Raw genomic sequence first — 141474 nt, forward strand, 5'->3', positions numbered from 1 at the left:
TCCATGTACAGGATCATGTCACCTGTAAATAAAGATTAGTTTTACTTCCCTCTGTCCAATCCAGATCTCTTTTCAATTTTTTTTCCCTCTTGCTTTGTAATTCTGACTACAATCTCCATTACAATGTTGAGGGAAGAAGCCAGAGCAGACACCCTTGTCTTGGCCCTTCTCTTCTTCCTGTCCTACATCTCGCCCCTTCCTTTCCCCTGCTTCCTTTTCTTCACCTTCGAACCCAAACAGTGGGTGAGGGTAGGGGCTATCAGGAGAGAATACACACACACACACACACACACACACACACACACACACACACAAGGTAAGTGGCAAGAATCCCATGAGAAAGAAGGAAATCAACATATTGGACAACTGAAAGCTCAAGGAGGAATACATCAGGAACCCCACTATATAACAGAGGGAATTGAAGCTCAGAAAAAAGATGAAACAACTAACATTTATTATATACCTACTATGTTCCAGATACCCAGGGTACACAGAGGAATCAGACAATGAAGGCTCAAAGCTGGAATTCAACCTGAGATCAAAATTCAAGGAGACACACACTCATCTTATAACAAGGAAAAACATAAAAGGACCTGTTTACTGTCACAGGAAAACCTCTTTCAGTTTCTAGAAAGTAGCAGGCTAAGAGCTGTCACAAGAGCAGCGGGATAAAGACTCTGATTCCGGTTGGGCCCCTGCTCCTTTGCTACGGCAATAGGATCTTGGGTGCACAATGAGCATCCCTGTGACTTAGTTTACCCTTCTGTAGAACGGGGAGAATTCTGGTAGCTACTTCAGAGGGCTGTTGTGAGGATTAAAGTAGTTAATATGTGAAGTGTTTAGTAGAGGTGTGTAATGAAGCTATGTGACTGGTTGCTCTTCTGTGTGTTTGACACCCACAGACACCAGCCTAGTTGTGTGGGAAGCTGCGGGGGGGGGGGGTGATGAGGCTGCCCATGCCGGGGTCTTGGGAATGGACTTGTCCTTGGTGCTTGGATCCCTTTGAGTCATGGAAGAAACTGACATGACTTCTGTTCCATGGTGTGTGCCAAGGGCTTACCATGTCCAGGCCCACTGCTGGGGACTTCTCAAAGATGACAATAATGGTTATTATTCTTATTGTAGCTTACTATATGTATCAACCAGGGCTCAGCCAGAGAACCACAATCAGTAGGAGGAACACACCAAAAGATTTATTGCAAGCAATTGGCTTATACAATGGAAGGGGCTGGTTAGCAAGTTGGAAATCTGTATGGGATGGCTAACTTTATGTCAATTTATCTGGGCCCTGGAGTGCCTAGATACCTGGCCAAACATTATTCTGGGAACTTCCCTGAGGATGTTTTTGAATGAGATTAACATTTGTATCCGTAGACTGAGTAAAGCAGATTCCCCTCCCTAATGCGGGTGGGTCTCATCTAAGCAGTTGAAGGGCTTGAAGAACAAAAAAGCAGCCTGTCCTAGATGTAAGGGAGAATTCTTTCTGCCTGAATGCCTTTGAGCTGAGACATTGGCTTCTTCCTGCCATTGCACTTGAACTGAAACATTAGCTGTCCTGGACCTCAGGCCTTGGAACTACACCATCAGCTTGCCACCACACCACATATATACGTAATCAATAGAATGTGTGTACACATACACACAAATACATTCCCTTGGTTCTGTTTTTCTGGAGAACCCTACCTCCTACAGCTGTCAGGCCCAGGTGGAATCTCTTCTTCAGGGACACATAGGCTCTGCTCTGAAGGTCTTCTGCCTGATTCAGTTAAGGCCCATCCAGATTATCTAGGATAATCTCCCTCACCAAACGTCAACCGGTTATGGACTACAGTTACACCTATAAGATACCTTCCCAGCAACAGCTAGGTTCGTGCCTGACTGGATAGCTGGGCACAGTAGCATGGCCAAGCTGGCATTAAATGGACCAACACAGCATGGGCCAAATGGGATGCCAAGCCCATGGCCACATGTCAGCTAATTGGTTTCTCTAACAGTCCCATGAGGAAGATTTTTTTTTTAACTTTTTTTCTAGAAGAAAGTGACTGGCCCGAGGTCACACCGTGGCGAGGGAAGGAGCTGACATTTGAACCCAGGTTGCCCCCCGCCCCACATGCTGTTCACCCCCCCCCCCTCCCGGGTCCTGAATCCCTACCCGATCCTCCTCAGCCCTCACACAGCCAGCCCCCTGTGGTAGATTCTCCCCTCTGCTTTAGAAGCAGGTGGAGGCTCACAGAGGGCCGGTGGGCGTCCTGGTCGCTCAGTCAGGAAGTGGAGAGCTGTTTCACATCCGCTCAGATTCCCCTCCTCACAACAGCCATCTTCTCGCCTCCCCTTACCTCAGCTGTCCGCCCCCAAAGGAAACCGCGGACCCTCTTTTCCTTTTTAATTTTACTGATTTATTTTTTATGTTTACTTATTTTTGAGAGAGACAGAGCACGAGCAGGGGAGGGGCAGAGAGAGAGGGAGACACAGAATCCGAAGCAGGCTCCAGGCTCTGAGCTGTCAGCACAGAGCCTGACGCGGGGCTCGAACTCACGGACCGTGAGATCATGACCTGAGCTGAAGTCGGACGCTTACCCGACTGAGCCACCCGGGTGCCCCAAAATGCTGACCTTCTGCACCTGAACGCCCTGTGTCTCATGGACACCCTCTTCCTCCTGGCTTCAGCATTGTGCTGTGTAAGGAGGGGCAGGGCTCTTTTGGATTGGACATTGGAGGGCCTGCATGACTTGGAGCACAGGGTGGGGCCCAGGGATGCCTGTCTCCAGGGAGCTCCTATTCTGGGGCTAGTCCCACCCTTGGGGATGTCCCAGGGCCATCCTGTGGGAGACACCCAGCCAGGACCACAGGCCCTCAAAGTATCTCTGTCACCAGCCTCAGGCTGGACAAGGCCTGAGTTGCTCAGTAGAACGTGCTTTCCTTGGGAAACCAGAGCGTCTTCTGAGACACCAGGCCCCCGAAGGGTCCTGGCTTAGCCAAGACTGTGGTCAGTGCTGGCCATAGTCTGGCCTGCACACCCCTTCCTGTGGGGGCCTCAGTGCCAGGGAGGCGGCCCTGCGAACAATGCCCTGCTCTGTTCCTGGCGTGGGAGGGGATGGTTAGTTTAGCCGCACCTCACCCCAGCGGGGGATCCAATGCTCCCCTGCTCACCTCCACTAACTGGAGCCTTCAGGCCCCGGAGGAAACACAGACACCCCACACCTAGCACCCTCCCAACTCCCAGACAGGCCACGACTCAGAGGTCAGGAGTTAGAGCCAAAATGCCTTTAGGGGTCCTAGGTCCCACGATCTAGGGATGGCATCTCAGCAGAGCCAGCCACGGCCACCCAAAACCCCACCCCAACCAATGTGGCTCCATCTTTGCTCAGACCCTTTGGTCAGGCCTCAGGCCTCATCTGGTGAATGAGAAGGGCTCAGAGAGGCTAAGCAGCTGCCTCTGCAGCTAGGAAGCAGCAGAAATGGAACTCAGACCCAGGTCTGTGAGTCTCCAGAGCCTGTGGTCTTAATCACTGCACCAAACCGTCCTTTCGAAATCCTGAAGTGACCATGAGTCCCAGGGCGCGGGGTACCCTGCACAGACCTCAGCACGCGGACACACACATGCACACACACACACGCGCACACACACGCACACCTTCCTTAGCGCCCAACCCTGCCAAAGAGAGTCTTGGAAAGCCTCGGGGCCCAGTCCCCCACCGCTCACACGGAGGGGGCCTCTGAGCCTCCCAAGTCCCCAGTCTGGGTCCAGGAGTCAGGGTCCCCTTGGTGGCTACACAGGTGGAGGAGGAGGTCAGTCCTGCCCTGGAGCTCCCCTCAGCCCTGCAGGCCTGCAGGTCAGCTGGACCTCCTCCCCCAATCCTCCCAGGGCCCACAGGCCCCGGGCCAGGCTTGGCTTCCGGAGCTGCCGCCACCTTGGCCGGCTACACCACACATGGTTTCAATCAGCAGCCTGCGGGATGAATGGTGCCTTGTGAGAGCTCCACGGGGCTCACCTCGCACACAACAGCCAGGTGGGGCACCCTCGGGGAGGCAGGAGTGCAAGGGGACGTCAGGTGGGGGACGAGCCGGGGGTGCAGGACAGCACAGAGGGAGGAGCCAGGACCTTGTGGTCAGACGGGGTGAGGTCCCAGCCTGGCCACCCACAACGCGCCAGACATCTCTAGGCCTCGGCTCAGGTCTCCGGGTAAAGGGGAGCAACGAGCCCCATCAAGGGGTTGTGAGCATTCAGGGAGATGATGCCCAGCACGCCGTGAGGGGCTGGCACACAGTAGGCGCTCTGTACCTGGCGTCCCACCTGTCAGGGAACCGGGATCAGGGGGCTCACAAACTCGATTTAATGGGGAAGGGAGAGGAGGCGACTTCATTTGTGAAGGGGGGAGGCTGCCATCAGCTGCTTCCGCCAGCCGCCTCCACACGGCCAAGGGGCCTCCCACAGGGAGCTCTAGAAGCAGGCCCCAGGTCCGTGAAGGGGGGAGACGCCGCACCCCAGCCCTGTTGGAGAGGAGAGCTTGAGGGTAGCCGGCACAAGTCATAAGTAACGTTTACTGAGTACTGAGTGGAGGCTGCCCTCCGTGCCTCCTTCTGTGGATGTTTCCATTTTACACACAATAAAACTATGACTCAGAAGGGGAAGGTGACCAGGCTACAGCCACACAGCTGGCGAGACGCGGAGCTGGGATGTGAGACCGTGCGATGGGTGGCCGGCACGGGGCACCCCCCCACCCACCACCAACGGAGATGAGAGCTCATTTTCTGAGGGTCTCTCGTGGACAGGACGGGTGGGGGCCGTGCTTCCTGGCGTCCCCGCTCAGCCTCTTTTCCCGTCCACAGAGCTTCCAGTGACCCAGTCTGAGGTGCGCAACGACCCACGTCCTCTGCCCTGCCTCCTGCCCACCACCAGGCAGAGTGGAGGCCTCTGGGCATCTGAGAATAGAGAGGTGGGAGGGAGGCAGGGGCAAAAAACCCTCATCATGTTTCTTTGCGCTGAACCGGTATGCGGGTCCTGTCAGCACTGGGATAACAGGCAGACCCCTTACCCCGTGGACAAGGCCCCGTGGACCCCACAAAAGCCTCAAGCTTCATCACCCCTCCTTCCTCACCACCCCGCCACCTCCACTCTCCAGGGTAAGACCCTTCGGATGCTGGCAGCCCGTGGCTATCCAGCCCTCTCCTCCAGGCTTTGCCCAGGATTTCACCTGCCTGGAACCCTCTCCTGCCCAACCCTGGCTAGCCAGTCCCCCAAATCCCAGCCAACCGAGCACTCTGTGCACGAGGATGCCCAATCTGCCACACCGGGCTCCAGGGCATCCCCTCAGGTGTTTCTGGGAGCAGAGCCCTGGGTCCTTGTGGACCTCCTGTGGGATTGGCCCCAAATTCAGAATCTAATCTAGATCTGCAGGGGAAGGAAATGAATCTCCTCTGTTGGAGATGGGATGCCACCTTTTCAGACTGGTTTTCTCTTATCCTTTTATTTATTATTTTGAGAGAGAGTCAGGGAGAGAGAGAGTACATGCACAAGTTGGGGAGGGGCAGAGAGAAAGGGAGGGAGAGAGAGAGATTCCCAAGCTGGCTCTGCAGGGCTGAGCCCGACGCAGGGCTGGAACCCACAAACTGCGAGATCATGACCTGACTTGAGCCAAAGTCAGATGCTCAACCCACTGAGCCACCCAGGCGCCCCTCTTATTCCTTTTCTGACTCAGCCATCTATGGAGTCAAGCGGGCTGCCCTCCTGTGGAGACAAGGGGGTCATTTGCTGAGCAGTTCATCTCTAGCTCTCAGCCCTTTAGTGGTTCCCTGCGCTCCACTGAGAAACCATTTCTGGAGCACAGTTTAAAAATTTTTTTTTTCAACGTTTTTTATTTATTTTCGGGACAGAGAGAGACAGAGCATGAACGGGGGAGGGGCAGAGAGAGAGGGAGACACAGAATGGGAAACAGGCTCCAGGCTCCGAGCCATCAGCCCAGAGCCTGACGCGGGGCTTGAACTCACGGACCGCGAGATCGTGACCTGGCTGAAGTTGGACGCTCAACCGACTGCACCACCCAGGCGCCCCTGGAGCACAGTTTAAAGAGCAAGACTTTCCTGCTGCTTTCTGTATGGACAGAATATCCATCTCAAGTAGCACCAGCTCAGCCAGGAGCTGGGTGTGCACAGCTCACCGGGTGCCCCCTGGCCACCCTGACACCCTTGCCCTCTGGTGTGATGGGTCAGTAAGGGCCATTAGAGAAAGCAGCCTTGTAGAAATAACTATGGACAGTCTTCAAGGGTTAAGCCGCATAAATATTCAGCGTGGCTTTGTTTATGGTACTAAAAATCTAACACAGTGCACATATTCAACCATCAAATAAAGTATGGTACATTCACAAACTGAACCCCATAAGGAGGAATTTTTAATGACACCAGAAGATCGTCATAATTTATCACCAAGAGAAAAAAACAGCAGATTATGAAACATTAATGTGGGAAGAGGGAAACCAGCCTCAGGGCAGATATGTAAAAGAAGCGGGGGAGGAGGGGCACCTGGGTGGCTCAGTTGGGTGAGCATCCGACTCTTGATTTCAGCTCAGGTCACAATCTCAGGGTTTGTGAGTTCGAGCTCTGCACTGGGCTCGGCACTGGCAGTGTGGAGCCTCCTTGGGATTCTCTGTCTCCCGCTCTCTCTGCCCCTCCTCCACTCACTCACTCTCTCTCAAAAATAAGTAAGTAAACATTAAAAAAAGAAGAAGTAGGGTTGTAGGGTAGGAGTATAGACTTGGAAGCTAGAAAGCCTGGGTCCAAGGGCAGACTTGGCCACACTAGAGCCAGGAGACAATGGACAAGTCTCCAAACCTAAACGCTAGACTTGCATCATCTATCAAATAGGAAGGACTCTGGTCCTGTGACGTCTCAGGCACTTAGCACAGTGAGACTAGCACAGACCAAGCATCCAATAAACATTGCAGCTTTTATGATTGTATACACCAAAATGTGGGCAGTACTTGCTGTGTGGAGTGATTTCAATTGTCTTAGGATTGGCTGATTTGTATTTTTAAAACTTTCTGAAACAAATGTGAATTCCTTGTATTAATTTCAAAAATAGAAACAAGCACGACCCGCACAAGGAAGCAGCTGGTTTCCCACCAGCGTGTTGCTGAGGACGTCACTCCCGATGATGCACCGATGAGATTTTTCTGGGAGAAACGGATCTGCTTTTGGTGTCAGGTTTCCCTGAACACCCCGGCTGCCTGAAGGCTTCGAGCCACAGCGGGGTGCCTAACCTCAATGTCCAGTGAGGGGGGATCATTGAAATCCACTGCGACCCAGCGATACAGCGTGTGGAGGACAATGTGTGAAGGAGTCCCACCAAAGAGTTAGAAGTGTGACCCCAGCGACCAGACCAAGAGGACACATGCTTCAGATTCTGTTTACTTCCCTGGTGCTTGCAATTCTTTCAAACAATCTCGTATCACAATAAAAAAATGGAAATGACATGATCGGCTACAGTAGAGAAACGTTTAATAACACGTAAAAATGTGGACAACTTGTTACGGTTAAGAAGAGGTTTGAGAAACAGAATGTCAGTGTTTTCTCATTTCTACAAAAACAACTACACGTCCGACAGAAGGGCAAAGTCCTGAAACGTGAACTGTGGTTTTCCCGAGTGGCGGGACACATTTTCATTTTCTCATTTGTCTGTATGTTTTCAATTTTCCACAATTGACATCTATAACTTTAGTGATTTTAAAAAAAAAAAAAAAAAAAAAGGGTACTTTCTTAAAAGGAAAGATTTGGCCCAAGATTTGGCCCGAATTTGTAGCCTTTGTCTTGCCTCCACTTTCTCCCCTCCCCCACAGGCCTGTTTTCTCACCTGATTTTAATTGGCGCCATCGTGCTGTCCTTTCCGTGTCCCTGAAAAAGGCCCGAAATCCTTGTGGGAGCAAGGCGAGGCAGAAGCCAGGGCCCAGGTCCAGCCCGCTGCTCCCCATCAGTGGTCCCCCGGCACCCCACGCCGCCTCCTGGAGTACTGTTCTAATTAGCGGGGACGCTAAGCAGACCCAAAGGCGGAACTATAAACACCAGAGGCAAAGACCCATAAACAGCTGGGTAACTGACTCCAGCTTGTGCAGATGGGCCTGGCCCTCCTTCACACTAACGGCTGGGTGGGGGCTGGGCTAGCCATTGAGGACGTGCCTCCGCCTCCCCTCCTTAGACCACAAGCTGCTATGAGCCAGGCAGTTAGAATATTGGTGCGTTAGTCTTAGGTGAGCTTATATCCACATGGGCAGGGGGTTTGAGGACCAAGGATCTTCAAGGTCCCCTGAGCCCCATTACCTGCCCCGGGGCCTCAACTTACCTATCTGTAAAATGGGGAAGAGAGGAACTAAGAGACTAAATGGGCCTTCTTAGCTCTACCACATCATGCCTAAATGTATATACTGGAACTAAATGCCTATGATATACCTAACTGTAATATAATAAAAATATATACCATGTGATAATATAAACATATGCTACGATAAAATTATCTGCACTGTAACCTAAACATCATATTATATATTATTGCATCAAACTCTTCAATCTTGTATTTCTGTTTTTTTTTAATGAACATCTACCGATATCTGTGATCAGAGAGTATAGAGAGGCAAGCCAGGAAGACTTCCTGTATGAAGAGAGATTTAAGTGCTGTGGATTTGACAGGCAGGAAATACAAGCCTCCAAAAAAGTCATAATGGAGGGGAAGGGAGAGTCTTGAAAGAGAAGAGATTTACGGTACTTTTGCGACATCATCTGGGGCAGGGATGGATCCATGCCTATCTCCTACCCTAGAAGCACACAGCCTGGGGCTGTAGAGAGCAGGAAGAAAATACGCTGGATGGAAATGACCAAGACTTGCTGGTTGTGAGAAATAAGCCCACCGCCCCAATCAATGGGGGGACACGGAGCCTCGAGCACAGTGAAGCAAGGCTTTAATGAACGTTCCTTTAAGAGCGGGTGTCTGGCGAAGAAGCACACTCGGCAGTTACAGCAGGCAATTTATCTCCTAGCGTGCAAGTCCCTCCCCTGATTCCTCATTGGCTGAGCACTACAGAGGTTACAGCCTTACCGGAAGTGGCTTATGCCCATGTAAGGCAACAAGTAGTCTGATTGGAACAAATGAACATTCCTTGAGGTGATGCGAAGACTTCAGTTCTTTGGTGCATGCTCATTGCAAAGCCTGCAAAAAATAACCCCTCAAAATGGAGAGGGGAAGAAGAACCAGGAAATGAAGTGTCTAAGGCTTTGGGACTCCATTGTGTGTGTGTGTGTGTGTGTGTGTGTGTGATCGGCTGCGGGCGGGGGCGGGGGGACATACATGCATATTTCCAATAGGTTGTAAACCTATTGGTAATCAGCACAGTTTTTATTTGGTATTTCTGAAAATGAATCATCTCACTTCTCACACCGGCCTCTGACGACACAACAGAACCCCAGGGGAACTTGGTAGAGTACAGATTCCTGGCCTCTTCCCAGAGTTCCTGAATCAGAATCTGGAGCAGCAGGGCCAGGTGTTTGAATTTCAGGAACCGCTCAGTTGATGCTGAGGCAGGAAGTGTCCCTGTCTGGCACAGGTGGATGTTTGGGAACCCACGGTCCAGAGTTCCTAGTGGCTGGGGACCGAATGTGGGGTAGAGGTAGATTCTACCCTGCTCCGTGCCTGAGGCTGCACAATAGAGCCCCGTGGGCTTCAGGCTGTGGGGCCTCACAGACCAACAACTCCAGCTGTGTGATCCTGGCAGAGCTACTTAACCTTCCTGAACCTCAGATTCCTCATCTATATAATGGGGATGATGCTAATACTTACCTCCGAGGGCTGTTGTGAGGGTTAAAAGAGGTAGTCCTTAACAAGCAGAGGGCCTGCCTGACACACTGAGAAATGCTTTGTAGTATTCACATAATTTATTGATATTATTATTTATAATATTATTACCCCACCTCCGTTAACCACCAGCCCAGCCTTCGGTGGAGACATTTCCACACTCTAGCTGTGAGAAGCTGGGGTGAGACTGCCCCTAGGTGGACACAGTCTAGACTGCACCGGATAAACCACCCACTAGAGGGTGAGTCAAACTACAAACTCCATTTCTCCCCCCTTATCTGTAAGTACTTCGGCGTGAACTTTTTGAGAAAAATTACAGACTCTTAACAATAATTAAAATTAGGAAGTTTAATACTGATACAATACTACTATCCAATCCACACAGTTCATGTTCACGTTTTGCCACTTGTCCCTACAGGGTCCTTTATAGCTAATTGTTTCCTGGTCTGGGGCCCCTCCAGGGTCACCCATGACATGCGATTGCCAGGTGTCTTTAGTTTCCTTTCATTCTGAACCATTTCTCAGCCTTTATCTTTCACGACCATGACATTTTTAGAGGTCAGGCCAGTTATTTTGCAAATCGTCTCTCAACAGAGATGTATCTGCTGGCTAGATCCGTGTTATGCTTGTGTCAGAAATCTCACAGGTGTTCAGCTGCCTCCGTCTCATACTGTGTCGGGTTGTCCAGGACTGCTGATGTGGGCTCTAACCCCCCCATATGTTAGCATGTGGGCGCTGGGCTCCGAGGGCCAGAGACTGTCGGCAAGTCTCACAGCTGGTCAGGATCCTCCGCTCAGGATCTTGACGGGTGCTCAGGATAGCTGTGGCAAAGCGAGAACTTCCCCCCCACTGCCTGGGCTCTGATGGGGGCCGAACGGCGAACTGCTGGGTCAAGGCCAGCTGTGTGGCCTTTCATGGCATCATCCTTACAAGCCCCCTTTCTATGAACCCATTTTCATTCCAAAAATGATACACAAATATCCTATCTTTATATTTTTAATTTATTTATTTTGAGAGAGCAAAAGAGCATGTGCACACGGAAAGGGAAGAGAGAGGGAGAGAGAGAGAATCCCAAGCAGGCTCCAGTCCCAGGAAAAATATACACTATGTAGCATTCTTTCCAAAAATGGTCACACTATAGGCCAGTCTCATAGAAATTTTCCTGGCAGGACTTGAAGACGGAGCTAATTATTTTCAACTGCATCATCACGTTCCAGCCTGTGGCGACACTAGGCTACTTAGCTGATCCCCTGTGGATGGACACCTAGGTTGTTTCCAGTATTTTACGATTATGAAACACACTGCTCTATGCACATGACCCAGGGCTTCACTGAGGGAAATGCCTCCTTTGGGGAGCCTAGACTGTATCAGATTCCCTGGACTCCTCCTCCATTAGGGGAGGAGAGTCTAAATGCCTTTATTCACCCAACCTATTGGAAATGCAGAATCTTGAGGGGTGCCTGGGTGGCTCCATTGGCTGAGTGTCCAACTCATGATTTCAGCTCAGGTCATGATCCCAGGGTCATGGGATCGAGCCATTCATTGGGCTCCGTGCTGAGCATGGAGCCTGCTTAAGATTCTCTCTCTCTCTCTCTCTCTCTCTCTCTCTCTCTCCCTCTGCCCCTCTCCCCAATTCATGCTCTCTCTCCATATATATAAAATGAAAAAAATAAATAATAAAGAAATGCAGCATCTTGGGACCTCTGAGAGCAGCTGGGTTGGATTTGCACAATGTGTTTCAAGGAGTTTTAGGGTTCCAAGATAGTATGGGGGACAGAGAGGAGGAATTAGCTGGTGAGAGTCTGGACCCTGACCCCACTCCAACCGGAGCACCCTTGCCTTTACCTGGTTTCCAATTTTCTCTTTTAAAAATTAGTATTAGCTATTTTAAAATTCAAAAACCTCTGATGCAGCCTGACCCCCTTAACTGGCACAGGACTCCTTTCTGTAGCATACCTTCTGGAACTGCTCCCATTAGTGCGGCCTCCAGCCACAAACTGTTGGTGACACCACACGACCTGTACCGAGCTCCCAGCTGACAAACTTCAAGGGTCCCTGCAGGTGCTGCCCTCGTGCCCGGAGGCTGGCATTTTGTTATGTTCCCAGCTGTGCCCTTGTTCGCCCCTCGACAGCCGTCCACGTTCCGGTGGACCTTCTCTGGCTCGCACTCAGTGGCCTGGTTCAGTGTTCCTGAATCTTCCTGTGTATCAGCGGGTTAAAATGCACTTCGCTGGGTCCCACTCCCAAAGGTTCTGAAAGAGTGGATTTTGGGGTGCCCGGAAATGTACGTTGTTTTAAAGCTTCGCAGGGGGATCTGAGGGAGCAGGTCCAGAGCCCTGTGTTGCAGACGGTGGGCCGGGGCCTCTGTCAAGCTTGGCCCTCAATCAGGCTGGGAGGGCTAGACAGTCATGTGTTTTAACCACAGTTTGGTTGCTCAGACAGTGGGACTCTCCAAATTAATTAGAATCCACAGGACTCATCGATCAAAGCCAGGGTTTCCCAAAACGGGGTGCCTCAGGGTGCTGGAGGTTACAATGTAGATGGCTGGGCCCCACTCCACATCTGCCAGAGATGTGCCACTTCTCGGGAAGTGTGGCCTGGGGATCTGCATTTTAAGCCGGTTCTCCAGGAACAGCCAGTGAGCCCAACTGCCTCCATATCCCTCAGAGACGAGGGAAAAAGCATCAAAGAGTAAAACGCCTTCTCCCCCCCCCCCCCCCCCCGTCACCAGCCACAGGGTGGCCACACTGGCTGTGGTGCAGACCCCCTGGATCTCCACCCCTCCCCTGCAGGCCTTTCAAAAAGTTCAGAGAGACAAGACAGACATGACCAGTGCATACAAATAGAACCCCACTTTATTAGCAGTTAGTTCGAGATTGTACATTAATGGAGGAAGGTTCCCACTTTTAACACAACCCAAAACGGCTGGTTCGAGAGCCCTGATCGGGTGAGCTGGGTAGCATCCCCTCTCCCCCCTCTCCCCACCCCACACAAGGGAAGGAAACCTCTGTCTGCTCCCCTAGTGTGCCCCCCACCCTCTCCAGTCAGCCCTCTCCTCTCCCCAGGAAATGACATGAATTTCATGCACAAATTACAAAAGGAGCCCTCTTGCTTATAATAAAAGCTAGCACAGTCATAGAAAACCCTCTCCTCCTTCATTCTCCTCAAGGGCCAGAGAGAGGAAGGAAAGAGGGAGGGATGAACTCATTAGGATAAAACACAGCCAGAGTCTCCCCAGGCCCTTGACGATGACCCTTCACAAAGCCCATGCCCGTCCCCTGTGGGAACTAAAAACATCTCTGGCTGTTGGAGCTGGCAAGGGCAAGCCCTGGGGGGGCAGCCAGCCCGGGGCTGCAAACCAGGCACCCAGCATTGCCTTGAGGGCGGGGGCCTGGGCCCTCCACCCTCACTTCACCTAGAGCAGACCCGCTTCCTTCTTTGACATTTGAAAACCCCTGCTTTAGCCCCATCTGCTCATGCTACAAGTGGAGAAATTGAGGCCCTGGGAGGAAAACTGTCACGCAGCTACTAAATGTACCCAGTTGGGACAAAATTTCACATCTCCTGCCTCCAGCCCAGTGCTCTTCTCCTCACACCACAGCTTGGGGGAGGCAGTTCCCCAGCTAGGCCCTTCCCTGGTGCATCCCAGGGGCCTGGCTCTGCTCCAGTGCACACAGACCATGGGCCTCTGGGAAGTAAAAACCAGGAGGCCACAAAACAGAGAAAGAGGGAGACAGAGAGAGAGAGAGAGAGAGAGAGAGATTCTATTTGGTGCCGTGTGGTCCATCGCCAGGATCAGAGCGGGTAGCACAGGGTTTTCTGAGCCAGAGGCATCTCCTTCCCAGAGGGCCCAGCCTCCTCCCCCTAGGGGGCACCCAGGGCCAGCTGCAATGGCCACCCCCTTGTCCTCCCCTGAGCTCCTGGAACCCCATCCAGCCCTTCTGCCGGTTTGGCACTTGGTACAGGTGACGGCAGAGGGCATCTCAGGCCGGGATGAAGTTGTCGAGTCAGCACAAAAGGCAAAAATCCATACGGCCTGAATTCCCCTTGACAAGACAGGGGCTGGAGGAACATATTCTATGACACCATGAAGAAATGATCAGACAGACCCAGCATGTGGGACTCGGACAGGACAGCAGGCCTGCTCTCCTCAGAAATAACGTCATTTAAAAAAAATCAAAGTGAGCGGAGAGAGGATTTTTCAGCATTTCAAGAGACTGAGCGACAACCACAGTTATAAGGTACCATATATGCACCTTGACAGGATCCTGATTCCCAAACCAGGTATGAGTTACCTGGGGGACAAGTGAATATAGACTGAACAGCGGATGTTCTTAGGAAATCACTGCGGTCTTGGTGTGCTACAGGCCAATTATGGAGGACAACGTCCTAACTCTTAGGGGACCCAGGCGGAAGCATTTTGGTAAAGTCTCATGATATTTGCAGCAACTTACTTTTAAACTAATTCAGAAAAAAAATATACACGCACAGAGAGCGAGAGAGAGAGAGAGAGAGAGAAAACAAATGCGACAACGTGTTCATTTGAAATCTAGATGGAGGGTACTGGGTGTTCAAAATAAAAGAATTGGTAAAACATGTTTTCACTTGCTCCTTTACCAACGAACCCATGGGGGACCCCTCCCCACTGAGACCACCAATCTCTGGAGGGTCAGCCTAGTTTTCCTCCACTGGAAACAGACCACTGCTCCCTCATCTGGGCCCCGGAGGTGCTGGCCCTCCGACGCACAGGCTTGGAAGAGGCCCATCTTTAAACTTCAGACTCACCCTCCGAGCACAAGACGCCTGCACTACGGGCGGCTCTAGAACCCCAGGTGACTCGGGCAGCTGCAGGTGACCATGACACCTGTGCCCTCCCCCCAGCAAAGGCTCGTGGAAAAGATGGCAGAATGGATGGTGGAGTCAGCTGCATGACTTAAGCTATTTCTCTTTCTCCCTCCCTCTCTCTCTCTTTTATTTTTTGGCCAAACACAGTGAATTAGCGAACATTAAAGATGCTGCGATGCTGTACCCATTTGCACCTCTCGTGTGGAGGATCTGTGTGCTCAGTAGCTGAGAGCCCCTAGAGGGATTTATGTGTCCCCCTCCCCAATATCCACAGGTCCTGGCAGTGGGTCCACAAGAAAGATTCATCAGTGGGAAAGGAAGTCGCAGTGACCAGACAGACCTAGAACATGGGGCAGGTCAAGTCCCTAGCCTCCCAGAAGGGCCTGGACAAAATGCTCCAATATTTCCTCTGCTCCCACAGGGTCCCACAGGGTCCCACAGGGTCTCAAAACTGCCCGCTCCTTCCTGGAACCAGAGGCAGAGAGAAATGGAGCTGCCTGCCCTCCAGGCCTTCTGAGCTCCCGGAGGTGGGAGCAGGCGTCCAGACACAGAGGGTACATTTCAACAGGTGGGAGCTGCGAGCTCTTCACAGGCCATGGAGCTCGAAGGTGGGGGACGACGCTGGGGTCTGCACTACGGAAGACCCCGTCCTGCGAGTCTGGGCCGTGGCACCAGCAAGCATTCACGGGCGTACAAGCAGGCACGCCACCCTGTCCTCAGACACTCTGTTCCTCACCCCTGGCGGGGTCGACACTGCTCGGGGTTCCCAGGCTCAAAGGCCCCGAGGAGAAGCATGAAGGGAAGGCTTCTCTCGCAGGACAGCGGACCCACACGCAGCTGTTCTGCTGAGTATCCACCCAGGGAAGAACTTGAAAAGAGGGGACGGGTTCAGAGCTCAGCCAGACCCGGCCCCCCGCACACTGGGGAAGGACCTCTTGGGGAGAGCAAGGCAGGACTGCAAATGCAGATCAGGAACTGAGAAGGCTCAAAGGCACCCTGGCTGGGAAGGAGTGGTTTGTCCCCTATCCTGGAATGACCACGGGTGTGACTGAGGGAGGGACAGGAACCTGGCACAGAGTAGGGTCCCAAGGATGGGCTCAGAGGCAGTGTGGCATTGGAAGAAGAGCACTGGACCCAGAATCAGGAGCCTCAGATTCAGTTCTCAGCTCCGTGTGCACCCAGTTCTGAGACATCGGCCAAGGAGGCCGCCTCCCCTTTCTGGACCTGTTTCCATACCCATCAAAGGACCCTTCCAGCCCCAAGATGCTAGAGTCTTCCGAACAGGACGAGGCTCTCCAGAAAGGGATTCCTGGAGGTGGGCTGGAAGCTAACCTGGCAGTGGGAGGGACTGGGGACAGGCGCCCAGCCTTCGTCACTTCACATTGTTAAAGAAGGGGGTAGGAGCAGACCCTAACCAGAAAACAGCCCCGAGATCCCATGGTCTGTGGGGGGGGAGGGGGGCCTGGAGACAGTTCAGTGGGTCCCAGCGGGCAGTCCGGCTCCCAGGGCAGCTCCCAACCTAGCACCATATGAGGGGGAGGGGACAGGCTGGCCTTCGGCCCCCCAGCCTCCCGCCCCAGCCCCGCTGTTGCCTTTGGCCAGAATTCCTCCAGGGTCACTGCGCTTCACGAAGCCAGGTTTCCTGGAGGGAGTAGGTCTCTCCTGTTCATCTCACCACCTCAGTTCACCCGCGGTAGCCCCAGGACAACCGCGACACTTGGGGAAGGAACAGAGACCTCTCCAAGGGACACCTCCAAACTGTCTCCTGGAGGCCCGGACATATGAAGACACACGCCCTCCTCCATCCTACCATCCCATTCTCTAGCACTGAGATGTGACACTGGGGCTTGCCACCATTTTGTATGACTGAATTAAAAATAAACCCAACCAAAAAAAATAGAATATATATATATACACATTTTATATATATATATATATATATATATATATATATATAACACAGTGCGACCCCAGCACCCAGGGTATAAACTCTGGCACCAAGAAAAAAACAAAATATTAAAATACTTTAGCTTCTTAGTATTTGGGAGGGGGTTAAGGGGGTCTCTAGGAGCCCTTGGCCACAGGTAGCTGGGGCAAAGCCATGGACAGCAGTCTCACCCACTCTGCCCAGTGTCTGCCAGGGGCCAAAGTTGGGTGGGCGTGGGGACAGCATATGTACATTGGGACATGTATACAGGCAGACTCCTGAACCGCCTCAGTCTTTTACCACAGGAAACACCACACGTCATATCCCAGGGTGAGGAACAGGGGTAGGGAGGCCTGGGTCTCTGGGTCCAAATGGCATGGCGGTGCCCCGGGGTCCTGAAGAAGGCCCCAAGGACTGGGTGGATACTGTAGGAATCAGCGATCCTTTACCCAAAAGGGAAGGTGAGATGTGAAAGTATTAATCAGAATGTGTGAGGAGGTCCAGAGTTCTCTTGAGGTGGCCACCCCCACATCCAGCCTAGTGACTCTGGGTCCCCCGCTGACCCCTCTGAAGTGCCTGGCTCAAAACAGTCAGGGAAGCATCCAGTCTCTCTCCCTGGTTTGGCAAAAGGCCCAGCTGGGCTCTTCTCCCTATTGTCTGGAGGACGGGGAAAATAGGGCAGCTAATACTGAGGGGATACCCTGCCCGGGGCAGGGAGTGATGGGATGACGGGGAGGGCGTGGTTGGTAGAACACAGTGAGGGACAGAAAAGAGTCTCACGGACTCCCTCCTACCAGGAAGTGGCCTCCCCCCAACAGGAAGTGGCCTCCCCATGGAAGGCTGTGAACGGAACGGACCCCTGGTGGCTAAGGAGGTCCTGTAGGCCACAGACCCGGCACTGGATGCTCTCAAGTGCCTGCGGACCTGCCTGGGCTCTTCTCCTGGCCCTGCCTGGGCCTCAGCTGAGTATTGCTCGTAAGTGCTTGGCCAGCCCAGGCCCAGCTCCCCACTCTGCAGGTCAGTCTGGCTCAGCATGCGGCAGGCCGTCCAGGCCATCGCAAACGTTCAGCGTGGCTGAGGTAGCCGTGGCTACCTGGTGTTCTGGAGGTCCTCCCGCAGCCAGGTGGGCAGTGTCTGGCCCATCTTGTACAGCAGCTTAGAAAGCTCGATGTTGTGGTCCCGATAATAGTCTTTCAGGAAGGCGCGGGACTGGAACGGGAAGGAGAGTTCAGATCTCAGTGACGCGCTGATTCAAGAGGGATCCCTCCCCACCACTCTGTCCGCGTCCACCCATACACCTTTCATTCACAGTCTTTCTGAAAATGGTAGCTTCCAAGGGAAAACTCCTATAGGGCAGGGCGCCAAAATACAATTACACAAGGTAAAAGTTCTCGTGATAGGGAGAAAAGACAGAATTAATTAAAACCGGGGCAACTGAGAGTCACAGTGTGCAACCTCTCCCCTGCATCCTTTGGACACTCTCCTGCAAGAATAGGGATTCCTCTATGCCCAGGTCCGGTGTCACCCCCGTCCTCACAGGCCCAACCCCAGAGCCCCTCCCCTCCCTTACCCCTCCCCCCACCCCATCAGCTTCCAGTGGCATCTCCGTGTTCTGAATTCCCACAGTACTCGTGTGCAGCTCCCCTGCTGCGTGAAGCACTTGCTGGCCTGCATCTTATTGGTGTGTGTGACTAGTCTCCCTCCTAGACTAGGAGTCCCTTGAAGGCAAAGCACATGTCTGAATCATCCTCAAAGCCCACGGCACTCAGCCCTTGGCAGAAGGTAATAAATACTCACTTGACTAAGCCATTCCTGACCCACCATGTCCTAGCTTCTATTTCCTCCTTTTAAGAACACCATCCAAGGGGCACCTGGGGGGCTCAGTCGGTTAAGCATCTGAGTCTTCATTTTGGCTCAGGTTATGATCTCACGATTTGTGGGACTGAGCCCCGCGTCGGGCTCTAGGCTGACAGTGTGGAGCCTGCTTGGGACACTTTCTCTCCTCTCTCTCTGGCCCTCTCCCCGCTCTCTCCCTCAAAATAAATAAATAAATAAATAAATAAATAAATAAATAAATAAATAAATAAGAGAACACCATCCAAGAAATGCCAAGGCCATTAAGGCGCTGAGCACATGGCAGAGCGCCTGGGTGGCTCAGTCGGTTGAGCATCTGACTTTGGCTCAGGTCGTGATCTCACAGTTCATGAGGTCAAGTCCTGCATTGGGCTCTGTGCTGACAGCTCAGAGCCTGAAGCCTGCTTCGGATTCTGTCTCCCTCTCTCTCTCTGTCCCTCCCCCACTCACACTCTGTCTCCCTCTCTCAAAAACAAAGTAATAAACATTAAAAGTTAAAAAAAGGTGCTGAGTGCATGGTAAAGGGAAGAGGGGATCCCCGCCAGTCAGGGACCCCCTCCGGTTATCCAGCTGCCACAGGCAGTGCGTCCACTTACATCCAGGTCCATCTCTGGGTATTTCCGGCCTTTGCTTTTGCCCAGACACTTGGTTTTTCCTCCTTCGAGCAGCTGGCACCAAAATCCTTTCTTTGGATCAAACCTGTGGAGTTGGGGAAAGCCTATGGATGGGAGCTGGCCCAGCCCAACCCCCTCCCACCTTAAGGCAACGTTCACAGACCCCAGGAAGGGCAAAAGCCTAGACTATGAAACCCACTACCCCAAGCACACTCTGGAACCCACAGAGAGATGTGTGGGGCTGGTGTTTGCATCCGCTGGCCTGAGTTTTGCCCTTGGGCTACACTCAACGCCCCTGCCCCTTCTTCCTAGCAGAAGGCAGCTCGCATGTTCTGAGCCTTCTCTTGTCCTGGTGGAGCAGCGTGAGTCCGTCCCTTCAGCGACCCATAACAGAATCCCAGAGGATCCTGGGAAATCTTTTCTGAGCATTCTCCTACTCAGGGCTGAGCAACTTCTTTCACCCAAGAACCCAACAGGGAAAAAAAAGCTTCGTGGGGGATTTTTGTTGTACTTAAGCATGCTCATCACTGAGAAGTTCTGGCTTTTGGACTAAATTTCAGAAATGGCAAAGTAAGACTGCCTTCAGGATTCGAAGTCATGCTGGGCCTTCGAAGGCTTTTGTGGGGGAGAGATGAGATCTGAAGCTGTCAAGGGGAGGGGAGGAGGCATGCTGGCATCAGAATTCAACCCCAGATCAGGAACCATTAGGAGCTTCTTGGGCATGAGAAGAGCCAGGAAACAGAATTCACATTTGGTGAGGGAGACAGGGATTTCTGGATGGGTCACAGGGTAGGCATAAAGGAGGAAGACGATGATGGAGAGGATTTCTGAGCATCAGTACGTGCCAGGCACTGAGCTATGAGTTCCACACACGTGCTTCGTTCAATACAGTGACCCTTGGGTGGCAGGAATTATCACCTTTGTCTCCAATTTACAGATGAGGAGAGTGAGGTTTGAAGGAGCGAAGACACTTGCCCGAGGTCATACAGCTAAAGAAGCAACAGGTCTGGGATCCTAACCCAGGCATCTCTGATGCCACAGCCCTCCCTTAGCTGCTGTTCCTGTCTGCCTTAAGGTGACCTTCTTTACCTTCAACTTCCAAGAGAGTGAGAAGGAACATTCTTACCACATGACCTTCCCAAAAAGGTAGCCAGGGAAGGTGACTTTATTCCTCCCTCTCTTGAGACCCCCCCCCCACCTCCATCCAGCCGCATGAGTCATTGTCTGGGACATAGCACTAGGAGACACGACTCCCTAGCCCTGAGCTCCTGCAACACAGGCTGGCACCTACTCAATCTGGGGAGGGCATTCTCAGAGCACTTGTGCCAGGTTCTGAGTGAGTGGGATTATGAGCCGTCACCAATACTTATAGTTTCCTTTTCCTGAAATTATAACTAAGTCAAAATCTAATGCTAAGAAACCCTTATGGGGAACTGGGGCTATTTAATGGTAGTCTAGCTTACTTCAGTAAAAGATTCTGAAAATGTTCAGCACAGACTGAAAAGAAAACCCCAGGGTTGGGACTGACCAGAGTAGAACATATTCATCACCTCCTTTTTTTTTTTTTTGAGTTGATACCTTTATTAACATGACCCAAGTCATATTAATATTAGCTTTTCTGCTAGACAGCTATCAGGGATATGCATGCTTCCTAACGCTTGCTAACTCTAACTAATCTGTGTCTCTTCCATAATCATTCAAGCCTTTGGCTTTTTGGTCCAGGTGTCTGCTCAGAAAATCACCCTATCGAAAAGCCAAGGCAACACTCACGCCAAGGTTTTGTGGTAGTCAATAGTGTTGGTCACCCCAAGGAACTTTTGCACTGTGTCCATCACTTTGGCAGGTTCTGTTCGCAACAGTTTGCCATCCAGGACCAGAATCTGGAAGAAAGAGAAAAAAGAGAAGGATGATATGGGTGTGTGTTTACTCTAGTGGCAAATAGGTTCCCCATCTTCTGGTCAGCAGCCACAGTCACAAATTGGGGACTCTGCACTCTATAGCCTCTACCTGATCTTCCACTTCTGAATGGCAGGTGTCCCCACGCCTCAGTCTTCTACAGTCCAGCTCTCTGCCAGCCTTCCTGGACCAATGTCATCTTCTCCTAGAGATGAAGCTATCACCCAAGCACGGCTTGCCCCTCACAACCCTACCACGCACCTCTCTGCCTCTCTCATTCTCTTGTATAAACCCTCCAAGGGTTTCCCTAAAATGCCTGTGATCTGACCCTGCCTACCTTTCTGACCAGGCTCTCACTACGTCACCATATCCTTCCCCTCCTCTGAGGAGGGCTACCTACCCCAGGGCTTTCAGAGTCCCCTCAGGGACATAGAGCCCATTGTAATGTGACAAGGGCTCAGGGGATTCTCACACATCAGCCTTGGGATAAACAAAAATGAAACCTTGGAAGACCCCGAAGGTCTAGCTCGCCAATGAGGGCATATCTGGCCCTGAGACTGACACGAGATTTGAGGCTCTCTGCCAGCTGCTACAAGCCAGTACTGTGAGCGCCCTCCCAAGGGTCAGGGACAGGCAGCTACCTGGTTGGCGTGAAAGGCGCTGAGCCAGCGCTCAATGTGGGTGGCGTACCAGCCGGGGACCAGGCAGCGGTTCTGGAGGGCACGCAGCTTCACGGACGCGTCAGGCCCAGCCGTGATCACCTCGTGAAAGGTGTACTTCAGGGCCACTGGGTCGTCATGGGCTCGCTGGTGCTGTGTGCAAGGGGAGAGGGTCAGAATGTCACATGAAGGCCACAAAGGAAGAGGCTTTCTTGGGGCGGCAGCCGTGGAGTGGCCAGAACACTCTGGACTAGAACCAGCAGCCATGGGTTCAAGTTCTGGCTCTGCTTCTCACTGCTCTTTGACTTGGGGAAGACATGGCCCTTGGAGCCCTAGCTTTCCCATCTTTGCAAGACGGGAGTTGGACTAGATCAGAGTTTCCAAATGTTGGTCTTCTGCTCACCACCTCTCGGATTTCTGCCATATCCACAAACCGCCTGCGTGTGCCAATGTCAATATACTTTTGATTTACATCGACTCGTCTTTCTTATTCACATAAATCTATTTCAATATAAAACTCTCTGCTGCCTCCATAAATAGACAACCAGAATCAGTTGTCACATAAAGAAGGTAATCATTCATAAAAGCAATAAAAATAAAGCAGAGTTCTCAAATGCCAGCCAGATACAAATGTCTGCTACAGGCCCTGAGCCCGAAGCTTGTGCTCTCTTTGTTGAAAACAGAGCTTAGCAGTGTGAGAAAGGACTGAAGAGACATTTACCCCAAACTGAGAGTGTCTCCTTTATAGAAATCAGACGGTTTTAGGAACTGAATATGTGTGTCCCCTCCCCCAAATTCATATGTTGAAGCTCTACCCCGTAAATGTTAGTATTTGGAGGTGGGAACTTTGGGAGGTAATTAGGGTTAGATGAGGTCATGAGAGTGGGGCCACCATGATGGGATTAGTGCCCTTATAAGAAGTCACACCAAAGAGCACTCCCTCCGTCCTTCTCTCTCTCTCTCTCTCTCTCTCCCTCCCTCTCTCTCTCTCCCTCCCTCTCCTCCCCCCGCCCCCACCTCTGCCCTGTGGGGACACAGTGAGAAGGTGGCTATCTGAAAGCAGGAAGAGCGCTCTCACCAGGAACTGAATCCACCAGCCTCCACAACTGTAAGAAATACATTTCTGTTGTTTAAGCCCCCCAATCCATGATACTGTGTTGCGGCTGCCCGAGCAGACTAAGACAGGACTGGGAAAGAATCAAAACGGGGAAAATGCCATGTTTGAACCACCTAAAACAATGTCCTGGGCCGTCAGCATCCAGAGACCAGGAACCTGCCCACTAGGGGTAACTCTCATGAGCCCCCACACCCACACTGAGACTCATACACATCTCAGGGTGGGGAGTGAGAGAAGGGGGCCCTGTGGGACCAGAGAGCACGTAGGGTCTATACCTGCTGGCTCCGTGGACACAGCAAAGCCCCAGAGAGGAAGTGGCTGGCCATTTGAAGAACCCAGACAGACAGGCTCAGAGGGTGGCAGGGAAGTTCCCAAAGTGGCCAGGCCTGAGGAGGCCATCCAGGACCAGCTGGTGGACCAGCTACCCACCCCCCATACCCTGGCACTGGATCACAATCCCAGGAAGATTGGCAGGCAGGGGAGGAAACCCTCAAAAGGCTCAGGTCTAAGCTTTCCTGTCAGCCTAGTGGAATGGTGCTCGAAAAAATTAAGTTAGGTCATCGAAGTTAAAGAAAGTTCTAGTTCTTACATAGTCAAGTAGGAGGTAGGAGTCATACCCTCTCTGGCACAGACAACAGTCCGGGTGAATTCCTTACCTGATCCGGTGTTTGCAGCTTCTGCCATGGATGGGAAGTCCTATGCCTTATCCTTCTCTGAATACCCCCCCCCCCAACCAGTGCCCAGTGAGGAGGCCAGTTAGTATGGTCACTGCTCAGCAAACCTCCATTTCATTACGGTGGAACCAGCCTCCACGTCTTATTGGTCAGAATCAGAGGCAGGAGCCGCGATGAAGCTGGGAGGGTGGCCAGGTCACTGCCGGCTGGGATGCGTCGTGGATTTCTGCCTGTCTCCTCTACTAGGCTGGAGGCGCTGTGGAGGAGGGGCTCCATTCTTACCCACCACCCCGTTCCTAGCTTGGGCCTGACACATAGTAGGTGCTTACTAAATGTTTGTTGAATGAGTGAGTGAGTAGCTGCGTGGTGGACAGAGCCCCGTGCCCCCACCCAGGGCTCCGCCCCAGCCCCAGCTCACCTGGTACCAGGAATAGGCCCGGTCTGCTGGGTTGATGAGGATGGTCAGGACCTTGGCCTTGGGCAACAGAGCGGCTGCCCGCCGGGGCGCCACTTCCGAATCAAAGTAGTTGGCGCTTTTCTCAAAGTAGAAGTCGGAGGTGGTGTTGGAGGGGATGGGGAAGAACTCCATGTACCTGCAGGAAGCCCAGACAGAAGAGCTCACAGGCAAGACTCATGAGGGGGGCATGAGAGAGTGAGGTGAGGGTCACTGGGGGTAGAACTTCGAAAAGCAAGCAGAGCACAGTGATCCCACGGACTCGCTTCTGGTAGGGATTCTGCATACATGGCCACTCGGCAGTCTCCCATTTTCGAATCCCCTCCTTTCCATATCCTCCTTTGGAGTCAGGAGGATATGAAGACTTACGGAAGTGATATGGCTTGTAAGGCATGGGATGGGGGTCGCATCTTTGAACCTAAACAAGATGCTCCCAGTTAAACTGACAGGGCCTTAACTTCCATTGCCTCGAGGGGGAGAGCTGGGACACCTCCAACCCCAGAAAGGGCCAGCATGGACTGGAGGAGCACCCTTAGCTGCCCCCAGAGTACAGGGTTTCTTTCCTGACCTAGAATGGCACTTTCTAGGCTGTCACTGTGGACCAGGAGACAAAGAAAGGGGGAGTGTGTCACCTCCTACCAGCCACACCCTTCCCTGGCCTCACATAGGTCAGCCTCATGGCTTTCCAGATAAACCTCCCGTATCTCACCCAGAGTAACGTCCACGCCAGTCCTCTGGGACCAGCTCTGAGTTGAGGACATCTTAGAAAACTCAACCAACACTCCAGACCCTCCCAGGGGCATCTACTCAGGCAAAATGGACGTACAAACACAGGGGTGCCTGGGTGGCTCAGTTGGTTAAGCATCTAACTCTTGATTTGAGCTCAGGTCATGATCTCGCGGTGAGAGCCAGCCCCACGTTGGGCTCTGTGCCGACAGCAGGGAGACTGCTTGGGATTCTCTCTCTCCCTCTCTCTCTCTGCCCTCCCCTCACCCCCGCTCGAGCACACTCTTAGTCTCTAAATAAACAAACAAACAAATAAATAAACATAAAAAAAAAAAGAAGTACAACTTCAGGGGTTCATGGGAGCCAAAGCCCAAAGACCCACCTTAGGTGAGATTGTAGGATCCCTCCTGTATCCTGTGAGACAGGGTTTCTCCAGGGAGGTCCCAGGGATGCCTTTATCAGAACCACCTGGGAGCCAGTAAGATTCCTGCACCCCACCCCATACCTACTGACAAAATCAAATCCTGGGAATGGGGCCGAGGAATAGCTAGCTCCCTCCTATTTCTGAATTTTCTTATTTATTTATTTTTCTTGTTTTTTTTTTTTAATTCCAGTTCATTAATATGCAGTGTTATATTAGTTTCAGGTGTATCTCTGAATTTTCTTTATGAAACAGCACCTGTACACCCACCATTGTCTGTAACACCGAAATTGAGAAAGCTCTGAAAACAGAGCCTTCCCACCCCCCGCCGACATTTGTAGCAAAGCCATTTGGCGGCAAAACCTGACTTATTAGTAAATATTCACAGAGTTTGCTAATAGACACATTAACTGATGTATGTGCTATTGGGGTGCTTGCTAATGGGGTGCCATCCCAGACCTGCTGAAAGTGTTGCTGAATATATGGTGTCGCACCATATTACCTCCCTAAAATCCGAAGAAAGGTGATTTCCAGTGGCTACAATGGGTTTTAGACAAGAGACAGTAGACACATTAGAGATTAGAGGTAGGCACGTAGGTAGGCAGAGAGAGAGAGAGATGATAGACAAAAGAAAGAGAGAAAAATACAAAAAAACATCCCAAACAATGCCCATAATCTCTCTGCCCAGGTAAACCACTGATGTTAACATAATAAACAAGAGTAATGATACATGTATAGGGTAAGAAAAGGCAAATAGTGGAGAAAGATACACACTGAAAGACTCAGAGTGTAAGACTCTCCCCACGTAGGCTCCACACCCCGCGGTAACCTCGGGTGACGGGTTCTGGAGGGAAGCTGTGATTTCAACCACCACCTCTCCAGGCAACCCCCCAAGGGCTAGCAAGCCCCTGTGAAGGGCTCACAAGAACACCGCCCGGCTCCACTGTCAGACAAACACAGTTGAGAAGGGCCAGCTCTCAGGTCAGAACACTTGGATTTTAACCCCTGCTCTGTCCTCAACTCTCGGGACCTTGGACAAGTCCCTATCGTCCAATGGGACGCAGGATGTTTGTCAGCAAGCAAGGGCGGGGTTGGCTCGGACTTCCAGCAGTCTCTGACCCCAGGCGATAATGTAAAGGGGCAAAGGGCTTCCTCATCAAACGTCCCAGCTGGTGACAAGGCGCCAACATCATGATCCAAGGGTCACTGAGCTTTGTCCCTGTTTACAGGAACTTTGGCTGTGGGTAAGTGCCAGCTGCTTCCTGCTGTGACCAGAGCAGACCTCCTCCCGGGTAGTCTCCGTGACTGCCTTCCCATCCAGCTCTGGAGAGAAAGGGCCACTCACCAGTCGATGCCTTTGTGATAGTTGTGGCCATTAAAAAACTGGATCTCCTCAAAGGTTTCTGAGCTGGGGTAGTTGCTGCTGAGGTCTGGGTGCATGCCCAGGAACAGGTAGAGGGCTGTGGTGCCTGCAGGGATAGAAGGCAGCTGAGACCAGGGCCCAGCCCCCAAACACAAGGAAGGAGCCTGGGATCCTAGGTTCTGAATCCAGCTCTCCGTGCCTCACTGGGAGATCCCGGGAAAGTCCCCTTTCCTTCTCTGGGGCTTAGTTTCTTCATCTATATGATCAAAGGATTTTATGAAACCCCGGATGGCAAATACAAGGCATGCATGTGGGTATCCCAACTCCTGCATCCACTGTAGACATCAATAATCCATCACGGCCTTCTAAACACTAAACAGGAACTTGGCCTCAGAATCCTTCCAACCCCTGTACTCCAGCAGCCATGCCCAATCCATTAGTGTCTTCCCATAATCCCAGAACTAGATGGTTTCCAGTTCTGGGCTCTATCCTCTGACACTCGGGAGGAGCTCAGAGTAAAGGGAGCTCCAGACCCTGCAATGTGTTGATGTGAAGAAGTTCTTGAAGGGCTAAGAAATTTGGCTCAAATGCCTTTTCTTCTGGGTGCCCTTCCCTCACTCATACTCTCTTGCCCACTTGACTGTACAGGACCTACTCCCTCCTTCAGAGAGCTCATTCCTTTCCTGTGTGTGAGTCTATATGGTTTATACGCTAGGAGGAGACATCTTGAAAGAGAAGGAGACTATAGGGTTTCGTTGAGTTAAGAGTAGAAGCTTCGGGGGTCATAGAGGTAAGGATTCAAGACTTGAATCCGTCATTTCCTAACTGAATGTGTCGGGGGAGGGGGGGTCACTTAGCTTCCCTGAGCCTCAGGTGTTTTGATCTATAACATGGGAGGGCCTATTCATGCCTCAGAGTGTGTTTGTTGGCAAAGACTTGGCAAACCATACAGTGCTTCTCCCTCTTGCGCCTCTGGCAGACATGACTAATTGATGCCAGTCCTCTTTGTACCGAACCAGTTTTTCCTGCCATCGCTCAAATTTGCAGAACGGCTGATCTGGGCTTCTCTGCCTAGACTCAGAGACTCCGAGGAAGGCGCAGAGAGAGCTCCCTGAGGCGGTGGTTCAGGACAGGTAGGAAAATTCCACGCCCATCCTCCACCCCCTCCCCACTTCCATACTGACAGGCAGTTCGTGTTCATCCCAACTTCACTCCCACTTCCTGGGAAAGAGGGGGAAGATGGCTTGGGAGTGGACTCAGCGCACGGCGGTCCCCCAAATTCTGTGGCTGAGATAGCAGGCAGTGGGGGACACCGGCCAAGAGGAGAGAAACTTGCCTGTTTTCTGGGGGCCAATGATGAGGAGCTTTGGGAAGCGGTCACATGTCTTCTCCTTGGACCAGATGTCTTTGTGGCGTTTATCCTCACAGGGGTCCTAAAACAACAGTGGAGGGAATGTTAGGGGGGCCCCAAACCCAATGAATGGACTCTCCTTGCACATGGATATGTGGCTGTTACAGTGCTGCCAGGTAGAGTAACTACACGTGTCCTTGTCACATCCCCAGCTCAGGACACTGAGCTGTGAGCAGGCAGGGACCACTTCCGGTTAGCCCTAGTTCAGCCCAGTGCAGGGCACGTAGCAGGAGCTCATGAGCACTTATTGAATTTAACTGGATGAGCTGTGTCTGAACCAGGGGTCAGCAAACTTTTTCTACAGAGTTTAGTAAATCTATTGGTAAGTGGTTAGTAACTATTTTAACCTTGAGTACTATCTGGTCTCTGTCACAACTGCTGAACTCTGTTGCTGCAGCATGAAAGCAGCCATAGGCAGTACTTACGAGAATGGGTGTAGATGGATTTCAACAAAACTTTATTTACAAAAACAGACTGCAGGCCAGATTTGGCCCATGAGTCATGGTTTGTTGACCTCTGGTCTGAACTATGAGACCGCCATCAATTCCAGCTTAGCTTCTGTGTCTGGATTTTCACAACCCCCAGCGGCCTACGTCCCCAAGAGCTGCCCCCGCAAAACCTTCCCATCAGTCCCCTTTCCTGTGGTACAGAGCCTATGAGCATGAGAAGGGGCATAAAGGACTATCTAAGAGTCTAAGCAGGACACAGGGCACCTGCTTGGCTCATTTGATAGAGCAGGTGACTCTTGATCTCAGGGTTTTGAGTTCAAGCCCCATATTGGGTGTGGAGATTACTTAAAAGTAAAATGTTAAAAAAAAAAAAAAAAGCCTAACTAGGTCAGGCAGTTGCTTTGACCCCCCACTTGATCTACACTGTGTTCCTTTACAGTTTTGTAATGCTTTTTCAGAAGGTGTGCATGAGTGTGCATGCACGTGGGTCTGCATGCGAGGTGTGTACACGCGTGTGCGTGAGAGCAAGCAAGCGTGCCCATGCTGGTGAGCAAGTGTGCACCTGAGTCGGCACTTGAGAGAGAGTACGAGGGTGTGGGGGCCAAGCCCGTGTCTGGAGTGCGTGCCTGTGAGTGGCGGGCATTCCGTCTCTGCGACAGGACACCTGGGCCACCACCCCGCCCACCTGCCAGAGCGGGTCCTTCTCCTCGGAGAAGATCTGGAAGTACTTCTGTGCCAGCTGCACGGGGGGCAGCGTCTGCAGCCGGAGGTTGGTCCAGGAGTGCAGGAAGCGCACCAGGTGCTTGAAGGTGTACAGGCCCAGGCGGTCATTCCCATAGTTGGACAGGTGCGTCATGAAAATGCTGATCTGCTCCAGGGGAGGGGAGGCGGGAGGCGGGGCTGGTCAGCACCTGAGGCACCTCCACCCCACTTCTGACTCTTCCTGTCTTGCTGCGGCTCGCAGACCGAAGCTGCGACCAGTCCGAGGTGTACTGGCGCCATTAAGAAACTCGTGGTGTGACCTTGGCTGAGGCACAACCAGGTGAATCCAGGTCTGACTGACCACCAACTTCTATAACCCTGAAACGGGAAGCTGACCTACTGCGCAGTCACTGGGTGTTCTTTTAAATTTTTTTGTGGAGTGTTCATGGAAAACAAGGAGTACTCGGTTACCCCGTAAAGCCGAATACAACTACCACTTAATCGACGGGATGGTTATTTCCATTTTATAGGTAAGGAAAGAGAGGGCCAGAAAGTTCAGCTGAACAGTTCAAAATATATGTATCATATTTTACACATGTGTTTTACATATGTATTACACACATACGTAGTTTGTAGATTCATGATTGACTATGTATATTAATATACAACATTTGTGTATTTATACATACAAAGACTGGAAGGAGAACATAGACAAAAATTCTAACACTACTGCCTCAAAGTACAAGATTATGAAAGGGAAAAAAAAAAAAAAAAAAAAAAAAGACAACTCAGATTGCCTTCCCGAGGTCATGCAGCAGAGCCGGGACAGAGCCAGGGTCGCAGAGTGGGTTTCCCGACTCCTGACCCTCATACCTGCTTCCACCCCCTCCTCTCAAGGCCCAGGAAAGCCAGCCTCGGTGGCAGACACGCCATCTGGCAGCCGCTCCCCTCACCACCAGCCAAGGGCTACGGAGCACTCACAGGATTGAGGAGCACGGTGAGAAAGAGCTCGCCCCCGTTGATGATCTTGTCCAGCTCACTGGAGCCACCAGGGTACTCATTGTAGAAGATGGTGTGCGTGAAGAGGCCGCAGGTCTGCCGCGGGAGGACCTGGGATGGGGAAGGGGAGAGCTATGGCATCTCCAGGCACGGATGGCGGCAGAGGACCCTTCCTCAGGAGAACGGCCAGGTGTCTCCTCAGAAAAGGCAGTCTCTTGTGTGACCACACAGCCCCCACTCTTGGGGGCCTTCTCCCCCAAAGGCCACGGGCCTGTGCCATTTTACACACTTCATGCTATTCTCCGTTAACAAAATGAGCAGACCCAAAAGTAACGGAGACAGGCGAGTGAGAACGTCTGTCCAGAGAGGGTCCCCTTCAGGTCACACCTGCAACCCCCCTCAAGAGCACTAGAACCTGCCTGGGAGTGCGCCCAGCCCCGCACTGGTTTCACTGCCGAGTCTCTGTCTCCTCTCATGAAACTGGACTCCAAGAGAGGAGGAAACTCGCCTGTCAGGTGGTCACCACCTCATCCCCAGAGAAAATATGAATGCCTGGTATCCAGAGGTCAGTGGATGGATGGATGGATGGATAGATAGATGGATGGATGGATAAACGGACGGACAGATGGAAGCATGAATCTGGCCTTCCCACATAAGCCCCATCTGGACTGTTGACAATTCAGCTTTCCAGCGTCTAGAGCCAAAAACCCCGGAGTCATCCTTGACGCATCTCTCCCTCCCACATCTTACATCCAACCCATTAGCAGATCCTGTTGGCTCTGACTTTCCAAATAAGTCCAGAATCTGACTGCATCCTGACTTTGCACCCTGGTCCGAGCCACCACTATCTCATCTGGAAGACTGCAGTGGTCCCCAAGTGTCTCCCTGCTTTCCACTTTGTCTCCTGAAATCTCTGCAACTCACAGGGACCAGAACAATGGAAATCTTTTTAAAACAGGAGTCTGATCATAACAGCGCCCCATGCAAACCTTCCCATCTCAGAAAAAAAGCTAATGTCCATCCAATGGCCTTATGTGGCCCTACACAATCGGGCCCATCACCTCTCCGACCTTATCTCCCCCTCACTTGCTCCCCTCCAGCCATACTGGCCTCCTAGTTGGTCCTCAAATACACCCAGCACAAGCCACCCCAGGGCCTTTGCACGTTTTTCTCTCCCTTGAATGCTTTTCTTCATATGGCAGCATGGCTCACTCCTAGGAGGGCTCTCCCTAGTCACTTTATTTCAATTAGCTTCTCCTCTCCTCTGGCACTCCCTATCTCTCTTCCCTGCTTGGCTCTTCTCCATGGCCCCATCACCACCTGACCGTACATTACCCATGTTACACACTTATGAGCACACTGTCTACCTCCTGCCACTAGAATGTCAGGTCTACAAGGGCAGGGACTTTTGTTGGTTTTGTACACTTCTGCATCCCCAGTGCCTAGAAAAGGGACAGAGACAGAAGAGTTCATGAAAAATGTTTAAATGAGCAAACAAATGAGGGGCGCCTGGGTGGCTCAGTCAGTTAAGCCTCCGACCTCGGCTCAGGTCATGATCTCGCGGTCTGTGAGTTCGAGCCCCACGTCGGGCTCTGTGCTGACAGCTCGGAGCCCGGAGCCTGCTTCAGATTCTGTGTCTCCCTCTCTCTCTGACCCTCCCCGTTCATGCTATGTCTCTCTCTGTCTCAAGAATAAACAAACATTTAAAAAATTTTTTTTAAAAATGAGCAAACGAATGAGAGAGGCCTGTTCCCAGTCCTTACCAGAGGTCCCTTTTAAAAATGTTCATCCCTGATCCCCTATCACAAAAGCTAAGAAGGAGCTCACGAAAGGCCAGACTGGCAGCCTACCTTCCCTGGGATCGAGAGCCTTGGCTACCAGAGGGGGCAGCGGAACCTGGCCTGAAACCCCTAACCAGCGCACCAAAGCCACGTTTCCCCGGACAATGCGTGTGCACCTGCCCCACGGGCCGCCAGGGGCCCACTCACCATGATGCCATTGTGGATGAAGCCACGGCGGTAGCGGGCCGGCTTCAGGTGGGGGTACTCCTCCGTGCTGGTCACGCGGATACTCCACACCTGCTTCCAGGCCTCGTACAGCTGCACGTGCACAGGATACACGCCCGAGTGGTGGGGCGCCACGGCATAGCCCATGTCTGTGGGGATGCCATGCTCCTGGGGGGAGGAGGGCAAAGGCAGGGTGAGCATGGGGTTCCTTCCCCACTGGGTCTTATTTTCCCTTTCTAGAATGGGAGAGAGCAATCAGAGGCTAGAACGGCAGGGTAGTGGGTCCAAGCCTTTCAAGTACAGATGGGAAAGCTGAGGCTCAGGGAGGAAAGGGATGTGCCCAGAGTCTCGGAGTGAGGGACTGACCAAGCTGGGACCCTTAACTCTCAGCCCAGAGTTCTTGCCCTCCAGCTCCCAGGAGTGAGGAGCAAGGACAAACACATTTCCTGCCAGTCTTGGCCTCTGACTGGCTGGTGGGCCCAGGCTAAGCCCGTACCTGGGCCTTGTTCCCTCTTCCCTGAGCACCAGCTCCAGCTTTCCTGAGCCTTCCACTCTGGCCTGAAGAGCTTGGGCTCAGGAAACAAACAGGCCTGGGTTCAAGTCCTGATGGGACCTCCTCCTAGCTGGTGTGTGGCCTCCCTGAGCGTCGGTTTCTAATCTAAAAGTGAGAATATCGAGAACCACCTCTTGGGGTCTCTGTGAGGCTTCAGAAAGATAGTGGCTATAAAGATACCAATAAAATGCTGTCAGACGGAACTGCGAAAGCAGTGAGAGGCCAGCAGTCCAGACCCCCAGCCCAGCCCCTAGCCCGCCCAGCTCCGCCCTGTAGGGAATCTTACTCACGACAGCGAACTTCTTGTTCAGGGCCATCTGCTCGGCCAGCACCGACTGGTTGTGGAAAAGGTGGGGCTGCATGTGACTCCACATGTGGGGGAACCACCAGAACTCCTTCACATACGACAGCAGCAAATCGTCCCCAGCGTCCTCGGCATCAGTACCTAGAGTCAGAGCACAGGCAGCTCGGCCCGGCCCACCCCCATAAGGTTCTCCAGCCCGAGCTGGTGCCCGCAGATGGGCGTACGCAGCCCAAGCCCACCCAAGAGGGCTGCTTGGGAGAGTTACCTGAGCTACAGCACGGGAGCAGACAGAGCCCCAGTCCAGGGCCCTGCATTCTAGAGTGTAGACTTCACTCAGTGCGTGACTTTGGCCAAGTCCTTCTCCTCTCGGCGCCCTTGGGCCCCATGTGTGCAATCCATGGTTCACAGGCAATGATTGCGATGGTTTCTCCTAGCTCTGACATGCCTGCTCTGATCCTGTTTTCCTAGCGGGCCATTTGGCATTTGCCTTTTACTTAATGATTGGAGCTCTTTAAACATGTACAGGATGTCTAATCCCGCCTCATGCATATTGCTACGACTACCTCTGATATGTTGAGGGCTGAGAATACGAAAAATGCATACAGACAACCCTATTTGGTTTTGGGACCCTGCTGCACACTCCCCCTGCCCCCTGCCCCCCAGAACTGTGGAGTATTAGGGTTTTCCTAGAATTCAAGAGAGACTGTCCACATTGCTTCTGCCCAAGCAGAAGGCAGCTATAGAAAATATGTACTGCAGAAGACATCTCAGGGGTCTTTCTCTCTTGAGCCCAGCCCAGAAGGTCAGCATTTGAGGAACTGGGGGAAGCCCAAAAGAAGAGGGAAGGCATGAATCAGGCAACCTACACCCTCAACCTCAACACTTAAGACTTAAAATAAAATGCCAAAGGCCATCTTTGGGGTGGGCACAATTATAGGACATTCTCACTTTGTGTACTACGTATTTCTGTAATGTTCTTAAAATTCAACCAATTACTTTTTTAAGCAGCCATAGGACAAATAATTTTAAAAGACGGAGGTAAGGGGGAGAGAAGAGGGAGAAGACGTCCCCAAAAGACAGCACAGCCTGAGGGGCAGGGAGGGATGAGTGGGGCTATTGTATTATTGTTGCCCCCAAATGCCCTCTGCCTGGGGCTGTGAGTGCTCTGTGGGCTGCTGGATGGGGGTGGGGGGCACAAGGGTCAAATGTGGCCCCAATGTGGGCATGCCAGCCACCTGCTGCACTCCAAGGACATAGGTGCTGAGGGTCCCTGGAAGTTGCTCATGGGGGCAGAGCCAGGCCCACTTACCTGTGTGGAAGAATTTCCCTGAGTAGCCCAGGTTGAAGGTGAAGTTTGGGATGTGCGTGCGTAGTTCATTCTGCGTATCAAACAGGGCCTAGGACAGGCAGGGGAAGAAGGAGCGGGTGAGGGGCAAGCCAGGAGTTCTCTCTTCTTCCCCCTGATGGCCCAGAAAGATCCTGCTGTTGCAGGACCGGATGCAAAATTTGGAGGGCCCACCAAAAAAAAAAAAAAAAAAAAAAAAAAAAAAAAAATCAAAATGTGGGATTCTTGCTCCAAAATTATTTAAAATATCCAGAAGGCACTGGATATTTTAGGTCAATAGCAGAGCATTTTAGCAATAGCAGAGCATTGACCTTGTACAGGCCCCTTCTGAGTGTGGGGTCCCACAGCCACAAAGCCAGCCCTGTGCCGGGCCACCGGGCCTCTGGCGAGAGAAGACGTGACTCTAGCCTGGCTCTGTTCTGTGTCCTTGAGAAAACTTTGTAACTGCTCCAGGCCTCAGTTTCCCCAAGTGTGAAATGGAGACAATAATATCTTCCTGATGGGGCTCTTGGGATGACTAAGTGACATACTGCGTGTAAGACTGCTGGACGTTTTGGCAAGTGAAGTGGTGGCATCGCCGGGTCTGTGGTCACTGCCACCGTGAGCCTCCTATTTTTGCCTGTCAAACGTGGAGGATTTCTCTCAGTAAATGCAAGGCTGATGTCACAGGATCATGACTTTTCCAAAGATGTACTGTGTACCCAGCAATGCAATGTCCCCATGCATGGCACACCCCACACTTGGCAAGTCAATGAAGGGAAGCTGACGCTGGGGAACAAACACACGCTTGTCCTCTGGAGTCAGGACTCCGAAAGTCCCCACCCTGCACAATGCACAAGGCTGTTAAGAAACCCACAAGCGCCTGCTGTCAGGATACTTTGCAAACTGGAAGTCCTGGCCCTTCGGGGGCCACCACCGGCATCCTCCAAGGCCATGCACTACCTGATGGATGTGCCTGCTCTTGCTGTGCGGCCTTGGGCAAGTGACTTCACCTCTCTGAGCCTTAGTGCCCTCCTCTGTAAAATGCGACTTACAATAATACCCACCTCACAGGGCTGCTATGAGGATCAGAGGAGGCAATACACAGAGAGAGCTAAGCACAGAGCTTGGCATTTGCCAAACCCCGAATAAGCAGCTGCCGTTGGTATCATTTAAATTGCACTGCACAGCCAGTACAAGTTCATGAGGCGACATTCATGTCTCTAAAAGAAAGGCTTAGTTGTAGCCTGTGCTTGGGATTAAGGGACCGGGGAGGGAGAAAACCTCTGCCTTTTCAGACTCACAAGGATGTTTAAGGCAAATGGGACCCCGGCTGGCGAAGCACTTTGCAGTCCGCACTGAGCCGAGCCCACAGAAGAGGGTGTCTCTCTTAGTATTCTTCGACAGAAATAGCTCCAAACTGCTATCATCCCTCTCACTGTAAAAATGGGGAAAGTGAGAACCAAGTAGGGCCACTCAGGGCTCATGGGTGACACGGTGAGCCCGGTAGCCTGGTATCCTCAAGGGATCGACCCTGAACCAGTCCCAGGAACTCCCCTGGACAGGCAGCCAAGACTGTGGTTATACCAGGAGAGAGTAGAAGGGCATCCTAAGTAGAAAACCACACGATCTACTCTGTTGGAAGTGGGTTATGGCATCGCATGAAACCTCAGAGCTGGAAGGCTCAATAGGAATCATCTTAACACTTTCTTTCAACAGGACCGCCCTTGAAGAAGTGATATCTCAGAAGCAAATGTGCAAAGCAGATCAAAGACTGCCCTGTCCCACGAGATGGGAGCCAGAAAGGCTCTGAGAGCCTGGCCTGTCTGCACATGCCCCTCCGTGAACCCCCCGGGGTGCCAGGAAACAGCCTGACAACCTCCTATCCACCCCTCTTGTCAGTTCACCACCGGGGCCCAGATGCCGGACAGGGCTGCCCAGGTGTGCCAGTCAGTTTAGGGTCAAATTGATCTTGACTCCCCAGACAGCACCAGCTCCCCAACACCATTCGCTGGGTTCTTCTCCTCTGGAGGTGTAAGGAAGAGGAGAGTGTTTGCCTCTGACCCAGGCAGGAGGACCAATGCTCCCCCCCCCCCCCCCCGCCTTCCCCCCAGGCCCCTGACCAACCCTAGCGGTGACTGCAGGATGACAGGGAACACAGCGCCCACATGCGGACTCACGTGGAAGGAAAGCACTCCTCTGAGCAGTGTCTTTTGCAGTCCTAACATCAAAGGGAAGTCTGGGTTTGGTGCTAATCTCGTAAAGGAGGACCGGGTCAGCAGGCAGCAGTATCTCGGTAGAATTTAATCCCCTGGTTTTGTTTTCCTTGGCTCTACTGTTGTGCTTGCCCTCTATTTATGGCAACCGGCACTGATTTCCCCATTTACACTAGGGATCGTTTCCTTTACAAAGAACTCTGAGTAAAATAGAGAGTGGATGGAAACTGCATTTTAAAGCTAGCTTAATGGTCTTGATTTGGAGGCTTCTCTTTAGTAGTGATGCATGTGTGTAAAATTTCATGGCTTGCAAAATGCTTTTACATACAGTTTTGTTTGGTTAACGCTTTTTGAAATAAACACATGCATTGCACTATTTATACAGACCTCAGTTAAACTATGCCTTGTGTATGATTCAAGCTCTAATTCTTGTTTGAAAAGTTTCGTGGAAGCTCTCGTACTGACATCAACATTTCTGAGAGTGAAAAATCAGGTCTGGATTCAAAGGCAGAGAAGCAACCCTGCCCAGCTCCCAGCCCAGTGCTTCAGTGACCGGGTCTCTCCCTCCACAGGCGCATTTCTGAGTTCCACACCCCAGATGCAAAATTCCTCTCTGCCCCATGCTTCAATATAATTTTCAGGGACAATTTCGTCCAGTAAAACAATTAATAAAACCAGCTGGCCGAGGGAGGGGGATCAACAGCACTGGGGGGAGACAGAGACGGCGACATCATGCTGGGGCATCCCAAGGTCCGAAGGTGGCGAGGCCCTGCCCTATGTGTCTGGCACCCCCGGCCATACCTTCACGTCCTCCACCTTCATGCGTGTGCCCTCCTTGCCCACAAAGATGTCGTCGATGTCCACCAGGATGTAGCGGTCCAGAGGCAGGGAGAGGCGCTTGCCGGTGAGGAAGGCCACGGCGTCGACAAAGACGAGCTTGTGCAGCCAGAAGTTGAGGTTGTTGCCAAACAGCACACGCTGGATGCCGTCATGGAGGCCCAGGTCCTGGACCACAGTGGCATGCAGAGCGGCGTGCAGGCCGGCGTCCGCACCCAGGTGCGGGATGGACTCGGAGGAGCGCGTCTTGGCCAGCAGCACAGGCTCGTAGGTGGAGTGGTTGGACTGGAACACGGTCCAGTCCTCGCCAGGCAGCACGCCCTTCTCCACTTCGCTGGGCCGTGTCACATAGAGCAGCGGGGACTTGGGGTTGATGCTGCAGTCCTTCAGGCCCAGGTTTGAGTGCAGGAACAGGGGGAAACCTTTGAGCTGCGCACTCAGCAGGCTGTTCTCATTGGCCTGTGGGGGGGGGGGGGGCGGGGGGAGAGAGGGGGAGCAGAGCCGTCAGATCCAGAAGCCCCAGGGGCCCGCGGGATCTCAGGCGGGGATGGACAACAGTAGCGTCAACAGTATTCTCTAACATCCATGGAGGCCTTAGCCTATCCCTGGCCCTGTGCTAACCGAGCTATGCAAACCCGGCTCCACCCATCACGATAATATACTGGCTAACACGCAGGATGTGCTCAGCAAAGCCAGGAATCCAGTTCATGCACTTGGCAGGCAGGTGCTGTTAATCCTCATAGTGACCCCACGACGGAGGGGTCGCTGTCGTTTGCATCTTACAGATGAGGAGACTAAGGTCCAGAGGGTCTATGTAACTTGGCCAAAATCACACAGAGAGAAGTCTAGCAGTCGAGAGCCCAGACTCTGCCACCGGACGGCCTGGCCGCGGGCAAGTTAGGTAACCTCTCTGTGCCTCCGTGTCCTCTGCTGTAAAGTGTGGCCAGCAACGGTGAGTACCTCATGGAGTGGTCGAGGATGATTCTGGCAAAGTGCTCGGGATGGGGCCAGCAGCATCACCAATTGCTCATTCAGTCCTCATACCAGCCTCGGGAGGCTTTATTATCCCACTTCATGGGTGGGGACACTAAGGCTTCGAGGGGGTGCTGCCCTCAGTCACACAGGGGCAGGAGTTGTCACAATGACCCAGCCAGATGATCTGCCCCTGGAGCCCACACACAACTGGCCACCAGGTTCCTCTGCCTGGGGTTTCCAAACTGGCTTGTGCCACACAATCCTTCACTCAGGAGAAATCTTGGATTGCCAATGTAGATGAGACCAAAGAGGAGGCGTCTGCTGGGGGTGCAGGCGCAAAGACACTCTGCCCCATAGCGTTCCCAACCCTCCGTATGCACCTAGTACCCGAGGCCCCCCCTTCACAGGAGTCCAGCTTCTTCTCCCAGGGCCTGGTGCTGACCAGCTGCCTGGGATCTGCAGACAGTACCCACGGCACCCCCCTCTCCTCTTCCCAAGACTCACACGCCATCCCTCCCCTTTCCAGCCACCTGCTTCTGCACATGGTACAGTTCGTCCTTGTCCCTGTGCCAGTTCCATTCGGTATTCTTGGCCAGACGAACTCCTGTTCATCCTTCAAAACCCAGTGCAAATGCCCTCTTTGCACTGGCCTCCCTGGAACCAGGTTAGAGCCTCATACGCAGCACTTTCACCTTGGCTGTTGCATTATCTGTTTAGGGTCTCTGTCTCACCAGCCTGCCCTCTCAAAGGCAGGAGCTACATCATTTCCACCTTTGGATCCCTGGTGCCCAAAACAAGGCTTAATACCCAGTGAGAGCAAACACGTGCTTGAGGAGTTAATTGGATTTTTAAAAAGAATAAAAAGGAGGGTCACCTGGGTGGCTCAGCTGGTTAGGTGTACAACTCTTGATTTTGGCTCAGGTCTTGACCTCACAGTTCGTGAGTTCGAGGCCCGTGCCAGGCTCTGTGCCGACAGTGTGCAGCCTGCTTGAGATTCTCCCTCTTTCTCTGCCCCTCCGCTGCTCTCACTCTCTCTGTCTCTTTGAAAATAAATAAACTTTAATAAACGAGTAAATAGAATAAAAAGGGACAGATCCCTAGTACCTGGCACATGACAGTTTTTCAGTGTGGGTTTCATTTGTTATTCCATAACTGTTCACTGTGCCAGGTACTATGTTAAGTGAGGGATACAGTGAGGAAAAACAGACATGGCTCTTCGCCCTCACGAACCTTCAAGTCAAGCAGGGAAGAGAGACAGCAACCAAAATCGCAGAAGTAAGGATAAAGCTTCAGTGTGGCACATCCTACATAGAAGTTCATAGTTCTGGAAGAGTCCGTAACTGGCCACAGTCAGCTGGCTCAAGGAAGACTTCCCAGAGAAGGGACTTTTGAACCGAGGTTTAAAGAATGAGTAACTTTGGGGCGCCTGGGTGGCTCAGTCAGTTAAGCGGCCGACTTCAGCTCAGGTCATGATCTCACGATCCGTGAGTTCGAGCCCAGCGCCGGGCTCTGTGCTGACCGCTCAGAGCCTGGAGCCTGTTTCAGATTCTGTGTCTCCCTCTCTCTCTGACCCTCCCCCGTTCATGCTCTGTCTCTCTCTGTCTCAAAAATAAATAAACGTTAAAAAAAAAAATTTTTAGGGGCACCTGGGTGGCTCAGTCAGTTAAGCGGCCGACTTCAGCTCAGGTCATGATCTCTCGGTCCGTGAGTTCGAGCCCAGCGCCGGGCTCTGTGCAGACAGCTCAGAGCCTGGAGCCTGTTTCAGATTCTGTGTCTCCCTCTCTCTGACCCTCCCCTGTTCATGCTCTGTCTCTCCCTGTCTCAAAAATAAATAAAACGTTAAAAAAAATTAAAAAAATAAAAAAAGAATAAGTATCAACCAGTGGGAAAGCTGGGGCTACATTCAAAGAACGGCAAGTGCAAAGGCCCTGAGGAAGGAGAGGACTCAAGGAAGAGCAAGAGGCCAGCAGGGTGATCAAGAGGGAGAGGAGGCAATGAGACAGGAAGGTCGGCTGGGGCCAGATCTGAGGACCCTGGAGGCTGGAAGCGGCAGTGGAAGCCATCAAAGACTCTATCAAAGGGTTTCGAACAGAGGGATGACAGGTTCCAATTTGCATTTTAAAAAGATCCATCTGGCTGCTGTGTGGAGAATAAGTGGGGTGGGTGGGGCAAAGCAAAGGGACACCAAATGAGGCTAGAGAGGAAGGTAGAGCCATAGGGAAGACCACCCAGGAGCGCTGGCCAGGGGAGCACTGTACAGGGATATTCAGGTGAGGACTGAGCCCGTGCCCCAGGTGGAGCTGCCTCTCCCCTGAGGGTTTCTTTTGCTAATATCCACCATGCAGAAGTGCTTTTTTCTAATTCCCAGAAAGGCTCTGCAAGGTTCTGGCCTTGTAAAATGCGATAAAGGACCTGCATTCAATTCTCCACATACCAGGAGTACCTGCCCACACCCTGTCCTGAGCCAACCTGGAGTGCTGAGACCCAACGCAGAGTCCCATCCTGACAGGCCACTCCGCCCAGCCCCAGGTCCCCAGGACCCCTGAGCCAGCACTGGCCAAACTACTTGGGCCATGTGGGAGCAAAGGCAGTGGGGCCCGGTGACATTTCAGGCCCTATCCGCACCTGCTGTGGCCTGGGAGGCCACACTGGACCACAGGCACTGGGGGATCCCATTTCAAAGCCCTGTTCCTGAGCTGATAGCCAGGCGCTGGCAGCTCAGCCAGCTGCCCAGCTGGGAGACATTGAGGAAGCGAGAAAGCCAAGTTGCTGATCGTCCACCCCAGTGGGCAATGAAAGGAATGGAGAGCAAGCCTCGGCATCACAGGGACTGGCCCATACTGTAGGCCTCTGCCCACCAGAGGGGAACCCCTCCTGTTCCTCAGCACTGAGGACCCGCTCAGGAGACACCAAATCTCCCAGTGGAGTCATCCAGGTAGAGGGAGGAAGGGCCCTGACCTGGGAGTCAGACTCTGATGGTAACTAGCTGGATAACTTTGGGACGCCCAAGGTTCCCAAGGTACCACTTCTGCGCGTCTCCGGTCCTCACATCTGTCGGTCTGTTTGCTCTGACATACTCACCTGTGGCTGGGTGGGAAGGCATGAGTGTGGTTGTCAATCTTGGCCCTGACTTACTTCGCTCTGTTACTTCAGGCAGCCATTTCACTTGCTGAGCCTGTTTCTTACCTGAAAATGAAGTGCCTCCTTCACAGGGTGGTTGTGAGAATTGCACACGGTATAGCCGGCAAAGCAATGAGGTCAGTGTGGCACATAGTAGGTGTGCGATAAAAGAGGCTGGGTAGCCCTTGTCAATCCTCTGCCGGGATGTGGTCAGCCCCAGGGCCCCTGGAGTCATGAGGTTGAGCTATGACAATGGCAGGAACCAGGGCTCCCATCCTCAAGGATCTCCTAGGGGCACAAGTTAGAGCCACAAGACAGACAAAGGTGACCACCAGCTGTGCTTGTTGAACAAGGAGATGGCAAGGCACAGCAGCTGCCACTTACTGGGTGGCAGACGGTGCCACCCGCTGTCATCTTCCACATGGCCCAGTGACGCGGGTGCCGTGATAGGTCCTGCTTTACAGATGGGTTGAATATCCTGCCTGAGGTCGCTCTGCTTAAAAGTGACAGAAAGATTTGAAGCAGGGTCTGGACTTTCCAGCTCCTACTCTTACACGGACCTGGGAATCCAGCACCAGTGGGAATTAGAAAGGGGGAGTCTCCAGACCTCGGGTCCACAAACCCTCTGGGTTTGCAAACCCAATGCAAACCCACTTGTACTGTGGAAAGAGCCAAAAGATGGAACCTGACCACCAGAGGGCTCCATTTGAGCAGAAAGTCCCAGGCCTCTACCTGAGACCAAGCAGGGGTCTTGTCTTACACAACATGGTAGGAAGAACACGAAGACTGGAATTTCCAGTGACCCCACAGTAAGAATGTGAGCGTGTCCCTGCTCCCCGGGGCCTCATGTTCACCTTCTGTGCAGCAAAGAACTGGGGTTAGACAGCACCCAAGCACTGGCACACCAACTGTGCTCACTGCCTGGTCCCCAGAGACTGTGGGAGTTCTGTGCGCTGATGTAATTTCTACTACATAAATGGCATTTGGGGCCCTTGACCCATCACAGTGTGATTAAGACTAAAGCCTCTACAGTCAGACTGCCTGGGTTCAAATCCTCGATCTGTACTTATTAGAGACATGAGGGTAGTCACGTTTCTTCACCCCTCTTTGCCTCAGTTGCCTTTTCTCTTAAATCAGGATGCTATCCACCCACCTTAGAGGATCGTTTGATGAGTGTTATAGGAGTTCATTCACATAAAGCACATGGACAGAGCATGGTTCTGGGTGAGCACTCAATAAATGTCAGCCATCGAGATGTTTTCCAGCCCTGGGGCTCTGAATCAAACTTAATGAAGTTCATGGCAGGGAATGGAAGAGTCCGGGGGAAAAGAAAAATCAGACAATGAAGGGAGCCTGAGGTTATGCCACTGTAAAGCCATAAACCAGGCCAGCGTTTCCTAGAGGCTGCTCTTTGAAATAAAGGGCTTTGTGATCAAGCCAGCTGGGGAACAAATCTCACCAGGTTGTTCTACTGCAGGACTTCTAAGGGCCTTCAATTTCTTGGCCCACAAAACCTTTTTTAGTGGCAGAGCATCCTGCTGCATTATGCATGAAAGGACACACCGGGGGAACCCCTCCCCTGAGTCAGGCTCCTCCCTACCCCGAGCACAGGGCCCAGTGCACATGGGTGGCCACGAGTGCCTGGGAACATATGGGCACCCGTCAGCGGCTATGGGCCATTTCTGACCCACTCCTGCTCCTCTCCCAGCTCACACCAAGCAAGAACCTGCTTCAGGACCTGTCACCTCTGTCTGGAAGGCCCTCTGCACAGAGAGCTATGTGGCTCCTTGCCTCACTTCCTTCCAGTACTTCGTCAAAGACAACCTTCTTGGCCATTCCATCCAAAACAGCATCAACTGCCCATACCCCTCACCCCCTGTGCCCTTTCCCGGCTTTATTCCTTCCTGTACTTGTCACCACCTGCCACTTGTTTACTTGTTCGTTGTCTGCCACCCACCCCACCCCACTGCACTGAAATGTCAGCTCAGTGACAGCAATGAGGGACTCTGCACACTCTGATCACCATTATGTCCCCAGTGCCTAGCAAAGGATCTGGACACACAGTGAGTGCTCTGTAAAAATTTGCTGACTAAAGAGATGAATGTCCCCACGTACCTCCCTAGGGTCCCTACCACCCATCTTGAAGAGGAGAGTTCTCTAGCCAGAGCCCCTAGATCCCCCATCCAGCTGTTCCCAACTTCCTCCTCCCCACAGACAGCTTCTCCATGGCACATTCAGCAAGGACTCTGATCCCAGCAGTCATTCTCGGTGCCCCACAGAGCCCAGAGTGGTGCACCTGCCCACTGGGATTTCTTTCTCCTCTTTCCCCCAATGCAAAATGGCCCTGTTCCGGAGGTGCATAAAATGCCACACCCCGCCACAGGCAAGAGGAAAGAGCACAGGATCCAGAGCCCAGAGTGTCTAAGACTGCATTCAAATCCTGGCTCTCCCACTTATAGGCTACCTAGCCTCAGACACATAACCCTCCTGAGCCTCGGTTTGCCCATCTGCAAAATGAGGACACACCCCATGCCTTGGAAGGACTGTCATGACGTTCAAGGGACCTAGCCTCTCCTACCTCACACCCATTCCCGAGGCTTCCTTTAGGCAAGCGCCTACTATGTGCCAGGTCCCCGTGCGAGGCAGGCAATCCTCCTGCCATGTGCTCCTAATAAAAGCTAATACTTAAAAAGCATTTATTAGACACCAGGTACTATGTGCTCCAAGTGCTTTACATGTACTCACCCACTTACCCTTCGTGACCATCCTAGGAGGTAGGGGCTACCATTATACCCATTTTACAGATAGGAAAAGTCAGACACTCAGCTATGGAGCGTAGAAATGGGATTCAAACTCAGCCAGCGCTGCTAATGCTTGGGGACCCCAGCCCCTGCGTACCTTGAAGAAGCCGATGATGCCCACACCGTAGGCCACACAGTACTTGTCCAGCAGCTCCCGGTTCCAGGCGTCCAGGTTGACGTACTTGAGGATGTTCTCATAAATGATGAGGGCGAAGCGGCCGCGGCCCTTGTCGGTGAGCGTGGGCATATCACCCTTGCCCGGTGCGATCTCCGTGCGGTACTTGAAGCGGCTGGACTCCAGGATAGCCACGACCTCCTGGCCCAGCTGGGAGTAGAGGCTCTCCACAAACACCAGCACCAGTGGGTCCGTGCGGGAGGGGGCGGCCGCCTGTATGGGCTTGAGTGGCAGCAGGCGGCTGGGGGCCACAGGGGGCGGGTCCCCACAGTCAGGCTCAGGGGCGTCTGCCGAGGGCTCCAGGCCCCGCTTCCAGCCATACAGGTAGTAGGCCGAGACAAAAACGCTGAACAGGCAGAAGATGAACAGCAGGAAAAGGACAGCCTGCGGGGACACGTGCCGACACAGCCTGCGGAGGCGCGCCAGGGCGGGCATCCTGGCCCCCAGACCTCGGCCTCCAGAGGCCCCTCTGCCCCGGCCACCCCCAGGCCCCACGCAGGAGGAGAGAGCAGAGTCGTCCACTGACCAACAAATTCACAGTCACTTAGCAAGCGCGGCCCTCAGTGGGCAGCAGGAGTGGGGGATCTGGGCCCCCGGCCCTTCCTCCCAGCCAGGGGCACAGTCCGCAGGCCGGTTGCGTTCCTTCCTTCCTCCGCGCGCCTTTATGTCACCATGGCAAACCCCCACGTGGTCCTGTGCACAGCAGAAGTGCCCCCAGGGCGTCAGGGCCTCCTGGGGGGGCTGGGCAGCGGGCCGAAGGACACGGGGCAGGCCCGGGGGTGCCGCATGCCGCTCGCTCAGTGGGGCCCACGGGGCCAAGGCTGTGGAGAGGAGAGGAGAGCCAGAGGTGAGAAGGCCGAGTGTGGGCTTTGGGCGTCCACTGACTGTGGACACACAGGACCTGACCTAGGTGGGTCCAACTCAAGTGCTGCTGCCTAACCCGGCTCTATGATTTCACACAAGCTCTCTCTCTGCCTCAGTTTTCCTCTTTGTGAAACAGGGTTGACGATAGTACCTGCCTCACAAGAGGCTCAGGGATTAGGTCCCTAATCCTAATGTGCATAATGCGCATAAATCACTGAGCAATACCAAGCATATGGTGTCCACAAGGGCGGTTGCTATTTATTAGAATTGCACCAGCCCAACACTAGAGCTAGCAAACTCCAGATGCAGGAAGGACAGAGTGAAACAAACATGTGCAAGGCCTGGGAGCCAGAGGTGGGGTTCTGAATCATGGCTGAACACCGCATCCTCACCCACACAGTGCTTCCCCACCCATTTCTCTGTCTGAATGGGCCTAGCAGCCTTATCAGGCAGCCAGAACTTGGGGTTCCTGGGTCCTCCTCAGCCCCATCCCCCGCCCAGAGCCTCCACCTGTATTAATCGCACTGCAGAGTAAATGAAGACCACACACCCACACCCGGTAAACTAAGGCCCCAATTTCCTCATCCCAAACAGCAGCCCCTATACCACAGCCTTCCAGGCTCCCTTAAACATAGTGGAAGCAGCTACTGAAAGCTAGGAGGAGAGAGATGGGGATGGGACAGAGACAGAAGGTGTGAGGGTCTCAGCGGACACAGCCAGGGAGTGAATGTAAGCCTTAGACCTGCCCTAAGGGGTGAAGATCTTAAAAATCCCTCCCAGGCCCAAGATTACACGGTGCCCTGGGGGTGGGTCCAGCATACCAGAGACCAGACAACTGCACTTCTAGGAACTTATCCTAGAGGTTGTAATTTCAGAAGTGTGTAATGGTTTCCCCACAAGAAGACAAAGCCCAGTGCTATTTACAATAGCAAATGTCCAACAATAGGGGATTGCCCTTAGCAATTACAGTGCAAGCATTAGATAGAAGCCCAGGCAGCCACTTACAACATTTACAATATGTGGAAGAAAGACATTTACTGACGTAGAAATATAGTTACCACACATGTTGTTAAAGCAGAAAACACTTGTAAAACACTATGCATGGTCATATTTCTGTTGAAAATTGTTATGCATAAGCCAGAAACTGGTACTAAATCCATACAAACAAACAAACAAAAAGCCAAAATGTTAACAAGGATTATCTCTGAATGATTTTTATTTTCTTCTCTGTTTCCTAATTTTTTTTATAATAATCACTTACTATTTTTGTGAAAATAAGAAAACAAATGGTTTTATTTTTTTAAAAATTTTTTAATGTTTATTTTTGAGAGAGTCAGAGACAGAGAGACACAGAGACAGAGCATGAGCGGGGATGGGGCAGAGAGAGAGGGAGACACAGAATCTGAAGCAGGCTCCAGGCTCTGAGCTGGCAGCACAGATCCCAAAGCAGGGCTCACACTCGCGAACCGTGAGATCACGACCTGAGTCAAAGTTGGACATTTAACCAACTGAGCCACACAGGTGCCCCAGAAAACAAATGTTTTTAAAATATGTGCTCAGGGGCACCTGGGTGGTCGGTTGAGTGACGGACTCTTGATTTTGGCTCAGGTCATGATCCCAGGGTTGTGGGGTCGAGTGCCATGTGGGGCTCCATGCTGCTTGAGATTCTTTCTCCCTCTCCCTCTGCCCCTCCCCCACTCTCACACACTCATAAATATATAAATAAATACATAAATAAATAAATAAATAAATAAATAAAGTGCTCATAAGCAAGAGGCAGGACTATGAAATGAGGACATGTCTAGGCCACCAGTGTTGCTCCCAGTTCTGCCAATCACATGCTGTGTGACCCAGAGCATACCCTAACCCCTCTCTGGGCTTCCTGCCTGTTAGAGAGGAGCTTGGGCCAGACGTTCTCTGGGGGCTCTTCCACCTCTGATATTCATTCTTTAATTCAGTCCCAGTCCCTACTATATATCAGCACCACGGGGAACCCAAGGCAGCCAAGAAAATAGGTTCCTACAATGCAGGGGGACGAGTGTAATAGTGGGGGAAGGGTGTTTGAGAGAACTCAGGAACACTTAACGCCCCTTGAAGCGGAGGGGGAGGATCAAGGAAGGCTTCCTGGAAGAAGTGGTTCCTGAACTGACCAGAAGAACAAGTACAGTTGACCAGGGGTAGGAATGGGGAGAAACGCATGCCTCCGCTTGGAGATAAGGGACTGTGCAAAGCTTTCCAGGGACTCCTTGCAATTCCAGCTGAGAGCAGGGCAAGAAGGAACAGGTCTCCTGGGCGGAGGCTGGAGGGCTGGGGTGACAGTCCTATTTATTTCCAGGTTGCAACTGCGTCCCTTTTCCCACTGATAAGGGCAGTTCTCTGCCCTGTGGCCACAGCTAGCCCCACCTCTTGGCTTGGGGCCAGCACAGTGGGTGGGGAGGTACAGCTGCCTGGATGATGCCCTGCCTGCCTGCCACGCCTGGGGACACCTGCCCACTCCAGCCATCCAACCACACTTCCCCTGCAGGCCTAGGTGCTGTGGTCAATGGCCCTTGGTCTATTGCGTTAACAGACTTTCAGCGTACGTGTTAACGATGCAAGCAACAGTCTCAGGCATCTAGGGGTCATAGACCCCTGTAGGAATCTGACAACATTTTCCCATAAAAAATATGCATAGCTGCTGAAAAATCTTGTAACAGTTTCAAGGAGTCCAGACCCCATGTCCCCAAACCTGTCCCTGGACCTGAAGTCCTATGTTAAGAAAGCCTCATGGTTACACGCAGACTGGAGCTTCATTCACACCCAAGCTCAGTCGCCCAGCAGCTGTGTGATCTCGGGCAAGTTATTTAGCTTCTCCGTGCCCCCACTTTCCTAATCTGTAAAACAGCAAAGTTTAACACACTCTCATGGTTGTGAAAATTACACTGAAAGCACAGAGACCACGCCTGGCACACGGCACTGAATAAGGGTCAGCCGCTCTTACCAATCACTCCAGTTGCTTCCTCAATGTAGGCACAGTGGGGGTATAACTGAGCCCACAAAGCCTGAACAAGCCAGCTCCAATGCTCTCTCTCAAGTCTCTGACAGCCAGTCCTCAGAATCCCAAACCCCCATTTTCAGAGGCCCTGGCTTTTCCCTCGAGCCAGATGGATGAGCAGGGGCCAGATGGTCAGAGGCCAGGAGGCCAGAGAGAAGGCATGGCAAAGCCCAGGCCCAGGAGAGAGCAAAGAGAGAAAGAGAGGGGGCCAACCAGCCCCTGTCCCCAGAGAGGCCAAATACTCTGGGGTCGGGGTGGGCAGAGGGCTAGATGTTTCGTGAGCCAAGTGCCAGCCACCAGCATACTGGTGAGAAGGGCCTCCAGCACTGTCCCCCGCTGCAACCTTCTCAAAGGCCTGGCACCAGCCATTCAAAACCTTCCACACCCACCTGCATTCCAGAGCCCCTGTGGCTCAAGGGATGGAGAACTAGGGGGCTTCCAATCCCCTTGGAGCCACCAAGTCCTTCAGGACAGCTGGGGGCTGAGGCCTCAACACTCCCCCTGCTGCCCAGGGCCTGCTTGGGTCTTGTGGACATCACCAGCAGTTTTCCTAAACTCCAGCCTCGCCCAACCAGTCACCAATCTTGGTCATGCATCTAGGCCTTTGCTAATGAAGTTCCCATTGCTGGAATGCCTCCCCCTTCCCCTTGGGACACTTACTCATCCTTCAAGACCCCGGTTCCAATGTCATCACTTCTCTTAAGTCATCCCTATCCACCACCCCCTTTCCTGCTCCCAAGTCCCATTCCTCAGGCTTTCACAGGCCCCATCCCCCTCCATAGTGCCGCACAGGAAAACCAGGACCCTCGAGCCAAGACAGGATGCAAATGTGCATTGTTTGGCTTGCACAGCTTTTTACTTAAATTTGAGATCAGTTATCAACATTTTAACATCACGAGACTTCACATAAAAGTTAGGACTTCTAACTTCTCTTTTAAAAGAACATGTCCAGGGGCACCTGGATGGCTCAGTCAGTTAAGTGTCCAACTTTGGCTCAGACAGGTCAGAGCCTGGAACCTGCTTCGGATTCTGTCTCCCTCCCTCTCTGCCCCTCTTCCACCTGTGCTCTCTCTCTCTCTCTCTCTCTCTCTCTCTCAAAAGTAAATAAATAAACTTAAAAAAAAGGGGGGTGGCTGTCATTAAGCATCTGACTTCCGCTCAGGTCATGATCTCATGGGTGGTGAGTTCAAGTCCCACATCAGGTGAGCACGAGCTCTGCTTTGGGTGAGTCCTGCTTCTGTCTGTCTGTCTCTCTCCCTGCATCTCTCTCTCTTTGCCCCTCCAGGGATTCTCTCTGCCCCTCACTCACTTGCACCCTCTATAAATGAATGAATGAATACTTAAATAATAAAAATAAAAAGAGCACGTTTGGCTGACACTGGGCACGCATCCCCAGAGGCCACCGTCAGCTGAGGTACGCATTCTCCAGTTAACACAGTCCCATAGTCGACCTCCTTCCTTCATTTGGCTTCCAGCCCAGTCCCTGGGTGCACCTGAGTGTGAGGTCCATGCAGAGGAGACTCCAGGTATTTCTATACACAACTCTGCACCCTGTAGGCTCCAGAACCCGGGGCAGGAGCAGGACTGACTGACCTCTGCAGGCACAGAGGCCCTTCCTGACACCTGGCACATAGGCCCTCCACAAATACTAATTTCATTCCTTCTCCTTCCCCACATGCCTGGGTGCCCCAAAGGGCAGGGACAAGTCTGATTCATTATGGAAGCCCCCACCACTCTCCCCAGGCCTAGGTTCTAATTGAATACTCAAGATATGAATGACTCATAATGACCTGTTGTTACTCCTAATGTACAGATAAGGAGACTGAGGCTTCAAAGTGAAATGACTTGCCCCAGTCACATAGGAAACCACTAAATCTTGACTCAAATGGGTTTCCTCCCTAACTTCAAATTTGGCCTTTCATTCCTCCATGAAACCCAGGGGCTTCTATAATAAAAATGATAACAACAATGATACCATTATAATTATCACCATTGTTATTTTTACTGCTACCACATTTCAAACGTTTACCACAAGCCTGGCTGGTACTGTGTTTAGCACTTTTACATACCATATCTCATTTAAGCCTTAAACTACTGTCATTATTTACATTTACAGTTGAGGGAAATGAGGCTCAGAGAGGTTACGTCACTTGCTCAAAATCACACAGCTAGTCCGTGGCAGAGCTGAAATTTGAAGCCAGACCCCAGGAGACAGAGGTGGCTCCAAAGCCTGCAGGGACATGTTAGCTGGGATGGGGAGAGCAGGAGGGGGCCTCGGCCACTGAGGCCTCTAGCTCTTAGCCAGGCTCCCACTGTGCTCTCTCAGCCCCAGACCCAGCTTTCCCTGCCAAGGTGCTGGGGATAATGAATGAGATGCTCTGGTTGTCATGGAGATACCATGGCAACGCTGCACTTTCGGGAAATACCACGGTAACTGTGGCCACTGCTCTGGAGTTGAAAGTCACTCCCTACCCCACCCACCCCCCCCTTACTCCAAAATGCTCTGGTTCCCCCACAATCCTGTGTAGGACCTGGAGAGAAAGGAGGCAAAGGCCAAGGGCCTTCCAGAAACCAAGGTGTTTAGAATCAGGACTGGGGAGAGGGTCCGTCTCTGCCCTGGATGGGCAGGTCAACACCAGGAGTAGGACCAAGAACTCTCGGAGGCTGAGTGTCCTGTGCCTTTCATGGTGAAGCACACCTAACGACCCAGCCCTCACGTTTACCTGGCGCCTACTGTGTGCAGCAGACCTCCTGTGAAGGGCGGCACGTGTCATTCTGTGAGGTGGCCATGCACCAGCTGCTAGCATTACAGTTAAGGGCTTAGACTAGAGCCAGCCTGCCTGAGCTTGAATCTTGCGTCCATTATTGACTAGCCTTGAGATCTTTGAGCAAATCCCTCAACCTCTCTGAGACTTGGTTTCCCCAAGTGTAAAACAGGCTTTATATATTCGCAGGGCTGCTGCCCAGACTCAAAGAGATGACGTGTGCAAAACAGCGCAGGGCCCGGCACACGGCGATATAGGCTAGTAAAATGATTAGCCATTTAACAGGTTTGGAAACTGAGGCTCAGGAAGCAACTGGCCCAGGGCCACCTACCAAATTCACAGTGGATCCAGAAGGAGAAGAAACGGCGTCAGGTTTGGGAGGACATTGGAAGTGGGGCACAAGCAGATGGCCCATTCCCTGTCCCCTCGTTGTACTTACAGAGCACCACTAGGCACCAAGAATGGCACTGGGCACTGGGAAGTAGGCTTTACCAAACCCCAAGGTTTTAGGTTTCTGGTGTGAAGCTGCTGCAGGGTAAAATGCAGGAAGGTCCCTGCAGCCCCGGGTGCTCACCTAGCCCAGCTTTTATTTCCCGCCTGGGTCATTCCTGACACCCTCCCCAGATGCCCCATACTCCTACGCATATAGACGCACGGGCAAACTCACACGGTGCCGACACATTCAAATGGTGTCGTCACAGCCATCTGGGCCACAGGCACAAGTATGGGGTGGGTGGGGAGCTGAAGGAGGTACAGGAAGAGCCCCGCAAACAGCCTCAGAAGTATGTGAATGGGCACCAGGGCCTGGGGGAGGAGGGCTGGCTGCAGGCCCGGGCAGTGGCAGCCCCACAGGCAATCCCAGGGCCACTCCCCACAGCTGACCCAGCCCCTCCCGGCCTGTCCCACCCCCAGCACAATCACACCCACCACCCACCACCCGGCCACACCCCGAAGCCGCCCAGCTCCACCAGCCACCCGGCCTCAGCCTGCCCCACCCACCACGCACAGTGCAGCACAGAAAATCCTCCACATTTGCTTCCCAGCTGTGCAGGAGTTTCTCCAGCCCAATTACACCCCTGGGAGGCCGAACCAGAAGCAAATCCCTTCCTCTGCTGGAATTCGCTGCACACCCCATCCCCCACAGGCCCGCAGTGCCGCCTGGCCGAGGGCCCAGCCGCTGCCCATCAGTCACCCCGGAGTCCGGAGTCCGGGGCCGCCACCAAGGGACTGTCGGCAGTCTGGCTCAGAGCCTCGGGGCTGCAGTGTGGAGTCCACCCCGCGGTGAGCACATGGGGACACTGAGATTCCGAGAGAGAGAGAGAGAGAGAGAGAGAGAGAGAGCGAGCGAGCAAAGGATCCCCTGCCCCCACCCCCACCTACCTTGACCCATTTCCTTGTCCACTAAAAGCCTGCCCATCCTCCTCCAAGGCCAGCTGTGGCTTTCAAAGTCCTAGATGAGCTCTCCTGCTCTGTGTCCCATCATGCAGCGCTGGATGCGTGCCGCCAGATGCCAGGGCCTCTCGGGACTGGAAGACTGGTCCCCCAACCTCACCAAAAGCTCTCCAAAGCAGACATGGTCTCCTACCCACGGTAAGTGCTCAAGAGAGATGTGCCCTTGCCAATTACCTTCCCCTTTGGGGATCCGAGCTAAATGCATCAATGCTAGGAACTCTCATTTATTGGACACAATATGCTGGTATGACACGCTCATTTAACCCTTACCGCAGCACTGTGACCTATCTTCCCCTCATTTTACAGATGGGGGCAGTGAGGCCCAGAGGGGGAGTGCGACTTGCCCCAGCCCACAGAGCTAACGAGTGGGTGACAAGGATCTCGCACAGGCCACCAGCTCCAGAGCCTATGATCCTCAGCTGTCAGCAACACGGGTCCCCTGTGTTCCCCTGTGTTCGCCCGGGACGGATACCACACTCTACCGCTCTGGACATCCTATTCTCTGCTCCCTTTGAATGGTGTTCTGTCTGTCTTTGTTTTCATCCATTTTATGCGTGTTTTAACATCAAAAGCAGCCTCTCACGATCTGTCTTGGAGGAAGACCCACAAATCAGCCATCAATCAACAAGCAAACAAAGCATTCCCTGCTGGTTCACTCCCAGGTTCCTAACCTGGGATTTGTTCTGGGTTCCCCAGCAGGGAATGCTCAACAAAAAAACCTCAGGAACTTAGACCCTACTTGTTGAGAAGCTGTCTTTCTTCCAACAGGCCCGGAGTTGAGAGTTTACCTATGCACTAGCTCTGAAGAAAGGGTTTAGCAAGCAAACAAACAAGACAGCCTGTGGGGAGGGGCGGAGTCAGGAACAAGACAGGTCAGGACCAGCTGCCCCCCAGTCCCACCAAAGCTCCTAACAGACCAAGACAGGGAGGCCCATCACAGGGCATGCTCTTCACTAGCCCATGAAGCTTCCCCAAATAGGGCTCTCTCCACCCAACCCCCAAATCCATCGATGACAGAGTCGAATCCATTGCTATTTTTCTTAGGCTCAGATCATAGGCATTCAAAAGGAATGGAATGATAGTTCCCTGCAAATCTCATATCCTCCCTCCTGGACGGCAGCCAGCACTGGCTGAGCTCCTGATAACTCACCAGCCCCACACTGGGTCAGTGCTGAGAGCCTGCTCTGATCTGTCACACCCAATCCTCACACCCAGAGAGGTGGGGTCACTGACATGTGCACTTTACAGATGAGGAAACTTAGGCTCAGAGAGGGTAAGCAACCGACTGAAAGTCACCCAGCTAGGCAGAGGCAGAGTTTAGGATGACCCTGGGCCAGTCCTCCAAGGTGGGCTATTTGTAACCCATAGACAGTCCTTATGCTCAGCATTCCACACCATTCTTGAGTGAGGTCTGTGGCCTAGAGCATGTCCAGAGAGAGGTTTCCTGCCGATGACCCATCCCAGCTGCCTAAACACAGGCTGACCCAATTTCTTCAGGAATGGGAAAGTCTTCACTGGCAGAGTAGGACACCGCAGGTTCCCAGAAAGGCAAGACCTCAGCCAGAGGGTCCTCACCTTCCCCTGCCCCAGGGGCCTCGGTCATCTCTGACAAGCAGGTGTCCATGTTAGAAAGGGGGTGGCCTCCATGGCCCAGGCAGCAGCCTCAAGTGAAGGAAGAAGAGACGAAGGAGTGAGGGTAAGAAGAAGTAGGACATCTCAACTTCGAGGGCCAACTCGAAGGAAAATGGTGACCAGCATGCCTCACGGGTCTGTGGCACACCAGGTACTACCATGACCCCATTTATTTGTCATTTTTTCCCAGTGACGTAGAAACAAGTTTATCATGCCCTGAACCTCCCCACCCCCATCTGCCACCCCTGCAGAGGAGCCAGGCAAGGCTGGTCAGTCCCAGCCCCTGTCCTTCCACGGGTCCACCCCAGGTCACCAGATGCCCCCCGAGAGATTCCATAAAGCAGGTGTACTGCTAGGCGGTGGGGAGCACTCCATCTCATGGGTACAGAAGCCAAAACCCATGTGGGCCTGGGGTCCACATCAGCATCCCAGCCCCGACACTCGCTCCCTAGGTGCCCCGGGGCAAGACCCTTCCCTTCTCCTCACCTCTGTTTCCTCCACTAGACAACGAGGGGTGTGCACTAGATGGGAAGTTTGTGACCTCCTGGGTTACAGAACCCTTCCAGAATCTATGAAAGCTGTTAGAGGGCTCTCCCCAGACAGATACTGCATTCCAAACAAATGCAGGGTAGCTGTGACCGCTCCCCCATCCCACCCCACCCCCCCCCCCGACACACGCACGACAAATAAGAACAGGGGAACTGTCCTGGAGTCCTGGCTTTGACATGTTGTGGCTTTCACAAGTGTAGACAAGACTGAGGCCATGAATGTGACCTCTCAGCGCCCTGGGACCTCGCCATTCCTGCTCCCACCAATGGCCCTGCAGTAATCTTTAACTCTTGGACCTGTTGGCTTCCGTGGGTTCACAGGATCGCCGAGCTATCAAGAGAAACAGCCCTTTCTTCCTACCCCTCGGCCACTACCTCCTTCTCCTCCAACAGGAATCTGCCAGGTCAGCCCTGAGCCGTCTCTCTGGGGCTGCCCCAAGGGCTGGACACTTCAGGAACCCGCTCCTGGTCCTAAATGCAGACAGGACCCAGGGCCAGGCTTGGGGCCAGGCTGTCCCACTCCCTGCACACCCGGGCCCCTCCTGCATGGCTGTGAACATGCCCACACTACTGGTGCACACACATCCAGACAGACCTGGGAGGACTGGACAGAAGGGAGGGGCCTAGGGGCTGTGGTCAGAGGGTAAGGGAAGGCCGGGGAGAGAATGACAAGACCCACCAGACCTCTAGGCAGCAGCGCTGGGCTCGGCTTCCCTTCACTGCGTCCTCTTAATGGCTGCACGCTCCTCACTTGACGAGGCCGCACCTAATCCCAGAGCTAGGACAAATGGCATTACTCTCAGCCAGTCCCCTCCCTGGGAGGGAGGGAGGGAAAGAGGGAGGGAGTGGTGGCTCTAGGGCACCCTGAGCCACCAACCATGTTCCGGAAGCCTCCAGGCCCCTCACCACCAGGTTCCTTGCCAGAAGCCACCGGCCCCTCCCTCCTGGACCTCAGGAAGAGGATGTCCTGCTTGCTTCTGCCCCACACTCAGGGGCCCCACAACAGGCAGAGGCCCCAGCCAGGAGGCACCTTCCATGGAGGAGGAGAAAGCACGTCCCTGGCCCTCATGCTGATGGGCCCTCCAGACACTCTCATGAAAGGTGCAGCCGGCAGTGGAGGAACCCGCGCTGGCCGCAAGGAAATCTGCACTATGGCTACAGCTCCACCTGATTTCCTATGTGAAGCAAGAGCCTTCCCCCTCCAGACCTGCTTCCCCACCTGTCCTGAAAAGAACAGGAAGTAGGCCCGATATGATGACATGATATCCGCTCAGCTATCTAGGCCCGCGGGTGGTGACACTGGCTTCTGGGCCCTGCCCCCATCCCGACTCAGCTGCGGGGTCCTTCCCACTGTCCGCCCAGCAGAGGAGGAAGAAGGGTAACTGCCAGAGTGTGGAAGGCGTAGAATCCAGGCCGGCGTGTTGAGGTGTTAGGTGAAAGGGCCTTACGTAGCCCAGAGAGGAGAAGCAACATGGCCACGGTCACACAGGCAGCTGGAAAAGGGCCAGGCTAGCCTGGCTTTACTCTTCAGCAGTAAACACGTAGGACTGTCCACATGCAGGAGTATCTGCCTTTTTAGAGGATGTCAAGGAGAGCACAAGGCAACTTGCTAATGGCAGAATTCCAGGCCCTGAGAGTCAGGGTAGGAAAAAAAAAGATGGAGTTTTTGTATGCGTGGGCCCAGGGACAGAGACTGGGCTAATTGTCCAAGTCCCCTCATGTCATGTCATAAGGGTGGCCCAGGACCACCTTCCGGGGCCTGGATAAATCCTAAGAACTCCTGCAGGGATTAGCGGCCTTGGCTACCTCTTAACAGCCACCTGAGGGCTAGCCGACAGGCCCACTGGTGGTGATGGGGCCACTGGCCCAGATGGATGTCCCAAGACTAGGCTGCCCACAAGACAGGAAAGCCTTAGGGAGACTGAAAAAGTTCCAGGCCCTGTGGCCAGCGCAGAGGGAAGCCAGATGCGCTGGGAGCAACAAAGAGGAAGGGTAAGCTTCGAGTCACTTAGAGCCACAGAAGCTCCCTAATCTCCTGGAGGCCTGGTGGGCACAGCACGGGCCTGCTGAGACCCAGGAGGCTTTCCTCAAGGCACGCATGAAAGTGGCCTCATCTCTCTAGATGTGCTGGAGCTTGTCGCCACGACAGGGGCCCGCCACCAACACGCATTGAGTGTGAGGGCCTCAACATGCTTACATGGAGGCACAGCTGGCAGGGGAAGGGGTAGGAGGTGGTGGGAGGCAGGGAGGAGGGCGTCACTTTCTCTGGAACACAGAAACTAGAGAGCATAGAGTGAAAAGTATCCGGTGACCTACTTACGGCAGATTCCTTTTAAAGGGGCCCGAGGGGCCTCTGTGAGACTCTTAGAAGGTGCCTCACAGGTGTCCCTGCACTCCCAAGGCTGGTGGCTCAGTTCCTGCGGTCAGGAGACTGGAGTTCTAGTCCCAGACCTGGCTGGGGGGAGGCAAGTGAGGCAGCAGGCACAAACGGTAAGGAGGCGCCCACTCTCAGATGCTGCTGTGCGCACTTGCCCGATGCTGAGAGGGAGCACCATCTCCCAGTAGCACCCGAGAGTGAGGGGCTCCTTCAAGTTCACCCCAGGCCCAGCCCTCCCCTAACCCGCCAGTGACCTCGGCCAAGCACCTGCTCTTCTCCAGGACTAGCTTTGGTCACCGGCAAAGCGAGCAGTGCCAGATAACTCCAAAGGCCCTGCTGCTTCCAAGCTGGGCGTCTCTGACCTACAGCTCATCCCCAGAAATGGGCACAATGGTTCCCTCTCCCATCAGTCCTCAAACTCGAGGCAGAAAACACATTATACCACCGTCCTATATAACCACGCGAGGCGCCCTTTGCCGAATGCTTGGCCTCCACTTCATCAGGGCTTCATCTTACAAGTATGGAAGCTGAGGCTCGTGGAAGTTAAGCAACTTGCTAAGGCCCCCAGTTGGGAAGTGCTTAGCTGAGATTCGAACCAGTGTCTGGCTATAATCCTACATTCCATGGCATTAGCCACAGATAACCCAAAATCCACCAGGGCCTGGAAGATGCCACTGGGTCTTTGCACCTCCCACACCTTCGAGTGTGCGGTGGTGAGGCTGATGTGAAAGGCAGGCTGGTGGAGGCCGGGAGCAGGCAGGCAGGCATGGGAAGCCCGTGTGGGCGCTGAGCATTTGCAGACTGACCAGACTGCAGCCAAGCCAGTTGTCCACCCCTGTGGCTACAATGTCCTCATCGCCATCAGCACACCGCAGCCACTGCCGTGCCATTTTTAAATCATTACACAGATGCAAAGCTTTTTCACAGACACTGCTTTAGCATCACATGACAGCCTTACAAGAACATAGCAAGGATTTCTTCCACCCTTCTCGAATGAGGAAAGTGGGGTTCCCAGAGGAGGAGTGATGTCCCCAAATGCACACAGTGAGGCAGTATTTGAGAGTGAACTCGGAGCGCCCATCTTCTGCCTCCCAGTCCAAAGCTTTGTTGACTCCTCTGTGCCCTCGACCTTCAGTTCAGTCAGCGTTTATAACAATGACCATTTTTGAGAGCTCAGTCCTTGCAGGTATAATATCCTTCACACATGATCTCATTTAACCCCCCCCCCCCATTAATTAAGTACTACTACTGTTTGCCTTTCACAGAGACACTGAGGCTCTGAAATTGTGGCTATCTCGCCCCAGGTCACCATGCTAGGAAGGGACACAGCTGGCTCAGAACCTCTGTGCTGCGCTGCTCAGTCTGGGACTGGAAGGGAGACCAGACATGCTCAAGCAGCACGTGTGCCTGGCAGGTCAGGCAAGAGTATGATAATAGGAAGACAAACAAAGCTCTCAGAGAGCCCACAAGACAGAGGCTGTTACAAACATCCGGGCAGGAGGCCAGGAGTCTAAGCAAAGGACATGGGAACAAAGGGAGGTGACAGATAGTAGGGAGGTGGCCTTGTGAGACCTTGGTCAAGTGCCTTGCTCTCTCTGGATCTCAATTTACCCAGCTATTAAGAGAAGTCCCTGGAATATCTCCAGAGCCCCCTCCATCTCTAAAAACGCTTGGACCCTGGGAAAACAAGCAATGCCTAATGACAGCTTGGCTGTGAGCCCTGGGGGCTCCGAAATGTCCTTTGCCATCCTGGCATGGCTCAACTGAGGAGAAACAGGCTTGCGAAAGCCCAGGGCTCAGCCGGCATGCCTGGGCACCAGTGAAGTGTGGGTCTTGAGGGGGCCACATTCCTCCGCCCGTCGTCAACCTCTCCACGGCTCCAGTGTAGCAAGCACCACCCAGCCTGGACTGAGACCAGGAACCGAGGGCACAGTCAAGTGCCCAGTGGAATGCCACTCCGGGCCTGCCCCGCCCCCCCCCCCGGCCCTGTCCAGAGCCCTACATGTAACTCAAGTCCCCTCAATGTCACCCACCCCTCAAAGCCACACATTTACATTCCCTAAAGTCAGTCACTGGCATGTACAGCCCAAGAGGCCTGTAGGAGAACTTAAGGGAAAGAATCACTCCATCCCCGAGGGACCTGTGCGAGGCAGAGGCTGCTCATGCCAGGTCAGTGAAGACCCCCACCTGAGGAAGGCAGGAGAACCCAGTAGGGCCAGCCTCCAGTTCTCACTCTGGCGGGTAGAAGGGGTCAGGGACTTACCAAGAGGACTCAGGCCAAGTCCCCACACTCGCAGCTGCTCTCACATCACATGTGCAACACACTCCTACTTAGTAACCTTCCATGGCTCCCACTGCCCCCAGGCAAAACCCCTTCCCCTGACCCACCGCACAGGTCACTGCTACTAACAGCCTGAGTTAACAGAGAATGGGATGTGCCAGGGCCTTTGCTACGTGTTTTGTGCAAATTTTCTCATTTAACTCCCACTGCAACTCGGACACAGGTACCATGGTTGTCCCATTTTCACAGATGAGAAAATTAAGGCTCAGAGACGTTATGTTCCTGGCCCAGAGTCTCACAGCCAAGCAGCAAGGCAAAGATGCACAGCCATACCTGGACTCCGAAGCCCAGGTTCTTAACCACCGTGCTATGCGGCCGCCTCAGGCGTAACCTTCCACCCTCAGAACCCTGGGGCAAGCTCACCACTTCTGTGTACAAGAGGGGAAACCAAGGCCCGGAATGATAGCTCTCTCTATTGGTAGCAGAACCAAGACAAGGCCTGAGGCCTCCAGGGCTGGCCTCCAGCCTGCCCCCCCTCCCCCCCCCCCTGCCGACCAAAGAGCCATGCCAGGTAGAAAGGCTGGGACCACCATGACAGTGAGCCATCGGAATCTGCCTTTTTCCTCCGAAGGGAAAAGCAGTAGGAGGCTGTCAAAGAGAGAAAAGAACATGAAGGGCCCAGGAAACATTTGTTCTTAGAGAACAGAGTCTCAGAGTTCGGGAGGGCAGCCCTCACACCCACACAGGAATTGCCCCTTCAGCAGCAGGAATACAAGGCCCAGGACCAATCTCTACCCATGTGCCCTCCACTCCAGCCAATGCTCCGGTGTAACGCATCTGACCTGAAATCTCCATTTCTCTCCCCAAACCTGCTCGTCATGCAGCCTTCCCTGTCTCAGTAAATGACAACGCTGTCCTTCCAGTGCTGCAGGCCAGAATCCTTGCTGTGGACACCTGCTTCTTCTCACATCCCACACCCAATCCATCAGCTTATCCAGTGAAATTGAGCCAGAATCCGACCTCTGGCTGCCTCCCGCACAGTGGTCACACTGAGCCCTCCTTCATCTGAGTGCCTACGGGGGCTTTCCACCCTGCCGTCACTTCTCGGGTGGTAGTCCACTCAGTCCTTCCCAAATGTGTGCTGGAACAAGGGCGGCCTCTGCCCCCCCTCAGCAGCTTCACCTTTACTCACACTAAACAGCAAAGTCCTCTCGAGTCTGCCCTCCCTCCGGTCCCATCCCCGACAAGGGTGACTCTTCTTTCTGTCCCAGCTACACCAGCCTCCTGGCTGTCCCTCAGATACACCCCACACCCTCCTGCCTCAAAGCCTTTGCGGTGCTGTTTCCTCTGCCTGAAATGCTCTTCCCCAGACAGCCCGTGGCTCCCGCCGCCTCCCTCGTGGAGCCTGCCGGCCCTCTTACCAGAGGCTTTCCACCACTGCCCAACACAGGAGGGCCATTTGCTCCAGTCACTCTTTCTACCCCCAACCAAGCTTTATTTTTCTTCCAGGCACCTCTTGCCACCTGAAAAACAGCCAGTATCGAACTGGTATTTGCTGCTTTGTTGATCTTGCCCCACCGCTAGAATATCAGCCCCAAGTCCAAAACAGGGACATGGTCTGTTTTGCCCACTGCCGTGTCCCAGGGCAAGGAAAAGCGCCCAAACAAGGCAAATGCTTGACAAAAAAAGCATTTTTTTGAACACATCTTTTGGTTTCTGCAGCTCCTGGAGACCAGTGTCGCTGGGAGGCTGATCACCTGTGCCAGCTGAAACCCCGAGGGTTGTCACATGAACAGTTCCTGGCCAAATCCCCAACCTGTCCTGGGACAACTGACTGCTTGCACCAGAACAGGACTTTTCCTGGCCCCTGTCTGAAGCCTTTACCACCCTTTTGGCCACTGCAGGAGAACTTCTGGGTCTGACAGCTGGCTCCACAGGGTGGCTCCAGCCACTGGCAGGAGCAGAGACTGGGCTGCGGCTGCCAGCTCTCCCAGCCCCCCAGTGCTGCCGGGTCCCGGGTCCAGCATCTGACAAAGGTTGCCCCACGCTCCCAGCAAGAGGAGGCAGAGGAGGCCGGCCCGGTGCCACACCTGCCCTTTTCCTGTTGGAGCACTGAGGGCCATCAGAAGGAAGCTTTGTCTCCAGAATAAAGAGCATGAAGCCCAGTGCCAGGGAGAGACGGGCACCGAGGGGGCTGGCCCATCAGACAGTTTAAGGAAAAACAAAAAAAAATGGGATGGAGAATGTTTGAAGGCTAATTTGCACACCCAACCGGTCTCATGCCTTCAGGGTGGTTGTGACGGTGTAACTTCACTTTTCCAGGCCCTAGCCTGGAGGTCAACACAGACAGTCAGATGATTGTCCCAGCTGGGTCAATTGGCACTGACCCTGCACAGAGGGAGGTGGGGACAGAGGAGTGTAGTCTTACCTGAGAGTCAGATGACCTGAATCTAGGCCTGACTTTCCATGCACTTGTGTGTGACCCGTCTATACCTCAGTTTACCCATCTATAAACGGCTTGTCCAGGCCTGCACTTTGAAGCCTCAGGTTGCCTGCCATTGGATCACACAGTGCGGCACCTCTCAGCCTGTGGCCAGGTCACTGGGCCACACAGGCGAGACTCCAACTTCGCTGGGCTCAGGTCCTCTCTGTGGGGCCTGATACCCAGGCCATAGCCCCTGCCCACTCTGACAGGCTTATAGCCTCCCTCCTCCCATGATGACCTGACAAACGTGAAACCTCTCTGGGCCTGGCCCAGTGACAGGTGGCCTCACCCCACCCAGACACTGGCACCTGCACTGATCCCCTCTGTCATCCTCTCCAAGGATGGCTCACAAGGCCCCTTCGGCCACAACCACAGAAAGGAACCCACACAGAGGGCAAAAGAGAAGCCCAGAGAGGGAAAAGGGCATATTGATGTCACACAGCCGACTGCCACCCACAGGTCCTCCCTAGCAGCCCTGGGCTTCATGAATTAAGACAGGGTCCTCAAAACCTGTCTACAGAGCCCCATGTCTGAACCTTCCGGGGAGGGGGTGCTACACCGTAGACTGAAGGAACCAAAGATGGGGGACAGAAATCTGCGTGTAGTTTTTACAAGCTTCCCAGCTTTTTCTTACACCCAGAACAACTGCAACCTCTCAGCCAAGACCTCTTTCAGGCACAGCTTAGCTGGCCTCAAGGGATGTGCAGGATTTCAGCGGAAAGAGTGAAATAAACCTTGGACAGACATCTGGACAGAGGAGTCAACGGATAAAGCATGTATTCTAGGAGAGAGTAAAGCAGAGAAAGGCTCAAAAGCGGGGAAACCCATTCCAGTAAACACCTGAGCTGATGCACCCCTTTCCCTCTGTACCCCCAGGACGCAGAAGTCTGGACTTGGTGCCATCTGAGGGCTGCTGACCCCGGCCTCTCTCTCTCCCCAAACTCCTCCAAACCCCCTGGGAGAGTGAAACGTGGGACTGTCACGGGTCAGATGCTCCTCTCTGTGGTTATACGGCAATATGGGGACAACACTTTCAGTGACTGTGTATCCGCAGATTAAGAAGCTGCCTGGGTCAGTGGCTAAGCAGTCACAGCTTATCTGGGAGGAGGATTCGAGGGCCACAGGGCAGGAGGATCCAGAGGCCTCTATTAAATGGAACCTTTGCAGCCGGCGGCGGGGAGCAGCACTGCCACACCTTCATTCATAAAGGAGATATTTAATTTGCTCCTGCTGTACACACAGCCCTGAGCCTGAGCACCATGCTTTGAGCAGAGATGAGCCAGCCCCCTACCCTCCACCATTCTTTTTTTTTAATGTTTTATTTTATTTTTGAGAGACAAGAGAAAGACAGAGCATGAGTGGGGGAGGAGCGGAGAGAGAGGGAGACATAGAATCTGAAGCAGGCTCCAGGCTCGGAGCTGTCAGCTCAGAGCCCGACGCGGGGCTGGAACCCACAAACTGAGATCATAACCTGAGCCAAAGTCAGACGCCTAACCGACTGAGCCACCCAGGCGCCCCCCTCCATCATTCTTAAAGAGCTCACAAAGCAGACGAGGAACTACACTATATAACACAAGAAAGAAAGTAGTTCATGACTCCAGGATAGGGTTACAAACTCAAATACCTGGAGGGCCAGAAAAAACAGGTAAGTGTGTGTTAAGAATGCAGGCTCAGGGGGTGGGAGGGAAGGGAGGGTGGGTGATGGGCACTGAGGAGGGCACCTGTTGGGATGAGCACTGGGTGTTGTATGGGAACTAATTTGACAATAAATTTCATATTAAAAAAAAACAATAAATAAATAAATAAATAAATAAATAAATAAATAAATATAAATAAAAGAACGTAGGCTCAAGGTCTTCCGATCTTCCAATTTGTGAAGTAAAGCCAGAAATAGGGATTTTTAGGTGAAATCTCCTCTTGGCAATTAGCTCAATTTTTGGCATGGGTTAAGTAGGATGTGCCCATGGGGCAGATGTGGCCTGCCAGTTTGTGGCCTCTGTTTTCCTGAAAGGGACACAGAACGTGCCATGGAGCTCAGCGGAAGCCAACTCCCCTGCAGCTGAGGTCCCCGGAAGGCTTCCTGGGAGAGAACTGGTGTGGGCTGCCAGATGGTGGGGCTTCACTCCTAGGAGGGAATCCTGGGGAGGGGTACGCACACCCACTGGAACCACAGGGGCCATGGGTCAAAGGCCCCCTAGCCTATGGCCTGTCTTTCCTCTTAAAGAAGAGTCCTTGTCTCCATCCCCAAAGCAGGCACAGAGGCATCAGCTCTGAACATCCCCAGGAGGTAGGAGGGGCCACCTTCCCAGCAAACCTCCTGATTACATCACTTGGCGGCAGGATAGCACAGGTTAATTTCATCCCTGGAGCTTGAGGAACAGATCAACTAATGCAACAGCTCCATCAGAGGTAGAGACAATGGAGGACAAAACGAGGTTAAGAATCGTGTCCTGCCTGGCCAGGCCTGGCTGGTTACATAAGCCTGCCTCAGGACAAAGCCACGTTCAAGGCACCAGGGAGGGCTTGGGCTAGAGAGGCCCAGAAATACAGAGAGGGTTCTCCCTCCCTCCCTGTCTACCCCTACTCTCCAACCTTGCCTTGCAGCGCCTGGAAAGCCCAACACAGAGTACAGAGCTAAAGGTGGAGACTAAGACCCCAAGATAAGGCACTTAAGAGGACTGCAGAGCTGGAACTAATAATAATAGCAAACTTTTACTGAGTAATGACTTTGTAGCAGGCACTGGGATAAGTCCTTTCATGGATTCTCTTATTTAAAAGTCAGTAACACCATGAGATGACAATTATTACTCCCATTTTACAGATTGGGAAACTGAAGCACAGACACAGCAACCTATCCAAGGTCACAGGCCTTCTAACTGAAGGGTGTGGCTTAGACCCCAATACTGGCCTCTGAGACCACGCTCTGCACCACCTGCTGCCACCAGGCTACTTTCTGCTAGAACACTGGAACCACCCCGCCCCTTCAGCAACTCCTCGCGGCAGGCAGTACATGCATGTGGGCCCCTGTCCTCCTGTCAGCACTTGGCGGGGAGGCGGGGGGGGGGGGGGTGCGGCAGGGAGTCGAGTCCTCTGAAAACCTGATGAAACCTACAGACTCTCTCTGCAGGAAAAAATGCACAGAAATCCCCACGAAATGTTGTGCGTGATTTCAGGGGCACGCAGACTCCTGCACTGGTGACAATGGATGAGTCAAGATCATAGGATACGTAGGATCAAGAGATAGGAGGTGGCAGAAAAAGAGGATTCCCCCGAGCCCTTTGGGATGCCTCATATCTATAAACACGGGGCCCAAACTCACAGCTGCTTAAGTTCATAGGCGTGGGCACGAACCAGGGCTCAGGGTCTAGTCATCCCTTCGGGCTAGGAGAACAGGATAAATCACGACATACAATAGCCCTTGCCTTTGCACCCACTGGGTGTGAGTCACAGCTCCCAGCTGCCGGGCAGACGGGGAACAGCATCTGGGGCCCCGGCATCTGGACGGGGGTGGCATCACCAAGCACACCATCCCAGCCTCCCGCCCACCACACAACTCAACATCCAGTGAGCCCACCTCACTACAGACCAGCCCTGGCCTTGCCCTACCTCCACAGCTTTGAGTGTTTCCCAGGGGGACCCCTCCGTGGCCCCTGCCCAGCTCCCATGCCAGCCACGGCCCTGGGAGGAGTGGGTCAAGACAACAGCCCCTTGCAAGGCCCCAGAAGACCCAGGCTCCAGTGCCAAGTCTCCCGCTGTCTCACTGCGTGACCTCAGGTAGGCTCGTCCTGCCTCTCAGAGCCTCAGTTCCACCAATTGTCAAATGTGGAGACCACCCTATCCAGTCCTTCCCAGCTCAAAGCCTAGTGTATAAACAGTGGCATCTGACAAACTTTGTGCCTCCCTGGGACCCTGCTTTCAGGAAGTTACATAAACATCCTTCAGAGAAACAAAAGTCCAACCTAAAGACGACTTTTTTTTAAAAAGGATATCAAGAAGCCCTTTTTATAGTCCAACTTCCCCCATCCTACTTCCATTGTTCCAAATATCCTCTCAGGACCTAGAAAATACACTGGGTTTCCGTCTGGGGTTTGGGCTTCTGAGTGTTCTTCCCTCGGAGGCGGCCCCGCCTCTCCTTGGCAGCTTTCTCCCCAGGACACTCCCGTCTCGGCCCCCAGCACTGCCCTGGGCTACCCCGAGGGCTATGGCTACCCAGGCCGCCAAAGATGGGGTGGGGTGCAGGGGCAGTTTTCGGGAAACAAAGCCTTCCCTGGTCAGAACAGAGACAGCGCCGGGTTCGGGTCCCCATCATGACGCCATGTGTGGCCCTGTGTGGGCAAGTCCCTGTTCCTTGGTTCACCACTGAGAAACGAAAGGGTTCCCGCTGTGTCAGGAAAGCCCTCCAGTTCCTCAGCAGTACCTTGGTGACACTGAGGCAGAAAAGGACAGCACTGGACAGTGGGCTCTGATCTTGACCCCCACCCCTACCCCTCCTCCTAGAACCAGAAGAGGGTTCTTTTCTTTCTCTGATTTTATCTCCTGTCCTAGCTGTGGGACCTTGAACTCAGCACTGAGTGAGTCTCTGTGTACCTCAAATGGCCGTCCATAAGATAGAAAGAATGACAGTGTCCAGCAGAGGCCCCAACATGGAGGCTTCAGCCCTAATCATCCCAACACAATCCCATCACCCTGCCAAAACCTAATTCACTCATTTGATATTTGACATATTTTTGCATCTTTAAAAAACCAATCCAAGTGGGGCCTGCTACATAAACATTCCAAGACAATCTCCTACTTCCCTTCTTCCAAAGAGATCGTGTTTCCAAGCACCTCTATAGAATTCTACAGAATTCCTAGATCTATCACCTTATGGCTGTATGGCCTCAGTATTTTCATCTATAAAATGGGGACAATAATAGTGCCTACTTTATAGGATTATGCCGAGTAAGCAGATAAGGTCTCAAAAAATGTTGAGTGAAAATGATATGATCATCTTCATTAAAATTATTGACATACTTGGGGGGCCTGGGTGGCTCAGTCAGTTGAGTATCTGACTCTTGGTTTCAGCTCAGGTCATGATCCCAGAGTCATGAGATCGAGCCCTGTGCCAGGCTTCTTGGGATTCTCTCCCCCTGCCCCCTGCGCCTCTCCCCCACTCACATGCACTCTCTCAATAAAATAAAAATAAATAAAAATAAAAATATTGAGATGTTTAAAACAACTGGACTGGTGACAGCTAAGGTCCCTTAACCCTCTCAAGCCACATCTGACCACTGTGATCACACACACACACATGCGCAAACACACACGCACACCCTTCTCTGGAGTAGGATCCACACTCTCTGCCTGGCCCCAGCCCCAGAACACAGCTGGTTTGTTCCTGGAACCCACCCTTGCCTCCCACAAAGTCCCCCACCCTTCAAGTCCCCTCATCCTGCCTTCCTTTTTTTTTTTTTTTTTTTTAATTTTTTTTTCAACGTTTATTTATTTTTGGGACAGAGAGAGACAGAGCATGAACGGGGGAGGGGCAGAGAGAGAGGGAGACACAGAATCGGAAACAGGCTCCAGGCTCTGAGCCATCAGCCCAGAGCCCGACGCAGGGCTCGAACTCCCGGACCGCGAGATCGTGACCTGGCTGAAGTCGGACGCTTAACCGACTGCGCCACCCAGGCGCCCCTCATCCTGCCTTCCTTAAGGGACCCCACCACTGTCTCCTATAATTGTCTTGGGGTTCCACTGAACCTTGTTATTGTGTCACAAGAGTGTCTCCTGGAGATGTGACAAGATGATGGATCCTTGACGACAGGGTAGAGAAAAACTGGGCTTTTCTCTGGGTCTTCAACATTTGCTGGGTGTCTGAATATGCTGAGAGCCCAAGGAGGGAACTGTGTTGTTGTTTTTTTAATTATCTAACCAAGTGTTTCGTTTCTTTTCTTTTCTTTTCTATTCTTTTCTTTTCTTTTCTTTTCGTTTATTTTTGAGAGAGACAGAGCATGAGCAGGAGAGGGGCAGAGAGAGAGGGAGACACAGAATCTGAAACAGGCTGTCAGCCCAGAGCCTGATGCAGGGCTCGAACCCATGAACCATGAGATCATGACCTGAGCTGAAGTTGGTCACTCAACCGACTGAGCCACCCAGGTGCCCCTCTAACCAAATTTTTCTTCAACTTTAGCATGCACCTACATTACTTGGACGCTTCTTTTTTTTTTTTTTTTTTAATGTTTATTTTTTGAGGCAAAGAGAGACAGACAGACAGAGAGTGAGCAGAGGAGGGGCAGAGAGAGAGAGGGAGACACAGAATCTAAAGCAAGCTCCAGGCTCCGAGCTGTTATGACAGCACAGAGTCCGACGCGGGGCTTGAACCCACAGACCGTGAGATCATGACCTGAGCCGAAGTCGGACGCTCAACCAACTGAGCCACCCAGGTGCCCCATTACTTGGCGGCTTCTTAAAACAGACTGCTGGACCCCTCCTTCCCCCCTCATCCCAGTTTCTGATTCAGTAGGTCTGGGGTGGGGTCAGATAATTTGCATTTTTAGCGACTTCCGAGGTAATACCCAGGCAATGCTACTAGTTCAGAAGCCAACCCTGAGAACCACGGACTCAACCTGCAGGTGAATAAGGAAGAGCCTCCATGAGCATGTGACGTTAACCCTCCTGTAAAAGCGTTAGCAGGAGCTGCCGTGGTCTAAGAAGAGGAGGAAGGGAATCTGGACAGACAGTGATGCATAAGTGAAGGCCCTGTGATGACGACATTCATTTCTCCTCACCTGGCCTCTGCCTGGACAGGTAGTGTAGACCAGAGGTGGCTGCCACTGAACAATGATTACGGCAGACCTCCGCCGACCGCCACCCCAGACCTGCCCAGACAGGCCGATCCATGGCCAGCCTAGGGGTGATGAGAATCCACACCCTGCCTCGTTCAGCCAGACCTCGGGTGTGAACGAGGCCAGAGTCTCCACCACATCTCAACCATGTGAGCGCTGCGATTCTGCCCCACACCTCCCCACACAACCCCTTCCATCTTGGCTAGCTCTGAGCATGCTTACGTTTCCTCATTTCCGGTGCCTTACAGAGTAAGTCTGCTCTGTCTGGCCAGAGCAGCCCCTCAGAAACCAGCAGCCCGTAATGGTAATCCCTTGAGCCTGAACCCCCCCCCCCCATGCCGCAAAGGCTGAGCCTTCCACTTTGCTAAGCCTTAGTGGCCACACCTGCTACCAGGAGGGGTGACACAAGTGCCTATTTCCTCCTGCTCTCAGAGGATGGAATGAGCTCCCTGTTCAATAACAACATCACCAGCTACAACAATAATCATAACTCACATGGACTCAGCTTATAGTTAAGCATCTTTCCTGCATTATCTTTCTAAATGCTGTGAGATGGGGACCGTTACTATCCCCTTTGAATGGAGGAAGGCACTGAAGAGCTTCCCAAGGTGCCACAAGTAGGAAATGACCCAGCAAGGCCATCTGGGTCCAGAGCCTAGCTCCCAGCCTCTGCCCTGTGTTCTAGTGACCTGCCCCAAGATCTACACCAGGCCACCTCTCCCTGACATCATCCCGTCCCCCTTCCCAGGGCACAGGGAGGCTCGGTGGGAGGCCTCTGGAGGTGCCAGCCCACAGTGTGCACAGTCTAGGGCATGGTGCCCTCGTCTCAAGGACAGCCACAGGACCTACCAGCCAGGCCAACTTATCTGGCGTAAGTTTTAGATACCATTCAACATGGCCACTAGGGAAGACACGGGCCCTTATGGAACTTGAGCACCTTAACCTTGATGGAAAGGACAAAAGAGGAAAACAGGTGTAACAGAAGAAATCCTGTCCGGCCTCCTGGATAAGACTGGCAGCTCCCACACCCCGTGCAAATTGCCCAGTCTCTCTGGGCCTCAGTTTCCTCTTCCAAATAAACATTCCCAGGCTATGAGACAGAATGTTCAGGAACTCAAACCCTAAGGATTCTTCCTTCCATCTCGGAAAAGACAGACCACCCCCTAGGTATAAACAATATTAATACCCATTGTTATCTTTGAAGAGCTACTTACTAGGCTCTTACTCTGGGTGAGGCACTGATCTGTTCAACTCTCCTAGCAAAACAGGACTATTACTATCCTCATTGATTAAAGCCTAGAGGGATTTAAGATTTAGGTAATTTTCTCTAGATCCCACAGCTAATGATGACAGAGCTGGGACTTGAACCCATGACTTTTGACTCCACTCTGCAATGCTCCCCCCTGGTGAAATGGGCCACACACAGCCCCTGCCTCCAAAGCCTGGAGCCTAGAAGAAATGAGATATGTCCCTAAGAAACCAGAATTCAAAGCCAGGTGTGTGAAGGGCCCCATGACAGGGCCATATAGTAGGCTCTTCCCATGCAAAAGCAGGGAGCAGGCAATGTCCAATGGCATTAGGAATGACTGTAGGGAAGTGGTAACACCGGAGCTGGGCCTCAGTGGGGGACTATTGGGGGGTGAGGGCAAGTGACTGGGGTTCAGCATCCTCGCCATGAGCAGAGACGGGCAGGTTCTGCTGAGGCTTGTGGGGGAATGGGAGATGGGGCACTGGTCACATAGTGGGCTACCTCCCATACCTTACCCTCCAAATAAGCAAATGCTCATTTACAATGCATATGTTTAACATTAGATTAATCCAGTCTGAATCAAGAAACAAGACAGGTAGAAATAAAAAAGGGCTAGGAGGCAGCTTAACGTAAACTCTCCTCCATCTAGGGAAGAGATTTGGTCCCCTCTGTGACTCCTTTGGTGGCAGACTATCTCTACCCCGGAGGCCATACAGTTCCAGACATTCACATCCACACCTTCTATCAAGCTCCAAACCTCCGAGTTGAAGCTGATGGGCAGAACTTTGTACCAGCCCCACAGGCAGGAGAAAGCGCCTCTACTGGTGACCTTTCAAGACCAGGAGACCCTGCATTAACCATTGCTGAAGGGCAGGCGGGGGACAGCCCTGCCTCCACCCCTCCCACTCCTCACTTTCAAACCCACTGGCCCTTCCCTTCAACTCCTACTGGTTCAGACTGATTCATGATTCAGCTTTCTTTCCACACATTTGAGGAAAGAGAGACTGAACCCATTTCACAGACGGGGAAATAGAAGCCTAAGGTTCCAGCCCCCTGAAACCACAGTCCCGGCAGCTCTGGCAGCTGGTCCAGACATCCCGAGGGGCCCCTGGAAGGTCAGCTGTGCTGACTGTGTTCCACAGGGTAAGGACTCTCCCAGGCAGAGCACTGCAGGCCAGGCCAGCATGGGGAACTTCCCACGAAGCACAGGAAGGGGCAGCTCTGAAGAGCTATGAGAAAAACAGGGGGTGGAAATGGGCCGAGCACTACCCCAACTGCTGAGATTCTCGGAAGAAAAGGGAACTGAAAGAGGTCACCCAGGTCTGACCCTCCCAGCACACGCCTTCGGCATCCTTTCCCTCTCTCCAGGGTCACTGTTTACCTTTAGCAATGGAGACCTCGCCTCTCCCGAGGCATCGTATTCCCGTTAGCCTCCTGTCACTCTTGCTGCTGTCTCTGCCCTCAGGAGGCAAGACTATGCCCTCTGCCCACAGAGAGCCCTGCCAGGGGTTGGAAGCAGTGACGCTGTCACTTAAGGGTCCTTCCCCAAACCTCAGGTCACCTGTGATGAGCCCGAGCCCCAAAGCAGCTACAAAGTCCTTCAGCCTCCTCCTCCTCCTTTCCTCAGTCCCACCGCCTGAGTCAGACTCTGCTCAGCTCTCTGCTGGACCCCAACTGGCATCATCTCTGAGCTGGTCTCAACACAACCAGTCTCACCACCATCTTTGGCCAAATGACCTCTGAGAGGAACAGCACACTAGGGCAAAAGCAGTTCTGGCCTGCGTTCCAATACCGCTCTGTAAGTGACTCAAGGCCTCTCTGAGCCTCCATTTCCCCATCTGAAAATGGGGCAGGGGTGGGGATTACCGGCGGCAGCAGCTGCTCGGCAGGGGTATTGTGAGATTTCAGTGGAGCGTCTGTAAGGAGCCTGGCACGAGACATGGCCACAGGCATCGACTCAACGAGCGGCTTACCACCCTCTGTCCTCTCCACCGGCTACAGAATAAAATCCAAACTCCTGAGCAGGATGCTGCAAAGTCCCCAGAACCCAATCTTGCCTTCCACTGCCCCCCTTCCCACAGCCTGCATCCTCACAAACACTTCCTCTCCCAGGAAGCCCTGCCGACGTTAACAACCAGAAGAGCTTTTCCTCTCTACTGACCTTCCAAAGCCCATCTATCACTGACCACGTCCTGCCTCTCCACCATCATTGAGCCTCGTCTTCCCTCCCCCATCAGACCAGCAGCCTCTCCACTCAGAAACAAGCAGCATCTCATCCTCACCCCATTTCGTTTCCCCATCACCCCACCCCGCAGACAGTTTCCATACATATTTAACAAATTACCCTAATGTTCCATTTCATGTAAAGTATGTCCAAGTCCTCCAAACAGTCCAGATATTTCAAGCCATACCCAAACCAAATTCCAAGCCAGCAGAAGTCTGCCCAGTCTCTAGGGACTTGCAGGCCTGGCTTTGGTCCCAAAGTATGGAAGACGGACGGGTCGAGCAGGCCCAAAGCCCAGAGCAGAGAGAGCTTGGAGCTGCTGAGACCAGAGCCCGTTTCTACGTGTCACAGATGCAGTTTCTCAGTTGGCTCCTGGGCCAACCCTCAGCCTATGATTTCACACTCGACCACATCCTCAACTTGTGAATTAAAACTGTTTCTTGCATGCCCCTTATTGACAGGAGGCTCACTATCCATTTTTTCTTGCTTGCTGGCTCCTTCCCTCACCTGTTGATTCTCCCAGAGGCCTCTCTTTCTGCTCTGATCACGAGGACAAGGACAGTCTGGCCGCATGCCAAAGGGTCACCCCCATCCCTCAGGGCTCCTTTCACCCACCCAGCCCCTCCACTCATCGCCCCGCATTTCTGAGTCCCCTCAAAGTCCAGCTAGTAGTGGAATTTCCACTCTTGTTCCTAGAAGCTGACAGTGGTCTGTCAGCCCAGGAAGGCCCCCTGTTCGTGGAGCCTACCAAAAACCTACAGACCCTGCAAATCCCAGACGCAGTGCTGGCACAGCCCTCGGAGCATCTAGGACAGTAATGTGCACGCAAACTTTCATTTCCCAAGAACCTTCATTCTCTACCCCACTCCATTGTTTTAAGATGTCATTTATTAACTAGAAATTTGTTTTCCATGTTTAAAGAAATTACTCAAGGCCCCCAATAAGAGCCTGATCAGCAGTCATGAGATGGTACCCTCGCCAAAAGACTGGGCCAGCACAGAGCACTGAAACCGGCGGAAGTCTGGGTCCATGCATATTCACTCAGAGTATTTACTGAGGGTCTACACTGTGCCCCAGGTTCAGAAACCCAGTACACACAAGCATTTTCCATTAGGATTCTGTAATCCTGACAGTGGCTCAAAGTCCACCCCCCCATTACTGTCCTCGGGGACCTTTGGGGCTGCAGCACCTAGGGCAGGCCATTAGTTTAGCAATAAGGACCCTGCTGATGAGTCACACAAGTGGACACCTGTGATATAAATCCTTTGGCCTTCTGTCTCTCATCGCCCCCAAGGGCTCGGCTTCTTGGCCCTACCTCTGCTCTCTGCTGATCTAAAAGTGACCTGGTCTGAATGGAGATGAAAGGTTCTGCCTTCTCCTGGGTGCCGGGGACAGGCCTGTTGACAAAGCCACCAGCTGTCCCTAGCTGGAGCCAGGGAGACCAGCTCCTCCTGCACCACCCTCACTGGGAGAGCATTCCTGCCACGGACCCAGCCAGCAACAGAAGTCGGACCACCATAGAGGTCCGGGCCCAGGCTCCACTGGACTTCCCTCCTGGTCCAGCTGCCCACAGTAACAAGAGCCAGGGCACAAGACCTCAACCTGCACCAGTACCAGGCAGAAGGAGCATCACCTGGGGGTGAGGGTGATGGGGAGAGGGGACAAGTGTCCTCATAATTTCAACTGAAAATAACACCATGAGCTCAGTCACAGCAGGACTTTATAGAGACCTGTAGGTGAGACTCAGGCTAGGGGAGGAGAGTCAAATCCAAGTTCCACCACTTCTCACCTGCACAGCCTTTACCATCCTGTGCCTCAGTTTCCCCCTCGGTGAAATGTGGTTCATAGTAAAGCGGGAGAACTGAAGAAAATAATATATATAAAACAGTTAGCCCAGGGGCGCCTGGGTGGTTCAGTTGGTTAAGCGTCTCACTTCCGCTCAGGTCATGATCTCCCTGTTCGAGGGTTCGAGCTCCACATCAGGCTCTGTGCTGACAGCTCAGACCCTGGAGCCTGCTTGGGATTCTGTGTCTCCCTCTCTGCCCCTCCCCTGCTTGTACTCTGTCTCTCCCTCAAAAATAAGTAAACATTAAAAAACAAAGCAAAGCAATTAGCCCAGTGCCTGGCACATAGTAAACATGCAATAAATACTTGTTGAATATAAACATGCCACAGTTTACTGAGGTACCACAGATTTTCATCTCATCCTTATTCTAGAATATACTATATTTTTCCCATTTTACAGGTGAGGAAACTGAGGTGAGGGGAAGGTAAGGAACCAGCCCAAGGTCACAGAGCTGGGAAGTGACAGACATCCAGGTCAGTCTGCACCTCAAGACCAGGGGCAGGACTGCCTGAGGCCATTCTGAATGATTGGGGGCGGAGTGGGGGGGGGGGGGGAAGTACAGCGCTAGGGGTAGACAGGGGTGGGGTCCTGAATCCCCTGGGCCTAGCATGGCTCCTGGCTGACCCCTGTGCTCAATCCAGTTAAGAGCCAGGAGGCCAGTCCCCCGATTCCCATCCTGTCCCAGTGCCCCCTCCTCACCCCGTCCCAGGGTGTTAAAGAGCAGCGTTCAAAGCGGAGGCTCCACGCTCCCGAGAACCAGAGAGAGGAAGAGAGTTAGAGACCAGGCCGCTCTCACAGCCCCGAGAAAACCGGTCCGGCCGCCTCACCCTGCCCCAAGCGGGGACCCGGCCTCTAACCCCCTCCCTCGCCAGACAAAAGTTTCCCCTGTTCGGGAGTAGGGGAGGGGGAGGGGGCATTCCTCGTGAGTGACATTATCCGTGACCTACAGCTGCCGCGCTGCCCTCGCCCGCACCCCGGCCTGCCCCCAGCCCCAGCGCGGCCCCCCACCCCTTTGTCCTCCCACCCCCGTGCGCGGGGCCCGGCAGACTCGGCTCGCCCGCCCGGCGCCCGCCCGCACTAAACTTGCGCCGGCGGCCGCTTGGGCCCCGCGCGGCCTGCACGCCCGGCTCGGGCCCCGCCGGCCCGGCGACAGGGGACTGGCTGGCCCCGGCCCTCCCAGCCTCTTACCTGCCACGGCTGGGGCGCCCCCCGGGGGGAGGAGGCGCTCCCGGCGAGCCGCGGGACGCCTGGGTTTCCCCCCCGGCCGTGCGGGCGCCGCCGGGCTCTGGCCCCGGCCGGGGTTAACCCCTCGCCGGCCGCCTCCCGCCGCTCCCACCCCCGCTCCACGCCGCAGCCGCCGCCACCGCCCGCTCCGCCTCCCGCCCGCTGTCCCCCTCCCCCTCCCCCTCCCCCGCCCGGTGCCCAGCCCCCAGTCCCGGCCCCCGGCACCGCGCTGGGGCAGCTCGCAGTCCCCACCCCCCACCCCCACCCCCCCGCCCCGCGATCCCGCGGCGGGGAGGTGGGGGTCTCCCCGAGAGCTGGAAGTTGGGGCGCGCTGCCCCCGCACCCCGCAGGCCGGCGGCGCACAGAGGGGCGAGCCCGCGCGCCCAGGGCCCCCAGCCCGTCTCCCCTTCCCCTCGCTGGCCGCGGCGCCTACCTCCCGGAATCGCGGCCGTGGGAGCGGGGTTCGATCCCGTGATGGAGCGTGGGTGCCGGCCCGAGATCGGCTCCGGAGGCCCCGGCGGCCGGCGGGCGTGCGGCGAGCGCCCCGGGGCGGGGGCCGGGGCGGGACCGGGAGCTGCTATCGGGGCTGGATTTCTCGGCTTCCACCCGGATTCTCCCTCGGCTCTCCCGGCCGATTCGGTGCTGCTCGGCGACCACGTGACGCGGGCTGCCTTTGACCCCTGTCTCCGAGCGGGTAGGGGGCGGGGGCCGGAGGGGGTGTCAGATGCGGGACCCACGAGGGCCCCGGGCGGCTGCCGGGCGTCCTGGAGGCGGTGACCCCGGGGAAACAAAGCCCGGGGGAAGCCCACAAGTTATTCGGGGTCAAAGAGGGAACAGCGCTGGGGGTCGGAGAGGCTTCAGAGAAAACTAGGGAGACAAAGACCCGCGCCCGCCGCGCCTCCGGGGGCCCTGGGAGCGCCCTGGCCGGGCCCGAGGGGTCCTCCCGGCTCTGCCGCCGCTGGGCTTATGACAACTGTCCAGGGCCTCCCCGGACGGCTCCCCGACAATCAGGTCTCTGCCGGAGTGACCCCTCCTGGGCAGGCCTTCCCCACCCCACCCCACCCCACCTTTGCCCTGACTCTTGAAAACCCCTTTATTTCCTTTATCGTGATTATCTGGTTCATTTACTGGTCTCATTGTTTACTAGAATGTCATCTCCCCCAACAAGTTGTTCCCAGCGGAATCCCTAGCGCCTAGCACGTAACAGGCAGCTGAAGAGGTGGATGACCTTGTGCAGATTTCTTCTCCCACTGAGCCTCGGGTTCCCATCCCCAGTGTCATTTCAACCATCTCAAGGACCCTGCAAGTTAGGCCAGACTACAGTGGCCTTCCTCATGAAACAGATGGGGACAATGAGGCCCAGAGACATGGGATGATTTCTCGGAGGCTCATAGAGAGCTGAATAGAGGCTGCTCAGATCTGACTGACTAGGTAGGGGCTTTTTGGCGACCATGAACCATCCAGAACCAGGAGGGATGCGGCGGGGGGGGGGCTGGGGGGGGAGGGGTGAATTCGATTAGTGAGCCTTGAGGAGCTTGCTAATGAAGTATGTAACTAGGCCCCTCCCCTGGCGGTCCTGACTCTGTGGACCTGGGGTGGGGCTGGGGCAAATTTGGAAAACAGTAGATTGGTAGTTTCTTAAGAACCTTCTGAGGCTCAAGATTAACTGTAGGAACAAAGCTCAAAAAGCATACGAGCAGGGGGGCCTGGGTGGCTCAGTTGGTTGAGCATCCACTCTTGATGTCCACTCAGGTCATGATCTCATGGTTGTGAGATCGAACCCCACGTCCAGCTCACTGTGAGCTCGAACCTGCTTCAGATTCTCTCTCTCCCTCTCTCTCTCTCTGCCCCTCCCCTGCTTGTTCTCTCTCTCTCTCTCTCTCAAAATAAATAAATAAACTAAAAAAAAAAAAAAAAGTATATGAGCAACCAGAGCAGAGCCAAGAGAGGTAGAAAAGCCAAACCTGACATGTGAGAGTAGGATAGACTCACCCCAATCCCCCTAAAAACTAACTTTGTGCTGGGGGGAAGAGGTTTTCAGCCAGCCCATGCATGTTTCACAGGGGAAAGATGCTAAGCCCCACAAGGTGCTGGGGGATGGGACTGGGTTCCTGACTCCTAGCTGTGCCCAAGTGACAGCTTTGGGCGGAGTATCATCAGACAGGAAGGAGCCTAATCGTGGTGGTCACAGGCCCAAATTGCAGGCCCCATTCAAAGATGGGCTTGTGACTTCTTAGTGCATACTCCAGCCCTGCCACTCGTAAATCAGCATCTACCAGCAAATTATCCTTTATCATCTATGTTCCTGTGGTCAATGATCTAAAAGTCCTTGAATATGCTCTGAGTCTTAGGCAGGTTAAATAAGCCCCCCTAGAATCTTACTCATGCTAATCTCTGCTTTAGAAGGCCACTTCCAGGGCACCTGGTTCAGCATCTGACTTTGGCTCAGGTCACCATCTCATGGGTTGTGAATTCAAGCCCCACATCGAGCTCTGTGTGCTGACAGCTTGGAGCCTAGAGCCTGTTTTGGATTCTGTGTCTCCCTCTCTCTCGGCCTCCCATCCCCCACCCCCCGCCCTGTCCCGTCATGCTCTCTCTCTCTCCCTCCAAAATAAATAAACATTAAAAAATTTTTTTTCAATGTTTATTTCTTTTTGGGAGACAGTGAGAGACAGAGCATGAGTGGGGGAGGGGCATGGAGAGAGGGAGACACAGAATCCAAACCAGGCTCCAGGCTCTGAGCTGTCAGCACAGAACACCACGCAGGGCCTGACCTCATGAACCGTGAGATCATGACCTGAGCCGAAGTCAGACGCTTAACTGACTGTGCCACCCAGGTGCCCCAAGTATTTTTTTTTTTAAACAATTTTTTTTTTTCAACGTTTATTTATTTTTGGGACAGAGAGAGACAGAGCATGAACGGGGAAGGGGCAGAGAGAGAGGGAGACACAGAATCGGAAGCAGGCTCCAGGCTCTGAGCCATCAGCCCAGAGCCTGATGCGGGGCTCGAACTCACGGACCGTGAGATCGTGACCTGGCTGAAGTCGGACGCTTAACCGACTGCGCCACCCAGGCGCCCCAAGGTGCCCCAAGTATTAAAAAACAATGTTAGAAGACGATTTCCACCCACCTGAGGTCCTGTGAACATCTTCACTGTGCCAGGCACTGAGCTCCTGTACCGGTAAGGGAGAAGCAGGGGTGAAAGACACATGGGTCTGCAGTCAAGTGGACGAGCATGTTCTGAGACAATCTGCATGTCCCTCCTGTGTCCAGGAGGGATTGCCTGCTAGGGAGGACCAGGGCAAGGGCTATGGCCCATAGTAAGAGGGGAATAGAATGAGGGAGCTTTGGGGAGAGGCAGCCTGGGAGCAGGAGCAGGATGAACGGGTAGGATTGGGGCGGGCAGAAGGACACATTCAGCACGAGGAACAACCCGTGCAAAGGCCACATAGACCGTGCTCAGGAAAAGCTGAGTGTTGCCTGGGCGGGAGGCAGGGGGCAGGAGGAGAAGGCGGAGGAAGCAGGAAGGAAGAAATGAGCAAGAAAACTGGAGAGGTGGGTTAGGAGCAAATGATAGGTGACCTCTTGGGGGAAGCTCCACGGATCAGACATTATCTTGAGGACCTGGTGGAGAAGACGGCTGTAAGCAGGTAGAAGAGGTGATAAGAGCCATGCTGTGGGAGGGTTGAGGGGAAGGGTGGCCAGTCAGGTCACAAAGCCATCCTCCTGACCAAGCTGATGGAGATCTGGCATCTCATCATTGGAGCTGCAGGTCCAAAGCGTTTGGGGGGCAGCAGTGAGCTGGGGTAACTCCCCATCATGGGTGGCTACCTCTTCCGACGCTTCCCAAGTCTTCAGAGTTGCTGTTCACCAAGCTGTCCCCAAGGCCCTCCAACTCATTGTCACCCAGAAAGCCTCCCAGGAGGCAAGGCCCAGGGCCCAACCCAGAAGATTTGCCTCCATGGAACTGGGTGAAGCTGAGGACCTGCGTTTCCAACCACACCCCAGGAAGTCCTGAGGAAGGCGGTCCAGATACCCTCCTCCTCCATCCCCTCAGGACCCACCCACACCTCCCAGAGCTTTGGGGACTTTCTTTGTGCTGACAATTCCCCCAGACCCAGACCCCCTCCTCCGCCCCAGGTGGCCTCTCCTCCGCCCACTTGACATGTCCCTGGGCTGTCCGAAGGTCACCTTTATCCAACTCCGCAAGTCAGAGCCAGATCTTCTTCTCCTCCTCCTCCTCTTCCTCCTCCTGTGTCCCCAATTCACATGTCTAGTCCAGAAATCTGACACCAGCCCCTTGTCCCCATACCCCCTTCACGAGCAAGTCCCATTGGCTCTGCCTCCAGATTTGTTTTTAACCTAACAACCCCATTTCTTCTTCTGCACCACTGCCACCCTAGTCCAAGCAGCTCTTTTGTCCCTACCGTGGTCCATGTTCACAGCCTGTTAATTGCTCTCTCTCTCCCTCCCTCCCTCCCGCTTTGCTCCCTCTGATGCAACCTCATCATGCTCATTTCTTCCTTGAAATTACCAATGGCTTCCCATGGATCTTAGGATAAATTCCCTGCCTTGATGTCCAGCCTCACCTCTTATCCTAAATAAGCAATGTCCCACCTTCCCCTTTACCTGACTAAGTCCTTGATAACAGTGCGGACTCAGCCAGACTGCCTGGGTTTGAATGCTGGCCTTTCCACTTATAAGCTATGTGACCTTGGTCCTATTTGTCAACCTTTCTGTGCTCAGTTCCCTCACCTCTAAAATGGGGGCAACAATAGCATTGTGCTTTACAGGGCTGTTGTGAGTATTAAGTGAGTTAATTACATAAAGCCCTCAGGGTGGTGTCTACCACAGGGTGGACATTATTTAAATGTTAAGTATTAATTAGGGTACTTTAAGTCTCAGGCTAAATTCCATCTCTTGCGGGGCTTTCCCTTGACCCCTAATCCAGACCAGGCTTGCGGGTCTACATGTCTCACCCCCTCTTCATCACCCTTGTAGTTACTTGTCCTCTGCCCATCTCTCCCCCTAGAGTGTGAGCTCTGTGTGGGCAGGCCCTTGTTGGTCTCACGTCCCTCAGAGCCCCACCACCCTGCACAGTGTCAGACGTGGGGTAGGCAGCCCGCACAGAGTCACTAACCAAACAGATGAGCTGAAATTCAGTAGACGCAGGACCAAATAGAGAGACTGTCTACCTATGAAAAGTTCATCAACGGCACTTTATTCATTTATTTATTTGACATTTTTAGTACCTCTCCTATAGTCTTCCTCATGCCATCCTTATGGGGGAGGACAGGAGAGGAGGGACACAGAGACGAGCAAGACAGATATGGCCCCTGCCCCTGAGGAATGCATAGTCCACGGCAGAGAGGACGAGTACATGCCTCGGAAGATACAACGCAGGGTAACCATGTGGTTACACTGGCCTGTAACAATCTTGTTTTGCGGCAGGTCTTTGGAACAATGAAAGTGAAAAGTAACTGAAAGCAGACACAGTTGCCAGAATCCCCAGTTCCTAGCAAGGTTGTCTTTAGAGCATTCAGGCTCTAAATGTCCTAAGGGCATTCAGGCCACCTCCTCTTTTTCTGTCTGGAGACCTCCTATTCAGTCTTCAAGGCCCCTTAAGCAACACCTCCTCCGGGAAGTCATCTTGCCTCTGCCAAGGCTCTTTAAGGGCCCCAGTCATGGCTCTAGTGAGTTTTCTCGGACTACAGGGGGATTTGTCAAGGACAATCCAAATTTCATGTCATTTGCTTCTTTAAAAAAATACAAGGTGATTCAATGAATGTGTAACTACATGTGATTTCATGTTTGGACTTCAGGGGAGGCAGAAAATAGCCTCTGTCAGGCCACGTGACCTGATTTGTGGTTTGGAGAATACAGTCACCGTAATTACAACACTGACCACATGGTGTAACAGTTTCCTCTCTCTCTGTCTCTCTCTCACGCACACACACACACACACGCATGCACACATGCACGCACTTGCACGCGCGCACACACACACATACATTGAGTGCTTCCTGGCAGATCTTGATATCTCTCAAATAAATAAAGGAAAAAATCTGTGAAATGGGCAGATTATCCATGCTTCAGATGGACAATGGATATAGAATGTTCTGGGAACCAACCAAAGACTGTCTGTCTGAGATGGGATATAGGAGCAATTAACAGCAATTAATTAATTACTTGCCCTGGTGCGTGCCACCCACTTTCTGTTTGTTACTCAGCAACCCAGACAGCATGAAGCTCAGAGAGGCGAAGCACCTTCCCCGAGGTCGCCCAGACAGGAGTAGCTGAGGAGAGTTCAAATCCAGGTCCATCCAACTAAAGGACTGTGTTCTTGTCACTCTCCACCCCACCTCCCTGGTGCCGAGGGGCCATGAGCCCCCACACTGTCCAAGCCCACCTAGGTTCTGTGCTCCCTTCCCTCACTGCCGGGGTGGGGGGGCTTTCTTACTCCTCCCTGTTGTACACCCACTTTCACTGATGCTGCAACTGGTTTTCAAAGCAGTTCCATCTCTGGGGCCAGTTTCCTGTTTTGGGCAGAGCCTGAAGATCCATATCGCCCCTTCCCCAGACTGTCCCTCACTCTCAGGAGCCGCCGCTGGCCGCTGGCTCACCCAGCACAATCCCTTTCCAGGGCAGCACTTCTCCTTTGTTTTGGAAAGCATTTTCTCATTCTGGAAACCGAGTGCTGGGCACCACATAGCAGTCCTGAGAGGTAGACACAGTGGAGATTTTTCACTCCCCTTTTGCAGATGAGAAAGTGGAGATGTGGCTAACCTGTAGGAGGTCCCCATGGCTGGCAAAGGAGCAGAGCTGAGGCTAAACGTGATCTTTGGGCCACCTGCCTGCTTTCTTCTTGTTGACCCTGTGGACCCATAGAACAGCTAGAATGGGAAAGGAGGGAAAGGAGGGTGAACATCTTCACAATGCGGAAGAGGTAAAGGGTTCTGCAAACAAATGTAAATCGCTTAATTTCTTTTTTTTTTCTGTGTTCATTGTGATGCACCAATTACAACCTGGTGAAAGAAAAAACGCGCGCGCGCGCGCGCGCACACACACACACACACACACACACACACACACAGGTGGTCTCTAAATGATGTTACTGCAAGAGCTCAAAGTCGCCTGAGGGCAGGGCAGGGTCCAGGGTTGAGTTGAAGCCTGGCAAGCGGAGTGGAAGGCTCAGCCGTCAGAGTGGCAGGTGCCAAGGGCCTGGAGGGACTGTTCTTTCCCAAACCTCTTGGCTGCAGCTGCCAGCTGCCGGTCAGAGGTACTCTGCCTGGCCTTGCCCCTTCCCCCAGGCCATTTCTCATCCATTCCTCCACTGTCTGGCCTCCTCATTCTTCAATCCTCTTCAATTGATCCCCTGGAGCTAAATACTTTTAACATCACTCAATCAAAAGATTACATTAATCAGGGGCACCTGGGTGGCTCCAGTCGGTTAAGTGGCTGACTTTGGCTTAGGTCATGATCTCACGGTTCAGGAGTTCAAGCCCCGTGTCAGGCTCTGTGCTGACACCTGGGAGCCTGGATCCTGCTTTGGATTCTGAGTCTCCCTCTCTCTCTGTCCCTCCCCTGCTCATGCTCTCTCTCTCTCTCTCTCACACACACACAAACATTTTTTAAACAAGATTACACTAATCAAAGTGGGGGGGGGCATTTCTCTATAAGATTTCCAACAATTATCCTAGTTCATTCTCATCACCCCCCACCCTGGGGGTGGGGTTAAGCATTATAATGCCCATTCTTTAGCTAAAGAAACTGAGACTGCGGGCCCCAGTAGAAGCCCACCCCCCCCCCGCCCCACACATACCCCCCACATAAAGCTGGGAGGGATGGTCTAGGTCTAGGTCACCTGGTCTGGAGGCTGCTGTCCCGTTTTCCTTGGTCCCCACCATTTCATACACATGCCCAGTCCACTTCATCATTCGCATTATGGGCCCCCTTGGCATCTTAGTTTATTTCCTGAACTAGTCCTAATCTGCCTCCTTCCAGAAATGGAGAAACTGAGGCCCAGGGAGGGGCAGAGCCCTGCCCCCATCACCTCTGATGTAGCACAGCCAGGACGACCTGGGAGGGCCCTGCCAGGCAGCCGTCCCCAGTGCCCCGCTGCACACGGAGCAGAAGCTGAGGAAGTGGCACTAACTAGCCGGGCAAGGACGCCCAGGACCAAGTGTTGACATCATTCCTGGGCCCTTGCGGATGCGCCAGCACGGGGAGCGGGGCAGAGCTGACCTGGTGGGAAGCTGGCTCCGTGACGGGCATGATGGTCTGGGGCTATCTGCTCCAACAGGCACGGAAGTTTTATCATTCCGAGGCCCCTCTTCACAGGGACCTGCCTGGGCTGGGTCTGTCCTGAGATGGTGCGGGGCTGGGGGAGGGAAGAGTGAGGGACCCTTTGGAACTCTTTGGAGTTCCCTCTCTCTCTAGCATACACTCCCATCCCCAGAGGCTAACCCACAGGTTGCCCTCAGCCAGCTGCCCCACCCTCACAGCCCTCCCGCCACTGACCCCTCTACTCCAGGCAGCCTGGGCCCCTCAGGACCTGAGCACAAACATCCTTTCTGCCCAGGATTCCCTCACCTCCACTTCTTCACAACTCTAATTCCCCACCCCTTCCTTCAAGTCCCACCTCCTGCAGGAAGCCTTCCCTGACTGACCTCTGGTCTTCCGCCTCTGAATTGCTGGGGCCCTCTGAGTCATTGCCACTTAGTCCTGCCTTGGAATTCCTGATTCGGTTGGGGAAAAGGCCTCTTCCTTCTTCCTCTCAGAGTCTCACTTTTCAAGCAGATCTGGGGCACTCTAAATGGATCCCCTGATTCCTGTGCCACACCACGCCCCAGTACCCATGGTCACCCACCCCCCCATCTTCCTGGAGCTGAAAACAGGGCAGAGTCGAGACCATGAGGTACAGGCAGTTATCCAGATGGACAGACAGGATAATCTACAAATTAGAGGCTGGAAGGACTCCCCCCCACCTCTGTTATTGGGACCCCAGGAACAGTTCTGAGGGATGGGGAAGCAGAGAGGGTCATCTGGACCTGAAGGTCCCTGCTTGGGGCGGTCCTTGAAGCCCATCTTTAGGAACAGTTGTCAAAGTAGTCCCTGCAGCCTGTAGGCCAACAGCCTGGGAAGGGGAGGGACAGGACCCAGAGTCCTTACCTTTCATGGGGAGGAGGATGCAGACTTGTCTGGAAGGCCCTGGAAGGTGCTCTGGGAACCAATCTCAAAGGTCGAAAAAGCTGCAGGGGGTAGATCTCACCCAACATGGAGAAACTAATCATTCGAGGAGCCCAGCAGCCTTGGCCCCAGGGCGCTTTCTGCCAGGTGATGGGAAGGGGTGGGCAGAAACTCATCAGCACTGGTCAGGGTTGAATAGAAGGGTCCCTACTCTGGGTGGGAGAAAGACCAGGAGTCTTCTCCAATTCTTCTAGGCTAGGTTCTGAGAGTTAGTGTCTAAGATTCAAATAAGCGATGTAAAGATCTGGAAATCTGGTTCTAGAATTCTATCACTTTAAGGTTCTGAAATGCCACAATTTCATGAGTCTGAGATTTTTTAAAAATTTTTTTAGGGGCGCCTGGGTGGCTCAGTTGGTTGAGGGGCCGACTTCGGCTCAGGTCATGATCTCTCGGTCCGTGAGTTCGAGCCCCGTGTCGGGCTCTGTGCTGATGGCTCAGAGCCTGGAGCCCACTTCTGTTTCTGTGTCTCCCTCTCTCTCTGCCCCTCTCCCGTTCGCACTCTGTCTCTCTCTGCCTTTCAAAAATGAATAAATGTTAAAAAAAAACAAAATTTTTTTTTTAATTTTTTAAATTTTTTTTTTTTTTTTGAGAGACAGAGACAGAGACAGAACGTGAGCAGGGGAGAGGCAGGGAGAGAGGGAGACACAGAATCTGAAGCAGACTCCAGGCTCTGAGCTGTCAGCACAGAGCCTGACATGGGGCTCAAACCCACCAACCGGGAGATCATGACCTGAGCCAAAGTCAGACGCCTAACTTACTGAGCCACCCAGGCACCCCTCATGAATCTGAGATTTTTAAATATTATGATTCTTAGGTTCTGGAACAGTTCTGTCCATTAGAAATATAATGCGAGCCACAAATCAAATTTAAAATTTTCTAGTAGCCACATTTAAAAAAATACAAAGAAACACGTGAACTTAATTTTAGTAATACATCATATGAACTCAATATACCCAAACCATTTGCATTTTGACATGCAATTATATAAAGAAACTATTATTGAGATGTTTTAAATTCTTTTGTACTAAATCCCAAATCCACGGTACTTCACATCTACAAGCACATCTCAATTCCGACTGGCCATATTTCAAGTGCTCACTAGCCACACGTGGCCAGCGGCTACAGTGTTGGACAGCAGTTTAGAGATCTAAAATCTATGCCTCGTTTTGCTACAACTCTAGGAGGTGGTGCCTCAGAGATTCTAGAATTCGGCAGCATACTCTGGTTCTGTAATGTTATAATGGTGATTCCACCAGATTAAAACGCTTCCCTGAGTCTACCCCAAGTCTGTTTCTGGATTAAGGCTCCCGCCCCACCCCGATGTCTTTTGTGTGGAAAGAAATCCAGGCCCCTGCAGAGTCCCCAAACTCTGCAAGGAGCCCTCCCCTCAGCTGCCCCCTCCATCTGGCCCAGCCAGTGGAAGAGGGGTGGGCGTGCCCATGTGCCCAGGGTGCTGGCCTTCCTGCGTGGAGCTGCCGCACCAGCCATCCCTCCAGCTCATCATCTCTCCATCCGTGCGCACAAGCCTGGAAGTGAGACTCCTGCCTTTGAATCTTCCTGGGGAGGGGGCATGCCCCTGCCTCCCTCCCTTGGTTTCTGTCCACCCCAGAGAGAGCATCTGGGGACTGCTGCCGCAGACGGAGCTGGGAAGTGTGGTTAAAACCCCAGATGGGGTCCGCCGAGGGTGGAACTGGTCTCCATTTGCTGGAGCCTGAAGCCTGGAGCCCCGGAGGAGGGCAGAAGTCAGAAACCTGCCATCTGGGGCTGGAAGACCTGGAAGGGCTCTCTGAGGTCATGTGATGTATCCCTTGAGTTGTGCAGATGAGGAAACTGAGGCTGGAGAGCAGAAAGGGTTTCCCAATCGAGGCATAAGTGTTGTGCTCCGCCAGAAGGATGCCTTCTGGTTAACCACAGGGTCCCTCTTCCTACTCCCAAATTCCCCCTCCTGTCTCCGCCTGTGGGGAAAGTGAAAGTACAAACCCAGCATGGCGAGACATCGGGAAAGCTGCGGGAAGGCCCCACAGTTGTTTCCTCCACGTGAATGGCTTCTTGGCTCATGCCAGGCTCAGAGACCCCCGGACTCCAACCTTGCCCCCAGGCTCTCGGGTCCTTCAGAGGGTCTGGGGAATGGGGACTTAGGTACAGGCGGGAGTCTGGGCAAGGCAGAAGCTGGAGCTGGACAGTGAGGGGCTTGGTCAACATCGATCTGCCCCCGCTCTGCCCTCCACTTCAAAGTGGTTGTGCAGCCACGGTCCCACTTTATCCTCCCGAGAGTGCAAGAGGAAAGGTGGACAGGACTTGCCAATAGCACATAAACTCCCAGCCCAAATGCCATGCAGAGAGCCTGCTGCTGGAGCTTTGTGACTATTCCGTTTTCTACAGGTGGGGAAACTGAGGCCCAAAGAGCCACTATGACCTGTCTCAGGTAACAGAGCCAGAGGGAGTCCCTGGGGGAATGATTGGTTCCACACACATCCCGGGAGCCTCCCACCTTGCTCCACTCCCAAGCACCCAGACGCTCTGCAGCTGAAGAGACAAACATCAGGAGTCACCCGCAGCCACATTTTCCATGGGCTGCTTTCCAGTCTGGGTTTCCCCTCTGAGGAAAGCCCCAAGGTTGTTCTGCATGGTCAGGAGAACCAGAGAGGAAATGACAAAGATCCTGCTACAGAGGGCAACAGAACACAGCCCAACCTTTGGCCTCTAGGGATGTGGCTGTGCCGAAGTGGGGGCAGGGGCCAGGTGTTGAGGGGAAGGGCAGCAGGAAGGTAGACCCGGAATCTAGATTTGGAAAAGCACACATTTTGGAGGCAGGTGGACCTGGGTTTGAGTCCCAGCGCTGCCACTGAGTTGCTGCGTGCTTTTGTGTCTGTGACTTCACCCAGACTCCCTCTGCTGTTAGCTGGCTAATGCCCATCTCCGGGGTAGTGGGAATCTGCCCAGAGTCAGTGCTGAATAAATGTGAGTTCTCGCTCAAATGCCCTTCCAGGAACCAAGCAGTCCTGGGGTCCCCCATCTGCCACCCTTCGCTGCCATAAATATGCTCCATAAATACTTACTGAGTAAATGAATGAATGAATGATTATTGTCAACCAAAACTATAGCAAAATATAGAGGAGGGCTAGTCTATCAGGACATCTGACAGACCGTCACAGCGTGCTGAGTGGTCTCGTCTTTTAAGGAATATAATAACAGCAAATGTTGTGAAAGCACTCACTGTCTGTCAGGCTTTGCTAAGAACCTTAGAGTGTTTAGTTTTCCCAGCGGCACTCAGAAGGAGTAACGTGTTCTAGATGAGGAAACTGAGGCACAGAGAGGCTAAATAGTCCTGAGGTCACATTGCTGGTTGTGGCCGTTCCTAGGCATAGATCCAGAGCTCACAGACTTCACTCAGGGATGACAGAGGGCCCTTTCGCTCTCTCTTCCAGGTTCCCCTGGCCAGATCTCCTCTACGGGGGAGGGGCTCCCCTTCCCAGGCTGGTGCTGGTGCTGCTTAGGGATCCCCATGAGTTTTGGAGGCACCTGCCAATCAGCTGCTGGGAGTGTCCGTGAGAGAGAAGTGGGGGTCTTTCCACGCCAACCCTGTCCCCTGGGACCCTTGGTCAGAGACTAATTGTCATAGCTTTCTGGCTGCTTGCTGACCCGAGGGAGGCAGGAAGCAAGGCCACCAGGGATTTGGGCTCCGGCTTCTTTGTCCTCCCTCAGCTCATCCTCTCCCTCCCCTGCTGCAGTTTCTGGACCTTCCTCTTCCTTGCCCAGAAGCAGACCCTGAACTTGAGTTTCGCTCTCAGGGCAGACTTTCCAGCAAGGGCGCAAAATAACTCAGGGCTGGAATCCAGGAACTAGGTTCAATGCGCTGCAATAACCCAAGGGTCCTTTTCTCTCCAGGTGGGCAGATTTGTAGAAAACCTGCCCCAAATGGTCAGGAGTGTGCCAACAGCTCATGTGCACACATATCAGTTTACAGAGAAGCTTCAGTGATCATGCGGTTTCATCCAGACCACCCCGGTTAGAAATGTGTTAGATTGCTATCACTCCAATTTAAGAGAAGAGGAAACCGAGGCCCAGGAGGGTTAAATGCTGGTTCATGATTATGCAGACATTTAGAGGCAGAAGCGAATGTTTACCCAAGGCTCCAGAGATTGTATGATAATGATAACTATTGTTGCAAATATTTACCAAGCTCTGGCTCGGCCAGGAGTTCTTCTCTTACCTCATTTAATCCCCTCAACAAATTTAAGTGGTGACCCCCATTTTGTAGATGCAGAAACTGAGGCTCAGAGGAGCAAATCACCTACTCAAAGTTCAGTTATTTACATCCACTAGACAGAGTCAGATTAGAACTCAAGTCTGTCTGGCTCTAAAGTCTCAAATCATACAGGCGAGACAGACCTACCTCCGCCTGGGGTGAAGGAGTCCCCCTGTTTCCCAAAGTGGGGCCTGGGATGAGCCTGGCCTCACTCCCTGCATGGTGCTGCTTCAGGCCTGGTACACACAGGTTCTGGAAGCCCCTCAGGCAACAAGCCCTGGGAAATGTAGCAGGGGCCGCAGGACTTTGGGGGGTGTTGGTTGGGGCCACATCTTCATGTGAGCCCTCCACACATAACAGCAGCCCCTGGTCTAAGCTAACGTGGCCTGAATGTGACAGCCTCACTGATCAGCTCGCACATGTGTGCACGTGGCTTCCTTCCTTCCCTCCTTCCCTTCTTCCTTCCTTCCTCCCTTCCCTCCCTCCTTCTTTCCTTCCTTCACCAAACACCAGCCCAGTGGCCCTCGTATTTTTTACACAGACATTCACTTCTTTTGCCGACCTTCCCAGCCAAGAATAGTTACATACTTTGTGGAGTCCAGTACAAAATCAAGATGCAGAACCTCTTGTTCAAAAATTAAGAATTTCAGGGAGCTCCTGGGTGGCTCAGTCAGCTGAGCATCTGACTCTTGATTTGGGCTCAGGTCATGATCTCATGGTTCATGAGTTCGAGCCCTGCTTGGGGCTCCATGCTGATAGTGTGGAGCCTGCTTGGGATTCTCTCTCTCTCCCTAGCTCTCGGCCCGTCCCCCACCCCGGCTACCCCCTCCCCCCACTCTCTATCAAAATATAAATAAACTTAAAGAACATAAAGTTTACCGGTGTCTTTCTAAAAAATTAAGAATTTCAAGACAGTGAGAGCAGAGCACCCTAGTAGGTGTGGGGCTGGTGTGCATGCACGGGGTGGGGGAGGGCACGGCCATGCACCAGCTCATCTTGCCCCTTCTCCATCTAGCTCTCCCCTCCCGTCACAGGGCCCCCTTACCCTCCTTTCTCATCCTCCAACATTCTAAGCTTTTTCCCACCTCAGGGCTTTTGTAAAGGCTGTCCTCCCCGCAGACCATTTTCCCATCATTCAGGTCTCCGCCCAAACGCCACCTCCTCGGGGAGGCCTCCCTGGTCCCCCAGTCTAAAGTGGTCCCCCACATGACTCTGTATCATAGCTGCTAATTATCCCTACTTAATGTGCACCTCAGTCTGTGACCTCGCGTGTACTTCTCAGTTTGCTGTTTATTATCCGTCCTCCCCGCTTGGATGTTGGTTCCAAGGGCAGGGCCCGAGTCTCTCTTGCTCAGCATTGAATCCCTGGGGCCCAACCCAATGCTTGGCACCCAGTAGGTGTTCGATAACCATTTGTAAAACAGTGAATGAATGAATACCTGAATGGACATAAACACCCTAATACACACCCACACCCACATGTTTTCCCGCCCTCCTTCTGCAACCCAGACAAGGGGTGCTCCCCCAATATCCTGGTGCCCCAGACATCCCAACACAAGGATCTGCCGAGACCCCGACCCATCTGCAGGATGCTGAGGCCTCAAAACAAGGACACACAGAAGTGGCAAGGCATGAGAGGGGGAAGGAGGAAAAGAGGAAGGGAGAGATGGAGACAGAGGAAGGAGAGAAGAGGTAGACAAAGAGGGGAGAACAAGTTAAACTTGGTGATAATCCCGTGTCTTCTCTTTATTAGTGAAACTAATAATTACTATTAATACCTGGCCCCTCCCTGGCCCTTTCATCCAGGCTGGTGGGGAAGTTTTGAAGATGAAAGTCAAGGTGGAGGGGGGGCGCCTCTCGGATGCAGTTTCCAGGGCTTCACAACCATTAATTAAGCTTGGCGGCCCCCTCCAATTACCCCTCCCCCCCCACCATGCGGTACCACCTGATTCAATGTCTTTCCAGGTGGGAAGCTAGCTGAACAGCCCCGCAGTTGGGGAGGAGGGACTGTCAGCAGAGAGCCAGTCATGAGGGAGGTGCCAGAAAGAGGAACCTCACACCAGGTGGCACTGAAACTCAGGAAACCTGCCCCCAGCTAGAATTACAGCCTGTCCCTGGGGCTGGCCTCCCAGCCCCCACCCGGGGTCTTGTCTCTGGGGCCTACCAGATGGCAGTGGGGGAAGTGCCACTGAGAAGGAGAATCTAACCAGACAAAGAGACAGAGTCAGCATCTCCAGCTTGTCCCCAGGGTCCCAGGGTCACCCAGGCTCGGTCTCTGACACCCTCAGAGGCCGTTCCGTTCTTCCACCTCCCTCAAAGAGGCCTCCCCTTTCCAGCAGCCAGGCTCCCCTGCCCACCTGCAGTGATGGGGCCCTTGCTACCCTCCATCGTTGGACTCCACCTGGACTGTGGGCTGTGTGACCTCCCCCAATCCCTTGATATGAGTACAGTCTAGAGGCTCCTCAAGTTACACCAGCAGCCCTGGCCTGTCCAGTGAGCCTCGACTGCCTGCCCCCTCTGTCTACTGGGATGTCCAAAAGTGACAGGGCCAGAGTGAGCTTTTTTTTTTTTTTTTGAAGTTCATTTATTTTGAGAGAGAGAGACAGAGACAGAGACAGCATGGATGGGGGAGGGGGAGAGAGAGAGAGAGGGAGAGAGAATCCCAAGCAGGCCCCACACTATCAGCATGGAGCCCCAAGCAGGGCTCGAACTCATGAACCGTGAGATCATGACCTGAGCTGAAATCAAGAGTCCAGTGCTTAACTGACGGAGCCACCAAGCTGCCCTCGGGGTGAGCTTTGAAATACACAAATCAGAACGTGCAATGCCCTGCTTATAGCTCCTCACTGCCTTTCCCAGGCACCCTCCTTACCCGGGCTCACCAGGCTCCTGGATTCCTGGATGATCTTACTTCTTTCCCCCTCTTCACTTGCCCCCTCCTCCATGCAGTCCCTCACGCTCTTTTCTGCCTTGGCAGCTCTTGGACTAGCTATTTCCTCTAGCTGTGCCTTCTTACCCTTCAGGTCTCTTCCTCAGAGTCCGGTCCCCACCCCCTTCAAGAGAAGGAGCCCACCCCTCTGGCCTTGTTGGCCTTGTTGGAAAAGTGCCTGTTTCCTTCACAGCACTTACGACAATCCGTAATGATAAAGTTGTCGGCCAGTTTATTCGTATGTCGTCTGGCCGTCTCCCCTGCTAGATTGTGCCTTCCGGTCTATGCTATATCCATTGCCTTATTGTTCACCAATGCCTAGCACAGTGCCTGGCACATAGCAGCACTCAAGGAGTGTGCTGAATGGATAAATGGCCCAGAATCCATATCCTGGTATCACCAACCCATTGGGCTTTGCTCTCCCCTTCAGACTGACCCAGAGCAGGTCCTTTGAAAGCCAGTCCTGCAGCGTGGCAAGGTGCAGAGGCTGAGATCCAGATCTGGGGGGGGGGGGGGGCGGTGGTAACCTCTATCCACTTACTCCACTCTGAACCAGCCCAGTGACCTTGGGCACATCCCTGACCTTCTCTAGCCTCGGCTTCCCACTCTAGACACTGAGGACAAAAATCCGAGCCTCTGGTGGTATGCTGAGCACGAAGGGAGAATGTATGCCAAGGCCACATCACAACCATGTCCCAGGTGGATGTCCTGACTGAAGTGCAGATTTACACACACAGACTCACACACTCCCCAATCAACTTCTGGGCTCAGAAACTGCAGAGCCCTTCCCTAACACAACAGCATCCGCCTGTCCTTCCTCCCAGTGTGGAGATCAGGCGCCACCTAGTGGGAAACCTAGGAGGGAGCTGGTACTCTTAGCCCCTCTGTTTCACTCAGGGTGGGGGCAGCAGCTCCCTGGGACCTCCCCCACCCCAACCTTGATCTCCCTCCCTGGGCAGCGCTGGGCCTAGGAGCAAACACAGGGGCTGCCCATCCAGGCACTTAGCCTCTCAGCCCCCAGCCCTGGAGCTCACTTCCCACCATGCCCTCCGCTCCAGCCACACGGGACTTCACAGAACTTCACAAATGATCCTGAGTGATCCACGTTCTCTACGGACTCAAGACCTTCCCACAGGCTAACTTCTCAGCCTGGAAATTCTCCCCAACCCTCTTCTCCCTGTCCTGGCTGATCCCTACTCCCACTCTGGGCATCTACTTGAGTGGCACCTGCCCAGAGGCCCCTGACCAAGCTGAACCTGCCCTCTGTAGCCCCCACGGACACCCCATGTGCCCTGCTCCACATACTCCATGATTTTTGCCTGTATTCTCCTTCAACAAAGACCTTGACAAAAGCTCTGTAATGCTTCCTTCCACATGGTAAGTGCTGAGAGGATCCAGCACCCATGCACTCAGACTGAGGGTGAGTCCTGTGAGCATCAGAAGCAGGCAGGTCACAGCCGATGGAGGATGGAAACTGAGAGTTTCCAGGAAGGACACAGGTACTGCTTTGGGCTGGGCCCCACCTCCAAGGCCTGGTGCCCACGGGGCTAGGAGGCTGTGGGTCTGTGGTGAACTATCTCTTCCTGTTTGGGCCACAGATTCTTATTCCCACGCTTCCCTTGCTCCCTTTTGCAAAACTAGCCTCCCAGGGGAGCAGAGGATGGAACCCATGAGGAAATTAAAGTATGAACAGTTGCTAAGCATAGGAAGTATGGGGCATTCCAGGCTGGGCTTGAGCGCCCAGCAAAGGGCTGGGTTTGGGTTCCTCAGGCCAATGCCCTGCTCTTCGTTTACCTACTCAACAGATATTTAGAAAACACCTGGATCTGAGATTTAAAATAGCTGGGTTCTTTGGAGCGCCTGGAGCGATTTGGAGCGACTCAGCTGGTTGAACGTCCAACTCTTGATTTCAGCTCAGGTCATGATCCCAGGGTTGTGAGATCGAGCCCCGTGGCATGCTTTGGGCTGAATGCTGAGCATGGGGCCTGCTTGGGATTCTCTCTCTCTCTCTCTCTCTCTCTCTGTCTCTCTCTCTTGCTTTGCCCCTCTCTCAGGCTCGTGCATGCTCTCTCTTTCTAATAAAAATAAATAAAATATCCGGGCTCTGGAATCCTATTGTGTGGGCTCAGCTTCCCACACCACCACTGATGGCTCTTGATCGCTTGCTTGTTTCCTTCGTTGTAAAATGAGGGAAACAAAACATTTCTTTTTTTTTTTTTTTTTAATTTTTTTTTTCAACGTTTATTTATTTTTGGGACAGAGAGAGACAGAGCATGAACGGGGGAGGGGCAGAGAGAGAGGGAGACACAGAATCGGAAACAGGCTCCAGGCTCTGAGCCATCAGCCCAGAGCCCGACGCGGGGCTCGAACTCACGGACCGCGAGATCGTGACCTGGCTGAAGTCGGACGCTTAACCGACTGCGCCACCCAGGCGCCCCGAAACAAAACATTTCTACCTCACAGGGTGATTGAAAGGATTCAATGGGATGATACATGCACCTCGCTTTGTAGAGGGTCCGGCATGCTGTAAATCATTAATGTAGGTGCTGTCATTGCTGTTGCTGTCCAACAAGCAGCTGCGATGTTCAGTCACTAGTCTCTGGGGCCTTTATCTGCCCACCCCACACCCAGGGCCTCCCTTGTCTCTGCTCTCTGGTCCCTGTGGGGCCCTGGCAGCCCCTCCTCGGTCCCCCCCCCCATCCCCAACTTTGATTCCCTTTCAGCTCCTCAAAGCCTTCTGCTCCCTTCAGGAATTCCACACCATCAGCAATGAGATTTCTCCTTCCAGTTTCTTCTCTGGATATTCCCGTCTCGTCCTAGGAAACCTGGCCCTCCCCTGAAGACGCTGCATTTCCCTGCAGGCCCCCCAGTGGCCTCCCTGCTATAGAAGTGAGAGAAGGGGGTAGGAACCGCAGGAGGTAAGCATGCTGTTCTCCTACTCCTTATTTCCAGGCCATTCTCCTTCCCTCCTCCCTAAAGGACGCCAGTTTTGAATCTTGTCACTGCCCACGTGTAGCCAGGGAGCATTACTCCCTCAGTGCAGACATCTACCAACCCCTGGGGCACATCCTGCCATCCTCAAGGACTTCTTTACTCTGGACTCAGTTTCATTCTCAATCAGGCTATCCCTGTTTTAGTTCTTGGTCGTCTCAGTTTTCACACAGAGGATGCTGCCATCACCCTGGATCCACTCACTCCAAGGAGCTCCTTCCCCGGCCCATCTGGACCACTCACTCCCATGGTCTTACCACTGCCCGCAACTCCTCTTTGAACCAACATCTCAGTCTCATGCCCCTGGGCCCCTGATCGCCAGCCCAAAGTATCGGCTGGTAACTGACTTCAGCTGTCCCTGGCCCCACTGGGACCTCTGACCTGTTGCCCCCACAGCCTTTAGGGTGTCTCTTAGCCCCTTGACATTCTCATGGCCCCAGTCATCCAGCTTCAATGTCATGCTCAGTCATGGTCACTGTTCTGTGCACTCACCCTCCTTCTCCCGCTGGTCTCTCAAGTTCTCGTTTATTCCAAACGCACTGTTTATTCCATGCCTGCATCCATGCAGCTGGACGTGGCTGGAAAAAGACATCAACCACCAACCTCAAGGGGGCCCTTAATGCTGCCTGGGAATCATCCTCTACTGCCCTGGACCTCGGTGATCGTTTCAAGTCTTCTATCACCTCCAACCTTCCATATCTCTCTGCCCACCCCCAGCCTCATGCCACTCCCCCAATGAGACTGTTCTCAAGCTCCCACCCCCCACACGTGCTCTGCTCCCTGCAGCACCTTCCTTCTGCCTCATTTGCACAGATGCACTACCCATGCTCCTACCCAAAGCCAATTAATCCCTGCAGGCACTAAAGCCCATCAGATCTCACATGCTCAAGGACGCGGCTCCTTCCTCAAATTTTCACCCCCATCAGTGTACAAATATCTGTTGTGGGTGCAACCTTAAAAAAGAAAACCCAAAAGAACCTCTGATCCCGTTTCCTCATTCTCTCATCCTCTGCCTTTTGCACACGTTACCTTCATTTCTTCCTTACATCTACTCCATTCGCACGTTCTCCTGATACACGTGCATGCTGAAACTGCTCTTGTGGAGGTGCCCAGTGCCCTCCGTGTTGCGGCATCTATGCACATTCTCGGCCTCACCGAGGTAGATACCTCTCGGCTGCCCACTCCCTTCTCCTTGATTCCCTTTCTTCGCTTGGCGTCTCAGACACGCCCTCCCTCTCGGTTTTCCTCCCATCTTCCTGTTCCCTGCTTCTTTTTCCTTGGCTGTCTCTTTCTCTTATCCCCATGCTGTGATGCCCAGTCCCTGAACTCCCCTTCTCTATCTGCACTCAGCCCCTCGGTGGTCATCAACAGTCTCATGATTTCAAATACCATCTAGATGCTGAAGACGCCGCTCTTCAATTCCAGACTCGTCCATCCCCAAAACTTCCTTGGCATCTCCACTTGGATGTGTAGTAAACACCTCAGACTCAGGTCTAAGGTTGAACGTCTCATCTTCCCCTAAAAACCAACTCCTCCCTCGGCCTTCCCCATCCTAGCTGATGACCACTCCATCCTTCCAGTTTCTTCTGCCATAAATGTTGGAATCATTTTTAAAAATTTTTTTGCGGGGCGCCTGGGTGGCGCAGTCGGTTAAGCGTCCGACTTCAGCCAGGTCACGATCTCGCGGTCCGTGAGTTCGAGCCCCGCGTCAGGCTCTGAGCTGATGGCTCAGAGCCTGGAGCCTGTTTCCGATTCTGTGTCTCCCTCTCTCTCCTCTCTGCCCCTCCCCCGTTCATGCTCTGTCTCTCTCTCTGTCCCGAAAATAAATAAACGTTGAAAAAAAAAATTTTTTTTGCAATGTTTATTTATTTTTGAGAGGCAGAGACAGAGTGTGAGTGGGGGAGGGGCAGAGAGAGAGGGAGACACAGAATCTGAAACAGGTTCCAGGCTCCAAGCTGTCAGCACAGAGCCCGATGTGGGGCTTGAACTCACGAACCGTGAGATCATGATCTGAGCCAAGGTCGGACACTTAACCGACTGAGCCACCCAGGCGCCCCGGAATCATTTTTGATAATTCTCTTTCTCTTATGTCTCCTGTCTAACCTATCAAGAAATCCTGTTGGATCTACTTCAGAAATATAATGGAATTTTAATCACTTCTTTCTGCCCCCACGGACGCCACCTGGGTCTCAGCTACCAGTATCTTTCCCCTCTAAACTGGAACCCCTCCTTCTATGTTACCTCTCACCCCCACCCCTACACCGACCGAGAGTCTATTCTCCAGAGAGCATCCTCATGGGTCCTATTAAAACCTAAGTCAGGGGGCACCCGGCTGGCTCAGTCAGTTAAGTGTCTGACTCTTGATTTTGGCTCAGGTCACGATCTCACGGTTTGTGGGATCGAGCCCCACATCAGGCTCCATGCTGACACCATGGAGCCTGCTTGGGATTCTCTCTCTCCCTCTCTCTCTGCCCCTCCCCCACCTCGTGTTCTCTCTCTCTCTCTAAATAAATAAACTTTAAAAAAAAATAAGTCAGATTCTGTCCCTCCTCTGCTCAAAACCCTCTGATGGCTCCTTACAGGATAAAAACCAACGTCCGTGCAATGACCTGAAGGCCTATATGATGTGCCCATACCATCCATTACCTCCCATCACTGCATCTCATCACTGCACTGTGGCTACACTGGCCTTACTGTTCCTGGACTATGCCATGGGTGCTTCACCTGCGGCCTTTGTACATGCTGTTCCCTCTGCCTGCTGTAATCTTCCCTTAGATACTGGCAACACTTGCTCCTTTTCCTGCCTCCCCCCTCTGCTCAAATCTCTCAACAAGGCTACCTTGCCCTCTCGATTTGAATCTGCTATGTGCCCCACCCCTTTCGTGAGAACCCCCCACCCCTGCAATATCCTTTACCTTACTCAACCTTTTCTTCTTTCCGTAGTAACTGATCACCTTGTAACATCATAGAGAATTTATTTAGATATTATGCCTGCCCTTGCTGCCAGAATATAAACCCCAAGAAGGTAGGGATCGTTGTCTGCTCTGGTCACAAATGTACCCCAAGCATCTAGAACAGTGCAAGACACATACTAAGTGCCCAATAAGTCTTTTTTTTTTTAATTTTTTAAATGTTTATTTACTTTGGGGGTGCCTGGGTGGCTCAGTCGGTTAAGCGTACGGCTTTGGCTCAAGTCATGATCTCACAGCTTGTGGGTTCGAGCCCCGCGTCGGGCTCTGTGCTGACAGCTTAGAGCCTGGAGCCTGTTTCAAATTCTGTGTCTCCCTCTCTCTGCTCCTCCCCTGCTCATGCTCTGTCTCTCTCTCTCCTTCAAAAAATAAAAATAAAAACATTTTAAAAAATGTTTATTTATTTTTGAGAGACAAAGCATGAGCAGGGAGGGGCAGAGAGAGAGAGAGGGAGACACAGAATCCCTCCTAGCAGGCTCTAGGCTCTGAGCTGTCAGCACAGAGCCCGACACGGGGCTTGAACTCACAAACCGTGAGATCATGACCTGAGCCGAAGTCAGACGCTCAACTGACTGAGCCACCCAGGCACCCCTTTAAGTCTTAGCTTAAATGTCAGTATTATTATATCTCAGAGGTTGGCACAGAGCAAGTACCCAATGAAGACATACGCTTCAAAATACATTTTTAAATACCGTTATTATTCCATTTTACAGATAGAAAACTAAAGCCAAGAAAGGTTACAATTTTGCACACAACTAACAACTCTTTGTAGAAACAATACATATGTTGATTAAATAATCAAAGTGGAGTTTGAAAGCAGTGGCTTTGATGATTTGATATGAAGATAAGACTTCCCTGTAAAAGAAATAGGTTCTTCTTTTTAAACAAACAAATATTTGTTTTGTGTTATTTTTTAAAAGTAAGCTCTATGCCCAACTGGGGCTTGAAGTCATGAACCTGAGATCAAAAGTCACATGCTCTACCAATGGAGCCAGCCAGGTGCCCCTAAAAAAAATAAGTTGTGAAGTAACTGTATGGACTGCCTTCAGCCGTAAGATTAAGCCAGTCTCCCTTCATGATGTTTCCCTCACCAAGGTCTGTTTAGTACAACTCTTATCCAAAGCAAGAGCTCACTCCACAGTTCTCCAGTCTCTGCTATCATACCTCTTCTATTGAGGAATTTACTACTTGAGAATAAAAAGCCTTCCCTTTTCAGGACTATCAACAGACAATTCACAGAAAATATGCAAATGCTCAAAACAATCCATAAAGAGACATCTCACTGTACTAACCATGGAAGAAATACAATACTAAGAGACATAGTTTCTCAGTTAAGCAGCAGTGGAAATTGACATGAACTTTCTGGAGGGCAATTTAGCAACATGTATCAAAATTTCAAATATATATTCCTTTTGACTTCTGGCAATCTACCCTGAGGAAAGAAAGGCACAAGTATGTTCCTGACAGTTTTGTTTACATTTACAAATTTTGTCCCCACCAACAGAGAACTGGTTAAATAATGGTTTGGCTATACAAAGGAATACCAGGTAGTAGTTAAAAATGATACAATACAGCTATGGGACACCTGGGTGGTTCAGCCAGTTGGGCGTCCAACTTTGGCTCATGTCGTGATCTCACAGTTTGTGAGTTTGAGTCCAACATCCGGCTCTGTGCTGATAGCTCGGAGCCTGGAGCCTGCTTTGGATTCTGTGTCTCCCTTTCTCTTTGCCCCTCCTCTGCTCGCACTCTGTCTCTGTCTCTCTCTCCCTCAAAAATAAACATTAAATAAAATTAAAAAAAAAATAGGGGCACCTGGGTGGCTCAGTGAGTTAAGCGTCCAACTTCAGCTCAGGTCATGATCTCACGGTTTGTGAGTTCGAGCCCCGTGATGTGCTCTGTGCTGACAGCTCAGAGCCTGGAGCCTGCTTTAGATTCTGTGTCTCCCTCTCTCTCTGCCCCTCCCCGACTTGTGCTCTCTCTTTCTCTCCCTCTCTCTCAAAAATAAATAAATGTAAAAAAATTTTTTTTCTTAATTAAAAAAGATACAGCTATTCCTGGTTGCTGGCAAGGAAGAGGATAGGGCTGCCGGGGCAGAGATGAGAGGAAATCTTTTTTTTTTTTTTTTGCACACTTTTTCATATCTGTTTATAGTCTCTTTATTCTTGTGAATGCACTTAATATTCAAAATAACAAATAAAATGTTAAGTATTTGTAAAAAAAAATGTTGTAGTTCTCTACTATAGTTATGGGAAGATGTCCACAATGTTGAGGGAAAAAAAGGTTACCAAATGGCATACAGAATATGATTTCATTTACCTAAGACGGTGTGTTTTATGATAAAAATATAGATATAGACAGTTATTTCTGGAATTATGCTCCAATTCAATAATGATAATTTGACAATGGTGGTATCACTAGAAGAAAGAATTTAGACCAGCATTCTCCACAGAGTTAGAACAAATAATCTTAAAATTTGTATGGAACCAGAAAAGACCCAGAATAGCCAAAGCGATCTTGAAAAAGAAAACCAAAGCAGGAGGCATCACAACCCCAGACTTTAAGCTATACTACAAAACTGTAATCATCGAGACAGTATGGTACTGGCACAAGAACAGACACTCAGATCAATGGAACAGAATAGAGAACCCAGAAATGGACCCACAAACGTATGGCCAACTAATCTTTGACAAAGCAGGAAAAAATATCCAAAAGAATAAAGACAGCCTCTTCAGCAAGTGGTGCTGGGAAAACTGGACAGCGACATGCAGAGGAATGAACCTGGACCACTTTCTTACACCATACACAAAAATAAACTCAAAATGGATGAAAGACCTAAACGTAAGACAGGAAGCCATCAAAATCCTCGAGAAGAAAGCAGGCAAAAACCTCTTTGATCTTGGCCGCAGCAACTTCCTACTCAACACGTCTCCGGAGGCAAGGGAAACAAAAGCAAAAGTGAACTACTGGGACCTCATCAAAATAAAAAGCTTCTGCACAGTGAAGGAAACAATCAGCAAAACTAAAAGGCAACTGACAGAAGGTATTTGCAAATGACATATCAGATAAAGGGTTAGTATCCAAAATCTATAAAGAACTTATCAAACTCAACACCCAAAAGATAAATAATCCGGTGAACAAATGGGCAAAAGACATGAATAGACACTTCTCCAAAGAAGACAGCCGGATGGCCAACCGACACTTGAAAAAATGCTCAACATCACTCATCATCAGGGAAATACAAAACAAAACAACAATGAGATACCACCTTACACCTGTCAGAATAGCTAACATTAACAACTCAGGCAACGACAGATGTTGGAGAGGATGAGGAGAAAGAGGATCTATTTTGCATTGTTGGTGGGAATACAAGCTGGTGCAGCCACTCTGGAAAACAGTATGGAGGTTCCTCAAAAAACTAAAAAGAGAACTACCCTACGACCCAGCAATTGCACTACAAGGCATTTATCCAAGGGATACAGGTGTGCTGTTTTGAAGGGACACGTGCACCCCCGTGTTTATAGCAGCACTCGCAACAATAGCCAAAGTATGGAAAGAGCTCAAATGTCCCTCGATGGATGAATGGATAAAGAAAATGTGGTATATATATATACACACACAATGGAGTATTACTCGGCAATCAAAAAGAATGAAATCTTGCCATTTGCAACTATGTGGATGGAACTGGAGGGTATTATGCTAAGTGAAATTAGTCAGTCAAAGACAAAAATCATATGACTTCACTCATATGAAGACTTTAAGAGACAAAACAGATGAACATAAGGGGAGGGAAACAAAAATAATATAAAAACAGAAGAGACTCATAAATATGGAGAACAAACTGAGGGTTACTGGAGGGGTTGGAGTGGGGATGGTCTAAATGGGTAAGGGGCACTAAGGAATGTACTCCTGAAATCATTGTTGCACCATATGCTAATTTGGATGTAAATTTAAAAAAACAAAAAATAAAACAAGTTAATAAAATAAAATAATATGGTAAATCTGTACATGGAATACTACTAAGCAATTAAAAATGAATGAATCTATTGATATATGTAACAACATGGATGTGTCTCAAGAGAATTATGCTAGGTAAAAAAAAAAAATCTCAGAAGGTCACATACTTGTGATTCCATTTATATAACTTTCTTGAAATAATGAAATTCTGGAGCTGAAAAATAGATCAATGGTTTCCAGAGATTAGGGGTGGTGGTAGAGATGGAGGGGCAGAGAGGTGGATGGGACTCTGAAGAGGCAGCACAAGTAGGTTTCGTGGTAATAGAACAGTTCTGTGTGGTAATTGTGATGGTAGCTACACAGGTGTACGTGTGTGATACAATTATATAGCACTCTATGCATACATCGCAATCGCTTGTTTCCTGTGATTGTGTTTTATAGTTACGCAAGATGTTACCACTACGGGAAACTGGGTGAAGAGTACATGGGAACTCTCCCTACGTGTTTTTTGTGATTTCCTGTGAATCTGCAATTATTTCAAAATCAAAAGTTAAAAACTATATAGCAACATCCTATAGCATGATGCCAAAAGCAAAATAAAGGTGATATATATATATATATATATATATATATATATATATATACACGTGGGTATGTATATGTATTACATACATACGTATTTAAAATTGTAAACAGTGTTTGTCTTCGGATGGATACTTGTTTTTCTTTTTACATTCAAGTGACTTCCAAATGAACATGCATTAATTTAAAAAAAAAGAAGAAAGAATTTAGAAATGATTTTTACTTTTTTCTATACACTTTATCATGTGGATTGTTTATGAGCACAGATTTTTTTAGCCATTGGGAAAAAATATTGCAAGGTTATTCTCTTTTCTTTAAAAAAAAAATGAAGTGCCTCCTGGGTATTGTATGGAAACCAATTTGACAATAAATTTCATATATTAAAAAAAAAAGGAATTCTGTACGTATTTGCATAGATCATGTTTGGAAAGGATGTACACCAAGGTGTTAATTGTGGTGGTTAAGACTGTCACTGGTTTTTTCTCTTTTGTCTTCCTTGTACTCTCCTTTGAGAATGTTTATATGTTTCTCTTTTATAGGTATTCTGTAATTAATTGCTCTTGTAAAGGGGAAACTTTTTTAAAAAGGAGGTCTTTGCTAAACTGAGTTAAAGCTGTTCAGTGGCACCAACTCTAGTGAAGAATAGGGCTATATGTTACCCTGTATAATCGCTAATTTTGTTCAAAATTTTCATATATATGCAATATATGTAGTCTATTACATGGGCCACACACACACACACACACACACACACACACCCACGACCTATTTCTTTGCCCTTCCTCATATCTCCATCTATACACCTCCCAACCCTTCAAGGTCCTTCACTATTAGAGGGATACATGGAAGTAGCTATCAAACATACAGTCTTTGAAGTCAGAAATCCAAATCAGCCACAAATGTGTAATCTTGGTTAACATCCTTTATCCGTAAAAGAGAAATAAAAAGTTATCTATTTGATAATTTTGTGAGGATTAAATGAAGCAATGCATATAAATCGTTCAGCCCAAGCTAGTATATAATAAATACTGAATAATTTATCCTTATTTTGTTCAGGACATAGCCAGCCGTCCACAGTCTGTTTATGAAAGCAGGCAGTTGTTGTCATTGCCCTCCGCGCCACGAGAGGCGCTGCCGCCTCCGGGCCGACTAGGCCCGGGGTCAGGATGGAAGAAGTCCGTCTAGGTGCGGCCGCCACCATCTTCGCACAAGGGCCCGCCTCGCTCAGGAGATGTAGCTGCTTCGTGCAGTCTCAGAGACAGACCCGCTCGCAGCGACACCCTGCCCCTTGCCTCCTTTAGCTCTCCTTTAAGTAAACCGCCTTTCCCGAGGGCGAGTCTTCAACTCCTTAGAAACGGGCCACCGGCTTCGCTCCGTGACCTCAGACGTACACTTCCGGGAGCGCGAACGTGACCCGTCGCCCCGCCCTCTCTCGCCCTCTCTTTCCGGTGGCGGAGTCTAGCGAAGACGCGCAGGTAGGAGGCTTCAGCGGGTTTAATCGAGTGGCATCCTGAGGCAGGGGGACCCATCGGGGTTCGGGGCGCTGGGCTGGGGTGTTTCCGCGGAAGCCGAGTCAGGTGCCAGGCGAGAGGGGCGCGGCCGGCCGACCCCAGACTCAGGTTCGCGCCTGGTCTCGGAAGCGGCGGTCTTGTCTCAAGGAGGAGCTTGTGAAGGGGAGGGGGTTGAGTGTGGCTACAGCCCTGAAGGCCCTCGCTCCGCGCTGCCACCACCGTTCCGTTTAAGGGGCCGCACAGCAAGTTTGGGAAGGACCCGGGACCCTAGTCCTATGTGGCTTCTCTCTACTCCGCCAGCTTCTTGAGCGGTCGTAGGCCGGGCTCTTAATCTGCAGTTTGTTTCCTTGATTGGGAAGTAGGATTAACTGTCGTCCGGATTCCGTGGGGGTTGTGGTGGGGATTCAGGGACGGAATCAAAAAACGGCCTTGTGTTGGGTGCTCCCTGAACCCGGTTGATGGCTAGGTCTGGCACGTCGCAAGTACTGGGCGCGCCTTACAAAGCCAGAAATTGTACGTCAGTGTTGGTTGAGCACCTTTGATGCGTTTATATATTCTGCAAGGACCCGTCTCATCACCACCTCAGGGCGGCATTTGTGGGGTGGCCACTTTAGGAATTCGTATTCATGCTTCCTGATGAATCTGATCTGCTGAAGTTCTGATCTGCTGGTCTTTCTGGGCTTCTCCAGGCAGAATTTAAAACTTTTCCTGTGAGCACTCTTGGCCCCTTCCTTAAAATTCTTACTCCATTGGATGTAATTTGAGCGTAGGAACAGTTACTTTGTACATCTAAGGCCTACACATGTGCTTACTGTGGTCACTCCCCAGACCTTGTATAAGGAAGGCACTGGGGAGATCCAGGAATGCAAGAGACATGGACTTTCTCGGGTCTGGAATGGTGGTCCTTCATGGAATAAAAGCATCTTGGCACAGGGTAGAAAGTGCTGGACTGGGAGTCGGGGCACTGATTTTTAAGTCTGGTTTTGCCACTGTCTTTACGAACCAAGGCAAGGCCAAATTTGTATTCATCTGAAAGGGTGCAGCCTAAGTCACCTGAGCCCTTCTGATTTCTAGTGTCTTCTGGAAGTGTTAGGGAATTGTTCGGATTGAGTGTCAGGAGGTGCTTTGGGCGGAAAGTAGTCCTCTCTTCGCCTTCCACTTACCCATACTTGCTTTTCCTCCTTTGATGGAATAATTGCACTTCCATTACATGCTATGTCAGATTAGAGTTACTTGATTTCGCTAACACTGAGTCTTTGGGATGGGGATTTTCCATTAGCCTTCCAAAAGGGTATGTTTTATTGCCTTTAATGCTCGATTCTAGTAAAAGTTTAAGAATTTGGTTCTGAGCACTTGGGTGGCTCAGCTGCGTACGCGTCCAACTTCGGCTCAGGTCATTGATCTTGTGGTCGTGAGTTTGAGCCCCACGTCTGGCTCTGTGCTGACAGCTCGGAGAGGGGAGCCTGCTTCGGATTCTGTGTGTGTCCCGTCCCCCCCCCCCCTTCTCTGCCCCTCCTGTACTCATGCTTTGTCTCTGTCTCTTAAAAATAAGCATTTAGAAATGTTTAAAACATTAAAATTAAAAAAAAAAGCATTTGGTTTTAGTCAGTAGTGGAAGGATAGCAGGAGATGAATTGTCAGAGGATGGGAGATAGCCCTTGAACTGGCTTTTTGGAGGGATCTGGTACAGGATATAGTAGATGAAACTAGGGAACTATGTGGGTGAGGGACCCTTGAATTCTAAGCGTAGGAGTTAGTGCAGAGTTCAGACAGCAGGTGTCTTCCGTAAAGGGTCTTCAGCTGTCACCAGTTCATGGGTAGGTCATTGGTCTTGGCCTTCTACTAATCTTTTTGAATGCAGTCTTTAAAGTCTTTGAGCCTAACCAGTAAATGATACTTGGGGTCCAGGAGACCAGAAGCCCTCCTGGTATTGGAAGTGTTGTGGAGTGTACACTAGGAATCCCTTAACCTGGTTCTCATCACTGCTCTGCAACTGACTTGTTGTGTCACTAAACAAATCTTTAAAAATTTCTCAGGATATATATTGTGGGCTTTAAGGCCCAGGAAGAATTGATTACCCGGGTTTGCAGAGCTGTCAGTTGAACTTGGAGGTCTCTAGGGATCTAAGCCAGTGTTTTTCGTGGTTTTGAGGCCGACTTGGTAAAAATTGGAGGGATACTTGTGGTCTTGCTGCTAGAACTCTGGGCTGCTTAGCAAGTGCTATGATCTGTGCTTTAAGTAAATTCAGGGGAAAGGTTATCTCAAGGTACTTTTCTTCTTTAGCCACCAGTTGAACTCTCCTAAGTGCAGAGAGAAATGAGTTTAGGCAGAGATGAGATTGCACAGATTCCCAGGGTGGAGGGAAAGAGACACAGAGGAGCAAAACTTGGAGATTTCCTTTAATAGCCAGGAAAAGGTTGTGGAAACCTCTTGTCCATTACTAACTTCGGGGTTTTTTTTTTTACTTGCTTTCAGAAATGGCACCTCGAAAGGGGAAAGAAAAGAAAGAAGAACAGGTCATCAGCCTTGGACCTCAGGTAGCTGAAGGAGAAAATGTGTTTGGCGTGTGCCACATCTTTGCATCCTTCAATGACACTTTTGTCCATGTCACCGATCTTTCTGGCAAGTGAGTACCTGGGTGAAGAGGTACAGACCAAACTGGCAAGGGTCTGGGGGAAGAAATTCTCCTGGAATCGGGTGGCAGTTTAAGGGGTTCTCTTGAAAGAATTAAAAAGTTCAGATAAGGAAACGTGTTTGTTTAGTCACAAATACTGTGATTTCCCAGGCATTTGAGTTACAAGAAAGACGTTCCCTGCCCTTGTGTCCTTAAAGTGTGGTGATCCGTGAATCCTCAATCTGTTGGTACTTAGTAGGACCAGTGGTGGACTGGAAGTCAGCTGTACGTACAGGTTCTGGCCACCGTTAGCAAGAGTCACTCAAATTGTAAGATTTGGTTTTCTCATAATATATACGGTGAGGTTAACGTCTACGTCATGGAGCAATTGAGAGGATTAAATGTAAAAGTAGATTTATATTGTTAATACAGCGTCCCATTCATTTGGGTCTTTGAACCCCATCAAGGCAGAACCCATGGCCATCTTGTTAGAAAGGATGCATATTCGAGTTGACCTTCATCTTCTGCCATACCCGAACTGTGGCACTCATTAGGATGTGCTAAGTACTTAGAATCCTTGTTGCGTGAGCGGAATGACCGTGAGCTTTTGTTCTAGGGAAACCATCTGCCGTGTGACTGGTGGGATGAAGGTGAAGGCTGACCGAGATGAGTCCTCTCCCTACGCTGCCATGTTGGCTGCCCAGGATGTAGCCCAGAGGTGCAAGGAGCTGGGCATCACCGCTCTCCACATCAAACTCCGGGCCACAGGAGGAAATAGGTACGTGAGTCGGGGGCCGGGAGGTGAGGTCTCTGGGCATGGATGCCAAAGCACCTGGATTTGAGGCTTGGTTTTTCTCTTGTGACTTTGCACAAGACATGTTAAGTGTGTTCATATTTAGTAGTTGGTTGCTGCACCACCGCTTCTGCATCCCCAACTTTGTTTGTTGAGCACTCATTGCATACCAGGTATTGTGTTTGCTGTACTAGAAAAGAACGATGGAAAAGAGTAGCTATCACCTCTCGTCTCCCGTATAGAGGCACCTAGGCTGGTAGGAGAGTCTGACTTTAAACAACCTAAGCAGGGGCGCCTGTGCTTCCCATTTGTGGCAAGTGCTAGGAAGTAAAGGTATGGTGTCAGGGATGGGAGTTAGTGACAAGGTGTAATTTCCACTAAGACCTAAATGTGCCAGGAAGTGGTCCGGTGAAAGAAGGACAGGGAGAAAGTATTCAGCAAGATACAGCTGCAGTGGAAAAGTCTCAAGTGGGAATGGACTTGGCACATCTGTGGGAAGAGTGTTGTGAATTGTGATCAGAGAGCTAGGCAGGAGCAAGTTCCTGCTGGGTCTTAAGCAGTAAAGAGCTGGACTTCAGCCAAAGGTGGGGGGAGCAAAAGAACTTTTTAATAGTAATGACCTGATGAGATTGGGCATTTTTAAAGTTTATTTATTTTGAGAGACAGCAAGAGTACTAGCCAGGGAAGGACAGAGAACATCCCAGGCAGGCTCTGTGCTGTTAGCACCCCATGAATCATGAGATCATGACCTAAGCCAAAATCAGGAGTTGGGCACTTAACCAACTGAGCCACCCAGGTGCCCTGAGATTGGACTTTTTTTTTTTTTTTTCCCTTTTCTGAGAGAGACAGAGCTTGGTGAGAGAGGGGCAGAGAGAGGGGGAAACACAGAATCTGAAGCAGGCTCCGGGCTCTGAGCTGTCAGCACAGAGCCCGAAGCAGGGTGCGAATTCACGGACCGTGGGATCATGACCTGAGCTGAAGTTGTACACTTAAAACGACAAAGCCATCCAGGCACCCCAAGATTGGACATTTTTATTTTTTTTTTAATTTTTTTTTTTTCAATGTTTATTTATTTTTGGGACAGAGAGAGACAGAGCATGAACGGGGGAGGGGCAGAGTGAGAGGGAGACACAGAATCGGAAACAGGCTCCAGGCTCCGAGCCATCAGCCCGGAGCCTGACGCGGGGCTCGAACTCACGGACCGCGAGATCGTGACCTGGCTGAAGTCGGACGCTTAACCGACTGCGCCACCCAGGCGCCCCGATTGGACATTTTTAAAGATGACTGCCGTGTTGGGACATCTGACTGGCTCCGTCAGTAGAGCATGCACCTCTTAATCTCGGTCATGAGTTGAAGCCCCACATTGGGCATAGTGCTTGTGTCAAAACAAAACAAAAACAATGGCTGCTTTGTGGACAGCAGACCAGATGAAGTGGTCCACTGAAAAGATGTTAGGGTCTTGGTTTGGGTCGGGTGGAGCAGTTGGAAATGAACAGATCACCAAAAAAGAATCATAGCCTGTGGCAAAAAGGGACAGTACTTTAAATGGGCTGCAGGCAGGGCAGAGCACAAACTATGATCCAGGGGTCAGAAAGTATGCAACAAAAATCATAAGTGGCCCACTAAACCTTCAGTATTTATTGTTTGGGGGTGCCTGGATGGTTCAGTCGATAAGTGTCCATCTCTGATTTCAGCTGAAGTCTTTTTAAAAATTTTTTTTTTAACGTTTTATTTATTTTTGAGACAGAGACAGAGCATGAACAGGGGAGGGTCAGAGAGAGGGAGACACAGAATCTGAAACAGGCTCCAGGCTCTGAGCTGTCAGCACAGAGCCCGACGTGGGGCTTGAACTCACGGAGCGCGAGATCACGACCTGAGCCGAAGTCGGCCGCTTAACCGACTGAGCCACCCAGGCGCCCCGATTTCAGCTCAAGTCTTGATCTCAGGTTCATTGAGTTCCACGTTGGGCTCTCCACTGTTTGGCCCTTTAAGGAAAGTTGCCGATTCCTTAGCTAGAGGGTTGTGGGATCTCAGAAAGAACCCCTAATGAGTTGGACAAAGCTTTTCTTAACATAGATTCTCATTTCCTAGAACCAAGACCCCTGGACCTGGGGCCCAGTCAGCCCTCAGAGCCCTTGCCCGCTCAGGAATGAAGATTGGGCGGATTGGTAAGTGTCTCCCCTCTAGCTAGCGTTTGGATTTACTTTGAAGTATTAACCCCAGAAAGCTTGTGATGTACCCAGTGGATGCAGTGCTTGGTCTGGGGACTGTTGGCAATTAGGGTTGTTAATGGGGGCTGCAAGAGGCACCATGTGACAGAATTTCTCCCTGAACACCCCTATCACCTGTTGTAAATGTCGACCTTCTCTTTTACATTGGGACAGCGCAGTTTGATTTCTTAACCCCAGTGCCGCACACTGCCTGGTGTATAGGGTTTGGGACAGTGGCTGGTGGAACTGATAGGAGATGAATTGTCTATCCTTTATAGTGTCTCTTAAGGGAGTTGGCATTTTGTGTAGTCTGTCTCCTGAATTGTAGGACCATCTGTATCCTTGGTCCTTGCCTACTAAGTATTAAGAGTACACTAGTCATTGTGACCATGAAAACTGAATGCAGGGAGTGGCAACTCCTGCGGTGGAGAATCACAGCAAATCCCCTATATCTGTGTAGTGCCTGCCCTCCTCACGCCTGTGATCTCCTGATCCTGTCTAGCTCCTGAGAAGGTGTTAGCCTTTTCCTGTTTCTGTGCACATGGTCGCATCATGTACTGATCCCTCGATCTGGTGGTCCAACCTTTTCCTCTTAAGGTTTTATTTTTTTCAGCATATTTTCAACCTTTTACTGACTGGAAAGAAGATAGTGTTAGGTTGCCCTGTTTAGTAGGAGAATCTTTTCACTAGAGAGTCAGTGGGCTGGATGTTAGAAACGTGATTTCTCACCTGCTTCTGACCTCGTATGTAAGTTGTATGCCTTTTCTGAGCCTCAGTTTTCCCTTCAGAAAAATGAGTTCAGACTACATCGGAAAATTTGAGGAAGCAGCAGATGGGGCAGTCCACATCCGTGTGTTATGTATGGAGGGTTTATGTGGGGAGCAGCAGGATCCACTGTTGGTGTGTTAGGCCACTGGTCTAGGGAGGCCCGGACTCCTTCCCATCCGTCTCTAGGCAATGATATTTTCTCTTCCTCCCCACAGAGGATGTCACCCCCATCCCCTCCGATAGCACCCGCAGGAAGGGGGGTCGCCGTGGTCGCCGTCTGTGAACAGGATTCCTCAAATTAATGTTTTCTGTTAATAAATTGCCTTTGTGTAAGCTATTTCGACTCCAGTCTTCTCTCCTTCGTGTAGAGGCCACCCTTCAGGGATACTTGGTTCTTTCCTCCTGGCTCCATTTGACCAGGGCATAAGACTTCTGGGGATCACAGGTGCAGGATAAAGCAGGAGGCCTTTAACAGATATATTACTGCAGAGGATACGGACGACTTGCCAAACAGGAACACAAGATACTGGTTGGGCCCCTGACACTTGACAGGATGAGCCTGTGTTCTGTGAAGTGAATTCCTGGGAGGAGGAGCCTAAGGAGAGGCGAGGTACCTGTGTGCAGTTGGGTGTTTTCCACTCTGCTGGTTGTGGCATTGTTGCCTCCATCATCTAAAGCAGACCAAGACCTTAGAGACCTTGTTTGGAAAAGCAGATGTTGGTTCCAAAAATGGACCAATTCTTAAAGAGCCAGGGCAGAGTGGAAACTGTTGAGCCGAGTGTAGTCTGAGCAGAAGAGGAGCCTTCCAGACTTGAGCCATATATAAACATACGTGGGTGTCTACTCGCCCCCCACACCTTCTGTGCAAAATTGGTAGTGCACTCTGCTGCGTCTTGCTTTTTCTCACTTGGCAGATCTTGGAGATTGTTCCACATCAGTACATAAAGTACATAGAGATTCGGTCACCCCACAAATACACACCAAGCCCTATTTTCATCAGTGATTAAAAAAGTTTTTGCTCTCCGGAAGCTTGCATCCACCTCCGAGGACCCAGTGGTACCAGATGGTACAGAGTGTTCTGCAAGAGATTAGCATAGGGCCCTGTGATGGTAACTGCTCCACTGTTGGGTGGCTAATTAAGCTAGAAGAAAATGTTACTAAGAACATTATAAGGAAGAGAGAAGACAGTTCTATGCGTATTTATTGAAAAAAATCCACGTGAATTGTCCACGCAGTTCAAACCTATGCTGTTCAATGGTCAACAATACTCTAGATGCAAGATGATGAGAGAACTCTGATACTCTTAAGAAACCCGTAACCCAATTAGAGGACATTCTGCAGAATGCCAGTGCTTGAGTCAAAAGTGATGAAAAACAAGGATAGAAGACCAAAGGAGATTAGACCTAACTAATGCACCATTGGATCCTGAACCGGAAAGGACGTTAGCGTGAAAACTGGTAAAATACGAGTAAGGCCTGAAGTTCGATTAATTTCTTAATTTTGACAAATATTTTGTGGTGATGTAAGATGTTAACATGAGGGGAAAAATTGGATGAGTGGTATGTAGAAAAGTCATACGATCCTTGCAACTTTCTGGTAAATCTAAAATTATTCCAAAATTAAAAGTGTTAGGGGGAAAAAACGGTACTTCCTTACCGGCAGCCTCATTGCTAAGGCAGGATGTGTACAGACCCTCAAGAAGTGAACATGCCTGGACGAAAATACCTAGTTCCCAGCTTCAGACTAACTTTAGGCAAATTACTTAACCGCTTGACCATTTAGTGAAACTTCCTGTGATAATGGCTGCCTCTAAGGGTATCATAAGAATTAAGTAAGATTAAAGTGTTTAGCACAGTGCCTGGCTCTGAAGAAGCTACCACTATTCTTAAGCTTGTTGAGTTCTTATGCCAAGGAGCCTGAATGACAGCTGGCTGGAATCCTGGTGGAAAAATGCTGGCGGTTGCTAGAGCATTCTTTTTATTTCCTGTGATGGGACTTTGCAACTTGTACTGTTGTTTCCTGGTAACCAGAGATGCAGTCAGCCAGGTCTTTGAAAGCTGTTCCTCTCAGGGTTTTGTTTGCAAGGAGAGCCAGTTTGCACAGCTTAGGTTGAAACAGCAGTCTGTCGGCCACAGACATGCAAGGCAGGACTGGAGGAGCTGTTGCCCGCCTGAGACCACGAACCACGGGAGCCCAGCCTTGGCAGGTGAGCCTGATGTCGTGGGCTGCAACTGCAGCCCCAGCCAGGCCCCGAGAAATGGTCCCTCCTGCCCTCCTGGCTCCTTTCTCTGACCTGAGCTCTTGTAAGTCTACTAAACAAGCCTCCATGCCTAGCCCTAGACCACATGCTTTGTTACCTGGTCCTGCCCATACTTGACGCTCTCACTCTGCCCAAGCCAAACCTAGTCCTTTTGCTTTTCCAATTCTCTGTGCCTTCGGTCTTCTGCTCACATCCCTTCCCAGCTTGGCTTCAGCATCTACTCTCCCCCATGTCACCTCACTGTCTTCTCATCTGTTAGAATCTGTTCTTCATCCCTCTCTCAGAGTTACTTTCCTGGTTGCCCCTCGAGGCACTTCTCTATTGAATTCCCACTGCACCCCCCACTTCCCATGTGCCACCACCGTCCCCCTGCATTCTAGCCTATTTTCCCCACTAATGTGTGAGCTCTGAGAAGGTAAAGTGGGTCTTGTCCAGTTCCTCCCACCCAGCCCTCAGCCCCAGCTTTTGGATAAGTATGGGCTCCATAATGGCTTGTCGAATGAATCACTGAATATGTGAATGGGCTTTCCCCTACTGTAGACTACATAGATTCTGCAAACTAGATAGTTTAAAAAAAGCATTTCTATTTCTAGATCCTTGATAAATTAAAACAAACATGCATTCCTGGACTTCAAAGAAATAAAGGAGGAGCACCTGGGTGGCTCAGTGGGTTAAGTGGCCAACTCTCCATGTCAGCTCGACTTGGATCTCAGGGTCATGAGCTCAAGCCCTGCGTTGGGCTCCACACCGGGTGTGGAACCTACTTAAAATAATTTTTAAAAATTTTAAAAAAGAAATCCCCAGGGGCATTCAAGAAACAAAAGAAAAGTTCATCAAGTTGAAATGGATTGGGGAATAGCTGTCAGCAAAGAAAGTTGGGGTAGCTCTTAAGGCAAATACCAAGTCAGTGCCAGGAAGTTAAATTTAGGCTCTGCCCCTCTCCCTATCCTCGGCCCCACGGTGAGGGATTTGAGCTTGACCTTCACAGTAAGCCAGAAATCCTCAGATTTCTGGGCTAATAAGTCCTAAGTAGGACTGTGTCAGGGCTCTTGATAAAAAGCAAAAGCTCCTCTGGACAGAAGCACAATTGAAGCCCAGTGGTTTCTCGCAGATTAGGTTCAACCAAATATGACTCCTGCTCCCTCCACTCCCAAAAAAGATACCAACACATGAAAATAAGCACCCCAAACAGAAACAAAAGATTTATATACCCCCAAAGAGTTCATATTAAAATTATCAAAATGTAAAACTACCTAACAGGGCACTTGGGTGGTTGGTTCAGTTGGTTGTGTGCATTCCGACTCTTGATATCGGCTCAGGTCATAATCCTGGGTGGTGGGATTGATCCTCCCATCAGGCTCTGCACTGATTGTGGAGTCTGTTTAAGATTATCTCCCTCTGCCCCTCTCCCCAGCTCACACTCTCTCTCTGAAATAAAAAAATAACTACAGGGGCGCTTGGGTGGCTCAGTCGGTTGAGCATCCGACTTTGGCTCAGGTCATGATCTCAAGCCTTGTGACTTCGAGCCCTGTATTGGGCTCTGTGTCGACAGCCTGGAGCCTGTTTCTGATTCTGTGTCTCCCTCTCTTTCTGCCCCTAACCCACTCACATTCTGTCTCTGTCTCTCTCAAAAATAAACAAACATTAAAATATATTAAAAAAAATAACTACATATGAAATGCTTAAATAATGGAATAAAAAAGTAGGCATGATATAATCAGATGTCTTCGAAAAGGAACCAAAGAAAAATACATACAGTTATTGAAATTAAATACTCAGTGGATGGGTTCAATGGCAGATTAGAGCCAACAGAAGGAAGAATTTCTGAACTACAAAATAAACCTGAAGAAATACAAAGGTCCAATGAGACTGGAACTCCAATTCCTGCTTGGCTTCCTTCACATTCTGCTTGAGGTAGAGCACTAGACTTCCACTTCATCTTCACGGACCTGGGTGATGATGTGGCTCCCTGTCATCCATGAGGTTACTGTCAAGGTCATTTTTAATCTCTTAATGCCGGATCAGGAAAACCCTTCCCAAGGGGGGAAGCCATTGACCTTAGGTGGTTCAAAGAGAAGATGTATAGGGGACTTAAAATAGTTAAATTCTCCCTTGGGGAAGAGGGAGCAAGCAGTCTTGTTCCGTGTAGTCCCACGGTGGTAGGAATTACAGAGAGGTAGACTTGAGTTATCAAAGAGTTTTCTAAAAGCTGCTCAAAGAGGGGATAAAATTTTCATGAGATAGGGATCCCCCATCATTGGAGGCATACAACTATAAACCAGACTCCCAAAGGCTGGTTACATCAGAATCTCTTAGTATGGCAGAAACCATTGTTCACCAAAATGCTTTTTCTTCATTTTCTATTGTAAATAGGACTCTCAGTTTTTAGCTGGATATATGGTTTATCAGAATAAAGACTCCTCAGGTGGTTAGGTGTGGTCCATCTGACTAAGTTGTGGCCAATAGGATATAAGTAGAATGTATGCAGTTTGCAGGAAGTCTTTTTTTTTTTTTTTTAATAATTAACTATAGTCACCTGTCTTCTATCCCCAGGACTTATTATAAATATAGGATGTGTTTTGAAGGGGAAACGGCATATCCTTCTAACCTTTCCTCTAGATAATTGCTTTCAGATGTCTGCTGGAACTTGTCACCTTATCAGGTAGGCTCTCCCTGACCCTCACAGATCAATTAGTGTTCCCCACCTAACCCCCGCCCCCGGCCATTATTCTCAAGATATTTAGCCATTTATTTGCCATATTCATATCACTTAACCCCACCTGATATATAATCTACGTGTCCAAGTCTAGTGGTTCTCAACCTTGAGTATGTGTCAGATTCAGAATCAGTAGGTCTGGGATGGAGGCCTGAAGATTTGCATTTCTAACAAGTTTTCAGGTGCTGCTGCTCTCAGTGGTCTAAAGGGCACACTGAGAACCATGGGCTTGTCTTTTTAGGTTCACTGCTATATCCCAGTACCAGGAGCAGTGCATAAGTGGTGGTGCTTTGTAGATATTTGTTGACTCAAATTTAATAACTTTGAGGTAAGCTCTATTATTACCCACATTTTACATATGGGGAAACCAAGGATCAGAGATAAGTGGCTTTTGCAGGGCCTCATAGCTAGGAGGAGTAGAGTTGGGATTTAATCCTTCACTTGTCTGTAATCACAGATAGTGCCCTTCATCACTACGCTTTCATACCCCTGGCAAGCTGGGGCTCTGTGCAGTCAGACTGGAAGGAGGTTGGAGGAGGGTCCTTCCTGTTCTAGCTTCTGCAGAGGACAGGGAAGTAGATGGCAGCTGAGTCCTGCTCCTGAGGGAGCCTAGCTGCCGCCCTGGCTTGTGACGCTCATCTATGGGTGACCACCAGGTGGCAGCATTATTCTGACCTGAAGCCGCTTGCTGGGATGGGGAAGGTATCTGGGTTCTGATTTGAGTTCTGCTATCATTAATTCTCTGGCCCTAGGCATATCCCATGGGCCTCTGGGTAGGCCTCAGTTCCCCCATCTTTAGAGAGAGAAGATTGGCCTACTTAATCTCCAAAGAGCCTTTGCAGCTCAAATACCATATATAAGAGACAGATACAGCCACTAAAATTCGAATACCTCAAAACCACTTATACTGTTCCCCCCTGCCACACTGGAAAACAAAAAAAAATACAACCACCCCCACCATCGCCCACCTGAAACGACAGAAGCCCCACCATCGTAGTACTGTCCAAAAATATAATGTAAGCGACAAAACTGAACCACATGTAATTCCAAATTTTCTAGAAGACCTATTAATAGAAAAAATAACATTAATTATAATATATTTTATTAATACAATATATCCAAAATGTTTTCATTTCAACATATAAGCAATATAAAAAGTTATCAAAGGATTTTACATTCTTTTCTTATACTAAGTCTTTGAAATCCAGTGTGTATTCTGTGCTTAACAGCACATCTCAGTTCAGACTAGCCACGTTTAAGGCTTCAACTGCCACATATAGAGAGCTAGTGACTGCTCTATTAGATGGCATAGCCCTAGAACATTCATGGCAAATGTTTATTGAGGTAAGAACTGTGCTGAGCGTTTTATATACATTATCTTAATCCTCATAGCACCTGATAAAGTAAACAAGGGTAGTATCATCTCATTTTTGCAGATGAAGAAACTGAGGCTCAGGAACACTGAGTGTCTTGGCCAAGATGACATGTTGCAAGTAAGCAGAAGAGTCTGGATTTGAACTTGGCTCTGTCTCCAGAATCTGGGCTCTCTGTCATGACATAATCTTGCCCCGATGGTAGATATGCAGTCACGTGGGCCCGCTCACAGGGTTCCAAATCCAGGGAGCGCAAAAGCCTGGGAGCCGACAAGTGGGCTTGTGAGGGTAGGAGGTGAGGCCTTAAGCTGTCATTCTCCAAGCCTAGTTATGTGCTTGGTACTGTTGCGCTTGCCTGGCAAACAACCAGTGACTCTGTCAAGGAGAAATCATGATCTTAGGAAAATCACGTTTGCGTGATAAATAACCGAGCTTACGAAAAAAAAACACCCAAAAAACCAAACCTGGCATAAGGAGAAAATAAAAATTGAGGACTGCAGAACAACAGGATTAAACTGCAGGTGAATGAAGAGGGTAGAATTCCAAGGGCCTGACGAGTGGAGGTTGCAGTAAAGTGAGTTGTAGCTTGCCCTCAGGAAACATGATGATGGTGCTCATAAGTGAAATTAACGATGCATTTCCCAGGCCATTTAAATGTAGCATCTGATTAATCCTCGTAATCACACTAGGAAGTAGGCACTTCTATCATTACCATTTTGCAGATGAGGAAACTGAGGCACAGGATACTAGTTGAGATTCAGCCAAAGCATCTGGGGTCGGAGTCCGTTTTGCATTGCTCTGCTATCCTCCTGCCTAGAACAGGCTGCTTGTGGATGTAGTAATACGCTGTCTCTGAAGGCATGCAAACAGATTCTCAGGGATGTGAGGAAATGTTCAGAAAGGGTCATTCCTGGGCAGGACAGAAGCCTGGTGAACTGGTACTTAGCTTGTCTGGAGAGTAATTGTAGAAATTGCCCCCCTGAAACACAGATGGGGAAAGAATCCCGTCTGCCTTTCAAACCCATCTCATGGGAACAGGAGTACAGGAGGCGTCGCCTTCACCAAGACTGGCCAAAGGGCGTGAGAGGTCTGTGGAGGCAGCATGGGACGGTAGTTAGAATGGGCTCTGCAGACAGCCTAGACGTGTGTTCAAGTCCCAGCTTCGCCACTTACTAGCCGCGCACTTAGCTGTACTTGTACATCTCCTAAATCCCCCTGAGGCTCGCAGGGCTGTTGTGACAATACAATGAGCAACCATGTGGGAATAGGTTGCACTCAAAGAGGTGAGACCCTAGGAGGGAATGAAAGCCAGGAACAAAGGCCTTGGTATACTTCCGGAAGTTTCACTCAAATCCAGTGGATGGTGCTGGTGGTGGCAGCACTGGGGGAATGAGCTGCCGTGCTGAGGCAGGAGGTCCGGGTGGTGAGGAGGAGAAGAAGAAAGGCCATGGAGGGGAGGCGCTTCGGAGGAGGCTGGATGGCAGAGCAGCCTTTCTTGGAGGGGCAGCTTGTGCAGAAGCACCTCAGGACGCCCCGCGCAGGAGCTGGGCAGGCCCCTCCTCCTCAGCACCATTAAGCCCCTGCCCCCTTCTCTCATCTTTCCCATCCACAAAACATGCTCGAGAGCCGTGACCTGAGTCCTCTTCCAGCTGCTGGCCCCCAACTCCCTGCCCCCCCACTTTCATGCTGGTATCACTTCCTCCCCTCCCATTCACCTCCTGACCCAATTTGCCGACCTGCTCTTGTCTCCATCTCCTGTGGCCCCCACGTGGTCGAGCCCATGGCGCTTCTTCTCCGCCTGGTTCTCTGAGCAGCATCGGGCGCAGTAAACCCCCCCCCCCCCCACTCCCTTATTGGGGTCTATGAGTGCACCCTCTCCTGGTTTTCCTTCTCCTCCCTGACGACTACTCCGCACTGGTCAGGGCTGCTCCTCCATCCAGTCTCTAAATGTTGAGGGTCCCCAGGGCTCAGCCCTAGTCCCATGGCTTTAAATACCATCTGCGAGTTAACCATTTACAAATGTCCGTGTTCACTCTTTTTTTTTTTTAAGTGTCAGTCTGGTACCTTCAACCATCTACCTGATGTCTACATGTGGATGTCACACAGAATATAGCCAGAGCCGAACTCTGGAGTCTGCCTATCCCAGAATGTGCTCTCCCATCTTCCCCATCTTGATGAATGGCACCATCCATTGTACACCCCAAACCCAGGCACTGCCTTTGATCTCATGCCCACACCTGACATCTCTCCCTTCAAAACAGCTATGGAATCCATCCACTTCTCCCTGTCTCCACCACCACCGGAAAACACCATCTCTCGCCTAAGCTACTTCATCCTAACTGGTCTCCAGGCTCCCACTCCTGCCCCCCTTAAATCTGTATGCCACACATGATTTTAAAACATCAACCAAGCACAGTCCCTCACTGCCTGACACCCTCTGCTAGCTTCCCATTGTTTTGGAATACTACCCACTAAGACCCAAGTCTGTATGATCTGGCCCCTGCCCGTCTCGGCAACAACATTTGAAACCGCAACCCCCCTTGCTCACCATGCTCAGACGTATGGCGTTTCTTTCTGTTCCTCAGATGTGCCAAGGACTTCCTGTTTCTGTGAATGACATCATCTCTGTCACCCAAGTAGGAATGCTCAGCAGCATCTTGGTCCCACCCCTTTCTTCATATCCAGTCTCCCCCAAGTCCTGTGGACTTTCCTCCTGACGTTTTTACTCTTCGTTCCCTTTCCTCATGCTCCCAGCCACAGTCTCCACCAGGCCTTGCCTCTCCGGCTTGGCTTTTTACCACAGCCTCCTGACTGGTCTCTCTGCCTCCAGCCTCATGCTGATTCCAGCCATGGACTGACCCCCGACCCCTAAGCTTACCCCCAGCCACGGGTGGCCTGGTCTCTGACCTCTGACTGATATCTGACTCCTGCTCCATCAAAGACTGGGGCTCAGCCCTCACCAGGTGTCTTCGATTGCCCCTATATCCTAATGCCGGGTGGAGAACTTGTGCTTAATACATATTTGCTGAATGAACGAATCATGGGGGAGAACCACTCAGTCGGTCCTGTTCAGATGCACTCACTGAGACCACAAGTCCAAAAGCTATTTACCTACCTGCCAGATGGCACCTGGGAGAAGAGTCCGGGAGTTCCAGATGCTAAATTGGTTGTAGAGCATCTGACCTTGGGCAAGTCAAATCCCTTCCTTACTCGATTGTCTCTTGGATAAGATGGGAAGAAGCAGAACAGCTAGTCTCTTTTCCCTAGAGCATTGTACTGTATTCAGGGCTTTTTGTTACAGAGTGTTTTCCATCCAGGCTCTCCTTAGACCTTCACAGCAGTCCAATGAGATTCTCAAAGCAGCAGCCCAAGCCACCCTTTTAAAACACAATCAGAGGGGCACCTGGGTGGCTGGGTTGATTAAACATCCGGCTTTGGCTCAGGCCATAATCTCATGGTTCATGGGTTCACACCCCATGTTGGGCTCTATGCTGACAGCTCAGAGCCTGGGGTCTACTTCGGATTCTGTGTCTCTGTTTGCCTTCTCCCTCCTTCCCTCCTTTCCTCCCTCCCTCCCTCTTTCTCTTTCTCTCTCTCAAAAATAAACATTAAAACAAAGCATTCTTTAAAAAAAAAAAAGCCATACACAATCATAACAGCATTCCTCTGTTCAAAGGCTTCCCATGGCTCCTGATTTCACTCAGAGTAAAAGTCAAAGTCATGAAGATGGCCACACCAGACCATGAAGAGGGCCTGGCACCAGACATCACTGACCTCGTGCACTTGCTCTCCATCTCAGAGGCTCCACTCCAGCCACACTAGCCTCCTTGCCATTCCTCAACCATGCCAAGCACATCCCCACCATGGGACCTTTTCTCTGGCTTTCTTTTGCCGAGGACACTCTTCCCCCAGACGTGGGCGTAGTAGACAACCTCACCTTCAAGCCTATGCTCAAATCTGGCCTTGCCAGTGAGGTGCATTCCAACACCCTATAAAGTACTGCACCCTACCCCTATCCACCTGCCCCAGCAATACCTTCCCTTTTGCCCAGCTTGCTCATCTCTAACAAACAGTATAGTTTACTTGCTTATCTCCCACTAGAATGTAAATTCCATAAGGGCAGAGATGGTTGTCTGCTTTGTTCATTGATGTAGCCCAAGTACCCAAGACGGTGCCTGGCACCAAGAAGATGTGCAATAAATAAGTGTTGAATGAGTGAATGGAAGAAGTGAAGTAAGTAAATTGCCTGGGGCAGGTATAGCAGATGTGGGACTGGAGCCCAGACCTGTTCCTTCCCCACAAAGGGCCCCTTTCCTGGCTCTGTGTTCACAGCCCAAGTGTACCAGAGTCCTTGGAGACCTCCCACCAAAAGAATGGCCAGGCCATGCGGGGTGGTGGGCAGGGCTGGATACGCACTGCCGGCCTGCTACCTGGGGCGGCTCCGCCCTCTCAGAGACTTGGGGACTGAGGAGGAGAACAGGATGGGCCTGAGGTCCTGAGAGAGTCCACCTCCTGGCTCACCCAAATGAACTGGCAGGAACTCACACCTCTGGAGCCTAGAGTGTCCGCACCAAGGGAGAGCAGGCATTTCAACTGACTAGCTTGAAGGGTACACCTCGAGACTCCCAGGAAGTTCCCTGGTGGGAGGATACACATGCTCAGACAAACATACCTGCTGCTCCCTTTCCTTGAGTGGCTCCAAATCTCTGTACACAGGCAGGGTCCCTAATTCAGACGTGGCAAGTTTGCAGGGAAATCATATCACCGAACTACCTAAATTCTGCACACTTAGTCTCTATGGCAGGCATGTGTGTGTTGACTCCTTCAATTCTCCCAGCAACCCAATAAGATAGGTTCTATTAGCATGCCCATTTGAGGAAACCGAGGCAAAAGGGAGTTAAGTAATTGGCTTAATCACCCATCTAGTAAGTGGCAGAGCTGGAATTTTTTCCTATAAAAAAACCCCAAAAAACCTTTTGAATAGTTATTGAGAAAGTCCAATAAAGATTACGATGCACATGTGCCTGTGCTGTAAAAGAGCCCGCTGCCCCCACAAGTGTCAAGGTAACAGTGTTGGCAACATAGTGTCTTCTTAGTACCCAACACGGTTCCTGTGTAGGCTTTGAAAACCATTCCGCCAACCATTTATTATGCAAAATTTTAAACATACAGAAAAGTTTGTCATTCCTATACCCACCATCTATGATCAACCATTGTTAATTTTACCTATTATCTATCTGTAATCTTTTTTTCTGAACCATTTGAAAATAAGTTGCAAACATCAAGTCATGTCACCTCCAAGTACTTCATTCAGTCTTCAGCTCCTAAAAACATAATCACTTAACAGCCAAAAATTCCACTTTCACACTTATTGCTAAGACAAGCAGTAACAGTTTCTAAATATCCTCTAATATTCAATCCAGATTCACATTTCCTCGGCCTCTCAAAAATATCTTTTATAGCTTTTTTTTTCCAAACCAGAATCTTGTCAAGATTTATAAATTGCACGTGGTTATTAAATTTTGTAAATCTTTTATTTTTTTAAAGATTTTGATTTTTAATGTTTACTTATTTTTAAGAGACAGAATGAGAGTGGGGGAGGGGTAGAGAGAGAGGGAGACACAGAGTCTGAAACAGGCTCCAGGCTCTGAGCTGTCAGCACAGAGCCTGACGTGGGGCTCAAACTCACAGACTGTGAGATCGTGACCTGAGCTGAAGTCAGATGCTTAACCGACTGAGCCACCCAGGCGCCCCTAAAGATTTTATTTTTAAGTAATCTCTACACCCAACATGGGGTTTGAACTCACAACCCTGAGGTCAAGAGTTACATGCTCCCTTGATTGAGCCAGCTAGGTGTCCCTACATTTCTTTTTCTTTTTTATTTCTTAAATCTTTTAAAACATAGAACCCTCTCCACACACACACTTTCTCATGGCATTGACTCTTTGATGGTAACAGTCATTGTCTTGTGGACTGTCCTTGGATTTGTCTCTTTCCTTCTGGTGTCATTTCACTTGTTCTTCTATTCTTCTAATTACTGTAAACTGAAACTTAGGTCTAAAGGGAGATTCAGGTTGGAATGCCTGAGTGGCTCAGTTGGTTAGGCATCCAGCGATTGGTTTCGGCTCAAGTCTTGATCTCACGGTTTGTGGGTTTGAGCCCTGCGTCAGACTCCATGCTGATAGCATGGGGCCTGCCTGGGATTCTCTCCCCCCCACCTCTCGGCACCTCCCCAGTTCTCTCTCTCTTAGATAAATAAACTTATTTTAAAAAAAGGTAGATCCAGGTTAATGATGTTTTAGCAAAGATATTTCCCAGTTGATACTCAGTGTTATATCCCATTAGGAAACCTGTTGTCAGGCTGTCCCACGATTGGTGATGCTAAGTTTGATCACTTGGTGCTGATAGCAGGATTACACCCTCGTAAAGTGCCTTTCCCTCTTTGCAACCAGTGAGGACCTTTGGGATGCTGCTTCAGTGCATGATATCCTTTCCTTCTCCAACCTTTCATCTCATGGCTTTGGCATCCATTGGTGGCCCTTACCTGAACCAGCTATTGCACTGGGGGTTATTAAAAGGTGATTTTCCAATTCTATCTTTTCTTTTATGTTGGTTTTCTTGTATTCTTCTGTAAAGAAGAATTTTTCTTTGAGGCGCCTGGGTGGCTCAGTTGGTTGAACGTCCAACTTCAGCTCAGGTCATGATCTCAACGTTCTGTGAGTTCCAGCCTGCGTTGGGTTCTCTGCTGTCAGCACAGAGCTCACTTCTGATCCTCTGTCTCCTTCTTTCTCTGCTCCTCCCTGGCTCACACACTCTGTCTCTCTCTCTCAAAATAAATAAACATTTGAAAAAAAAGAAGAATATTGGGAGCATTATGTGGCTCAGTCTGTTAAGCATCTGACTTCGGCTCAGGTCATGAACTTGCGTTTCGTGAGTTTGAGACCCGCACTGGACTCTGTGCTGAGAGCTCAGAGCCTGGTGCCTGCTTCAGATTCTGCGTCTCCCTCTCTCTCTGCCCCTCCCCGTTCACACTCTGTCTCTGTCTCTCAAAAATAAAGATTAAAAAAAAAATTTTTTTAAGAAGAATTTTTCTTTATCACCTGGGATTGAACTATAGTTTCTTCTAAAGGGCAGGTAAATTATTCTAATTGATTCTAGAAAGGTCCCATGTTTCACTGACAGCTGCCCATTCCATTTGGATCCTGGATCCTTCTGACAAATCCTAGTAGTCTTTGAACATTTCCTTGGTTTCTCTTGATGTCTCCAACACACCTACCTTGTATTTTCATTTTCTCTGCCCTGTGATCCAACCACTAGAACTTGGACGTGAATACAGGAAGTCTGCCGCAGACTGGCTCTTGGCTCTTTTGTTTAACTGCAGGGGCCAGACCCAGCGTTTTGTGACCTCGCTGTATGGCCTTGGGCCAGTTCCTTTCCCCTTTCTGAGCCAGACTTTCCCCATCTGAACAACAGGGTCGTTGAATCCTGCCTTAACCTTAAGGATGTGTTAGATACCAAGTCTTCCTGCTCCTCACCACTTTGTCTCCTTCCCAATGCAGGGAGAGGGGTGGCATAGGGCTCCTTCAGTAGGCAGTGGGGCCTAGAGCCCTCTCCCACCCACCCTGGAGAAACTCAGTCTTGGGGTCCACCCTCCTGGCTGGAATTAGTCTCCAGTCTCCTGCACGCAAGAGCAGGTTGACTTTTGGGGTCATTTTTGGCCTTAGCCTAAAGTTGCTTCACAAGGAAAAGGTTTGGGCCTGCCATTTTGTTTTCACAGTCAGCTTACAATCAATTGACTTTGATGTATTTTTTCATTATTTAAAAAAAATTTTTTTTTAATGTTTATTTATTTTTGAGAGAAAGAGAGACAGGGTGCAAGCAGGGGAGGGGCAGAGAGAGAGGGAGACACAGAACTGAAGGAGGCTCCAGGCTCGGAGCTGTCAGCACAGAGCCCGACATGGGGCTCAAACCCACAAACCGCGAGATCATGACCTGAGCTGAAGTCGGAGGCTTCAACCGGCTGAGCCACCCAGGTGCCCCTTTTTTCATTATTTTTAAATTTAGTTTTCCTTTGTATCAAAGTTACAAAAATTTACATATTCAAAGAATCAAATACTTCTGTAAGGCTTACTGTGAAAAATAGCATTTCCTCATCTTCCTCTTTATACCACTTAAACTTTTTTAGCTGATTCTTTTGGTATCTATCTCTGTATCTCTAAATAACTTCTGATTTTACTTCCTGATTTTTCAATTTTAAACATTATCTGGTTGGTTTTTCACAGTGGAAGATGAGGATTTAGCCCTCTTTCCTCTTCTGTGCTTCTATGTTACTCTTTCTTGTCCTTTCCTCCTCCCTTATACCTCTATTATATGTTTGGTTATTTATGATCAGCATTCAATGTTTACCATATTATGACAATGTGTATGACATTCAAGTTGAGTTACATAGTATACTAGGATTATTATTGATTTCATATATAACTTCTGTTTTCCCAAGACTTAATAGTTGTCTTGGTTTTTCATTTGCTTAATTTTCTTTCTTTCTTTCTTTCTTTCTTTCTTTCTTTCTTTCTTTCTTTCTTTCTTTCGAGAGCATGTGAGCAGGGGACGGGTAGAGAGACAGGGAGAGAGAATCTTTTTTTTTTTTTTTTTTATGTATATGAAATTTATTGACAAATTGGTTTCCATACAACACCCAGTGCTCATCCCAAAAAGGGAGAGAGAATCTTAAGCAGGCTCCACATCTAGTATGGAGCTTGACTTGGGGCCCAATCCCATGACCACGAGATCATGATCTGAGCTGAAATCAAGAGTCGGCTGCTTAACTGACTGAGCCACTCAGGTGCCCCTGTTTTCTTTTATTTTTTATTCAAAAAATTTTTAAGGTTATTTATTTATTTTGTGTGAGAGAGAGAATGTGCATATGAGCAGGGGAGGCACAGAGAGAGAGAGGGAGAGAGAGAAAATCCCAAGCAGGCTCCGGACCATCAGCACGGAGACCCATGTGGGGTTCAAACCCATGAACCTTGAGATCATGACTTGAGCTGAAACCAAAAGTTGGTTACTCAACTGACTGAATCACCAAGGCACCCCTTTTTAAATTTTTTTATTTAAATTTTATTATTATTATTATTTTTTTTTTTTTGAGAGAGAGAGGGAGAGAGAGAGAGAGAGCAGGAGTCAGGGAGGGGCAGAGGGAGAGAGAATCTTAAGCAGTCTCCACATTCAGCATGAGCTCGACTTAGGGCTTGCTTCCACAACCCTGGAATCATTACCTGAGCTGAAATCAAGAGTGGGTTGCTCAATGGACTGAGCCACCCAACAGCCCTTCTTTTTTGTTGTTTTTTTAAGTTAAGTTTTTAATTTTAATTCCAGCACAGTTAACATACAGTGTTATATTAGTTTCAGGTGTACATTACTCAGGGCTCATCATGATAAACGTGTTCTTTAATTCCCCCATCACCTTTTTTACCCATCCCTCCACCCACCTCCCCTCCAGTAACCATCAGTTCTCTACAGTTAAGAATCTGTTTCTTGGTTTGTCTTTCTCTCTCTTTTTTCTTTTCCCTTGTTTTCTTGTTTCTTAAATTCCACATATAAGTGAAATCATACGATATATGTCTTTCTCTGACATTTTGCTTAAGATTCTACTCTCTGCTTCTATCCATGTTGTTGCAAATGGCAAGATTTCATTCTCTTTAATGACTGAATAATATTCCATTGTGTATATGTGCCACATCTTCTTTATCGGTTCATCTGTTGATGGACACTTAGGCTGCTTCCATAATTTGGCTGTTGTAAATAATACTGCAATAAACATAGGGGTGCTGTATCCCTTTGAATTAGTGTTTTTGCATTTTGGGGGTAAATATCCAGTAGTGCAATTACCGGATCATGAGGTACTTCTATTTTTAACTTTTTGAGGAACCTCCGTAGTGTTTTCCAGAGTGGCTGCACCAGTTTGCGTCCCACCAACAGTGTATGAATGTTCCTTCACTTACTTAATTTTCAGTGAAATTATCATAATTTAATTTTATACTCTCCAAAAACTACCTAAATTGCCTCTCAGTACATATCATATATCTATCAGACATATCAGATATGTATCAATTTTGTCACATTGAGATGTCTTTCAGAGCCTTTGGGCCTGATCCAATGTAGATGTTTTCGTTTTACTCCTAGAATTTCTGTGCACCACCCTCTTGGGGATCCCTATTCTGTCTCACAAGTGGAATTTCAGTTTCCTGTGTCTCAGGTCTCCTTGTATTTTTAGTGAACGCCTTCATTTTGGTGGAGCATACCTTCCTGAAGCTTTCTGAGAAAGGAAAAATTTTGAGATCTTGAATGTCTGAGAATATCTTCATGACACCCTCACATATTTGATAATTTGGCTCAGAGAAGATGCCAGGGTGGAAATAACTTTCCCGTAGAATTTTGAGGACATTGCTCCATTATCTTCTGGTTTGCAGGGTTGCTGTTAAGAAGTCCAAAGTCATTGTGATTCCTGGTGTTTTGTATATGTTTTGTTTTTTCCTTTTTGGAAATTTGGAATTTGCGGAATCTTTTCTTTGTCTCTATTTTTCTGAAGCCTCACCGTAATGTGCCTTGGTTTGAGACTATTTTCATGCTTTTTCCTTGGTCTTCCCTGGGCCCTCTCAGTTTGGAAATTTATGCCCTTGAATTCTGGAAATTGTACTGACTTATTTCACTGATGATTTCTTCCCCTTGATTTTCTCTGTCCTCTATTTCTGGAACTCTGATATTTGGCTGTTGGGCTTCCCAAACTGGTCTTTAATTCTCTTTTCTTTTCTTTCCAGTTTTTCTTTTTGTCTTTGTGGGAAATTTATCTTTCTGAGAAACGAAAAAAAACCTTTATCTTCCATCTACCAATTGTTTAATATCTGCCCTTGTGCTTTTAATCTTCAATAGCTGTGTTTTTCTTCTTCTTTTTTTTTTTCAGCTGTGTTTTTCTTCTAAGGGCATCTATTCTTGTTCATGGGTATAGTATCATATTTTATGTCTCTAATGCTAATCATGGCCATTTTGTTCCTCCGTGGTGCTTTTTGGGGGTTTGGTTATTTGTTTTGTTCATTCTCTTTTATGTTAGAGGCTTTCTTCAGATATTCTATAACCCTTGATTATCTAAAAAACCAAGTAGAAGCTGTGATCCATGAGTAGGGCTTATCCACTGAGAGCTCCCCTATAGCATTATCCGTTTCATTGAGGAACCCCCAATGTCAGAATTTTTAGGTCATTTCTCCTGGGATGGTCATGTTCCCCAAAGAAGGATCTTCTCATGTACTGCCTGGAGGGACAGGCCTGCCTTCTAGCATTTGGGGAACCGGCAGTGGGGAGAAGGCTGGGACTCTTAGCTTTAGTACCAGCCCATGTCCTATGCTGTGCCAGAGGATAAACTTCCAGTCTTCCCTGAGAGAGGGAGGAGGAACTTATGGCAGGAAAGGAAGTGGGTATCCAACTGTTTGGTAAGCAGACTTCCAACCAATCCTCCTCTTCTTAGCCCCACCGTTACTCCTACCCAGTTGCCTAATATCCCAGTTCCTGAGCAGATTTACATCTGCCATGTAAATAGGTGGCTTGTCAGCTTTTCTAGCTGCAGGTTTAGGATTTAGCTTTCTGGATCTGCTACAGGAGTTACCTCTAGTGTATATGCTCTCCAGCTTCCAAAATTCTGCTGCTGCTTTCTCTTCTGTCCTCCTTGTCCTTATAGTTTAAATTAAAAAAATGTCATTTGAGAGAGGAAGTGAAGCTATATGTGTGTTCTAGCCATCATTACCAAGAAATCTTTTTTTAAATTGAGCTATAATTCACATAACACAGTATTCAAGCTTTTAAAATTGTACAACTCAGTGGTTTTCCATATATCCACAAAGTCGTGTAACCATCACCACTATCTAATTCTAGAATATATTCATCACCCAAAAGGAAACCTCCTACCCATTAGCAATCATTCTCTATCCTCCCCTCCCCACCCAGCCCCCGGCGACCACTGATCTACTTTCTCTCTCTATGGATTTCTCTCTCTATGGAAATCCAGACATTTCACAGAAATAGATCATACAGTATGTAGCCTTTTGTGTCTGATTTATTTCATTTAGCATGATGTTTTCCAAATTCAAACATTTAGTGGCATGAATCAGTACTTCATTGTTTCTGAAAAAAAAAAAAAACAGTTCTGTTGATATATTACCTCCTCTTTATGGCTAAATAATATTCTATTGTATGGATATGCCACATTTTATTCACTCATCAGGTGATGGACATTTGGGTTGTTTTCACTTTAGGGGTATGAAGAACAATGGTGCCAAGAACATTTGTGTGCGGGTTTTTGTGTGGGGGTATGCTTTCATTTCTCTTGTGCCAGCTCTAGGAGCAGAGTTACTGGCTCATATGGTAACCCTGTTTAATTTTTTGAGGAGTTGTCAAATTGTTTTTCAAAGTAGTGGTACCATGTTTTAATTTTTTTTTTTTAATTTTTTAAAGTTTATTTTGAGAGAGAGAGAGCAAGTGGGGAGGGGCAGAGGGAGAGGGAAGGAGAGAATCTAACAACCATGAGATCACGACCTGCGCTGAAACCAAGAGTCACTCTTAACCAGTTGAGCCACCCAGGTGCCCCTTACTTTATTTTTTATTTAAAAAAAATTTTTTTTTAACGTTTATTTATTTTTGAGACAGAGAGAGACAGAGCATGAATGGGGCAGGGGCAGAGATAGAGGGAGACACAGAATGGGAAGCAGGCTCCAGGCTCCGAGCCATCAGCCCAGAGCCCGACGCAGGGCTCGAACTCACGGACCGCGAGATCGTGACCGGAGCTGAAGTCGGCCGCTTAACCGACTGAGCCACCCAGGCGCCCCCCTTATTTTATTTTTTAAAAAGTAAACTCTACCCCCCAATGTTGGGCTCAAACTTAGGACCTTGAGATCAAGAGTGGCCATTCTCTGTGGCTGAGCCAGCCAGGCGCCCCAGCTGTACTATTTTACATTCCCACCAGAAATATGGCATTTTCATTTTTTCCACATCTTTGTCAACACTCGTTATTGTCTGTCTTTTCGGTTACAGCCACCATAGTGGGTGTGAGGTGGCACCTCATTGTGGCTGTGATTTGCATTTCCTTAATAACTCATAATGTGGAGCATCTTTTCATGTGCTTATTGGCCATCTGTACATCTTTGGAGAAAGATGTGCTTAAATCCTTTGCCCATTTGAAATTAGGTTGTCTTTTGACTATTGAGTTCTAATACCTCTTTATATAATCTGGACATTAGACCCTTATCAGATATATAATTTGTAAATATTTTCTCTTATTTGGGGGCTGACTTTTTACTTTCTTTATAGTGACTTTTGAAGTACAACACACTATTTTTCTTTGTCGCTTGTGTTTTAAGAAATGTTTTTATTTTTATTTTTATTTTTTTTTTAATTTTTTTTTTAATGAAATTTATTGACAAATTGGTTTCCATACAACACCCAGTGCTCATCCCAAAAGGTGCCCTCCTCAATACCCATCACCCACCCTCCCCTCCCTCCCACCCCCCATCAACCCTCAGTTTGTTCTCAGTTTTTAACAGTCTCTTATGCTTTGGCTCTCTCCCACTCTAACCTCTTTTTTTTTTTTTTTTCCTTCACCTCCCCCATGGGTTCCTGTTAAGTTTCTCAGGATCCACATAAGAGTGAAACCATATGGTATCTGTCTTTCTCTGTATGGCTTATTTCACTTAGCATTACACTCTCCAGTTCCATCCACGTTGCTACAAAGGGCCATATTTCATTTTTTCTCATTGCCACATAGTACTCCATTGTGTATATATACCACAATTTCTTTATCCATTCATCAGTTGATGGACATTTAGGCTCTTTCCATAATTTGGCTATTGTTGAGAGTGCTGCTATGAACATTGGGGTACAAGTGCCCCTATGCATCAGTACTCCTGTATCCCTTGGATAAATTCCTAGCAGTGCTATTGCTGGGTCATAGGGTAGGTCTATTTTTAATTTTCTGAGGAACCTCCACACTGCTTTCCAGAGCGGCTGCACCAATTTGCATTCCCACCAACAGTGCAAGAGGGTTCCCGTTTCTCCACATCCTCTCCAGCATCTATAGTCTCCTGATTTGTTCATTTTGGCCACTCTGACTGGCGTGAGGTGATACCTGAGTGTGGTTTTGATTTGTATTTCCCTGATAAGGAGCGACGCTGAACATCTTTTCATGTGCCTGTTGGCCATCTGGATGTCTTCTTTAGAGAAGTGTCTATTCATGTTTTCTGCCCATTTCTTCACTGGGTTATTTGTTTTTCGGGTGTGGAGTTTGGTGAGCTCTTTATAGATTTTGGATACTAGCCCTTTGTCCGATATGTCATTTGCAAATATCTTTTCCCATTCCGTTGGTTGCCTTTTAGTTTTGTTGGTTGTTTCCTTTGCTGTGCAGAAGCTTTTTATCTTCATAAGGTCCCAGTAATTCACTTTTGCTTTTAATTCCCTTGCCTTTGGGGATGTGTCGAATAAGAGATTGCTACGGCTGAGGTCAGAGAGATCTTTTCCTGCTTTCTCCTCTAAGGTTTTGATGGTTTCCTGTCTCACATTTAGGTCCTTTATCCATTTTGAGTTTATTTTTGTAAATGGTGTGAGAAAGTGGTCTAGTTTCAACCTTCTGCATGTTGCTGTCCAGTTCTCCCAGCACCATTTGTTAAAGAGGCTGTCTTTTTTCCATTGGATGTTCTTTCCTGCTTTGTCAAAGATGAGTTGGCCATACGTTTGTGGGTCTAGTTCTGGGGTTTCTATTCTATTCCATTGGTCTGTGTGTCTGTTTTTGTGCCAAAGAAATGTTTTTAAAAGGGGCTCCTGGGTGACTCAGTCAGTTAAGCATCCTACTCTTGGTTTCAGTTTAGAAACCACATGGTTTGTGAATTTGAGCCCTATTTGGAGCCTGCTTGGGATTCTCTCTCCCTCTCTCTACCCCTCTCCTGCTTGCTCTCTCTCTCAAAATAAATAAATAAACTTAAAAAAAAGGAATGTTTTTAAAAAGTCTTATTTTATTAAAAAATTTTTTTTAAATGTTTTTATTTATTTTTCAAGGAGAGAGAGACAGAGCATGAGCAGGGGAGGGTCAGAGAGAGAGGGAGACACTGAATCTGAAGCAGGTTCCAGGCTCTGAGCTGTCAGCACAGAGCCTGATGCAGGGCTCGAACTCACCAATGATGAGATCATGACCTGAGCCGAAGTCGGACACTTAACTGACTGAGCCACCCAGGTGCCCCCAAAAGTCTTATTTTAAAAATAGCTTTAGGGGCGCCTGGGTGGCGCAGTCGGTTAAGCGTCCGACTTCAGCCAGGTCACGATCTCGCGGTCCGTGAGCTCGAGCCCCGCGTCAGGCTCTGGGCTGATGGCTCAGAGCCTGGAGCCTGTTTCCGATTCTGTGTCTCCCTCCCTCTCTGCCCCTCCCCCGTTCATGCTCTGTCTCTCTCTGTCCCAAAAATAAATAAACGTTGAAAAAAAAAATTTAAAAATAGCTTTATTGAGGTATGATTGATACATAATAAATTTTGTGTATTTAAAGTGTACAATTTGGTAAGCTTTGACATGTGCATACATCATGAATAAAGCTCTGCAATCAAGATAGTGCCCCCAAAGTTTCTTTGTGCCACTTTGTCATCCCTCCTTCTTGTCCCTTCCTGCACCACACCCCCTCAATCCTTTTTTTTCATTAAAAAATTTTTTTTAAATATTTATTTATTTTTGAGAGAGACACAGTGTGAGCAGGAGAGGGGCAGATGGAATCTGAAGTGAGCTCCAGGCTCTGAGCTGTCAGCACAGAGCCCGACGTGGGGCTTCAACTCACAAACCACGAGATCATGACCTGAGCTGAAGTTGGACGCTTAACCTACTGAGCCACCCAGGTACCCGTACACCCCCTCAATCCTTAGGTAACTACTCATTTCTTTGCTATCACTGTAAGTTAGTTTGCATTTCCTAGAACTTTATCTAAATGGAATCATACAGTATATACTCTTTTGTTCTGGCTTCTTTCATATAGTATACTTATTTTGAGATTCATCCAGATTGTATATGTATCAATAGTTCATTCTTTTTTTTGCAAGTAGTATCCATTGTATGGGTGAACCACAATTTGTTTATCTAGTGACTTTGGGTTTGGGTTATTTCCACTTGAGGGCTTTTATGAACATTTGTGCTCAAGTTTGTATGGATACATAATTTCATTTGTCTTGATTATCCAGAAAATATCTTAACTAGTAAATATCTGAGTAACAGTTTCATTTCTTGAGCATCTCCTATGGTTACCAGGCTCTGTGCTAAATGCTTATTTACTCTCACAACTTAGCAAGTTTAGTATTATTGTCCTTCCTTTACAAAGGAGAAAAACAATTCAGAAAGGTCAAGGCACTGGCTCAGGTCATGGGCTAGGTCTTCCTGACTTGGAATTTGAACTCCGGTCTGGTGCATTGAAGGCCATGTCTGCTCTTCTCCGTCTCCTCAAAATACATATACTATCTCCCTTGACTTTTGAAATCTTAGACTCATTGAATCTTCAAACCACAAAGTCTATTTTGTTTTTATTTTTAACAGGTTTTATGTTTTTTTTTACTTTATTTGTTTTGAGAGAGAGAGAGAGAGAGAGAGAGAGAGAGAGAGAGAGAGAGAGAAAGAACGTGAGCAGGGGAGGGGCAGAGAGAGAGGGAAAGGATCCCAAGCAGGCTCTGTGCTGTTAGCAGAGAGCCTGACGTCGGGCTCAAAGTCACAAACTATGAGATCATGACCTGAGCTGAATCCAAGAGTTGGGCACTTAACTGACTGAGCCACACAGGCACCCCAAACCACAAAGTCTTTAAAAGCTGTTAAAATTATTTTAAAAATTACTAATGTAAATTTTGAAACACATAAAAGACATAAAGATTAATAAAACAAATGTGGTATGTGAGCCACAGATAGTAAGAAATAAAACCTTGCCAACACAGTTAAATCTCCCTTCTCAGGCCTTCCGCAGAGGCCACCACTGTCCTGAATTTGAAATACATGGTTTGGACATCAGCTTGACGGAAGAGCCGAGTGGTTAAAAACCTAGACTCCCCACTTCTTGGATGCATGATCTTGGGCAAGCACGTAGCCTCTCAAAAGCCTCTGTGTCCCTCCCTATAAATGGAAATAATAAAATAAAACAGGCTTCAAAGAGTCACTGTAAAGATCAAATGAAACAAAGCATGTAAAACAATTAGCACTGTGCCTGGCACAAAGGAGGACTTAGTAAGTGGCAGTTAATGTTAGTCCCAGAGCCTTAGAAACATGGACTCAGTTCATGAAATGCTCAAGTTAGGAGGCAGCAGGGGGATCACTGAGCCCACCGTTTCCTCTCCCTTTCTGCACCCAGCTATGTATGGGGGAACAGGGGAGACAAAGGCATTTTCTCTTTCAAAGTGGTTTCCTGTCTAGGGAGTGAACATTTGCCTGTTTGTTGAAATATCCAAAGTGCCTTATGAATCCAAAGGTCTGCCCGGAAACAAGTGACGAGGGCCCTGAGCAACCAATGGAAGTATGCTGGCCTTTCCACCTGTCTGGGGAGCATCACCACCCCCTCATCCTGCCCTGTTAAAGGCAGCTTTGCCCAAGTGGGGGTATTTCCAGCTCTGTGGTTTTCACTTCCACTTTAACTAGTGGGCGGAGTGGCCTCCTGTGGACGAATCAGATTCCTCCTCAGCCCCGACTTCAAGAGGTAGGCCACGGGTTCAGGGTCCCAGACACCCAGGAGGCAGCAGCAGCAGCAGCAGCAGCAGGAGGTGTGGTGGGGAAGACTAGAGGCCAGAACCATGGAAGACCAGCGCGACCTTATCTCCAACCATGAGCAGCTGCCCATTCTGGGCCAGCGCCCTGCAGCCCCGGAGAGGTATGTGTGAGCTTCGGGAGAGAGCACACAAATCCTGGACCGCACAGACGTGCCCAGGTGCTGCGGGAGGAGCACTAGATGGGGAGCCGCAGGACGGCTAGATTCAGGCCCTGACTCTGGGTGATGTTGAGCAAGTCTCTGGCCTGCTCAGGTCTTCTGTTCTCCCTCCTGTACAATGAGGGGGCTTCTTGAGGGCAGGAGTTTTATATTTCTTTGCACGATACGCTTCTGAAAATCAGGAGAGCGCCCCGGATTCTCTCCCTAGAGTTTCAAACAATATCACAGGCTTCACAGACCTCGGGAAGCTGGACTGTGAATCCTAGGTTAGAAACTTTGGACGAGATTTGGAAAATGCTATGGATCCTAGATGGAGAAACAGAGTTTCGCAAAGAGGATGGTAGAAGCAGCTCATCACAGTGGGGTTTCTCTCTAATTCCCACGGACCAGTGTATGAGTTTGTATCAGGGAAGTATAGTCACAGGTGTTTGTTGAGTAGATGGACACATCCGCCATTACAGGAGGGATTGAGAGATGCTGGAAGGGGTCGGGGAAAGGCAAAGGGGGACTCTGGCTAAATTTGTAGAAGGCACTGAAGGTTGATGTGGGCATGCCCTGCCTGTGTCCCTCTCCTTTGTAGCAAGGGGCCGGAGCAGCCACCCAGAGGACCCCGGGACCCCTCTCCCAGCCCCAGGATTCTCTCATCCAGATGTTTCCTGAAAAAAAGCAGGATTAGAATGCAGCTACCCTGTTCAGATTCTGGGTCTCCCTCTCTCCCTCTCTCTCTCTCTCCCTCTCTCCTTCTCTCTCCGTCTCTCCTTCTCTCTCCCTCTCTCTCCCTCTCTCTCCTTCTCTTTCTCTCTCCCTCTCGCTCCCCCTCTCTGCGCCCCTTCCCTTCTCTCTCTCAAAAATAAACATTAAAAAAAAAGAAAAGAATGCAGTTACCCTGTGTCCCCATAGTCCCCAGTCTTCAAAAAGTAATTTGCAAATTGGGGGTCCTGGTTGGCTCAGACACTAGAGCACGTGACTCTTGATCTCAGGGTTGTGGGTTCGAACCCCACATTAGGTGTAGAGGTGACTTAAAAATAGAATCTTAAAAAAAAAAAGGTAATTTGCAAATTACAGGGATTTAGAGCTGTGATGTCAGCTGTTACCAGGCAGAAAGGGGTTTGGGAGAGACGCTCAGAGATGTCATGAGGAACTGCATTCTGCGAGACAGGTGACCAGGCAACAAATCACTGCTTCTCTCTGGGTCTCAGTAAAAATAAAGACAATGATGATACTAGCCACGATAATAGGACCCTTTCACTGTCTACCTGTTACCAGTCCTCAGTCACTGTTAGTAATTACTGTGATTAGTTATGTGCTAAACCCAATCCTAATTCTCAAAGTAACCCTAGACTCGGGTACTTTTCTCATCCCCACACTATTTATTTATTTATTTATTTACTTATTTATTATTAATTAATTAATTAATTAATTATTTAAGTAGGCGTCACACCCAGCACAGAGCCCAGTGCAGGGCTTGAACTTACAAGCCTGAGATCAAGACTTGAGCTGAGATCGAGTTGGATTCTTAACCAACTGAGCCACCCAGGCACCCCATCCCCATTTTTACATAAGAGAAAATTGAGGCTTTGTTAGTTAGCAACTTACCTAAGTTATCACAGCTAGTGAGTGTTGGAGTCAGGATTTGAACCCAGGACTAGCCTGATTTCAAAGTGTGAGCTCACTACCATCTGGCCCCCATCTGGAAGCATGATTTGCAAGGAGGGGAGATGGAGGCCCTCTGAGTTCAGGCCACCCAGTGAGTTGCAGACCCAGCATGGGTTCAGTGTACGGAGAGGGTGCCCCCTCCTCAAATCTTTGTCTGGTTTTCCTTTTAGTTTAGTTACTGCTTCTAAAACTGACCTGCCCTGTGTGCTCAGTCCTTTCCAGCCTTGAGCTGATCTCAGACCCTTTTGTGAGCACTTCTGCCTGGCAACATTTGTATCATGATTCCTGCTAGTTCTGGTTGGCTCCTGACTTCAGCCGGTTATTATTGTTTATTTAAGAAGGAGGTAGTGGAAAGGAGGAAATGAATATAGAGGGGACAAGAGTTGGCAGTTATTCAGAACCAGGGGACCGCATTCAAGATGCAAAAAGAGGAAGGAAACCAGATGCTAAGTTTTAACTCTTAACTCCTGAGAAAGTGTTCAGTGTTGTGTGCCTAGGTATGGAGCCAAGGGCTTTACCCTCAGGATCTTATTTTCTGTAACAACCCTTTGAGTAGCTGTTCCTATCTCAGGTTACTCACTCAGAGGGGTTAGGTGACTTGCTCCTGGTCCCTGAGATAAGGGGGTGCAGAGCCAGGGTTCCATACCAGGCCTTATCTCCAATATGGCTGTGTAGATTCTTATGCTCATATGAGAAACTGACGTTCAGTTTCTCCTAAGACTGGAATTAGACTGGGTGTGGGGTTGCGGAAGGGGCGCGCGTGAGCCTGTAGGTAATGAGCTGGAGAGCTTGAGCCCAGACAAGACCCTGGCTTGGGTGGACTTTTTACAAACTTTAGGGGCTGGCTACCCCTATTCCTTGAGAAGCCCTAGAAGTGGGATTTGTTTTCATTTTCCCCTCCTGTCTGGTCTCCTCTTCCCCATGCAGGGTGTTTGCTTTGTCCTAACAGAACAACAATCTTTTGGTCTGGACCTTGGCCCAGAAAATGCAGAGGACTGGCAAGCAGAGAGCCAATGAGAATGAGCTCTGTTTGTGATGTCATGAGTTACTATGCAGAATGGTCTCCTGGAGTTTCCTAAAGTGTCCTTGTTGGTTCCTGGAGTAAGCAGAATGCCGTCTCGTCCCGACAGTTTCCAGACAGTTCCCACCGGGGTTCTAGTTAGTAGTCCCGCCTCTGGGGTGAGGTGGGAGAAAACAGGCCAGGAACTCTCAGGTTCCTGGCACAGGATCCTTACCTTCCCTAAACTGTACCACGTCCATGTGCCCTGCCAAACCGTATCCAAGGCCAACAGCTCCAAGGGCTGAGATCTGGCTACTCCTCCCAGTAGGGCCATCCAGTTTAGGGAATGTGAGACACTCTCCCAGTTACACAGGCTCAGCGCCACACTCCCGCTGAAATTCCCCCTGGGTAGGTATCATCATTTGAAATATTTTCTGTGGTCACAGTCAGATCTTACTTCAAAGAAGAAAACTACCAGATCCTAGAATTGCTGAGGTGAGAGGCATCCACATGACAGGCCCAAAGAACAGCAGAGATTTGCTCAAAGACACTGAGAGTCTGGGGCAGAGGATGTGCCCCCAGAGGGGGTGGTGCCTGGCCCTGTTCTAGTCTGACATCGTCCAGTGCCCCCAACCTGCCCCTGAAATGTCAAGGCCTCACTTCTCGTTTTTAGGTGGGCCACATACTCTGCTGTCCAGGTCCTACTTCTTTCCTTTTTCTCTGATTTTACCGTGGGGGTTGGGTAGGTGGGGGATGAAAACTGCCTTCCCCTGGAGGACAGTCCTGATCCTCAGGAAATCCCCTGGTAGAAAGGACAAGGCACTTGTCCCTGGCTTTTCCCCACTCATCCTAAGTCCAGGGGATAGATCTAGGATTTCTGCTTAGGCGGACCGTAGGAACAGTAATGGTTGGAAATACGGGGCTTGGGGAATGTTTTCAAGCTGCATGCCCGTTGGCACTTGTTTGTGCTTAAAGTGTGTGTGTGTTAGGGGTAGCCGAGGGGGTGGAGGGACTGATAGAAATGGGGTATCCCCCCACTCTGTCAGTCTTGGGGCAGCCACCTCTGTGGACTCTCCTCTGACCTATCTCTCCATCCCCCCAACAGCAAGTGCAGCCGAGGAGCCCTGTACACAGGCTTTTCTGTCCTGGTGGCTCTGCTCCTGGCCGGCCAGGCCACCACTGCCTACTTCCTGTACCAGCAGCAGGGCCGGCTGGACAAGCTGACGGTCACCGCACAGAACCTGCAGCTGGAGAACCTGCGCATGAAGCTTCCCAAGCGTGCGTGCCCCGCCTCCATCCTGACCTCCCCCACCCCACGTCCCTTGGCTTCAGAGACCCCATTCCGGCACCCGGCCGGGCCTGCCTTCTTCTCCCTCATCTGAGTACTCTCTTCCCTGGGCACTGGGGCCACCCACGCTCATACTGTATGTACCTCCTGTTCCCACAGCTGCCAAGCCTTTGAACAAGTTGCGGGTAGCCACCCCCATGCTGATGCAGACGATGCCCATGCAAGGCCTGCTCCAGGCGGTAAGGACGACCCCAGGACGGTGGAGCGGGGAGGTGTTACGTAGCCCAGATGGAGGGCAGGTGCCAAGGGACAGGGGAGGACTGCTGAGCCAGGAAAAGCATGGCTAGGGGGAGTGGACCGCTGTGAGGGGTGGGACAGGTTCCACCCTAGGAAGAAGAGGGCTCCCAGGAGTGGGGGAGGAAAGAGCCTCTGGGGGCCATCCCTGGGGTGCTTACAAAGTGCTTCTCGTTTCCCAGAGCATCTCAGTCCCCTCTTTCCCAAAGCTCTTGATGTCCTAGATGGGTAATGGTTTTGTTCATAAAACAATCTGTTGTCCCCAAAGTCCTGGACAGGAAAGCTTATGCAGATTTGACCAATAAGGACCCTGACGCAGGAAGGTAAAGTGAGTGGCTTGAGCTCTCATGCTTGGAGGTGGCAGAGATGGGCCTGTTCCTGTTGAGCACCTGGGCCTCTTACCCAGACTCCAGCTGCTGGCTCTGCTGCAGGGCGCCTCCTCTGTGGGCCAGTGCTGGTAACCCCCTTTTCTTTCCTTCCACAGCCCGTGCAGAACGTCACCAAGTATGGCAACATGACACAGGACCACGTGATGCACATGCTCCTGGTGAGTGGGACCCAGCCAGTGACCCTGCCCACCCACCCAGGTTTCCCCCGAAGGGAAAGCCTGCTCGAAGGCCTGCACCATTCTGGGCTCACAGGAGACATTCAGGACAGGCTCACCGGATCAGTGAACGAATGCCAGTGTGACCCTTCAATGTCATAGTCTAGCCCTGCCATCCCCTTTTTTGAGTGATAGAGAATCTGAGGCCCAAAGCCCAGGAGTGACTTGCTCAAGATGCCCACTTTTTCCTCCCCAAATTTCTTCTGCATGTCTACTCTGTGCCAGGCACTGCAAGGCTCTGGGCTCACACTGGGAAACACTCAGACTCGCTTCTAATCCCATGGGAGTCCCAGACTAGTGTGGGAGGCAGACAAGTGACCAGGTGATGAGGGACACGCAGGGAGCTTTGCATGGAAAGAAGCAGAGGACCCGACTGAGTGACGGCAGGGGAGGGGGTGTGGAGGAGGGGAGGCCTGAAAGGTGAGGAAGAGTCTGCAAGGAGTAGAAAGAAGACTGGGGGTTAGTGGTAGATCCGGGCCTGGAACCTGGGTTTCTCTACTCCCAGCCTGGGGATCACGCAGCTGTGCCGCTGGACGGGCCCTTGCCGCCTCCCGTCCCCACTGGCTCCGTCACGGCAAGGGTCCAGGGGAACACGGGCTGCACATTTCACCGTGCCTGCCGGGGAGCACTTTTTAAACCTTCCCTCCTGCCTTGCTACCCTGCAGGAGGGTGACCCTCTGAAGGTGTACCCGCAGCTGAAGGGGAACTTCCCGGAGAACCTGAAACACCTTAAGAACACCATGGGGACCCTGGATTGGAAGGTCAGCAGGTTTCCCTACACTGGCTCCCTCTGGTTCCCGACATTAGGACAGGGCTGGGAAAAGGTGCTGTACAGGGAGGAGGGTGGGGCCCGGGGAAGCCATCCCCAGGGAGCTGCAGTAGTCTGGCCAACACCAACAAAGCCACAACCGTGAAGAGGGCTGCAGCTGAGGAACCACCTCGACCAAACTCCGTGGGTCCGGGCTGCAGCTGGACTCTGGGGTGTCGAGTCCCTGTCAGACCCCCCATGTCTGTCCCCAGGGGCAAAGCCAGGGAAGGTTGGAGGGGGCTGATGAGCCTGACCCCTTGCCTCATCCCATCAGGTCTTCGAGAACTGGATGTATCAGTGGCTCTTGTTTGAAATGAGCAAGAACTCCCTGGAGAAGCACCCCGCCGACATTCCACTGAAAGGTATAGGAGTGGGAGCCTCGGGCTGCCAGGGCTTCTGGGGGCTCCCTCGGGACTCTCCTGGAGCTGCAGAGGGTAGGACCTGATCACTCCCTGACCCAAGCACTGGGACTCTCCAGGGCTCTCATTCCTGTCTTTCCTGCCTGTTCCTTCTGCCCTTGGCTGCTCCCCCCACCCCCAGCCCCCATCCTGCCTGAGGGCCCACAAGGCAGAGGCCTCCTTTTAGGGGATGACCTCCCTTGCGGAGGTCAGCGCTGCACAAGTTGGCCTGGAGGAAAACCGCCCGAAACATCCCAGGTGTCATCACAAGGTCTTCCCCGCTCCACACTGCACAGGTTCCTGAGGGGGCTGGGAGGGCTCATGACCCCACCTTCAGAGGGACCTCCTCACGCTCACAGCCAGCAGGTGCCGGACAAGAGGGCCTTGGGGTTCTCCCATCTTGTGGACAACGTATGGCAGGATTTTCAGCCCTGAAGCATCGCAGAGTGCCAGGTCTCCATCCTGGCACTAATTTGCCATGCGACTCTGGGCCAGGGTCTTCCTTCTGGGCGTCAGGTCTGGAAGTAGAAGAACAGTGGCCCGCCCCACCCTAGGCCTCCGATTTTTCCGTCATAGGTTCACAGAAGGCACGTTCAGTGTCATCTCGACCAACTCCCAGCTGATGTTTGAATTCCCTCTACGTCCTCATCAAAGCCCCAATTTGTACTTGGATAACCCCGGTAACAGCAGCTCAGACTTCCCGAGACGCCCATTGCTTTTCCCTACAAATAAGACTCACAAGTGCGATCCCAAACTTTAATAGGCCTTGAGTGTCAGAAGAAATCATCAAGTTCTGGGATAAATCAGCCACATGGCCATTCACTTCCTCTGATCTCAGACTTTGTTGGTCCATGCCTTAGTTTCCCCATCTGTGCAATGGGTAGAGTGAGCGCGGCCACTTGGGCAGAAGGCATCAGGCCCACAGCAGTGGCATGTGGATCTCTCGTTCTGCCGAGACCCTGGCCCAGGGCCTGCTCACTCACTGTCTTCGCCATGCCTGTCGCTTCAGTACTGACCAAGTGCCAGGAAGAGGTCAGCCGCATTCCCGCCGTCCACCCTGGCACGTTCAGGCCCCAGTGCGACGAGAACGGCAACTATAAGCCGCTCCAGTGCTATGGGAGCACCGGCTACTGCTGGTGCGTCTTCCCCAACGGCACCGAGGTCCCCCACACCAGGAGCCACGGGCACCGTAACTGCAGTGGTAAGAGTGCCTACTCGGCCAGGGAGT

The 141474-nt window shown here is 50.9% G+C and overlaps 3 protein-coding genes across 6 annotated transcripts in view; 2 read left to right on the forward strand and 1 right to left on the reverse strand.

The window, feature by feature from the left end:
* Positions 1 to 12668: 12668 nt before the first annotated feature.
* On the reverse strand, positions 12669 to 75591 carry NDST1 (N-deacetylase and N-sulfotransferase 1). Of its 3 annotated transcripts, none has more exons than XM_030329320.1 (15): positions 75496 to 75591; positions 44180 to 45078; positions 37151 to 37645; positions 34119 to 34206; positions 32796 to 32950; positions 31935 to 32120; positions 29929 to 30057; positions 28931 to 29113; positions 27722 to 27818; positions 26368 to 26491; positions 23840 to 24014; positions 21613 to 21783; positions 20846 to 20955; positions 19058 to 19160; positions 12669 to 17816 (listed from the first exon to the last, which is right to left on the reverse strand). In XM_030329320.1, the coding sequence occupies exons 2-15, from the start codon at positions 44690 to 44692 to the stop codon at positions 17697 to 17699; spliced, it is 2649 nt and encodes an 882-aa protein (XP_030185180.1). In that variant the 5' UTR covers positions 44693 to 45078; positions 75496 to 75591; the 3' UTR covers positions 12669 to 17696. The 3 variants fall into 3 exon arrangements, with proteins under 3 accessions (XP_030185180.1, XP_030185172.1, XP_030185188.1); XM_030329312.1 differs by lacking the exon at positions 75496 to 75591 and adding an exon at positions 75027 to 75123; XM_030329328.1 differs by lacking the exons at positions 21613 to 21783; positions 75496 to 75591 and adding an exon at positions 75027 to 75124.
* Positions 75592 to 103357: 27766 nt separating this feature from the next.
* On the forward strand, positions 103358 to 110218 carry RPS14 (ribosomal protein S14). The gene is made up of 5 exons (XM_030329341.1): positions 103358 to 103460; positions 105972 to 106122; positions 106727 to 106888; positions 108995 to 109071; positions 110097 to 110218. The coding sequence occupies exons 2-5, from the start codon at positions 105974 to 105976 to the stop codon at positions 110162 to 110164; spliced, it is 456 nt and encodes a 151-aa protein (XP_030185201.1). The 5' UTR covers positions 103358 to 103460; positions 105972 to 105973; the 3' UTR covers positions 110165 to 110218.
* Positions 110219 to 133879: 23661 nt separating this feature from the next.
* Positions 133880 to 141474, forward strand: part of CD74 (CD74 molecule) — an 8971-nt gene continuing 1376 nt past the window's right edge. The window contains exons 1-7 of one of the 2 annotated variants that reach the window (XM_030329382.1): positions 133899 to 134141; positions 137960 to 138132; positions 138302 to 138381; positions 138921 to 138983; positions 139706 to 139801; positions 140123 to 140210; positions 141256 to 141447. In XM_030329382.1, the coding sequence (XP_030185242.1) occupies positions 134065 to 134141; positions 137960 to 138132; positions 138302 to 138381; positions 138921 to 138983; positions 139706 to 139801; positions 140123 to 140210; positions 141256 to 141447 (769 nt within the window). In that variant the 5' untranslated portion in view covers positions 133899 to 134064. Of the gene's footprint in view, positions 134142 to 137959; positions 138133 to 138301; positions 138382 to 138920; positions 138984 to 139705; positions 139802 to 140122; positions 140211 to 141255; positions 141448 to 141474 lie in introns of both variants that reach the window. The other variant, XM_030329390.2, reaches the window with a different exon arrangement.

The sequence above is a fragment of the Lynx canadensis genome, chromosome A1, assembly GCF_007474595.2.
Source record: "Lynx canadensis isolate LIC74 chromosome A1, mLynCan4.pri.v2, whole genome shotgun sequence".
NCBI lineage: Eukaryota > Metazoa > Chordata > Mammalia > Carnivora > Felidae > Lynx > Lynx canadensis.

What these genes read in the sequence shown, in the direction of transcription:
- NDST1 (XM_030329320.1), bottom strand. Translation starts at nt 44,692, where the DNA reads ATGCCCGCCCTGGCGCGCCTCCGCAGGCTGTGTCGGCACGTGTCCCCG. An exon ending in TGAACAAGAAGTTCGCTGTC is followed by an intron (nt 32,121 to 32,795) that starts GTGAGTAAGATT and finishes TCCTCCCCCCAG; the next exon opens with GAGCATGGCATCCCCACAGA. An exon ending in CATTGGCCCCCAGAAAACAG is followed by an intron (nt 26,492 to 27,721) that starts GCAAGTTTCTCT and finishes CTATCCCTGCAG; the next exon opens with GCACCACAGCCCTCTACCTG.
- RPS14 (XM_030329341.1), top strand. Translation starts at nt 105,974, where the DNA reads ATGGCACCTCGAAAGGGGAAAGAAAAGAAAGAAGAACAGGTCATCAGC. An exon ending in CGGGCCACAGGAGGAAATAG is followed by an intron (nt 106,889 to 108,994) that starts GTACGTGAGTCG and finishes CTCATTTCCTAG; the next exon opens with AACCAAGACCCCTGGACCTG. An exon ending in AATGAAGATTGGGCGGATTG is followed by an intron (nt 109,072 to 110,096) that starts GTAAGTGTCTCC and finishes TCCTCCCCACAG; the next exon opens with AGGATGTCACCCCCATCCCC.